The sequence below is a fragment of the Poeciliopsis prolifica genome, unplaced genomic scaffold (assembly GCF_027474105.1).
Source record: "Poeciliopsis prolifica strain line A6 unplaced genomic scaffold, Auburn_PproV2 SCAFFOLD037, whole genome shotgun sequence".
In the NCBI taxonomy this organism is placed as follows: Eukaryota; Metazoa; Chordata; class Actinopteri; order Cyprinodontiformes; family Poeciliidae; genus Poeciliopsis; species Poeciliopsis prolifica.
Window position 1 is genome coordinate 4,598,314 of NW_026562412.1, and position 135,320 is coordinate 4,733,633.

Sequence of the window (135,320 nt, forward strand, 5' to 3'; positions counted from 1 at the left end):
CGCCAACCAGCAGAGGGCGCCGATGGTCATCCTCAAGCGTTGATACACAAACAAAGATGGCGGCCCATGGATTTGAGTTTTGTTTGAAATGTTGAACAAGCCCTGGACGATGAAAGAAAACAAAATGCTCTTTACGCGCTTCTTTTTTAATTTCGTCAAGTGAAAAAACACGAGTCTAGAATTAAATGTAACAGAAAATTTGCGGGTTTATGTGACAAAAGATGAAAAGATGTAGGGAAAAAAGCTAAACAATGAAAATTAAACATAAAAGTTTATGTTTAAGAATTGGCACAACAGAACTGGGTAGTAGAGCAAACTTTTTAAAAATATAGAATAACACCTTTATAAGTATTTTTACCTTTACCTGAGTAACTTTAATTGGTATTTGTACTGAATGAAGAACAAACATGTTTTAACTAAAAATTGACCACAGACCTTCAGATTATTAAAGTTTCACATTTTAAAAAGTTATTTATATGATTAATAATTTTTTTCAAAACACCAAACTTTATATTATTGAGTCTGATGATGTAATTTTTAAATATTAAATGATTACTGTTTTGATTAGTTTACTCTTATTTGAGTAACTTCTTGGACGGCTACTTTTTTTACATTTTTTTAGGCATCTACATCATTTTGTGATTTTTCTCTCCGAGTTTCTGAGTTATTAATGTTAAAAATGGGTCAGTCACTGTTTCCTGCTGTGGAATCCATTGGCTGGGATATTTTGAGGTATTTCGCTTTTTGGTTATGAGATCCCCACATGTTGCTTTGCCCCCACACTCACTACATCACAGCAGCAGGCTGGGTCATTTTTCTTTTGAAGGCTCCTTCTTCCCCCCTCTGTTCTTCCTCAGCAGTCCATCCATCATACAGACCCTCCTCTCAGCCCCGCAGCGCTCCCTCGCTGTTTGGGCCAAAACTGCCTTTATAACTGGGTATTAATTCAAACTTGCTTCGTTGTTTTGCTTCTTCTCCTTCGTCTTTGCATCTGGAGTTTCCCCAAACTTTCGGCTGGTTGAGACCTGAGGGCAGGGCTGCAGAGGATCAGGAACCAGGGTTTCTCAGTGTGTGTGTGTGTGTGTGTGTGTGTGTGTGTGTGTGTGTGTGTGTGTGTGTGTGTGTGTGTGTGTGTGTGTTTCTGACTAACACCACTGTTCGAATCAAAGCGTCTGCCTTTTGTCTCCGCGCTCTGGAATCCCCTCCGTCACACCTCGGCTGCTGCCTGAGGGAAACTTCCTCCTCCTACAGTTAATCCTCCTGCAGAACGGCCTCCCCACAGCGGGAAAGAAGTCAATTAATTAAAGGATTTCAGGAGTTTTAATCTGGTAGATTCAAAGTTTGTAAAGCCACATGAGTAATCAGTTCTCTTTATATGAGTCTTGCACCAAAAGCTTGTATACTTCAGTCATTTTGGAGGAAATTAATACAAATATACACTTTTTTTTTTGCTGAAAATATAGACATTTTAATCAAAGTTGAATCATGTTTGCTTTCAATGTAACCTGTTTACATTTTCTATATTTTATCATTGTAATTTAATGTGAAAGACCAACACAAAGTTGTACACAATTGTGAAGAAGCAAGAAAATATATATCATTCAAAACATTTTTAAAAATTAAGAACTGAATAGTGCGGAGCGCAAACGTTTTCAGCCTCCTTTTTGGAACCAATTTCCCTCAGAGGTTTCCTGATTACCTACCAGTGTTTCATTGACTCTCAGTGCAAAAATAACTGCTTTGTGGTTGAAATGTGACAAAATATGGAAAAGTTTCAGGGGTGTGAATACTTCTGCAAGTCAATATTTATAAGACAAAAAGAAAACTGGTAAATGCAAACAAATTAACATTCAAATGTCCAATTGCTTTTTAGCTAAAAATGTATATATTTGTATTAATTTCCACCTAAATGAAGACGGTATCACAGCTTTGCATGTACAGTTGAGACTAGAAGTGTGCTTTGACTATATAAAAAGGCACATATGCATTTTATTTTTCACACCATCTGATGTAAAATCAGAATAATTTAGGATCACCACAAATATTTTTATTTGCTAAAAGCCAAAATAATGAGAAAGATCATTTTTAAATGCAGTTTTTATTGTCAAAGTCAACAGATTATTATGTTTTTAAGCAATTTGAGACAATACCAACAAAATTAATTCAATGTTTATTTTATCTATCACAAAAAAATCCTCATAAATTCACAATTAAACATGTTTTGGGTAAAATAATTAAAGAATATTGTAACTAAAGACATTGTCAGTGAAGTGTAAATGTCTGTAATGTGGATTCCTGCTCTGCGTTGCAGTGATTTAGCTTCCGCAGGTTGTTAAACCCGTAGAAAGCTGTGAACTGCAGCTCCTTTCCACAAGTCCTCAATTAGGGCTTTGCCCACAGAGCCATAAAACTGTTAGTGGAATCATTCAGAGGTCGTTAGATTCAGCACGATTAAGAGTTCATTAGTACCTGCAGACTCAGCTACTGTAGCAACTGGAGGATCATTACCGTTAAAGCCGTCAGCCACAGGCCGCTTTTCATCCACTCCACTTGGCTTCTCCACAAACAATGCAATAAAAATTTAAAGGAGATTATCTTCCTTCAGCCTCCCAGACTCTCCAAAGCAAGTTAGAAAACACTGCAGGTGCCTAATTGGTAGATAAGGCTCAACAAACAAGTCTTTAATTAGATTTATTAGTTTTAAGGCAGATAAGTGTTAGTAATTAATCCAGTTGACACATTTCAAAATTTAATTTACATTCAAAATGCTTTAAAAAGTTTGAAATCTACCTATTTAATTTTTTTTCTTAATTTATAAAGATTCAAAAATAACTAATCTGAATGTAATTTCAGATCAATACCACCAGTGTTCAGTATTATAACTACGACAACAGACAATATTCACAAAAATACAGTTTTTAGAAATTAAAAGCAGAAAACTAAGTGCCCTTAGTTATTTGTAACTAAGTGCCCTTAGTTTTCTGAGGCATAAAAAAAGGCATAAATATAATTTTATACCGACATTACATGTACTGAATAATTATTTTTCTTTAAAAACTGGAACAACCTGTTACAAGGAGGTGACTACATCATGCTGTGGGATGTTTTTCTTCATCAGAGACAGGTTATTTCCTCATCCTTAGCATTTTTTCATCAATGTTAAGGGATTATTGACTTACAACCAGCTGCTATATGTTGGTGAAAAGTCACTTCTAACTTAGTTTTGTCTTATTTCAAAGGTATAAAGACATTTGACAAAAATATAATAGATGTTGTGTTTTTGCAGTGTATTCGGATGGTCAAAAATGTGTTCACAGCGACTCAGCATTCAGTCTGAGTGATGATTAGAATTAGCATCAGGAGAAAATGTAACTTTAAGTAGCTAAAGGCGGTTTTACAAAATCATACCAGATATTTTTGTCTAGTTTCTATTGTAAATGTCTTAGTACTTGATTAATTGATCTTGAGTAATTGATCTTGTTACTCAACTAAATCATGAGTAACAAGATCAATTAAGTTGTTTTAAGTCAATTCATTAGTAATGATGACAAGTTCCATTGGCATATTATATAAGTGAAATAATCTGCCATTGAAATTAATGATGTTCCATCAATATAAAGGATTAATTGATTCATAAAATTTCTCATGTCTTCCTGAAAAGTTATTTGTAAGTTATTTCATGTGTGCTAAGGTTTTTGTAGTAGAAACCAAGAAACACTTGGTACGATTTTGTGTTTTTGCAGTGTATTAACAGAAAGTGGAAAATACATTAAAGTTTTTTGACCGTAAATGAAAGAATGGAAACACAGTAACTAACAGAACCCTGATCTGGGATCTGGACCAAGTCGTCCAAACTTATTGCACGTGATCAAAGGCCGCGAATTAGACACAGCGCTTTCTAATTCTTTCTGTTTGCAGGAGCTCATGGGGTCAAGAGGTCAGGCCAGGGTGAAGCTTTAGGCGTGTTTGGGAAAGCGCCTCTCCGGCTCTTGTTTGCCAAACATCAAAGTCGGTGTGAAGACTGCGAGGGTGGAGGGGTTCTGGCAGGTCCGCAGGAAAGATAACAGACCCGACACGTAACCCCCCGTGTTCCTCCAAAATCCCCTGATAACCCGTCTTCTCCCCGGCGCTAAATCCCAACCTCCGTGTCTCCAGGTTCTGCCGGACAAGCCCAGCGTCTGACCCCACTTAATCACATGCTGAACCTTTCCCTCGTGATAATCCTCGCTGCCAACTGACAGGAAGGCTCAGCTGAGCAAAGCCGGCGAGTAATTCAGGACAGAAAGTTCAACTGAAGCTCTCAGTTTTTCCCTTTGTTCACTCAAGTGGGACGGTAATCTGTGACCACTTTCCTTTGTGTCAAACTAGGGAAAGGAAACTTTCACCAGACTGAGTTCTTTGTGTTTTTTGAGGGGTTTTTTTCTGTTTGCCTGCTTCCTGTCGCTCATAAACATGAACTCCGATCTGTTTATTTGTCTGAAATTATCTCTCTGGACAGCGGAGTCACTTGACCCTGGAATCTGATCGCTGTCTTGGAGCAACAACAGATTTCATGGGAAGTGATGGAGCAAGAGCTCAACGAGACACCGCTGCCCTCTAGGGGGAAACCAAGGTACTACAACCAAAACTAAAGCTGTTTGCAGAAACTCTCCCAGTAAACTAATGGACCTGATTTTATATGAAGAAACTAATGGACCTGATTTTATATTAAGAAACTAATGGACCTGATTTTATATGAAGAAACTAATGGACCTGATTTTATATGAAGAAACTAATGGACCTGATTTTATATTAAGAAACTAATGGACCTGATTTTATATGAAGAAACTAATGGGTGCCCTTTGTAAAGTTATACAGTAAAAATTTACAAAAAATAAAAAAACAGTGCATTAAAACTGGGTATTAATGTCAGAGTTCTAAACTAGATATTTTGTTTACAACCTAAATATTTAGCTTTCAAATTAAATATTTAATAAGGAACATTTAATTTTAAACTAAATATTTAATTTATAATTAAATGGTGAAGTCAGAGCTAAATATTGAGCTTATTTACTTTCCAAATTAATTACTTTGCAAAGAAGATACATATTTAGCTCCAAATTAAAATTGTATTATGTTCCAGACTGAATACATATTTCTCCAAACTAACTATTTAATTTTCAAACTAAACATTGATTTTCCAAACTATTTACCAAGCAAACTAAATATTTAGTTCCAAATTAAGTGTTTACTTTGCAAGCTAAATATTTAGTTCTGAACTAAATGTTTAGTTACTCTCCATTCAATTTTCAAACTAAATATTTCATTTTCAAACTAGATATTTATTTCCCAAATTAATTATTTAGCAAGCAAACTGAATATTTATATTTCTAACATCTAAGTCGCTAACTACATATTTAATTTGAAAGTTAAACATTTAGTTTTCTAAATTAGATATTTAGTTTGGAACTCAGATATTTATAAATGTATGAATATGCTAAAAATATGACTTTGAAAAATTAATTCCTGCATTTTTTTTTTACCAATGACAGGCTAAACAAACATAAATGCAGCTGTTGATTTTTTTACTTTGTAATTGTAAACTGCTCATAAAGATGTCTCATTGCGATCGGGTTTAATTAGTAATATCAATCTGCAGACAAAAAAAAATCATATTGCAGTAAAAAATCGGAATTGCACAGTGAAAGTATCCTAATAGATTAAATAAACTGTTAGCGAACCAAACAATTCAGAATTTTCAACAAAGCCTCGTGCTTTTCTGCAGTTTGTGTGTTTTTGTGTTGAGTTTTGACTAAGCCAGCCTGTGAAATCTTATCCTCAGGGGTCGGTCACATCTCAGGGAAACAGAACCCCAAGGGAGGGCTGCTGGTTACAAATTTAGTGTCCAATGGAGCAGAGTGCAGCGGCTGACTGACGTATGTTCTGGCCACTGCTCAGATTGTTCGTAGAGGGTCAGAGTGGAGGAGGATAATCTGGCAGAAAGTGCGCAGAGACAGAGTCTGACAACCAAGACTAAACAGAAGTTCTTTGAGTCTTAAAGGAAGAAAAAAAAGAAGCAGAAGAAAAGAGACAATCCCTTCATCCTTCATCTGCAAGCATGTCGGACTGTGAGGGACCACCCATGGGTAAGAGGAGCTGAAATGATTATTCTCCGGTGGTGAACCCATGTTTAAGAGAGACATCTGAAGCAAACACTGGGCATACATGTGTGTAAATTGTTTGGATTTGTGTTCCTGCTTTGTGTGTGTGTGTATTTTTAGTGGAGGAGGGGACTTGTTGGTCCATCCTGTTTTAGTCTCCACTGGAGACGCCTCACCCAACAAGAAATCTGTTCAGTCAAAGGCCTTATTTGGAAACCTGAGGCAGTTTTCTTTGGAATGACGCACGATGACCTCGGCTGATAAAAACTTATTAAAAATCTTTTAGGGATGTTTTTTCCCTGGTGGAACATGCAGAGGAACTAAGGGTGAATGTCCCGGTGTCTCATTTTGAGCGCATTAATGGGTTTGTGTGTGGTAAAACATTAAAACTGCAGTTTGTAACATTTATGATTTTTTTTAATTTACATATTTGCTGAAACTGTCATGAAAAAAATCAAACTCTTCTGCCTTCCCTCAGCAATATCTAGAAACAATCAATCAGAGCCAGGAGGCGGGTCTAAGTGCTGTCAATCACCTCCATAATCCTGACATATTTAAGTCATTAATATATACACTGCAAAAAACCACAAAATCTTAGTAGGTATTTTTGGTCAAGTTTCTAGAGTAAATATCTTTGTTTTCTTTATTTCAAATTTACTAACTTACAAGATATATGAAGTTGTTTTAAGTAAATAATTCATTAATTTTGACAAAAAAGTATTAGATCCAGTGGCCGATTATTTCACCTATAGCATGAGAAAAATGTGTTTTCATCTGTGAAAAAATTTGCTAGCACTGTTTCATCAATATTTAAACAATCTCATATATGTCGCGGACTTTTGACTTATTCTAAGTCAAAAGTAGAAACTAGACCAAAAAATACTTTGTAAGATTTTGTGTTTATCTATTTTTGGTAGATTCATGTGGTTAAAGTTTATTTATTTGGTTAAAAACACATTAAAATGTAACGAGGAACTTAGATTTTGTTCCACATGTTGCGCTGTTGCCATGGAGAAACATTAGTTGGCGCGCTCAGAGTCACACTGAAGACTCTGGTCAGAAGAAGATGGAAATGATGCAACTAAAAAAGTATAACTTTATTACTTTAGTTCTTAATGTATTTTTGTAGGGATTGTTAGAACATGTAAAGACATGTTGTCCGCATTAAATATCTGTTGAAAGCCAAAAACAACAGTAGCAGAGCTAGCGTAGCCGGCCGTAGATGCTAATGCTAGTTAGCATAGCCAACAACAACTGCTGACAAACGACTTTTCTGGAATGGTAAGTTGTTTCTCCCCCATTACCACGTTTAACAGCGAGTACATGAGTGTGATTGACAGCGCTAATATCCTCCTCCTGCCTCTTGATTGGTTGGTTTTGGTCTTGAGTTGTGCAGTTCTTCACATGGCAGGTGGACTAAATCAATCTTCACAGATTGTCTGTCACGACATGGTGGCAATTTTAACAAATACTTAAAAAACATTTTTTATATATAAAAGTTGATGCTGCAACTTTAAGTGAGAGCTTGAGAGATAAAAATAAGCCTTTCTAATGTCTGGAAGTCTCACCAACAGCAACAGTCACTTATAAGGTTCTGCTTCTCTCTCTCTCCATCACTCACTGATGCCTCAGCCTTTTTCCCCTTCATCTTCTACCTCTATAGATGATTCCCTCGCCAGTAAATATGATCCTTTCATGTAGTCGGCCACACACGCATTCCTGTAATTGAGTCTGCTGCATGACTTGTTATCATCTGACCGACCTGCTTTATCGGATACTATGATTTCCTGACGCATTTACCAGGAAATTACATCAAGCCTGATAAAATCTAAACTGCTGAAACGGCCAGACGTCTGTCCTGCTTATTGCATTCATCCGTTTGGAAGCCCTTCAAGTTTATGAAATGACTGAACGATATTCGCTTCACTCAAAAACATAAAATCTGACCAAATATTTTTGGTCTAGTTTCTAATGCAAATATCTTAAGACACTTGAATTAAGACAAAACTAAGTTTTAAGCAACTTTTCAGCAAGAAATGAGCTTGTTTTAAATCAATAATTTCTTGATATTGATAAAAAAAGTCATACTAGTTCAATTGCCAGATTATTTATCTTACAACATGGGAAAATATCTTGTTAGAAGTTAAGTAATCTGAAGAAGTAACTAGTGTTTTTTCATCAAAATTAAGAAATTATTGATTTAAAACAAGCGCATGCATCTTGTTTAAAGGTAATCTGTAAGTTAGTTTTTGTCTTATTTTAAGTCTTTTGAGATATTTGCTGTAGAAATTAGACAAAAATTACTCAAGAAGATTTTCTGTTTTTGCAATGTTGAAAACCACAAACTCGTTCCTACATCTCAGTGTTTTATGCCATTGTCAACTGGAGGAATTTGAGGTTAGATGGCATCTGTCTTGCCAACAGTTCAAACCGCATATATACCATTACCATGTTTACAGTTTTTCTTCTCAGTTTTGTTTGACTTCGTGGCTTTGATGTATGTCATGGAGAAATATTTTAAGAAAGCACAAAAGGAGGAAAACTGCCAAGGAGTGATGAATGTTACACACAGGATACCAAACTTGGGCGTTATCGTCTAACACAATGACCACCCAAACATAAAGCTCAGTGGATTCTCGTATTTGTTGTGGTTAGCAACTAAAACCACCTACGAATAACTTAAATCTGGTTTTAATGCCCTATTTTATAGTTCAAACACCAAATATGCCCTAAAGCTTCAGGATGTAACTTCTGTTAAAAATACTTATTTGTCACTACATCATGCCAGTGTAGTATTCTTTCTCCCAATGCAAACTATAAACTAATAATCATTGGCAGGAGGCGGGTTTCAGCACCATCAATCATAATCTCTCTGGTAAATTGCAGTTAGCCTAGCATGCAATCAGTGCTAGCACCAGTTAGCATAGCCGCCGATGACGGCGGTTAAACTGTTTTCCTGTAAGGTAATAACTCATAAGGTAATAACTCATAGCGAACTGTCACAAGATGATGACAGTTTTAGCAAATGTGTAAGAAAAACATATTCTTCATCAAAGCTACATACTGCAGCTTTGCTATGGATTAATACACACAGTGAAAACCGTTTTAGCACAACCGTCCGCTTCGGTTAGCCGATAGCATGTTTAGCAGCATCGGGTTTTGGTGTTTCAGCTTTAATAACTCGCTTTATTTTTAATATTTTGGATATGTTTTACCAAAATAGTAATGAAACGATCCCATTCCATTCTAATTTTAAGTATAGAATGCTACAAATTCAAGAAGACCAGCAAATAAAGCTGTTTAAAATAAGATTTTCAGTGATAAATGTACATATTTTGTTAAATGGAAAATGTTATTTTTTCTTTTATTAGCCGTGTTTTTTTAATCTCATACCAAAAAGGGCAACAAATACAGCAATTTGTAATTCCAGATATTTTATTAAACTTGGCTAAATACAACAATATTTTTACAGGCAGCAAAATTTAAATAATTTGACCCAAAAAGTTTTCTTTCATTAAAGCATACCAATTTCTGCACCAACTGTGATTTGTTATTTTGATCTATGTTTCATCATATTATAACAAAATCTGGACATATAAATAGTGAAATAAAATTCACATTAAAATTGTTTTTCATTTTTACAAGACAAAAGTACATTTATGGATCCTTTGTACTTTCGACTGGTCGACTGGTCGAAAAAAAGGTTCCTGCAGCACAGATAATTTCCCACAGGGGGCAGTATTGTCATGTTTTCCATCTCCACGCCAAAATGATTGAAACACACAGAAACAGAAAGGTTTGACGTAATATAAGGCCAAGGGCTACAGGATAAAGAGTGAAAACAGCGTGAAACGAAGGGGAAGGAGGGTGAAGAAGTGAGAAAAGTCAGCAGCTCTGCTTTGTCCTGATTTTGATTTTTATTATGCAAAATTCTCTTGAATTTCCATTTGGTTTTTACTTGCTTCTAAAAAACAAACTGAGCAATTAAATTTTACTGTTTTATGGCTATAAGTGAATGTTTTTTTAACTGTTTCAAAAACCTTCTCAATGTAACATTAAAAATCAGCAGGCACTTCCCTGTTAGCTCCAGCACATTTGGTCAGCTGGTTTTACTACTGCTTGCGCTGTACAATGGCTGCTGGAAAGGGAAAAAAAAAAATTGTTGTTGACTTACCATCCAGAAACCACTTGCTGCATTCCTGTTTGTTGTGAAGGATGCTCCACTTTTGCTTTTCAAAGATGTACAGTTGTATTTCAGTGCGTCTGTTTGAAGTTATTTTTATGTGTGTGCGTAAACGTTGAGTTTGGGGTGGTGACCAGCAGCAGCTTCTTTGGATTTAAAGTGACATTACGCCCTGAAACAGCTCAGAACGGTCAGAATGGTAGAGTCTACAACCTCCTTATCTAAAAATGATTCTATGCAAAAATGTATTTAAATATTTTGTATAGATCTACCCTAACCTGTTCAAGGAAGGTTACATTTTAAGATAAATCAGTGAAAGAGTTTTTCAGACTACACGTGTTTGAAATCTTTTCTGTGTGAAAACAAACGTTTGTTTAGAAACGGAGGTGATGATGTCATCCCTAAACATGCTAACCATGTTCTTCTGGATCAGAACAGGCCCATTGTCCTGCAGTGGGACTGAATGGGTTTATATTTCATGCACAGGTTTGTAGATAATCATATTTGCAACGTGTGTTGGATGCTGCTGGAGTCTGGGGGAAGGGCGGCCAAACATGGCGCCACATCAGATGTGATTAGACCTGAGAGAAGCAGCAGCAACACAGAGTCCATTCCCACTTCAGCGTTTTATAGCAGATCTGACGTTATACATTAATTCATAACAGTCTACCTCAACATGCTGTTTTCTATAAAACACAGCAGTAGTTTTATTGAGTTTCATAATCTGCTGAATTATTGCCATCCTGGTCCACTTGTGCATCATTAACATATAGATTAGAAGAGGAGGAATTCCTGGTCTATAGCCACTCGTCTCCACTTCATCAGCATGAAGTTTGAAACTGAGGCGGAAAGCGCTAGCAAAGGTTGAGACGAAGCATTAAAGAGCAAAAAAATCATCTATATGGAGTAACGGCGTTATGAACAGATTCTCACTCTGTCTGCTTCTCTTTATTCACTGTTTTATACATATATGCACTGTAAAAACACATTTTACCAAGTAATTTTGGTTTTATTTTAGAGCAAATATCTCTGTCCACTTGCTATAAGATAAAATTAACTTCTCATCAATAAATAGGAGTTTTTTTTAAGTCAACAATTTCTTTAATATTGATGGAAATGTAATAAAAGTGGAATTTGTAGATTTTTAATCAATATTAAGAAATTATTGACTTAAACATGCTAAAATATTTTGCAGGAGAGTTCCTTGTAAATTAGTTTTATCTTATTTTATTTATATACACTAAAATTAGACCAAAAATATTTGGTTTATGTATATATAGTTTCAAATTTATTTGTCAACTTTAAACATTTTTAATTCAAAAACATCGCAGGCTGCTTCTTGGCTGCGCTAGCAAATTTAAAACCGGGATTAGCAAGTTTTCTAAGCTTAGAAAGCACAACACAATTTAAAAAATAAATATTTTAATAACATAATAACATAAATGGGTCAAGGTAACAACTGTTTGTTCTCGTCTTTATTACAACTTTAGAGGAAATAGAAACGTTTCGTTCTCAGACATTAAGATGTTTCCGCCTCGTTTTCAGTAGAACTTCAGGATCCAAATCTTTTTGGATTGCTCTAAATGCTCATCAGAGGAACCGCGTTCCTAAAGAGTAAAGCAGGGTTACTGAGCCAGAGCTCGGTGGGGATAAATGAGGAGCATCCACAGATATTAGCTGCATCATTTCAAGAGCAGGAGTGGTGACCCAGTTTCCTCTGACTCATAACATCATCACTTGGCAGAGCTGCAGCGTGTGTGGCCCGTAGTCTGCAGCTGCTGCAGCTTTTTTCTCTGCAGCACCACAAAACACGTTTACAGCTTCATGAAGGGATTAAAGCAGGTAAGTAAAGAATAAAACGTCCTGGGTTTGAATTCAGGATGTTTATGGTTGAGTTTCAGCTTTTCTCCGATTCAGTGGCAGATTTTCTCTCTGTGCCTGAAACTGGGTCACATTTCCCCCATAAAATCCAGCAACGGTTTGCAGTGAAACACTTTGGGTCCTGCTGATCTGTAGCAGGACGGCAGCCATTGCTGACGCTTTCTGTTGGTGATAGTGCATAAATCACAGGGTTTGGGTTTTCATCCTGTTGTAAAATATAATTTGATCTGGTTTATTTTTGTCTATTAGTATTCTGATTTACTCAAATGAGGGGTTTTGAAAACCTCCAGATCTGGTTTTAATCTGTTTTCTTGCTTTCTTTACAATTTATTTTAATAAATGGCAGAAAATGTTTTCAAAAGTGACTTTTATTTTGTTTCTAAATGATGAACGACAATGTTAGTGCCAAATTATGAGAATTTTTTTGTTAATTTCAAGTAAATGTTTGTAATATTAGCAGAATAAAGACACGACATCTTAAAATTGCAAGAAAAATGTAATTTATAGAAACATTTGTTTTTCACAGTCATTTTAAAACCTGCTTCTGGTAAAAATAATGTGGATTTGTGAAAGATGAAGTAGTTCCTTATCTATAAAACTGATGTCAAAGCATGACTTCACAAAGTACTCTACATTCATAATTTACAGTTTTTATTTTTCATGTTATATTTAGTTGTAGAGTTGACCTAAATTCAAAGCAAGATGGCCGCCTTTATGGGTCTGCTAACGTGACTGAACATCTCAAAAAGCTTCGTTCAGATTTAGATAATAAATCTGTGCTGCTACATTCGGATGAAAAAAATCTTCCACAGAAAAACACTGAAGTTCTTCAGTGTTTGTTTTTTTGTTGTTCTTTTTTTTTTACTGTAAACTTTTATGCAAAATTCATATTTTGTAGTTTTTTATGCTTCCATTTTTAAGACTTTCCTGGTGCTAATAACAGCCGAAGGGCTTGAAAAAGAAACCCACCCAGCTGTTTTATGTCAACAAATATTTGTTGACATAAAATTATCAATTATCAACGGTGACTGCCTTGTTACCTAGCAACAGCAGCAGAGCTCCAGCATGTTTTTTCTGCTGGTTCTACTGGTTTGTTCTGCTGGAAAAGAAAAAATGTTTTGTTGACTTGCCATCCAGAAGCCATTTGCTGCATTCTTCTTGGTTGTGCAGGAAGCTCCACTTCTGCTTTTCAAAGACTTGTGTTTGTATAAATTCGCATCTTTTTGCAGCCATTTTCACATGCGAGTGTAAATGTTGAGTTGGGGGCGTGGCCAGCAGCAGCTTATTTGTATTTAAAGTGACAGAGACCCTAAATGTAAAGAACTGAGCAGAGTAAAAATGTATTATTTATGTAGCTGTAGACCTATCCGAACCTATTCTAGGAAGAATGACGGACCACCTTTAAATGTCTTTTTGTAATTTCTCAGTTTAACCTTTCAGAAACAAAAAATAAATTAAATTTGACTGAAGTTTTTGGCAATAATCTTATTTCCTGTCTCAGAAGGATCAGCAACAGCAATTCCTCTTTTAGGAGTACTACTCCATTTAAATAACGTCTTACTTCAAAATATCCATGTCAGGTTAAAGTCCTATTTCACTCCTTCCTGCTCTATGAGGCTTTATTTACTTTTATTTTACTACTTTTGGCAGATTCTGTTTGTGATCACACTTGTTTGTGCTCTGTCACAAGCAGCTGTATAAATGGCAACATTTAACTCGTTAAAATGTTTATCAAAAAGTGTCTATCCAACTTGTTTATGTAAAATGTTTAAAGGACTGATTTGGAGCCCAGGTGTAAAAGAACAAAGGAGATAAATAAGCAGGACAGGAACACAGATGGTGGCTGGATCACACCGAGGATTGACCCTTTCCCCCCCTCTGCTCTGGATTTGATTGTTCATAATCCCAACCCACCAACAGCCCGACTGATCATCTGCTGACGAAACCAATGTCAGCAGTTTCTTCTCTCTTTTTAAAAAGAGAAATGTCTGGTATGGCTGAATGCGACCTTCAGGAGCTGCAGCTATAAACCAACAGCGAGTTTTAGCAACACAAAACAAGGTCAGGCTGGAGTGTTTCTGTTGCAGTTTTGCAAAATAAATTTATTTCAACACGGCTGAAAAACCACCTCATCCTAAAGCTACAATAGTTTTACCAAGATTTGTAATTTCAATTTGTGCAATTTTACGGTTAAGAGAAACTCAGTTATTGATGCCAGTCGCATTCGTGTGTCGTCCTGTAAGTCCAACCTCAAACCTTTTCTGGCATGATTTTATTTAGGAGTATCAGAGTTAGAGGGGTTTAATACAAAGAGATGCCACATTTGTAAGATATTCTTTTCAAAATGTTTTCTTATTATTATTACTTTCTTATATTTTGTCTGGAATGCTTAAAATTGATAGAAAACAACATGCAGGGAACCTCATGATGAGCTTTTAATGACCAGAGGGAAACGTGGTGCAGAGGGCCCGGTTCTCCGTCTGCCCCCTGCTGAGGCGCAGATTCAGGCGCAGGCGGGGCTCTGGGCCCCATGTGGGGGTCTGGTTTAAGGGATTGTGCTCCTCTCATGTGAGCAGTGGGGAGACATAAACAAAAGCCAGACCTGTCCCTAATCTGGATACCAAATCAGCTCCACAATGAGATTTGCAAAAATCTGAACCCCCTTCAGACAGAACAGCACAAGGCTCAAGAAATCCACGATGAAGGACAAAGGATGCACAGAGCTCAAAATTCCTACTTTATCTGCAGAAAACCTCAGATTTTGATGCTTTAGCACATCTCAGAGCTCATAGATAAAATAAAGCTTTGTGGATTTTTGCATAAATTATAGATAAAAACTGTCTGTGAACAAGCAGCACTGCAAAAACACAAAATCTCACCAAGTATTTTTGTTTTAGTTATGCTTGAAATAAGACAGAAGTAACTTTTCAGCAACAAATATGATCATGTTGTAAGTAAATAATTCTTGAATCTTGATGAAAAATACATTTATTTAACTTATAACAACATATTTTCCATTTTATGGAAAACATAAAATTATTTCACTTGTTTATCAATATTAAGGAAAAAATACTTTAAACAAGTTCATATCTTTCTGAAAAGCTACTTATTGGTTAGTTTTGTTTTATTTCAAGTGTAATAAGATATTTGCACCAGAAGCTAGAGCATAAATATTTTGTGTTTTTGCAGTGAAAAAAATATTTTGCATAATAGGTTCCTTTTAACAACACATAAGTGAAATAATCTGCAGGTTGAACTGGTACTTCCTGATCAATATTAAGGAATTATTGACTCTAAATGATTCATTAATATAAGTTTGTTTGATAGGGAAAGAGACACATCGACATAGACAAACTGAACAAAACAGCAGTCCCACGTTATATAATAATCTCCTATTTGTTGTGTATGACGTGTCTTTGTTCTTTCTATGACTGTTGAATAAATAAATCCTTTATCTGAAGCTGAAGTTACATTTAAGTTGGTTGTATCTAATTTATAGATATTTGCAAACTAAAAATCATTGATGTTTTTGCAGCGTAATGCGCTCAGACTCTGAAAATTCAACATATATTAAGATTCTTATGATCAGACGAACCGTTTGCTCTACAAAGGCCAAATTGTTTCCTGGCGTAATCCCGGCTGCGACCGAGCTTAGCGCGTCGCCTGATGCTTGATGCTGTTGTGTAACGAGCGAGTTCTCCTGCGGGACACGGAGGCGGTCAGTGACTCAGATGAGGATCTGGCAGTGACCCGTTCATCTCTCTAAGGGTCAAACCGACCAGCTACCTGCCCAGGAGGAATCAACGCGCTGCTGTTTTTAGAGCGTCTCTGCCTCTGTGTGGCTCCGTCTTGTGATCTGAGGAGAAAAGGGGGGAAGTGTTTCAGCATGAATGTAGGCCACAGATTCTATTTTCCTCAGGCTTCTTATTCTTTTCCCCTTCAAGCCTATAAATAATGCAAAGCGTTTCCCCCTCTTGAGCACATACAAAAACTCTAACCCCCGGTTTAAAGCACAAATTACCCCCTTTTTTTCTGCAGGGTTTCCCTCCTGAAACTCCCACCTCACTTTTTAATTTGGGTTTTCCTCCTCCTCATTTGTTCCTCCAGTTGCCCCCTCTTGTCCTTGTTTTCGGGCCGGTCTGCAGCGGGGCAGATAACGCAGAAGGAGAAGGATCAGGCCTGGAAAGCTCTGAAGGAGAGGGGAAGCATCCTCAAGCTTTTAGATGGATAAAAAAAAAAAAATCAACGTTTGGTTTTTCTTTCTTTCTTTAAGCCACATCTCACCCTGTCCTTGCAGATTCAGACAGGAGAAACTGCCCTGTAGTGTAAACATTTATGTGACGTAGTTTTAATAGTGTGTAAAATAAGTCATCTGATTCTCAGCTTCGAGTAAATCGTGTTGAACCACAGCAGAAACACTTGGCTGCTGTCGCTCCAGGAGATTGGTGGTGTCGGTCTGTTTCTTCCCATGTGACTTCATGGCGTAAAGGAAGAGAAAAGGCTTTGATTCCTCCTCAGCTTTTAGATTTCAGCCATTACTGGAGGTTAATCAATCAATCAATCGATCAAGTTTATTAGTAAAGCACATTTCAGCAACAGAAACATCAGTGAAACCAGTAAGACACATTTTCAGTGCAAAATTGCAAAATATCTGTTTTTTATAAATGTGCAGATTCTGCTGCAGCTTTTTCTGCACGCTTGGTTTATTTTAAAGTTTTTATTATAACCTTTCAATAAAGATCACAGATGTAGTTTTTGATGTGCCGGATTTGTGTAAAGCTGAACACTGCAAAATCATTGATGATTCAAAAGTTGGTCTGGTGGGTTTTGGTCTAGATTTAAAGGAATTTGGTGTTTCGACTGATTTGTAGTTTTATTCCAGATTTGTGGTGCATAGAAGCTGAATGCAGCTTCTCCGTGTTTGGTTCTGGTTCTGGAGAGTGCATCAAGTTCAAGCAGGGACTCGTCTGGTTTCGCACGTCACTGGTGAAAACAATTAGACGTGTTTGCATTGAAAGTTGCTCTAATATTAAAATTTTTCTCATCAGTTTTAATTTTCAGTTTTCCTTTCTAGTTCTTTCCTTTTAGTTTTCTGTGGTTGAGTCAAAATGTTGACTTTTTATCTATAAATGTTTCGATTATAATTTTTTAATCTCATAGTTATGACTTAGAAAGTCAAAAATTAAACTCTCTCAAAACTGTGTTTATATTTCATAATTATGACTTTCAACATTCACATTAGGGCTTTTTATCTCTTAGTTATGATGATAAGAGTCAAATTTTCTCTCAAAATTGTCATTATTATAATGACATAAAAATATGGCATTATTATTTATTACTTCCAACACATAATTATGAAAATTTGTGTTTAGATTCTGTTTTTTTAATCTCTTAATTATGGCTGAAAGTAGAAATTATGATGTAGAAAATAATAATTGTGAATGCATCTCAAAATTATGTCATAATTATAACTTTGAAAGTTAAAATTATAGCTTTTCATGTCTTTTTTTTACTTTAAAAGTCTAATTATAACTTCCTTTTGGGCTTTTATTTTTCTTTCAAGGCGGAAATGGTTCTCCTAAGCAACACTTTCAGGGTTTTTAAAACTGTTTCATCCTTTTCCTGCTTTCATCCGAGGGGGCGGGGCTTACCTTACAGGCCACGCCCCTTTGTCCTGACTCGTCCTCTCCGTGTGACAGTGGGGGCTGTCCCGAGCATTATCTAAACACCCACAGAGCTCCTGACACACACACACTCACACACACACCAGCAGAGCTCCCTCTTTTTAAGCTGTTTCATGTTTTGTGTCGGAAGGACCGGAGGAAGCTGCAGACATCCATCCATCCCTCTGGCTGCAACTCCGGAGTTTCACTGGGAGGAAAAACAAGTTAACATGACGGAATGGGAGTGAATGGGTTGCCGGGGAGCCTGATCCGAGCGGAGTGAATGGAGGCAGCAGCAAACTAAACTGAGAATGGAGGACGGCTTTTCCAGCTACAGCAGCCTGTATGACACCTCATCCCTGCTGCAGTTCTGCAACGGTAAAATGAAACTAACTCCTCATCCTGCTTGCCGTGTTCCCCTCCAGCTGACCGGGTCAGTAATGCTGAGCTGCACCAGAGTTTAGCAGCAGCAGCAGCAGCAGCTCCAGTTTTGCACTTTAGGGGATTTGGAGCTGAGAGTCATGCTGCAGGAGGAATTAAAGCCAGAAAAATGTCAACATTGTGTCAGAGTGAGTCAGCTGCAGCCGGGAGAGGCGATAAACAGAGACAGGCAGGCGGAGCTTGGGATGAAGACGTTTTGGATGAGGTTTTCCCCTTTATTTCAGAAAACATCTGCAGCAGGAGTGTTGTCCGAGCCGCTGGGAAGGAGAAATGATGTGTTTGAGGAGGGGCGAGTCAGGAGGACAGAATGACACATCAGTTTAGAAATGTATTTCTACTAAGCTCTCCTCTGTTTATCTTCAAAGTGTTTACACCAGACTGCGTCCAGATTGGTAACATTTTGCCTTTCTGCCACCCTGAATGGCTCTCCATCCGGGGCGGCAAAAACTGGGGAGTCAACTTGCGAAAACAAATTATATCAGATTTTTGTTTTTGTCAATTTAATGTCTTGTATGCAAGTCAAAAACCCACATGAAATTTTTTTTAAATTTCATACCCGATACTCTTAGACTCGATCTGGAGGAAACGAGACACAAACTTCTGAAGACGACATGGATGCAACTTTCAGTTTGATAAAATAGAAACAAAAGTGGAGTGTCATCAGATTTTAGTGGTGCTTGGTTTTCTCTTTGGTCTGATAAAAGACTATGAGCCATTTTCCCGCTTGCGCTAGATAAGCATGCTTGGTTTGGTTATGATTACCCAGAATGCCCTGCGTTAAAAGTCCACTTCCTGCTTTTGGAGTGGACTTCAGTCTGGTTGGATTCACATTTGTAATCAAAGCACACTACAGTTCACTTCAACTGAACTGAGATTTAACTTTGTAGGAGGATCAGAGTTCATTTTCTTGGTTTAAACATGACCAGTGTGAATGCATCCTAGCACACAGCTTTGAGTTTATTATGTTATTTTTCTAATGAACAATACAGACGAATGTTTCTTTAGTTCTTAATGTCTCTGATATGTTGTTTCAGAATAGGGTGGGATTGTATGGTTGCACTCATACCAGTCCAGTTTAGTTCACTTTAGTCAAACTAGTTTGTTGATCTCAAAAGTCCACCTAAAAACTTTGGTTTTGGTTTGTTTGAAGTGAACTCTGATTCAGTTTGAATGTATATGTTGATGCAAGTGGACCGGAGACCGTTTCAAAAGCAGGAAATGGACTACAGTGCAGGGCATTCTGGGTAAAAACAACCAAAACAAACTATGAAATGGTTCATAGTTTTTTTTTTTACCAAAAACAAAGGAGAAATCCTGGAACTGCTAAAATCTGACACTACTCCATTTTTGCTTGCATTTTTTGAAACAAAAAGGTGCGCTCATGTCTTCTTCAGAGATTTTTGTGTCGTTTCCTTCAACGGTTCTTGATGCAGCGCCTCTACAGGTGAGGAGGGGAACAGGTTTCTCAAATAGTTCAGTTCTTTAGACTGCAACAGCTAAAAATGTATCAAATGTTGCAACTTTGGTTCCCAATCAAACCGAATCTACAGAACTATCAGGTGTGACAACAACAGAAGTGTGTTCAGCTATTTGTAAGGACAGGCGACATTTGTTCAGGATCCTGCAAACAAGAGCCAAACAAAGGGGATGAGACCGAACACAATGACAGAGCTAACATGCTTGGGCTTCTCCTAAAGTTGTAACAGAATATTAATTAAACATTTCTCCACTTTTTCAAAAAGTTCCTCTTATTCCTCTAAAGTTTCTCCTCGTCTTTATTTAACGGTAAACGTAAGAATGCTCTGAATGCGATCGCAGCCGCAGCTTGTCATCGTAAGTCGCCTCAGCTGTCGTTTACTGTTAATGACAAAATCAATGGCGTTTTCGGAGCTGTGTAAGCACTTTTGCAGCTGATGGGGAGGAAGGGGAGAGCAGCGCTTCATAGGTCCACGTCAGGCCTCAGTGTTCCCATGAATAACTGATGAAGTGAAGCTGGTTAAAATGGTTTTGGGCACAAAGAAAGAAGCTGCACAGAGATAGACTGACAAACATTCAATCCATTTGGATTTATTCATCCTGAAAACTTTAATTCCACTCAGAGCAAAGTGAAAAAGTAAAGTGGATCTGTTTTCTTTCCTTGTGATGAGTAAAACGACAGTGTCAGGAGAGGTGTGCGTTAGTTCGACTGACCTGAAAAACAGGTGTGGCGGCGTGCTCCACATTATCTTCACCAGATTCCCCGAGGATACAAGGGTCACTTTAAACTTTTAAAAATGAAAATGCAGCAGCTGGAGAGCCTCTGGTTGACGTGTTATGACATTGAAGCATTTGAAAACTTTGTCTTGCTGCATTTATCTCAGTGTGATTTCACACTTTGAAACTTTCTTTGTGTCTCACAAGGAAGTTTGTGGTAAACCACAAACACGGATAAGACACAATCACTGAGTGACTCTCAGTTGTCAGTAACTGAGAGCAGTCAGTTAACAATACAAATGATTTTCAGTTTCAGTTGATAACATTTTGAGAAAGAAATAACAATTTAATCTAAAAATTGAAATATTTTTGCTTGACATTAAAGCTAAACAAACATTCACATCAGCACAACCACAAAACAAAGGAAAACAGGAGGTTAGTGCAAAAACCACTAGCTTGATGCTAACGTCTATAGAAATTCCCATTCATTGCCAATAATTAGCATCTGCAGCACTGTAATAAACTTATATGCCTGTCACAGTTTTGTACCTTTATTTTTGTTTCATTGGTGCCCAAAAACAAGATGCCAAAGAAAATAACAGAAGTAGCATTACTTCAACATATTTTTACTCAAGTAAAAGTAAAAAGTAGCCATCCAAGAAATCACTCAAGTAAAAAGTCTAGTCATTGATCAAATGATCAATCATTTAATATTTAAATCACCACAGACCAAACTATATAGTTGAGAGAAAATGTTGGTATTTTAAGAATCAAAATGACAGTAATTTATATAAATAATAAAATGGAGTAAAAGAAAATTATTCCAAATTTGTTTCTGTCAGTAAAAGAATTGATAAAACTGCAGGTGTGTGTCTGGTGAATTTTGGTTAAAATAAGTTTGTTTTTCATTCAGTGGGTAGAAAATTCAGAAATATTACTCAAGTAAAAGTAAAAATACTCTAAAAAGTACATTTCTTTCAAAAAGTTTCTCGAGTACATTGAAGCATTTGTTTCCCACATCGAGTTGCCTAGTAATGACGAAGCATCTTGTGTTGACATGTTGTCAAGGGGGAGGCTCCAAATTATAATCCACTAAGGCCCCAAAAAGGCTTGGGCCGGCCCTGCCTCTACATTCCTGCTTCCAAATGAAAACGCTCATCTTCACAGAGGAACTTGTGTTTTGCTCCAACAGTCTGCCTTACCAGGGGCGCACACATCTACCGTGTTTATCCTGAAGGCCAGACTGACATCATCGTTCTCTTCTCCAGCCGTCCAAATGCACTCACAGCAGAGGCGAATGATGTCATTCACTCCTCTTTTGCTGCCCCTCTTGTGCCTCGTGAGTTGTGGAGCATCCAACCAGACTAATGTTCGGAGAGCGGGTCAACTAAACTACAGAAAACATGAGCAGGCTGCACGCTTTGTCCTCTGGCGGTCAGAATAAATGAAAATTAGCTATTTCCCTAAGCCCAAAATAGCTGAGTTACATCGTCTCTGTTATGAGGAACAAAGATGAGGGTAAAAATATAAACCCTTCAGTCAAGCCAGAAGAGAGCAATCAGCCCCAAGCATTGGAAATTCTCATTCAGGTGATTTTTAAATGACTTTAATCAACATAAAATTTCAATTTGACCTTTTTTATGGAGGATTTTTAGTTATACCAGCTGCATTTTATTTTTACTATCAAAAACTTACGTAAAATTATTAACCAGTTGGATTTTTGTCGCATCTTAATTTGCATTCTTTCTTGAAAGAAAATTATTTTAAATCTAAGTCTAACAGAAGTATAAATAATTCTGAGCATAAACATACAAAACCTCTGCTTCAAACTCATCAGATCACTTGCTAAGGAGCAGCTGATGTGTTTATTTACAGGGTTAGATATGGTTAGATAGGGTTAGATATGGTTAGATATGGTTAGATATGGTTAGATAGGGTTAGATATGGTTAGATAGGGTTAGATATGGTTAGATATGGTTAGAAAGGGTTAGATATGGTTAGAAAGGGTTAGATATGGTTAGATAGGGTTAGATATGGTTAGATATGGTTAGATATGGTTAGATAGGGTTAGATATGGTTAGATAGGGTTAGATATGGTTAGATAGGGTTAGATATGGTTAGATAGGGTTAGATATGGTTAGATATGGTTAGAAAGGGTTAGATATGGTTAGAAAGGGTTAGATATGGTTAGATAGGGTTAGATATGGTTAGATAGGGTTAGATAGGGTTAGATATGGTTAGAAAGGGTTAGATAGGGTTAGATATGGTTAGATATGGTTAGAAAGGGTTAGATATGGTTAGAAAGGGTTAGATATGGTTAGAAAGGGTTAGATAGGGTTAGATATGGTTAGAAAGGGTTAGATAGGGTTAGAAAGGGTTAGATATGGTTAGATATGGTTAGGTATTAAACACAACCTGTTCCGGAAAACACATTTTGCACATTGTTGTACTTACGGTTGAGCGTCTCCTTCTAAAAACAGCCAAAGCTTTTCAAAACAAAACTCCCAGTTGTTTTCTTTTGACGATGTTTTTTAGTGTGGAAAGTCAACCGTTTCAAAACGTCTCAAAAGTCGCAAGCCACTGGCGTTGCGCCGTTGCCTAGCAACCCAAGGGGAATTCCGAACGTCACCTAGCAACCCAAACAGAGCTCCGCCATTGGTCAGCTAGTTTTCCCGCCTTATGGTGGCATCATTTATCGTTTTACTTTTTTCTCTCTTTCTACCAAAAGTTAGAGACAAAAATCTTTTCTCTGATACCTTGGAATCAACTAAGCCTTTTTCTGAAGGGAAACCGTTCATTTTATTTGTCGTTTCTGTTGTTTTACATATTTATTTTGGATATTTAAAATGTCTTCCAGTCTCAGTGTTAAATGTTCATTGGAATTTAAAATGTATTGATCTTTGAGACGTGAACATGGTCTGAAAACAACAATATTATCGTTTATATCACAGCAACTTCAGGGACAATTTATTGTCCAGCAAAATTTGTTGCCGTGACAGGCAATGATTGCTGGAAAAGACAAAGGTTTTGTAGTCGACTTACCATCCAGAAACCTTTGAAAAGCAGAAACCTGCTTTTCAAAGACGTAGTGTTGTATAATACTGAAACTATTTGCAGCCATTTTCATGCGGGAGTGCAAACGTTGAGAAGACCGACAGCAGTTTATTTGGACTTAAAGTGACAACACTCCCTAAAACTAGAATAATTTAGTAAATGTAAAGAACATACCACAGACCTAACTTGTTTAAGGAAGCATAACAGGTCACCTTTAAAGATGATTTCTGTTGGTTTTTACCAGATCTTTCTGCTCCTTGTTCAAACACACATCAGGATTAAGGAATCATGGATAAAAAGCTGCAATGTGAGATCATGAATGAAGAAGGTAGGGATTAATTAGTGAAAGTACAGCTGGACTGGACAGATGTGAAGGGTGCAGTGGGAGTTTAGTCAAGACTGAAGCTGCTTTGATACTTGTTGGAGGTATTTTTGAAGCACATCAGAGGTGACAGGACTTTATCCAGCCTCCGTCTCTTCTTCTCCGTGGATCTGCGTCTAGAGAAATTTTAGTCTGAACTCTGATGACGGCACGTGGGGAAGAATTAGGATCACATTTACCTGCCAAGGATGAGTTGTAGGAAACGGAAATTGTAGTGTTTAGTGTTACAGTAGCGCTGGACGATATGACTGAATAACTTATCACGATATAAAAGATAAATTATCGGGATATATCACTTATCGTCACTGATATAAAACAGTTGACATCGATAATTGTTGATTAGTTTTTTGGCTTTAAATATGGGAATCCTTTCCTCTTTCGTCCAGTTCTCACTCTGCGCCGTTGTTTTTTTTATTTTTAAGCAGTTATGAGGAAAAGTGATGAAACTTTAAACTGCCACTGTGTCAGTTGCTCAACCGAACTCGTTACTAGGTAACCAAAAAGTCATTTTTTTTTTTGTTTTTATTTTTACTTTATTTCAAACAAATAACATGAATACATACAGATGTTAATTCAAACGTTATAATAAAGTAAAAAAAAGAATAATTACAGATATTGAAGGTGTTGATTTTAAACTCTAGAAAGAAAAGCTAAATAAGTATATATAGATTGGTAAAATAAAATATGTACGTTTTGCTATATTATACCAAAAGTTAAAGTTTTTACCAATTTCTTATTGTTAAAGTTAAGTTTTTCAACAGTGGCAATATACAAATGGATTGTTCGTACTCGGCTGGAGTCCAGTTTAAAAGGCCATCTTACTGGCTCTTCACCTGGGATTTTCTTTCACTGCGCCCGTTTTCTCTATTTTTCAGTCTTAACTCTTGGTTTTTTAATTTCGGCTGTATTTCCTGCAATGAATTACTGTTTCTTTTTATTCTTGCTTTGTCTGGGTAACCGCTCTCAACCGTCCTCACTTTGACGCCATCTTTAACGTTCGGTTCGTTCCAGAATCGCATCAGCTAGCCGAGCTGCATTCAGTCATGAAGTTTGTTTTTATTCAAACTTCAGCAGTTTTCTTGTTGTCCTTCTGAGGCAGTGACATCAGTTTGTGACATCACACAATTTGATGTCACAAAGAGTGATGCACCCTTTGTGGAGTGAGAATGTATCACTTCTGAATCTACGCTCATAGCTATTGCAGCAGTTGGAGAGAAAGCACAAGTATTGTACTTCGCACTAACAAGCAAATAGTCAATTTTCTGATCGATTTTCTGACTTTTTCAGAGAAAGAATTAAAAATGAACAAGAGCAGGACGATGAATAAGCCTTGTGATTGCAAAGACAAGGAATTGCAACAGATCATAGCGAGACAGACGCAGCAGCTCAATGACATTGTGAAAAAAGTCAGCATGATGTCCATCGAGCGAAAGTCTCTGCTGAAAGCGAATGAGGAGCTGAACATCCAAGTTCTAAACGTGAAGAAAGCTGCGCTTGAAGTTGACACTCTGCTGAGGGAGAAAGACAATAAATTAAAAGAACAGCTGGAGGCAAATCAAACTTTAGAGAAAAATATCACCGCTCTGGAGAAGATAAAGGCCACCTTGGAGGAGAAACACTTCCCTGGAGAACGAAAAGACGGCCTTGGAGAACGAAAAGACGGCCTTGGAGAACGAAAAGACATCCTTGGATAAGGAAAACACCACTCTGAGGGTGAAAATCGAAGCTCTGGAACAGAAAAGTGTCGTCTTGGAGCAGAAAATCACAACCTTGGCGGAAATAAACTCCACCCTTAAGCATGACAACACCGCCCTGAATAAGGGAAAGACCGCCTTGGAGGAGGAAAACACCGCCCTGACGCTGAAAAGCACCATGCTGGAGCAGGAAAGAACTGACTTGGAGGAGATGAACAATGCCTTGGAGCATAAAAAACGTGCCCTGGAGCAGAAAACCACTGGCTTGGCACAAATAAACAACATCCTCAGACAGGAAAACACCACCCTGGGGCAGAATAAAACCGTCTTGGAGGAAGAAAACACCACCCTGAAACTGAGAAGCACCACTCTGGAGAAGAAAATAACCAACTTGGAGGAGAAAAGAACCATCTTGAGGAGGAAATGCACTGCCTTGGAGGAAATGAGAGCCATCCTCAGGCAGGAAGTCACCAACCGGGGGCAGAAAATCACCGCTTTGGAGGAGGGAAAAAGCTCCCTGGAGAAGGAAAACTCCACCCTGAAGCTGAGAAACACCACTCTGGAGAAGAAAATAACCAACTTGGAGGAAAAAAGAACCATCTTGAGGAGGAAATGCACTGCCTTGGAGGAAATGAGAGCCATCCTCAGGCAGGAAGTCACCACCCGGGGGCAGAAAATCACTGCGTTGGAGGAGGGAAAAAGCTCCCTGGAGGAGGAAAACACCAACCTGAAGCTGGACATTGATGCCTGGATGAAATATAGCACCAACCTGCAGGTGAAAAGCGAGACCCTGGAGGAGATAACCAGTGCTTTAGAGGAAATGAACACCGCCTTTGAACTGGAAAACACCGCCCTGAAGCTGCAAAGTATCAGAGATGTCTCGGAAGAGAAAAAGGAGAACAAAAAGATGAGAGACAGAGTAGAAGAGCAGAACCAGCAGCCACCTAACGAGGAAACCCACGAAGACAGCCAGTCGCTTTCAGACCAGCCATCAGTAATTGCACGTGTGGTGGGAGGTATCTGGAAGACATATAAGAAAATGTACGACAATGGTACTCTGAGATACTGGGTTAAACTGTGATTTAAAAAGTGTCATGATAACTGAATCCTTCAGAAAAGCTTTACAACAAAAGGATTGCAGTGTCAAGGGAGCTTGACACTTAGGGCTGATGGTGGAAGATGTTGGCAGGAGAGCTTGCGGCCCGCAGGACTGCGGTGCCATGGGAACTTGAGGCCTCGAGTTCCCAGACCATCAGACTCTAGTCCCATTTGTCGCCAGGTCAGCAGACACTCTCCGGCTGACCTCCGGGGCTTCGTATGGAGTCCTGTTGGACTCCGGCTGACCTCCGGGGCTTCGTATGGAGTCCCGTTGGACTCCGGTTGACCTCTGGGGCTTCGTATGGGAGTCCCGTTGGACTCCGGCTGACCTCCGGGGCTTCGTATGGAGTCCCGTTGGACTCCGGCTGACCTCCGGGGCTTCGTATGGAGTCCCGTTGGACTCCGGCTGACCTCCGGGGCTTCGTATGGAGTCCCGTTGGACTCCGGCTGACCTCCGGGGCTTTTTGCACCAATATTGCATGTTCTCCCCATGCTTGTGTGGGTTCTCTCCGGGTACTCCGGCTTCCCCCCAAAGTCCAAAAGTATGAGTGTTAGGTTAATTGATTTCTCTAAACCCATCCTTAGGTGTGGATGTGTGTATGCCTATGTTGCTGGCGACCTGTCCAGGGTGAACTCCGCCTCTCGCTGGAGCAAGATACCTCCCAGATCTCCCATTTTTGGTTTGAAGGTTTCCTAAATAAATCTGTTAGCATTCGTAGCGGGAGCTGAACTCCAGTATTACGCCAAGCCCTATAGCTATTGCAAAATATCAACAACATCATCTTAGTATTGGAGAGTTATGTCCCGAGCTCTCACGTGAATAGTTCATCATTTTGAACAAAAATATGCAGCAGTGCTGAGACATCGTCTGCTGTTCTGATTTAGCCAAGTAGGATTGACGACCGCTCCAAGATGGCCACCGTGTTTCCTGCCTCCCAGGCAGGAAACACGGTCAATGCGGAGCCTATTTTTTTATTATGTCTGTGGGTTGAGCGGTTAAAGCCGTTTCTCAGCCTACATTTCCCAGAATGCAGTGTGGTTCTGGATCAGAGTTCAGTGAATATTCTTTAATACAGTGGACCAACCCTGGTCCTCAGAAACCGCTGTCCTGCATGTTTTTAATGAGTCTGGACTCCAACACAACTGATTCATATGACTGCATTTACTTCTTAGCATTCCTGAAATTTTTGCAGAAGCTGATTAATCACATTTTCATTTAACCCAGGTGTGCAGCAGCAGGGAAATGCCTAAAATATGCAGGACGGTGGGCCCTGTGAAGAAGGGCCCACCGTCTACTGCTTTAATATTTTGAATATTGAGTATTTTCTCTAATGTTTTGTTTACTGATGCTGATCAAGTGTCTATTGCAATACATATTGTTGTTTAGTTGCCATGAGAGAGGGAGTTGATTCCAGATTTCAGGATCAGAGTTCAGTAGATATTCCAAATGTTTAATATTTTATCAAATGTTTTTGAGATTGATTGATGTATTTTGTTGTTGATGAATTATTCAGATCTTTTAGTGTTTTTTTTTATCGTAATCTATCTCTTCTGCCTTTGACCTTTCTCCTCATGATAACAAAATACATCAATCAATCTCAAAAACATCTGATAAAATATCAGTCAAATTCAAAAATACTCTTTTGACCCCAAATTGAAATTAAATGTTGAAGCTCATATCAATTCAAATTCTTTAAAGAGTTACTGTTGATGGTGATGGCTGTTGTTTACATGTTGTCCATGTAAACCTATTTATACCAGTGGAGTCTAAAAAGCAGCTTCAAAACATCAGGAAATGATGTAAAACACCACTAATGTGTATCTACATGTTTCAGTGGATCGGTGTAATAAATATCGACCTGAACAGGATAACTTATCTGCTCCTGCTGATTCGTTTAAAGGCTCACATTGATTTCCAATATCAGTCAGTGAGGCGGCGCACCTCGTTCTTCTGGTCTCAAACCGGATCCGGCTGCGTCTCTTCCATGTTTAAATTCTGCTCTGCTTTATCCTGCTGCTTTTTCTCCAGCAGTTTACCCCTTAATCCTCACATCTGACTCCCACGGTGGATTTCAGAGCTCTTCTGTTTTTCTTTTTAATTTTTAATCTGCAGCCAGTCAGATATTGAGCTGGGCGATTTGGGCCGCCCTGCCCCCAACCGTCCGGCGCCTTATCTCCCTCCGTTTTCTCTCACTTTCCCCCTGATAAGGTTTGCTCAGCACTTTCGCTTCAGTGCCGCTAAATAGTGAACCATTTATAGTGAAACGATACACAGACCGGCAGCTTGTGCTCATTAAATGTGTGCAGCGATACGCTCCTCTTTCAGAAGATCTTATTCTTTTTAGATTTTTTGCATTTTAATTTATGCAAATAAGTGTTTCTTTCTCCAATTAAAGAATGTTTTTTTCTCAAAAATAGTCACAAGGATAAGATGCAGAAGAAACGAATAGTAGCATTAAGAGAAAAAAAAGCATAATTAAGAACATGAATGAGAAGAATTACTTTTGGTGATAAGACTACTAACGTGTAGTTTAAAAAACCCATATAACTCAATATTATCAACATAGAAATAGTAATAATGAGCATATATATTTGTATTAGTTTGATTTGTTTTGTTAATAAATAAACAGAACTGAATAAAATTAAATGGTCATAAAAAACTGAAGAATAAATGCTAATTACAGAATATGAAGAAGAAAAAACAATGATGCAAGTAAAGAGCCTTGAGGAACCCCACAAAGGAGTTAAAAGGGACAAAACTAAATAAATACATCATTAAATAATTAATTAAATATGCCAATTTATTAAATGTGCAAGAACAGCAACCATAAAATTATTAAATGCACATTTAGTTATAAGTTTGCATTTTAATTATCTAAAATCTCTTTACATTTTGCTTAAAATCTGCAGGAAATATAATATATAAGAGCCATGAAAATGTGCTAATATAACAGTACTGCTGTCAGCTTCTGCTGAAATATTACATTTGAGTCAAAATGCATTAAAATGCTCTCATTTTATCCTGTTAAAAGCAGGCCAGTATCAAACATTCATTTGAAGAAACTGTTCTAAAAATACTTTGTAGTGCTTCTCAAAACATTTCTGTCTCTTCTGCTACGCAGCTGTAATCGTGTTTGGTTCGGTTGTCTTAAATAAATTAAAAATAGATTTTGTCTGCACATTAAAAGCTGTGAGAAACACACTCTTCCTGCACACTCTTCCTCTCCGGTCTTTATCTGCACTGACACACATTCAGGCAGCCTCATCTTGTGACCCACTAAAACAATCAGGCATGTAAAGCAGCACTGTTTCAAGTCCTGGGCTATAAATATATCCATACATGAGCATCTCTGGAAAAAACGAAGAGCCCGCTGCACTGAACTCCACTGAAAACCTCCTGGTTATCCCAGTATTGTTGTTTCTAAATTAATATAAACTTGTTTTCTTTGTATTATTTCAGGTCTGAAAGCCCTGCATCTTTTTATTTTGACCATTTCTCATTTTCTGCGAATACATATTAAATTTTTGCTTGGAATTACAGAGACATGTTGTCAGTAGTTCATAGAATAAAAGAATAATGTTAATCTTACTCAAACATAAACCTAAACAGAGTAAAATCAGAGGAACTGATCATTTTTAGTGGTCTCTTTATTTTTTTTCCAGCGCTGACAATTGTCCTGTATTAAATATTTTGCATATATTGTCTGTTAAATAACTTATTAAAGCATGTATTTATTTCATGTTATCTTTAATTAATGATTTAATAGTGCATTTATTTATCCAATTGTTTCACTTCCAATCCTCCATGGGGTTCCTCAAGGTTCTGTATTCGGTTCCTGTGTTTTTTCCCTTAATATACTTTGATTAGCAGGTTTTATTTAGTCTTTTATGACGTGATCTAATTACATCATAAAACGGATCTCAAAACAGATCTCCCTATACTTATATGGTAAAATTCTGGCAACTATGTTTTACCATAATTTATAGACTTCTTTTTTTTTTACAGTGTATAAAAGTAGAGCTTCTGCAGCTGAACACTAAGAACGTCATGCACCTTATTTGTGCTGGAGAATTTGCATAAATGTGCGTCTGCATTCTGAGGATCGTCGTGTGTGTGTGTGTGTGTGTGCGTGTGTGTGTGTGCATTTATTTATCCAATTGTTTCACTGACCTACAAAATACACTACAAAGTATTCTTAGAATGAGACGCGCAGGCTTCACAGGACCTTGGACAGTTTGTCACAGATGTTTAAAAATACGTGAGCAGAGCAGAAACAGATCGGAAAGTGGCTCGGCTCCGTTTTGAGCAGAGCGTGGATGTTACCTGCTGGGGGAGGCCACTGGTAATAAATCAAACCAGTCAGCATTATTTTTAGCTGCTTCATCATCAAAGAAAAGAGAGGCAAGAAATTACGAACAGTTAAACCAAAGAACAGTAACTTATTGCCAAAATAATGATTGGGTGTTTCTTTTTTTTAGCTTTGGATTTTTCAATATAATTTAGTTATATTTAATTGCGATTTTTTTGTGTAATTTGTTTAGAGTGTGTTTGCTAGTTATTACTATTTAAATATTTAGTTTTAGTTTTGCATACAGATGCAAGATTAATAAATGTCAAAGTATCCTGTTCTGGTTATGTGTATGTATATTAAGTAATGAGTTCTCAACAGAAGATGCCATTTTCAAAAAATTTATTCAATTCTTATTGAATAAAAAACTGACTTGTGTTCTATCACTTTTGCTGTCACTAATTTGCAAACTAGCAGAGCATGAAGGACCGTAAACTGCTGATGTTGCAAACACAAAATAGGTTTGTTCATGCAATATGTTAACAGGCACAGTTGTCATCCTCTCGCCACTTCCTGTTGTCTTGTTTGTGGTTTTCGCCAGCAGTAACATTCTGTTGTTGATCACATGATTTGTGTGATATTTCCTTCTCAGTTTTGTGAAATTTATCTATTTTGATGCAGCCAAAAAAAAATCCACCTCATCCTGCAAAGGCAAAACGTTTTATCAAAAAATTTGAGGTTTTTTTTAGAATTGCTGTGTTTCTGTTTAGCAAATTTATTTTTATTATTTCAATGGCACAATTTTATGTTTAGTCAAAACACATAAAGAGGCTTTCATTCTCTTAACACATTTATTTTGATGAGGAAATGATTTATTTCTTAGATCGCTTTATGTTGTCAAACAGCAAATAATTTCTCAATTTTAAGGTTTTTGGAAAATTAGAACTTTGTGATGCTGAACAATTATTTCAGTTCATTCTCAGCAGATTTAACAAAGCAGCAGTTTGGATATTAGCATTTGAAAACTTCAGCATGAATTTACTCAGGTTATTATTTGGACAATCTAAACATTTTGGTGTTTCCAAAAAGCAAAAACAGAAGAAATCTGTTTTTTCCAAAGCTGTCAATTAATCACCAAACCTTTCATAATCAGCTCAGGATTAATTTGTTAGCTGAGTGTGTCAGCATGTTGGTTTCTACGTTATCAATTTGTCTGCATCTCATTTCCAAACCGTGTCTGGTTGCGATGTTAACAAATATAATTTACCTCTTGGTGCCTGCTGTGCAGCCTGCACAGATCCCGCTGCAGCCTAATTGATGTCCTACATTTGCTTTTAATGGGGGAAGTGCGGGGAAAACAGGGCTTTCTGTGATTGAAGTGTGCATCCCCCCTCTGCATGCACCCAGCCGGAGCGGAGAACCCCATTAGAAATCCCATCAAAAATTGATTCGTCAGAGCACAGGTGCAGACATGAGAGGAAGAAAGATATTCATTTATTTATTCCTTTTCTTTTTTTTTTGGCTTGGTTTAAACTGACACAGCATTTTTTTTTTTTTTTGTTGCTGAATATCTTTTTTTTTCTTCTTGTTTTGTTGAATTCAGTTTCAGCTAAAAAATAAGCAGCAAAAACAGACAAAGCAGAGATTTAAAACTGGTTATGAGGTCAATCATTTTGAGGGAATTTATATTTTATATCTAAATCCTGAGACATGTCCACTGCAGGGTAATTGTATCTGGTAGTGTTGGTGTTCACTGTTTCTATTTCTACTGCATGGAAATCATGTTTTCTGCGACAGCAGTGCTTCAGGCTGGAACATCAGCATATCCACGCTCTCTCTCGCTCTGCATGGACCTCCTGTTCCTTCCTGGCTGTTTGTTGCTGAGGACAAAGGCCTGTTTTATGTGAGGAAAGGTTGAGACTGAGCGAGGCTTGTGTCAGAGCCTGGAGCTGCTGCCAGACATGACTCAGTACATCTGTGGTCCGTTTGGGTCCTGAAAGTCTCACTAATGAAGAGGATTTCTGGTTCCAGCTGTTTAGATGGCGACAGGGCATTTATGTGAAGATGAGAGTTATTGTTGTTTTTGCAGATCTGCTATGTCACTCAGAAAACTGAGGTTTATTCTGATGGGAGGGAAAAGGACTAAATTAGAGGAGTTGAAGTGTTTTTATATCCGATTGTCTGTTCCGATTGAGGAGCAAAATTGCAACATTTGTTACATTTTCCGCTGGTGCGGTTCTGTTTCACACTACACTTGGTCAAACAATCCAAACAAAGTGAGAAACCTGTTTCCCTCCTCGCCTGTGGTGGCGCTGCACCAAGAACCACTGAAGGAAACAACATGAAAACTTCCAAAGAAGACAAATCTGAACAAATATGGGCTGGCGTCAGATTTTAGCGGTGGTAGGATTTCATTTTTGTTCCTTATAAATCACAACAAGCAATTTCTGCCACTAGCAAGTTTGTTTGGTTGTTTTTACCCATAATGCCCGGCTCTGTAGTCCACTTCCTTCGTTTAGAACACCTCGTGTTCACATGTGCATTCGAAAAGCACCAGTGTTCACTTGAACTGAACCGAGACCGAGGTTTGTAGGCGGACCAGAGTTTGCTTTTTTTGGGTTTGTGAAGTGCACAATTCAGAGACTGAGGTCCAGACAAAAGTCAGGGAGCAAAACCAATCTTTAATACATCTGCAGATGGAGAGCAAAAATACACTGCATTAGGCGAAAACCATTCTGCTCTAACGAACTCAGAGTTTTATAGTTGCTTTATTCACCTTTCTCTGCTAACGGAGACTCGATCTTCCAAAACCAAACAAAGGAGAACAGACGGAACAGTTCAACCTTGTACGCTCATTCACTATCATGTCTACGGGATGCGAAAACTAAACACTATCTCCATGCAGGGAAGGCCACGGGAAAAACAGCGAGTTCCCAGACACATCTTGTTCAATTAGTTTGTACACCCTCTGCAGCTGCATGAAAAAACATCTTGACTATGCTACTGTATGATGCAAATAAAAGATTTTCTCTTTAAAGAAAAATCTACTTCACAGGCTGAATCAGATTTGATTCATTCATGAAATACAGTTTGATTGAAACATAATGATCAGGGCTGGTGGGAATCCACCTCAAACTCATGTTAGCATTTCCAGCTTCTGGAATATCCATCCCTCTGCTGGGCAGAGAGTGGACCGGTGCCAGGATCCAGCCGTCGTTCGATGAGAGTATTCACCCTTAATAAGCTGCCTGTCCACCACACAGAGACAAACAGGACAAACACACTGTTTCTCACACACACTCTCACTCCTAAGTGCAATTTAGAGAGAGCAGTTAGCTTAGCATGCTTTGGACTGTGGCCAGGATTCCAGCCCAGGAACTTAGCAACAACGCTAACAACTGCTGCCGAGCAGAACAGCCTCCTGACGGTATTTGGTGAGCACCTAGAGGAGCTTTTAACCCATTTACTTGTTCTCTCTTTTTGTCTTTTCCCTGTATGAACACTCTTGGGTGCCCTTTTTCCTGTAAAATGGTTCTTTATGTTATAGATTCAAAATTGCATCTGCAGCAATGGGAAGAGAAAGCAAAAATTCAACATATTTTTACTCAAATAAAAGTAAAAGGTAGCCATCTAAGTAGAAGTAAAAAAAAGTATTTGTCTAATCTAATTCTGAGTAGCTGATCAAACTATGAGGCATTTAATATTCAAAAGTTACATCAGCAGATGGAGCAAAATATAAAGTTAAGTGGAAATGTTAATATTTTAAGGACAAAACAGACAATAATTCTTATAAGTAACAAAACTGCAGGTGTGTCTGGTGAGTTTTTGGGAAAATGTGTTTTTCATTCAGTGGGTAGAAAATCCAGAAATTTTCCTCAAATAAGAGTAAAAGTAAAAAGTAAATGTATTTTTATACTCAAGTAAACGTAATTGAGCAAACGTGACTCCTGTGATATTTTGATACATATCGACTTAATTAAATGTCTCACTAATGTAAGAAATTTCTTCTTTGCTCTTCCTTGAACCGTTTGGGATGTTTTCTGAGGGAATAATTGCGAGCAGATAATTCAAAAAGGATTTTCACAGGCAGAGAGAAAGCAGATCTATGAAGCTAAGCTCTGACTTTAGGGATCGCTGACATTCAGTAAGATCTGCTCCACATATCCTCCGTAATCCCTCTGCACTTCCTCTTTGGCAGGACAGCGTGTGTTTTGCTAAACAGCGTGTTGGGATAATGGTGAATATGTGACGTGTTCCTGGGTTAATAGAAGCCACGTCTTTGTCTGTTTTTCTCCTTTTTTTGCCAATTATTTCTGGTTTTGTGGCTGGTCTGCGCTCCGTTTCTCATCTTTTGATGAGGCTGCTTAAACATTACAGTTCTGAACATTTTTAAACGCTTATCTTTCAATTTTAAACCTCATCACACACATGCATCAGATCTTCTGATCTTCTTTCAATATGTTTTAAATTGGATTTAATTATTTAGCTAAAGCTAAATAATTAGCATTCGAGATCAATATCAAGCTGAAAGATCCTGCTTCATTTAATTTTCTGATTTGTATCAAGGATGTTGCCATAAATTTTTCCATTGCTGTTCATTGGGTTATATAAATGACCAAACTTTACTTCTGGAATGATGTTTTGCAGTGTAATTTCTCCTCTGAACATGAGATGAGCAACAACACCATTTGCTTGGTCTCATCTGACTAGATTATAATCTCAGTTTTCCGCTGGGTTTTCCACAAACTACGTGGCTTTTCTTCAGCAGTGGAGTCTTACGCAGTGACAATTTATGGAAGCCATGTTGTTTAAGTCCGCTGATTTTTATTTCAATTGAAAAACTAAATTCTCATCTATAAATGATTGTTGGAAACCTTTAATTTTTTTGACTAGAAATCTTGCAGGAGGCACTTGGTCGAAAATGGTTTATTATCAAATAATTTTCTTTCCAACACAACTCAAGATTTAGAAATATATGATTTATGTTTATTTGTGTTTATTGTGTGGAATACTTTGGTTGTTGTTGATTTTATTACCTTCATTCGAAATATATTTACAGAGAAAAGGCGTTAATCTCCACTTTATAAATTTGAAGGAGGCCTGTTATTCAAAATTCATATTTTGCACATTTTTGTTTTTCCATTTGGGTTTTCGTTGCTCCTGAAAACAATCCAAGCTCTTAAAGGAAACCGTGCAGCCATTTTATGGGAATAAATTTATGTTTTTTGGTGACTGGAAAATGAGCCGTTTCAAAAACAACCCAATTGTTAAGTCATCTAGCAACTGCATGCACTGCACAATGGCTGCTGGAAAAGACAACTGTTTTTTGATGTCTTTTCCAGATTGCATATCCCATGTTCAAGGAAGAATAATAGGTCACCTTTAAGAAATGAATGCACTTCACATATGAAATTATTTATATATATATGAATGTAAAATAAACATCTGTAATTAGGAATCTAGTCTTTCTTAAAGACACAAACCCTTGATGTTTTATCTTCTCCTCCTTGATGATGCATTTTGCTGGAACATCTTATTTTTTGAGATCGTCATTCCTGTCGGGGTGAGAGGATGAAGGTGGGCCGCCGTCTGACCTGAGTTTGACTTCAGGAAGAATGTGACTGATAGGAAGACGACGCTTTAACCCCTCGTGGGGTTGTTTCTCCTCTTGTGATCTTCTCTTTGACCCGTTGCTGACCTTTGTACATGCAGAGTTTCCTGCTTTCAGTGATGCTGTGTTGCCATTTAAAGCCACCCAGTCTGCTTTGCTTTGTTTTTGTGTTCTCCCCTCCCTCTGTGCTGTTTGTTTTCTGCTCTTTAATCCCCCCCTCAGGCCTTATATGTGAGGATTTCCAAAGCGCCTTTAGCGGCGCGTTGTAATCAGGCACCTGTTTCCCTCAGCTGACCTGTTAATTCGCGACGACGACGTCACCTCTGCTGACCGCAGCTGACACGTGGGATGCATCTTTGGCTGCATTTCCACTACTAATCCACACAAATCTTGTATTCTGGTAATGCTGGGGGGGAAGAAAAGCAAATTCGCTATCACGGTGTTTCCATTAAGTAAGAAATTGAAATAAAATTAGATGAGAATATCTTTATTCACGTGGTAAGTTGTTAAAAAACATGTCAGCAATGGATGTAAACAGTTACATTAGATTTTATTCATAATTAATCCATGTCATTAGATCTGTTAATCATTAGAGGAGACGTTAGCATCTTATTGGAACGACAAGCCACTTATATTTGGGAGCGGGTACGTATGCGGCGTTTTGGATAAATTAATTTTCCTACCACGTCTTCTTTGTCGTTTTCGCCAGTAGTAAGCTGTTGTTGCTCTTGATCACGTAAAACTGTTTTCATTGCAGTTTTGTGAAAGACATTTATAGCCAAAAAAAGACACTTCATCCTAGTCCGAAAGCTAAAAATAATCCATTAAGCTAATTTATTTTAGTAATTTCACTTTGTGCAATTTCATGGTTAATGGGATGGAAATATAAATAATAATATTAAGTTTTTATACCTGAATCTGCTTCAACAAGCCTGAATCAGACAATTTCTTAAACACCATTAGATGTTTGACAAGCACTAGTTGAGACTTCTGTGCAACCAACAAGAATGTGACAAATGGTTTCTGGATGGCAAGTCAACAACAAAACACTTGTCTTTTCCAGCAGCCATTGTACAGCGCATACAGTGGCAAAACCAGCTGACCAGAAGTGCTGGATCTCAGCTTGGGTTGCTAGTTGATGGGCCTGGGCTTCCTGGGGTTGCAGCAGTGCTTGCTGAATGTAACTCAACAATAGGTTGGTTTTGAAACAGCTCATTTTCCAGACACCAAAAAACAAACTTATTGACATAAAAACACAGCTGGGTGTTTATTTTAGAAGTTGAGACTCAAATGGAAGAATAAAACAAGCGAAATGTAAATTTTGAATAAAAATTGAAGTGATTACTTTTTGCTAACTCCAGAATGGAGCCCACCTCACATTTAGGGGAATCAGCACAACTTTTCTCATTTCGCTCGGTTAAATGTTTCAGTTTTCTGTTCTGGGTCAGGACTAAAGACATCCAGCTGTTTAACTCAAAAATGATTGGATTTGATTGGTGAAATTATTATGATTTACTAAACCAATAATCATGAGAAACCAGTGACAGAATGTTACTACTTTTTTATTTATTTAAGCCAGTTGGGTAACGTTCGGTACCTCCATTAGTAAAGCCAGCAGCAAAGTGAGTTCAGATGTTTCTTTTAACAAATGAGACTCACTGGGAAAAATTGTTGTTCTTTCAGGAACAATTTTCACCAGCTGAAGTTGCAGTGGCAAAGCACCATCTGGACAAACGCATGAATATTCTGGAATTGGAACCAGCTGTCGGTGGGTTTGTCCAGCAGATAAGCCAGAAGTGGTGATTTCACATGCGCTTTGGAAAACGAGCAAAAGTCAAAGTGTTTCAACATTTTGACCTCTATCATCTTTTTGTGTTTTGCAAACACTTGTGGATTTTTAGATCCTCCGACAGATTTTTCCTGAACTTTCCGTTGGGTTTTATGAAGCTTAGGGTACGTTGCTGCTCTGCAGGAGCACAGAAAGCGAACATTAACCAGCCTGTTCGTCGGTGGATTGTTGGCATGTTCAACATTAACCATCTGTTCAAGAGAAGGTCCAACACGTTGAATACAGCTGGACTCTCCACATTCTTGGAATGAGCTACACATGTGTTTTTTAAACTCTTGTTTTGCATATAATCATAAAAACGATTTAATCTGGGGGTTTTGGTGGGGGGTTGCCACACTTATAAGCTTTCAATTCAAACAAAGATAACTTGAGTAAACCCAAAATGCAGTTTTAAAAATGTTTTAATGTTTGAATTTTTAAAAAGTGGCTCAACTTGTCTGGTTTTATCAGCTTTAGCAGATGATTTAAGAAGAAGACAGTGGGTTTGGATATCTTTTCATCCTTCAAGGAAACCTATTGTGCAAAATTCTCATTTTACATGTTTTTATATTTTCATTTGCGTCTCAACTGCTTATAAAAACAACCCAAGCATTAAAAAAATACCCAGCTGTGTCTTTTTGGCAACAAGTTGATGGTTTTTGTTGAAAATTTGCCATTTCAAAAACTTCCTGAATGTCGAGTCACAATTGACGGGCACTGCCCCGTTGCCTAGCGACGCCAGCCGAGCCCAGCCCGTCACATAGCAACATGAGCTGAGTACCAGGATGTTAAGTCAGCTGATTTTATCGCTGTAAAATGGCTGCTGGGAAAGACGACTGCTTTGTTGTTTACTTACTGTTCAAAAACCACTTGCTGTGTTTTTGTTGGCTGCGCAGGAGGCTGCACTAATGCTTTTCAACACTGCAACAATGCAAAATCTCACCAAGTATTTTTGGTCTACTTTTTGGTGCTGATATCTTAGTACACTTAAAATAAAACAAAACTAACTTTTCATCAGGATACCAAATGAAATTAAAAATCTCATAAACTTTTATCTGTACAGCAAATTTCAGCAACAAGCAGTTCAAGATGCTCTACATCATAAAAACACAAAAATACACAGTCAACAATTGAAACATTACATTTTAGCATCGTTACACATCAGATTGAAACTTAATCAGTTTCATTGATTAAGTTTCAAAAGAATCTCTAAACTTGTGGGTTTGAGGTCTGGATGATAAAACAATATCAGAGATTGTTTTACGTCAATAATTTATTAATATTCATAAAAAGTACTAGTTCTACTGTAGGATTATTTTACTTATAACTATAGGTTTTCATCAATATTAAGGATTTATTGACCGTAAACAAGCTCCTTTTTTGGATGAAAAGTTACTTCTAAGGTAGTTTTGTCTTATTTCAATATATTTGCACAAGAAACTAGACCAAACTGTTTGGTAATATTTTGTGTTTTTGTCGTGTGACTTTTATTTGTGTTTATTATTATATGCTGAAAGCCTTTATTACAAAAAGAGGGAATCATGAGCAGGTTTCGCGTTGTGTTCGCCCTTCCTGTTGCCCCCTGTGGCTGCAGTGATGGACACGCAGTCAAGCTTGCGGCTGCCTGCCTGAATCTCCTCGTTTTCCAGGGGGAGGTGATGTGGGACACCGAGCCCAGATCCATTAGGGTGAGAACACGGACTCAGATTTGTGACCCCGCCACATATTGGTCCAATAATGAAACCAGGACAGACAGGAGAAAAGGTGGTGGGAAGCTAAGGAAGACGGACAGAGATGATGTGATTAAAGATGATGGCTGACAGGTGTGAAGACCCCACTGGAGATTGTTATTGGGCTGTAATCCTCTCCCACAGACGGAACAATGTTCAAGTCTCCACACTGTGATGGATGTGTTGCTAAATAAAGATTGACACCTCAGTGATGTGAATCTCTGGGTAGAAAGCATGTGACGGTGTCATTAGCAAGCATTTTTTTTGTTTTTCTGGAGGAACTTCGCTGACTGGCTGGAGCCGGGTGACAGACGGAGGATGTTGGCTCAGAGCTGTAACAGCCAGTCATTGTACGGCGGCTACGCCATCGCTGTCGGTGTACAGAACAGACTCACAGCAGATTCTCAGCAGACACGAGAAGCTTTATCTGAGGAAATTCACATCCTGACAGACATTCACATATAAACATGTACATGGATTGCCTCGGTGAAATATTTGCAGGTGAGAGAAAAGCAGAAGAGAAAATTAATAACTCCTCATTGCTCTTGTAAGCTTGGTTTGTTGTTTTGTTATAGAAGTTTTAAAGGGCAAATAACATAATAACATGCATTTTGTAACCATTTTATAACACAATCAAGGAAGTATGATAACGTCAGTTGTCAAAGAAAGCTGTACATATCAAATATGGCTTAAAATACATGTTTTAATGCCTTGAAATTGGGCTTGTGTCTCTTTAAAAACTCTTGCTCTTTCTGAAACTCTGCCTTCAGGAAATCATCATAACATAGTCCCTCCATTAACCTCTTAACAGTGTTTTTACTAGCATTGCACTGAGAAGTAGCTCCTGTAATGAGCTCAGCTGATGCACAGTTCCATCTGTTTTTTGCTAATTGCTGCTGGCTAGTCTGAAGGAGTCGTGTGGAGAATTTACTGGGAAAATGCAGCTTGGAGGAGGAGCAATGCCTCAAAGGCAGCACTGGGTCGAACATTTTCGACTTTTGAAACTCAGAAATTACCTCGTTTTTCACTCAAAATTTCTGACATCTGTCTCAAAATTTCTGAGTTGCAGCTAAAAGGAGGAGTTTTGTCCTCGAAGGCGGGGCTAGGTCCACCCAGGCGTCTTGAGGGAATACCATTACACATAAACACAGGAAGTTAGTGCTAGCAGGAGAAATGGCTTGTTCTCTTTCACTAAAAACAAAAGAAAATTCCTACAACCAAAATCTGACGCATCTCCATTTTAGCTCAGTATTTTCTTCAGAGGTTTGGTTTGTCGCTTCGTTTAGTGGTTCTCAGTGCAACGCCCCCACTGGTGAGGAGGGGAACAGGTTTTACAAAGATTTGGTTTGTCTGACACAGTTCAGAGTGAAAGTGAACTGCAGCAGCTGAAAATTTAACAAATGTTGCAAATTTGTTCCCAAAGAGAAGCACAACTTTTTCTAGTCTAATTAAATGTCTACATACAATATATAACAGGTATTCTTGTTTTTATTTTTATAAAAGAACAGGCCGTCTTGTTTTGTGAGGATACGCAAATAAAATCTACTTGACTTTTACGAGAAATAAGGACGCACTAAATGTCTTCCCACTTATTGACCAAAACATTTAAAATGGGTGCTGGGGTTGTAATACTCATTTGGGAAGATTTGTTTTCTTTATTTCAGATCTGATCACGTCTCGGTCGGGGATGTAACCTTTTAAAAAGCTTTCATGAACCCTCAGGAGCTCATCATGCTACTTTACTTTCAGCATCTGAAATCAAGCAGCTGATTGTTTGAAGATGTTATTTACGGAGGTCAAGAGGCTTTTCCGTATTGCTGTAAGGGGAATGGGGGCCGAACTCAGACTCTGAGTGGATTTGCTCCGTCATGAATAATTCATCAGGCTGTTATTATCAATCTGTGGGGAAAACACAGCATTGATTTACATGAATATTTCAACAACCCACTCTGACATCAAAGTGTTGATGGAGGACACCCTGGGTAAGTGGGTGTGCATGTGTTACCATTATTGAAGTGGACCCTGGTGGACGGTGCTTGACTGGAGACAAAATAATAATCTGTTCGGATTGATGAGAGGCCAGGAAGACGTTGGAAACAAATCTGTGATTAACCTCTCATCCAATTTGGTTTCCTCTATAGTAAGTCAAAGTTTATCTGTTAAAAGTAATCTGTTATGCTTTATTGAAGAGGTTAGGGTAGATCTATGAGCGATACAAAACTTGTTAATTATATTATTGTTTTGCATAAAATCATTAGATAATAAGATTTCAGTCTGCTCAGGTCTGCCTCTTTTGAGCTGTTTTAGGGCCTCTTGTTACTTTAAAAACTTATAATTTGCTGCTGGCCTCGCTTCCCCGACTTAATATTTACTATTGTCATGAAAAACTACGCAATTATGCAACCATGCGTCTGAAAAGGAGAAGTGGAGCCTCCTGCAAAATCTACAACAATCCAGCAAGTTGTTTCTGGATGGCAGGTCAACAGCAAAACACTTGTTGTTTCCAGCAGCCATTGTACAGTCATAAAACCAGCTAACCAAACATGCTGGAGCTCAAGTTGGGTTGCTAGGTAACATCATAGTGACTTTCAAATGTGCAAAATTCACATTTGGTGAGTTTCTATACTCCTTTTTCGGTCTCAACTGCTTCTAAAAACAGTCCAATGGTTAAAAACATTTGTAGCATTGGTGTCTGGAAAATGACCCATTTTAAAAGCTTCAGAATATAAAGTCACACCATCTGTCACCTTACAGGGTATTTTGTTTAGTTTGTCTAGTTTCTTGTGCAAATATCTTAGTACACTTGACTAGTAAACTGAACTCCAGCATGTTTGCTCAGCTGGTTTTTCCACTGTATGTGCTGTACAATGGCTGCTGGAAAAGACAAGAGTTTTGTTTTTGACTTACCATCCCGAAATCACTTGCTGCATTCTTGTTAACTGTGTAGGAGGCTCCACTTTTGCTTTTCAAAGATGTACAGTTGTTTAATTTCACATCTGTTCACGTAAAAGTGTAAATGTTGATTTTGAGGCACCGTGGCCAACAGCAGCTTATTTAGATTTAAAGTCACAAGAGGCCCTAAAAGTCATTTTCCAAGAATGAGGTCATGGACCTATCAGAACCGGTTCAAGGAAGCATAATAGGTCTCCTTTAACAATCGGGTGGATTTTCCAGACACCAAAAGACTTTAACTTATTACCAAAATTCAGCTGGGTGTTTTTTAACCACTTTGGCTGTTTTTAGAAGCAGTGGAAACCCAAATGGAAGTATAAAAATGTACTAAATGTGAATTTTGCCTGATAGGTTCCCTTTAAATGTGTCCTTCCTGTAATAAGTTGACATATCTGACCACGTGTCTCCTCAGATGACAGCGCGTCGGCAGCCAGCAGCATGGAGGTGACGGACCGGATCGCCTCCCTGGAGCAGCGGGTCCAGATGCAGGAGGATGAGATCCAGCTGCTCAAGTCCGCTCTGGCCGACGTGGTTCGGAGGCTGAACCACTCAGAGGAGCAGCAGGCCTTGGGGTCGCGCAGAGGACCCACCAAAGGTAACACAGAACCAGAACCTTCACTTTTACCTCTGCTTTGTTTCGCCTTACATGATTTTATCTGTTTGTGGAGCTTTTTCTTTACGTTTCTTCTTCCTGCCAAAGTTTACTTCAGATTCTGCTTGATGCCTCTGACCAGCTGTTACTCTCTTCTCCTCCATGACTGTGTTGTTTTGTTAATTGCGTTGTGTGATAGAGCCCACTAAGATGAGAAAATCTCCATCAGCAGACAGCAGTTTTGGCAAGTCAGGTAGGCCAGCTGTAGCTTGTCTGCACTCATCGGGCCTGTTGTGCACTTTTCAGTCGTTGCCTGCAACATTTCACCTCAATATACTGCAGTGTTCAGATTAGAAGACAGATTTAATAAAAGAAAACTTTTGCTTACTATAATTTGTAGTTTATATATTGTTTTTAATAATTTAAGAGCATTTTACACCTAATTGTGCTGTTAAACTTGAAATTCCCCTATAAGGGAAAATAGAAGTTGTTTCTGTTGTCACTTACATCTACATAAGTTAATAAGAATAAGTTAATAATAATAAATTGCTTAATTTAGAGAATAAATTAAGAGAATTAAGAGAAATAAAATAAAATATTATATTTGTAAATGTAACATTTATTTAATTGATGTCTAATCCTTTGTATGTGTATCTGGAAAAATTAATTTCTCTTCAACAGCAAAGAATGAAAAACAAAACTTTTTACTTGAGGAAAAAGTTTGGACCCCCTAAAGTAAATTTAGTTTTTTCCTGAGAAAATGCAGCTTGGGAAACAAAAATACTTAAACTCAATGCTTAAACTTGATATACAGTTAACTGGCATTTTCAAAGCAGCCAATCCTGGAGCGCTGTTCATTTTCCTTTGTTCTGATTGGCTGAAAGACAGAGCGAAGAAAGAGTGCAGTAATACTAAAACCGTTTCCATATTTATTCATAAAAAGGATATTTCTTGTTTGAAATCAGTAGATTTTAGTGTTTATTACAGGATATTTTGTCTAGTTTCTTGTGCAAATATCTTTGTACACGTAAAATAAAACTGAATTAACTAAACAAAATATTGGAGCTTGTTTTCAGTAAGTTATTATTGAATATTAATCGAAAAGTAGAAGTAACAATGTAAATTTTTTTCACCAGTAAGAAGAAATTTTCCCCATGTTGCAAGTGAAGACGTTATAACATGGAACTTTTTCATGAATATGAAGGAATTATTTACTTGAAACAAGCTCCTACATCGTGGTGAAAAGTTACCTAAAAGTTAACGGTTTCTTATTTCAAGTGTATTCAGATGTTTGCAGTGGAAAGTACACTGTAAAACTAAATTTTCTAATTTACAATAAAGTACCGGCCACTGGGGAAACAGATTTTACAGTATTTTTTAAATCATATTTATACCATATTTGTATGTTAAAATCTGTATTTATACTATAAACTTCTGGCAATTCTGGTCGGTATTTTAAATTAAATATAATTTTTTGCAGACATAGAAATCCTTGGTAAGATTTTGTGTTTTTGAAGTGCAGTCTTTCTTAAAGAGCAAAGTTTGGCACCGACTGTGGAAGTTGTTTCTAATTGTATTTATGATGATATTTTTGAGTTTTTGGAGACTTGTAGCATCTTGATGTAAACCTGTTTGAAGAGTCAGATCTGAACACTATGTAAACTGAATCTCCAAATGTTAGAAAATTATGGCGTCTTGATTTTTTTCACCTTCACACCTGTGAGTTAAACTCTGCTGCTGATTTTATTCCACTCCACAGGACATGTTGCCTCTGTCCAGGCTGCACTTGTTGCTTTGTTTTGCATGCTGCCACTGCTGTCTGTCTGTCTGTCTGTCTGTCTGTCTGTCTGTCTGTCTGTCTGTCCGCCTGCATGCTGTCGGTTCTGTTCAGCTGCTCCAGAACCAACGTTTGGGCTCCAATGTCAGGAAGTGATGAGATCTGAGTCAATAGACGACGAGCTCTTGCAACTTTCTTTGATGAAAATGCAGTCTTAAACATTTATGCTCTATTTACACCAATTATAAGAATGTAGGACACTGAAAAATGGTGAAATTATATTTCATGTATCTCTCTTATTGTGTCATGTAGGTGAATTAGTTTGACAGTCTTATTCACAACCCATCCAATAAAGTGTTACCCAGTTTCTTCTCCACTCAGAAACTGAGTTTTGCTCTCCACACCTGATGGTTTCAGGTGTTTTTGAAAGAAGGAGCCGAATCGGGTCAGAGGTCAGCTGCTGCTGCCAGTTCAGTTCTCATGGTGGCTCTGAGTTTCATGCAGGTGATTCCTGAACAGTTTGTGCCTCTGCTGAAGAACAAAAAGCCAAACCCGGATCGGAGTCAAAGAGCGAGCGCTCAGCTTGTTCCGGCAGCACAATGTCTACTGCAGACATAAAGCAGATAGAGCTGGCTGTGCATGTGTCTCTGCTGCATCTATTACATACTTATCACTGCAGATAAAGCAAAAATATTCAAACCCTTTGAACTTCCATTCATTTTGTCACATTGGAACAGTAATTAGTGCATCATTATAAAGGGGAAAGATAGGAATACATAGACCTTTTCAAAAGGGGTGTGAATACTTTTGCATTTGATTTGTGACGTCATGTTAATTTGTTAGAAAGTTATCATGAAACTAGTACAAACTACTGCGTTAATGCTGTAGTTCTAAGAATTTTTTTTTTTTTAATGTAATTTTGATAAATGAGTAATGACAACATTTGGATGAATAAATTATTTTTAAATCTGCATATGTCCTCACATTAAAGGATGTGGATAGAGGGAGTGATACTTAAGGGTTAGAGATAAATATTAGGGAAAAAATCATTAATTAAATTAACCGTGACTAATTATTATTATTATTAAATTATCAATTATTATTTAAAAGAATTGCCAACTAATTTAGTGATTGATTAATTGTTAACTGGAGTATACTGACTCAAAAAAGGCTATTCTGCTGAAAAAAAAACTTATTCAAAGCAGTAATTAAGTCAAAATTGAACAAAAATTATATACATTTTGTACTTAAGATTAAAAAAAATTTATGTAAATTTGGTTCAAAGATATTTTCACCGTTTTCAATCAAAGTATTAATCAGTCATCTAAAAAAACCAACTGATTAATGAATGCAGCAGAAAGAGCAGATCTTTTCACATGTTGATGTTAGAAATGTATATTTTTGCATCTTTTGCTATAAATAATCTAGTGTTTTCTAAAAGAATGCTGTGTCACTATATTTTAGGAAATAAAATATTTTTCTTATTTAAAAAGCTAAATTATTTATTTTATTTCCATCTTTTAGTCTATTTCTAATATTGTAAAAAAAATAATTAAAAAAAAGATTTAATTTTTTAGCTGAAAATCTGCAAAATGTGCCAATTTTTTAACCAATTAATCAATTAATCATCAGAATAATCAGCTAAGAATAATTGTCAGTTACAAAGCCAATGAATATGAACATTTTTGGTCTTCCCTAACTTCACAATTCAACATTTTTATAATTACAAGAAATTTATCAGAATGGTGAATTCTTCTGGAAACAATGTGTCCAAATCAAGTAAGTGGGCCTGACAGATCCTCCAGAATAATGTCAAAACATCCAAACAGTAGCTTAATGTTACTAGAATGTAAAACCTGATGGAACATAATCAGTTTAGTTTTTTATATTTTGTTACTCTCTGATAGAAACGTTTCACTGCTGCAGCTGACGCTCCTCTCCCTCCGGCTTGTGGTTGTTTGTCTTCCAGCCAGGCCGATGATCGCCACTCTGCCGCTGCGGCCCACGGTCAACAACGGGACCGTCCTGACGAAGAAAGGCAGCAGCACACTGCCCTCCCCGTCTGGACCCGGGACCAGGAAGGACGCCAGCCCGGCAGCCAACAAGAGGTCAGGAACCAAAACAAAGGATTCCTAAAGTACCGTCCGACGACAGAGCACCAGGAGTAAAACACTGATTAAAAAAATCACAAACAATAATCAGAATAAAGTCAGAAATTACAAGAATTAAATCCTATGAAAATAAGGTGAATTTATATGATAAGGTCATAATATTTTGAGGAAAAATTTTAAACAATACAAGAATAAAGTTGTAATAATATGGGAAGAAATTTATATTTCAAGAAGAAAGTTGTATAAGAATAAAGTCAAAAAAATATTAGAGCAAAAAGTTATGATTATATGACAATAAAGTTATATTTTAAGAATAAAGTCAGGAAATTAAGAGGTTAAAAGTAAAAAAATATGAGATTAATGTCACATTATGGGTATAAAAATCCTACTCTTTTATTATTTTGACTTTATTCTCACATGACTTTAAAGTTATAATGTGAATTTGTTCTTATTTTACAATTCAAAAATACTTTATTGATTGCAAAGGAAAATTAAATTAAATTGTGACTTTATTCTCATATTATTTTAATTTATTTTTTGTAATATTACAATTTTAGTCTTATAATTTTATCATTTTTTATGTTCTTGGCATCACCCTAATACTATTCAGCAGATTGATAGATTTGTTTCTTGTTTTTGATCTATATTTTGTGCTATTTTGAAAGATTCACAAAGTGTTTTTAAGTGCTAAAACGATTAAACAAATTAATTGGGATTAATCGATTATTAAGATAATCGTCAACTAATTTAGTTTTTACAGTATTTTCCAGGATATAGAGCGCACCTCACTATAAGCCGCAATCACAAAAATGTTTTTAAAATGGAAACGTACATATATAAGCCGGTGGTCTCTCCGTCGCTCTCGGTTTCCCATCAGGAAGCAACAGAAATTTCACTGTAAGTTTTTTCTTACTGGAAAAGTGAAATAAACATTTTTATTGACCAGTTGAGTTTTTCTCCCCTCTCCTCATGCATCGTGTCGTGTTTTCCCAGGCACATCCTCTCCTGTTGCCTGTTTTTGAAACTATGTCCTGTTTTGTCCTCTTTTCTCTTCCCACCAGAATTTTGTCCCTCAGGTGAGAGTCACCCAGCTAACATCACCGCCATTTAAAACGCAGACTAAAACTTGCTAAAATGATACTTTTAAGCTAATTTTGACTTATTTCAAGTGTACTAAGATAGCTTCATTTTTCAAAAAATTCTTGGTAAAATTTTGTGTTTTTGCAGTGTGTAAACATAGAAAGTTGGATTTTAGTTTAACTTTCTCCCTGACTCTCTCAGTGATGTTTGTATTCATTTGAGCTTCGGTGCAGTCGCTTCCCAACAACCTTTAAAGCCCTGCGGTCCAATTAGGGCGCCGGGTTTCCTCACAGGAAAAACAGCAAACAGTTGTTCCCCTCTGCTGCTTTGGATAAAAACACACACACAATTTGTGCAGAAGGGATAAAAGCCAGCGGCGAGTTTCAGGTTCTGGACAGAGTGGATTAGATGACCTGTCTGCCTGCTGGCTGCTGATTTGGCTCTTTTTTTGTTGTGGAAAAAGGACTGGCTGCCCTCATGCAGATCTGTGCAGCGCTGCTTTTATTCTGACATGTTGTTTTAAATGAACCGTATTCTGGTGGAGAAATACAATCTTATCATTTTGCGCTTCAACAAATTCCAATGTTTTATGTATTTCAGCTGCTTTGATCAATCAATCAATCAAATTTTATTTGTATAGCACATTTCAGCAACAAGGCATTTCAAAGTGCTTTACATCAAAAACACAAAACACAAAGTCATGCAACTTAAAGACTAGCCTCAGTCCGGTTCTTCACTTAGGATTCTAATTCCGAGGACAGAAAGTTTTACTCACAGAGAAAGATGAGCACCACTCACTCTTGTATGCACACACACACACAACAGCAATGACATGGCAATAAAAACCGCAGCAACAAACAATTTTCTATCAGTGCGAGGATTCTTCCTTATGGAAAGTCCTCATAAAATGAGGGACTCTAAAAACACCTCTCTTGTAGATTTTAGTTGAACCAACTGGGATTCTACACCCTCTGGGAATTTAGTCAAGTTGTTCTGACAAGGCCTCCAACCTGGGAATTTAGCTGAGAAGTATCAGCTGGGCCTCCAACCCTTTGGTACTTTAGTCAAAATACTATTTGACAAGGACTCCAACCTAGGAATTTAGCTGAGAAATATCAGACAATAACACTGAGTGAGCAAACACCTTTTTATTTGCTCCCTAATTTTCTGCTTTTTGCTTTGGAAGGCAGTGAAGCAAACTTAATTTATTGTGACTGTTTTATATGTTTTTAGGACAGGATCAGCAGTTCTTGAAACAGGAAAATAGAACATAGTATGCTTTCTCTGCCAAAGTTGGAGATGGTAATTTTTCCAATCTGAATATAAGTTGTTGTTCTACTAATAGACTGATAAGAATTTAACAAATTTTATTTATTTATTTATACCTTCGTTAGAGGAGGTATAACAATACTGTATTTAAGCTAGGGATTCATTGATTTATTATTAATTTTCGATTAGTGGTTTATTGGATTAAAATGAATTCATATTGATTAACTAGTTAGAACTTCTTGTAGTGTTGTAGTCTGGCCGCCATCCAGCAGGTGGCGCCCCTGGTCATCCTCAAGCGGAGCCTACCGTTTGTTGATGTGAAACAAAGATGGCGGCGGCGCTATGACGGAACGGGAAAGAGAAACGGTCCTGAGTCCGGTTTGGGAAGCTAAAGAACACTTTATTCGGTTCTGTTTTGAGAGATAAACACTCAAAAAGCCCTTAACTTAAGCTAAGTTTTACTTTAATAGCACTCATTTAGCCGAGATACATGTTAATTTCTCACTCTACGATGACTAATTTACTGCGAAGGCGATGATAATGTGACAGAAAAGTGGAGGAAATATTTTATTCTTGTGTAAAAAGGTTGACTTTTATAGCTGTGATGATTTAACGATTTAATGGAGCAAAGTTTTAACATTCCTTCCAGAGCAACAACAGAATACCTCTATGAATGTTTCTCTATTCATGGGGTTTCACGTATTTAATTCTTTTCATCTTTTTTTTTATTCAGCAACCTAGAAGGCTGTTGTTTTGCTACATTTTATACGTCCAAGTGTATTAATGTAAGAAAACCATTAATACTTATTTTTATAAATTTTCTATTTGATCACTTAGTTAATAGAGCTGACAGAAAAATAATGTTACATTTTAATAGTCGTTTTAAAAAATTCAGCATATTATGAAACATTCACCCCACCATATGAAAAGCTGGGCACTCTTGAAACAAGAAAAAACTCAGATTCTTAAGAAAATCAACTAATCATTAGTTAATAAGATAAATAAACTTTTGATCAACTTATTAATCAATAACTTGCATCCCTAATTTCAGCAGCCAGGTGAAAGGTTGTGCTTTATGTCTCAAACGCCTTTTTGTTGCTGATAAAGCATAAAAAGAAATCCTTATCAATGAAATCTTTGCAAGAAAGCTCACAGACGCTTCCACTCACTGGTTTTGCTTCTTGCGTTTGTCCCTGCAGCACTGTGAGGAGAGCCAACTCAAACGAACACGTGGGGACTCTCACTCGCAAGGATTCGGGCGACTCCAAGGGGAACCGAACCCGGGCTGGCTCAACGGGCAGCAACTCCAGCGGCAAGAGAAGCGACAGGTAAACCTAAACCTCAGTCACTAACTGCGTTTCCATCCCAAATGTGTGAAAGTCTTTGTCAACATTCTCCTAATGTAAAAAGAAAAAAACTCCAGTTATTCACCTTGATGCATGAATAAACGATAAGTCAGTAAAAATCCTGGCAGTGATGGATGTAAACGGTAGGATGTATTTATAATTCAGCCATCAGAAGAAACGTCGGCATCTTAATCAAGCATTGGAGCGACAAGCTGGTTACACTTGGGAGCAATTATAGTCATAATGAAACACAACTTTATATGTACTGTGTGGCGCTGTGAGAGCCAGAGTTGGGTAGTAACTAGTTACATTTACTTGATTATATTTACTTCAGTATTTGAAAAAAAAAACTATTTTTGGGAATATTTTGTCTACTCTGTAGTTTTTACTCTTAATTTAATTTTTTTTTTAATTTTTATTAAGCTATTCTTACTTAATTAAGTAAAATTTCTGGATGTTCTACCCGCTGAATGAAAAACAAACAGGTTCTGGACAGAGTGGATTAGATGACCTGTCCAATGGTGAGAGCTCTTCCTCCTACCGCTTCCTGTCATCGTCTTCTCCATTGTTTTCTCCAGTAGTAACATCCGGCTGTTGATCATGTGACTTTTTTGATGCTAAAAGTGTTTGGAAAAACCAAACCGTCCGAGCACAAAACCGTTTTTTTTTTTTTTTATCATAAAACTGGAGTTTTTTTTTTTTTGGTTTTTTAAATTGCTTTGTCTCCAATAAGCACATTTATTTTAAAAATTTCAATTTGCACAATTTTGTGGTGAAAGGAAACACAGCTACTGATTTTTTAGGTTCTTAGTTTTCTAAACTGAAGTGTGTGAGCTTGCATGACTGACAGTTGTGTGTTTATTCATTTACTTTGCAGCAAACAGAGGGATCCAGTGTTCAATGCAGGTATGAGTCCAGATTTTTCTTTTTCAAAGAGTTGAGAGCTGATGTTATTTTTTTTTTCCAAAAAATGAATTTAATATCAGCTATGATTTCTGTGTCATGAGTGTTTTGCACACAGAAGTCTACTTCAGCTTCTTTCAATGATGTCCTGGTTTAAATGTCACTGTTAAACATTCATTTTTCTCATTGCTCATTCTTTACATTTAACACATTCACCTCATGTCGTTTTATCCTTGCTTCAATCATTACAAAATCTTTTCTTATTAAAACACTTTTTTCTAGATTTCAGTTCAGAACCAGCTTCAGGTTTTTGTTACAATGAATTAAATTCACCACAGCAGTAAGAGTTGTTATTATTGTTATTGTTATGTTTTATATTTAGATTTGTTACATAATACCCTCTACAGAAGTATTCATACTCAGGCCAAATTTAGATTTACATTTATTGTCATTTAACTAAGAAGATTTTACCGATGCTCAACAGACATGCAAAATTTTCCACTTAATATTTGAACAAACATGCAACTTTCTTTTTAACATGATTTAAAAAAAATAGATGAAAAACACAAAAAAAAATGATGATGATAGAGAGAAGTTCTTAGAAAGCGATTGCGGTGGTTTATTGAATACATCATGGACAGAAGCTGCCGTTCACCAGGAAACAGGAAGTGAGGTCACTGTAGAGGTGAGGAAGCGATGCCAACCTTCATCTGGTGCTTGTGTGTCTCTCTGTGACCTTTACAAGGGATGCGACGTGTGACCCACTGCAAAGGTAGGCCAGGGCCCCTCCGCTCCCCCCCTACCTCCGCCCTGTCTGCACAGCTCTCTGCTCATCAGTTTGGACGCATTCAGACGTGAAGCCGTTCCTCTCAGGCCAAAAGCAATAAAAACCTGTTCATGGAGTGAGCAGAAAGCTGTCCAGACTGGAGCAGGAGCAGACTGCTGAGCTGCGTTTGAAACTTTCCCTACGGAAAAATTAACTCACAAACATCCCACCTAACCTCCACTCAAAACTGCAAAAACACAAAAAACTTACCAAGTATTTTTTACTTTCTACCACAAAAAACTTACTCAACTTGATGTAAGACAAAACTAACTTTGAAGTAACATTTCAGCTTGTTTTAAGTCAATAATTTCTTCATATTTATTAGAAAAGTAATGGTGCCGTTGGTTGATTATTTTACTTAATACATTGAAAAAATGTCTTGTTATAAGTGAAATAATCTGCCAGTGGAAATAGTAGTTTTCTTATAAGTATTAAGAAATTGTTGATTTAAGTAAAGCTCCTATTTATTGCTGAAAAGTCACTTGTAAATAGGTTTGTATTAATAATCAATAAATCAGTTAAATTCAAAATGTAAATTTTCGTGATTTATTGATTTTCTTTTTTTTATCTTCTACAAAATACTGGATGATAAAAGTCTTCAGTCTCAACAAGCCCTTATTTCTTTTTTTTGAAGGATAATTTTCTTTACGGACATTTCAAAATTCATTTTGATATTTCTGTTTAATTTAAAATTTAAAATGTCTTCCGCTTGCAGCGTTAAATGTTTGGTAGAATCTAAAGTTTATTGCTCTTGTTTTTGCATTATTATGCCATTATTACCATTATATTACTTGAAAACAATCTCAAAACAACAATGTTATCGTTTACCACGATAACCTTTGAGACAATTTATCATCCTGAACAATTTGTTACCATGACAAGCACAGCTGTAAGTTCATTTTGTCTTATTTTAAGTAAGGTAAGATAAAAACAAATACTCGTTAAGACTTTGTGTTTTTGCAGGAGTTGCTGTCTGTTTGCTCACAGCCTCACTACAGTCAGTTTTGGTCACCATAGTAACGACACAAAGATGTCTGCCACTCAATGCCTTGCAGTTGCTTCCAGGTTGTTGTTTTTTTAACTCCTGCTCTTGCAGTCTCCCTGCACTTGGAATGAGTATTTGCACACTGACAGTTTCTATTGAATCTTGTCTGAGTTTTCAGCTTTTTGTTTTGTATCTGTGCCAAAGAAAAGAAAAACACGAATCTTTAAGCCAAAAGCGGGTCGAGTAGAAAAAGATAGTTGCACTGGAAAAACATATTTTTACTCAAGCAAAAGTAAAAATTAGCCATTTAGGAAATTACTCAAGTAAGAGTAAAAATGTATTTGGTTCAAAAGTTACTGAAAATATCAAGCATTTAATATTTTATATAGTATTTACATAATCAGACTGACTAAAATATGAAGTTATATGGAAATGTGTTTCGTATTTGCTGGGAAAGCAGCTTCTGAAACATTAAGCTTTTATGAAATAAAACTGTATTTTCTAAAAACGTTAGTACAAAAAACAAGCTGCTCCAGTAAAATATTTTACTATATGTTAAAAATGTTGATTTATAATTGCAGTCACTTTCCTTTCTTTCCTTCTTTTAGTACATTAGTTTGATCTTTGCTTTTCTCTCTCTCACCATGACATAAAAAGGAATTTTAATCATCTAACATCCAACTTTCTCCACCTTCTTTTCACATGCATTGCCCCTCCATCTCTGCCTCCTCTGCTCTGTAGTTCCCAGTCAATACTTTCAGATTTGTTACCAGCGCAAAACATCAACACTCATCGTTTGAAATATTATTTTTCTAGGTTAAACAGGCCAATTCATGGCTTAATTTAGATAAAGTTGTCTATTAGAAAAACGGTTGTTTTGGCCATCGATTTATTCTGACAATTAATCGAATATTCCAACAACTATTCATCAGAATATTTCATTATTCTGATGAGTAATCAAATGTACAGACAATTAATCGATTAGTCGTCAGGATATTTAATTATTCTGACAATTAACCGCCTGGATAGTTGATTATTTCGACAATGAATCGTCAGAATATTTGATTATTTTGATGATTAATTAATTGTATGAAAAATGGTCACATTCTTGATTTTTCACTTAACTTCACTTATGCAATATTAGAAATGCATTAAAATATGCAAAACAAAAACCTAATCAATTCCTTTATTAACAAGATTGCCTAACAGCAACAACACAGCGTTCTGTATTACTGAGCCAAACTCTACGCCACTTGAAGAGTTTTGCATATTTACAGACAAATTAGGTTTTTTTCTTAAATGCTCTGAATATGTTGTTTGTTTTTTGAATCTGTACACTTCAGTTAACGATTAAACGATTAAAGCCAGTTTAAGACATTTGTTTGTGTTGTAATTTTTCAGTTTTTAATTATTTGTTCATGACAGAAACATAAATAAATTCCACCTTCACACCCAGTTGCATCACTATTTAACTCACCAGCGCTTCTTTTGTTCACTAATTTCTCCCAAATTAATTATTCTGATGTGTTTGTGTGTAAACTCATGGTTTGATGAGGCTTTTTTTCTGTTGCCTTTCCTAGAGGAAGGTTATGTGAAGATGTTCTTGAAGGGTCGCCCCGTCACCATGTTCATGCCTAAGGACCAAGTGGACAGCTACAGCCTGGAGGCCCGAGGCGAGCTGCCCAGCAACAAACTCAAACTGGACTGGGTGTATCCTGCCTGGCAGCTTTCTGCAGAAATGAAATATTCACTGCAAGAACACAAAATATTACCAAGTATTTTTGGTAATGTACTATTCCCAACTATCCCCAACTACTGCTAATTGGGGATGCACCCATCTACTTTTGTTTTCTTCCGATGCCAAAATATGAGGTTTAGTATAGTTGGCCAATACCGATCTGACTCAGAAAACAGTGCTAAATTTACTGGAAATGTTTCCTTTTTTAAACAAATACAGACATGGCTGCATTACAAATTTATTTGATAACCAATACACCACACACTGCAAAAAAACACCAACTCTTATCAAGTATTTTTGGTCAAGTTTCTGGTAGAAAAATCTTAATTTTGTCTTTTTTAAAGTGCGCTAACTCACAAGTAACTTTTCAGCATAAAGTAAGTAGTTGTAAAAGTAAGTCAATAATTTCTTAATGTTGAATATTGGGAAAAATGTATTGTTATAAGTTAAATAATCTTCCAGATTCATTAAGATTAAGGAATTATATACTTAAAACAAGCTGAAAGGCGGTTTTGTCTTATTTCAAGTGTAATAAGATATTTGCGCTAGAAACTAGACAAAAAGAATTTAAGTTTTTGTTTTTCCAGTGTTCAGCCGAGTAATTGTGTGCATAATAAGTTCAGCCTGTTATTCTGGAGAAAGAAGAGTCTGTAAATGTTTCCGCTGCTTGTCAGAGTCGATCTGTTTTCGTCGCCCTGCAGCCTGGAGTCAGAAATAACCGGCACACAGCTGACAAGCCGACGGCGCAAGCAGTCAGCAGCTCCTCTTGTGCTATTTTCTTTTATGTTTTCTCGTCATCTGTGGCTGTCTTTGCTTATTTTTTCTTGTCAGGAGTGAATGTGGCGTGCTGTTCAGCCTCACAGGAACAGAAAAAAAAGGCAAAAAAATATAAGGAGAAAAGCAAAAACAACCATGTTTTTTAAGGGTATATTTACAAATTTCAGTGTTTATTATTGAGATTTTATGTGATCAATTAGACTAGAAGTTGTTTTTTTTTTCTCCAATATTTTCTTCACCTAAAACACTTTAAACTTTTTTGACAAATTGTTCTTGTGCCAAATCCATTTCCATCCATTTGGATTCCTTGACCCTTGACCCAGCTACGGTTACCGCGGCAGAGACTGTCGCTCCAACCTGTACCTGCTTCCCACTGGAGAGACGGTGTATTTCATCGCCTCTGTGGTCGTCCTGTTCAACGTGGACGAACAGCTGCAGAGACACTACACAGGACACACGGACGACATCAAGTGGTGAGAGACGCACTGGACTTTCTGCTTCCCATCCATCATTAAAACGAGGATTTATTTAAAATGTTAGTGAAGCATTTATGGTGATAAACGTCTTTTCATGGCAAGATTTTTAATTTATTATTGTCATAATAGAATCCAATTTATGTTTCACTGTTTTATTCACTGTTGAACGTCTGATTAAATACACTCAAAATTTAGAGTTTAATAATATAAATCGCATTTATTTTGTGATTTATATCAGAAGAAGCTTATTATGAATAGAAACTGTTTATTTCAGGATCAGTATTTGTGTTGTTTGTGTGCTATTAGTTCTGTAGCCTTGATTTGTCAAGAAATCGCATAATAAATTAAACATTTCCAGCTGGACCGCAATCATTCGTAATGGTTTTAAACAGTCCTGCCAATTTGGCCTGTTTTCTAAGCTGAATGATGAATATTTGTTTGAAACTCAATTTTCAAACAAATATTACAAAGACTTTTTTAAAAAGTAGTAATTTTTAAGACACATTTTAAAAATTATTTTTAAAAATATATTTAAAATGTTTTCAGAAATGTTATTTAATTATCAATTAAAGGGTTTGTTTTTATCTCTGGGTGGATAAATTGCTTGCATTAATGTCCCGTTATGTTAGTTGGAAACTGTTTCAAAATGGCGATATTATCGTTTATCGGGACAATTTATCTTTCAGCAAAATTTATCGTTATTTATTGTGTAATTTATTTACACTGACCTTAAAAAAAGCCATAAATAGTTCTTATCGTCACTTTTATTGTTATTACAATAATACCGCGACATATTGTAATAAAACTTTATATCCATAAAATGTATTTTCATTAGTCTGATTTCCTCCACTCTGATCAGGAATGTCATTTTTCCAACCAAGGGATTATTTTCATTTAAATATTTGATGTTATTCCTGTCTTCTTCAGTTTGGCCGTTCACCCTGATAAAATTACGATTGCGACTGGGCAGGTGGCAGGAACCTCCTCAGACGGAAAAGTAAGGGAACTTTTATTGTTTTTTCATATTCACGCTTTACTGAAGCAATTTTAAGGTACGTCAAATTAAAATAACAGTCATAGAGCCTCATCTTCTACACCTGATGCAGTTAATCACAATAAATTGAAGGAAGCTCCATAATTTCCATTCTGATTAATATTTATTGTTTTTGGTTGTTGTATATTGTTTTGGATATTTAAATGTTAAGTGAAGTGTTAATTGAAAATTAAATATTTTTGTCTTTGAGAAGGTGAAATTGCGTTAATCAGCCAATTATCAGTACTTCAGTTGACAAAAGTCTCTAAACAAAAATATTATTTATTATTGTTTATTGCAATAATTATCATAATTTATTGTAAAATTGATTCCCTAGGGGTTGGAGTTAGTTTTGGCTAAATCTAAAGTCCAAGATTTGTAAAAATTGAGATCTTTTGTAGGTCAAAGGTCAAATTTGAGGTGTGTGTGTGTGTCTGTGTGTGTGTGAACTCGTCCAGCTTCTTATAGTCTATTGCAAAAAGAAAATGTGTTTCTTTTATTTATCTTTTTTGAATATTTCAAGACTTTTGATGTTTATGATTGGATATTTTTCCAAAATAATTAATATTCATAAAGCTAAATAAACGGATTATTGTATTGTAACCCGGTTTTTGTTTCTGGCAGCAGCTGGCTCCTCATGTCCGCGTGTGGGACTCTGTCAGCCTCAACACGCTCCACGTTCTGGGCACAGGCTTCTTCGACCGAGCGCTCGTCTGCCTGGCGTTCTCCAAGTCGGTAAGAGACGCTAGCTCGCACCCTTTAGCACCACTCACGCTCTGCTAGGAGTTAGCTTTTTGATCTAATATGTTTTTTTTTTTTTTTTTTTTTGCAAATCAGAATGGAGGAAACACCCTTTGTGTTGTGGACGACTCCAACGATCACGTCCTGTCTGTGTGGGACTGGCAGAGAGAGGAGAGGCTCGCTGAAGCAAAGGTAGGAGCGTCTTCTGGTACAGTGAGTTCTGGTGTTTGTCCTTCTGAACTGGACTTGTTTCTTTCTTTTTGTGGGTCTGCTCAGTGCTCCAATGAGTCGGTGTTTGCTGCAGACTTTCACCCGACTGACAGCAACATTGTTGTGACTTGTGGCAAGTCTCATCTCTATTTCTGGACACTGGAGAAAGGCATGCTGGTCAAAAAGCAGGGGCTGTTTGAGGTAAGGGAAATGTCTAATATTAGGCAAAAAATGTATCAGTTTCACTTAGATCTTACCAAAGAAATATGGACTTATTTTTACATCCACCCCTCTAACATCTGTAGCATCATCTAAAAAATTATTCACTTTAACTTGGTTTTAACATCCTTTCTTAGTTAGTAGTAGCTATATGTATAGCTCCTACAGTGCATATCAATTTAGAAAAACTTTTACAGACTTTCAAAATCTTCAAAATTTGAGATCACTTGAGCATAAGAGGTCTAGTGGCCAATAATAAGAGGTTCAGTCAAGTATGTTTTGGAGAAAACTAATAAAAATGTGTTGAAATTCAGACCTTGCATATGCGCTTTAATGAAAGAATATCTGTGTTATCATGTCAATTCTTATTTAGTGGAAGAAATAAGTGAATTCTTGTGCTGTGCTACAGAAACAGGAAAAGCCCAAGTTCGTTCTGTGTGTGACCTTTGCTGAAAACGGCGACGCTATCACAGGAGACTCCAGTGGAAACATCCTGGTGTGGGGAAAAGGTATGACTTGCAGGGAATTAAAAAACATGCATTTTTTGTGCAAAAACACAAAATCTTACCAATTATCTTAGTCTAGTTTGTAGTGCAAATATCTTCATTCACTTAAAATAAGTTATAACTAACTTACAAGCAACTTTTCAGCAAGATATAGCAGCTTGTTTAAAGTCAAGCATCCCTTAATATTGCTGAAAAAATAATTGCAAGTTAGTCTTGTCTTATTTCAAGGGTACTAAAATGTTTGTACTGGAATCCAGACAAAAATACTGGGTAAGATTTTGTTTTTGCAGTGAATATGATCAAATGTGTGAGCCAGAGCTAAGAAGGGAATAAAACAATTCAAATGTTTCCAGTCACAAGCTCCTGTGAAGCAGACAAGAGGTTAAAGTCGGGTCACTTTGAGAATAGATCAAAGCTTGATCTTGTGAGCAGAGATTTAATGGGAAAAGCGATTCACCATCTCAGTTTAATCTATTGATCTCCGTTCCTGTCTGTCTCCCTGGCCTGAGATCCTGCTCATCTGTCTCTTTCTGTCTCTGTTGTGCAGGCACTAATCGCATCAGCCGCGTCATCCAGGGAGCTCACGAGGGCAGCATCTTCACAGTGTGCATGCTGAGAAACGGCGCCCTGGTGTCCGGAGGGAAGGACCGCAGGCTCATTTCGTGGGACAGCAGCTACCAGCAGATCCAAACAGTGGAGGTAAGGAAGCAAAACCCGACATCCTCTTTGAATAATGCAAATAATTTGTCATTTTAATTATTAGTAATTTAGTATTTCTTAGCATGAGTCATGATGGTGGAGCTCTATAGCATACCAAGGAAGTGCTGCAAGTGTTTAGCATCGATATTTAAGGCTCATCTTGCTTGTTTTTGTACCCAGCCTATTGCCTAGTAACCCCAGCAGAGTTTCACTAACTTGTTTACACTCTGATAGGATCTGATAGGATCTGGTGGGATCTGATAGGATCCCTGAGGAACATTTTACACAAAGAGATTAAAGCCATCTCCAAAACAGTGCAACCTGTCTCAGAAATATATGCAATATATGCAGTTATATATTTTTGTACTTCCTCTTCAGGCTCTCCTGCTTGTGAAAACTACTTTTGATATGTATTCAAGGTATCTTTATGAAGAAAGATCCTGGTAAACAGCGGCTTTATTTTCATTCTGCAGGTTCTTGAGTTTTTCGGTCCAATCAGAACCATAGCAGAGGGCAGAGGGGAGACCGTCCTCATCGGCACCACCAAGAACTTTGTTCTGCAGGGCAGCTTGGATGGAGAATTCATACCCATCACTCAGGTAAATGTGCTCAGATATCCACCCTCCACTGAAGGACTTATTTTGTTCTTGTTTGTTGTTTTATTCACTCGTTATGACTGGGTGAATGATTAATCAAATCTCCTCTGCAGGGTCACACTGACGAGCTGTGGGGTCTGGCTGTTCATCCCTGGAAGCCCCAGTTCCTGACCTGCGGCTATGACAGGCAGGTCTGTCTGTGGGACTCCAGCGCTCATCAGCTCATCTGGACCAAAACCTTGGAGGTGAGATTAGTCTACACTGCCCCCTGGGGTCCTTTTGGGGAATTGCACATCATAAACACAGTTCATTAACTACCATTGTGATATGGGATGAGGATGAAAAACAGTAACACATGATACTGAAATGCTTTAGAAATGTTTTTTCCAAAAAATAAATCACGAACAGGCCTATTCATCTTCTTTTTCTGTCCCGGTTGCTTTTCATTTTTGTGTTTTATGCTGTAAAAACACACAATCTTATCAAATATTTTGGTCTAGTTTCCACTGCTCATACCTTAATACATAAGATACACTAACTAGTTTAAAATCAACAATTCTTGAAAATTGAGAAGAAGTACTAATTCCACTGGCAGATCATTTCACTTAAAAAATAGAAAAATGTATTATGACAAAAATAATCTGCCAATGTAACTAGTACTTTTTAACAATATTCAAGAATTGTTGATTTAAAAAAAGTTAGTATATTCTGCTGAAAAATTAAGTTAGTTTTCTTATTTTAGGTACAGTTTCAAAGTTTGTACTTCGCTTCATCTCATCACCGATGGAAATATTAGATGGAGAGGAAATCCTAGTTTTCCTTTTTCGTTGTTGTTTCACAGGACACAGCTCAGTCAGCAGGTTTCCACCCAGCAGGAGCCGTGGTTGCAGTGGGAACCCAGACTGGCAGGTACAAATGCAAACTGGTTTCTCAATGAGACAAACTGCAAATAAAGGTCAAATAACAATAATACAATCACAAATCTTGCTTGAGAATGAATTGTCCCAGAAATTATTGAGATAAACTATAATATTGTTGTTTTGACACCATTTCACTGTAATATAATGTTTTATTACAGAGACAGATGTATGTGACGCTGACAGGAAGCTCAGTGTGTCTCTGATCCTGCAGGTGGCTGGTTCTGGACACGGATTCGAAGGATTTAGTTACGGTTCACACAGACGGGAACGAGCAGCTGTCAGTGATGCGCTACGGCCCAGGTGTTTTTCCCTGTTTTACCTCCAGTAACATGCTTAACTTGCCCCTTTTAGACAAGTGAAAGCAAAATCAAAAGGACTTTAAATTGTTTGGTTCTTGTTTATTCCCATAATTTCACATCCTAACCGATGTAACTTTGGTCTGATTTCTGTAGACGGTAACTTCCTGGCTATCGGTTCCCATGACAACTACATTTACATCTACGCCGTGGCAGAAAATGGCAGGAAGTACAGTCGGGTTGGGAAGTGTTCGGTCAGCTCAGTCTCCTTCACACCTCCTTCCTCGCCTTCTCCTCTGTTTCTCTAACTTTAATTCCTTTAATCCCTCGCCAGGGCCACTCCAGTTTCATCACCCATTTGGACTGGTCTGTGGACTCCCAGTATCTGGTCTCAAATTCAGGCGACTATGAGATTCTCTACTGTAAGTACGGCCGGTTAAATAAAGCACACTGTAGTGGAGCCAGACTCCTCAGCTGTGACCTTTGAGCTCATTTTTTAAATAACTTCACTGACATTCCAGTTGCCAAACATGTTTCATTGTACCAGCATTCCTCAGAGATTTTGCTCCAAACAGTTACGTGGTGTTCACGTTAAAACAGCACAGAATGTTACTGCCATTATTAAAGGTGACCTATTATTCTTCATTTACAGGTTAGGATATGGCTATGAAATATAAAAAACATTTTCATCACATTTTTTCACAATATTGTCCTTATAATAAAGTTTTTCTAGCTGTTTTAGCGTCTCTGTCACTTTAAATCCAAATAAGCTGCTGCTGGCCCCCCAACTCCACATTTACACTCAGAAGTAAAAATGGCTGCAAACATATGCATAATTGTACAATCATTCATTTAAAAAAACTGAACATCTTAAGTATTTTTGGTCTAATTTGTCATTTGAATAACTTAATAGACTTGAAATGAGACAAAACTGTATTACAAATAACTTTTCAGCAAGAAATAGGAACTCGTAAGTTAGTTCTGTCTTAGATATTTGCACTGCCAATTAGGCCAACAATGTTTGGGAAGATTTTCCACACAACCAACAAGAATGAATCAAATGTTTCGTTGTTGACTGAATCGTAAGTTTACAACAAAACTCTTGTCTTTTCCAGTGAATTGAGCAGTAAAACCAGCTGACCAAATGGTCTGGAACTGCTTGGGTTGCTAGGTAACGGGATGGTGCTTCTGCAGTTGCTAGGTAACGGGATGGTGCTTCTGCAGTTGCTAGGTAACGGGACGGTGCTTCTGCGGTTGCTAGGTAACACAGCAGCGCCATGTCATGTGACTCATTGTTGAGGTTTTTGAAACGGCTCATTTTCAGACATGCCAAAAAACAGCTGGGTCATTTTTTAAAGCGCTTTGGGTGTTTTGAGACCCAGTTGAGACTCGAATGGAAGTATAAAAACTCACTAAATATGAATTTTGCTGATGCAGGACGTATTTTGTCCCCGCAGGGATCCCGTCGGTGTGTAAGCAGGTCGTCAGCGTGGAGACCACCAGAGACATCCAGTGGTTCACTCACACCTGCACTCTGGGCTTTCAGGTGTTTGGTAAGACGCTGCCGCCTCCTGCTCTCCCACTCGACGCTTGTGCATTCACTTGCCACTTTATTAGGTACACATCTCCAGTAGTGGGTTTGACTCTGTTCTGCTTTCTGAAGCACTTTAATTCTTTATTTTATCAATTCAGCAAAGTGTCTGAAAAACTTCTGAGAGATTTTGGTCCATTTTGACACTATTATAGCTCCACCACAAGGCTGAATTATTGATATGTCAGGATGGATGACTGCATTCATGTTTTTTTACACCAAATTCTGACTAAAAGGTTTTTCCAATCCGTCGTTGTTTATTTAACCTTTGTGAATTAAAGTTTATTAGTTATTTTGTTATTTCAATTAAAATACAGATAGAAAATATTAAGAAAAAACATAATGATAGTGCAGGAAGAGGCAAACATCATATTGACTCTCCACCAAAATAGTATAGAAAGAAATAATTAACACAAACCTTCATTTGTTGCGCAATAGTCACATTAAAAAAGAATATGTAACAAAAATATTGACAATCGCAACTTGCTAATTAAATTTAAAAAATACATTTCAGGTTTTTTTCCCGAGCACATCAATATCCCTTAAATTTAACTTTTTCCTCATTTTGATTCCCACTTTGAACTTCAGCAAATCATCATCTTCCTCATCTAGATGGCTGGTCTCAGAGTGTCTACGCTTCCTTAAAAAGTCTTAAATTAATTTATCTAAAATTAAGGCCATAAAATGTCTAAAATTCATTTGAAAAAAAATTACTTAGCTTTAAATACATTCATTACAGTTCTTAAATTTTGTTTATTACTTTTCTGCTGCTCTTTTCTCTTCAGGTTTGTGGCCCGACGGCTCAGACGGCACCGACATCAACGCAGCGTGTGCGTCCAACGACAAGAGCCTCCTGGTCACTGGAGATGATTTCGGGAAGGTCCATCTTTTCTCATACCCATGTTCACAGTTCAGGGTATGAAGCTACACAGGCTACAAACGGTGGCGGTTTGTGATGTGGCTCTCTGCCAAGGGCAGCATAGTATGAGGGGCAACAGCAGCACTTTTTTTTTGAGTCAGTTAGAATAACACTGACTCTGAAGTTGGTCTCTAATATTTATCTTTCAAGTCAGACTGGTTTAAATTATTTCATGCTTTTTAAAAAAATTTTTTTTTAAAGAATCCTCATTGTAACATTAAAAAAGCCGAGTACCAAACAAATCAATAGAAATAAGATCAAAGTTTTTTAAAGTGACATGTTATACTTCCTGGAACAAGTTCTGACAGAACTGCAGGCGATACAAATGTGTGTATAATATTTTTTTCTCAAAAGCATTCTTAAATATTGAGATTTTTAGAGTTCCTTACAGATTGAGATGTTTTAGTGCGTCCTGTCACTTTAAATCCAAATAATCTGTTGCTGGCCACGCCCCCAACTCAATGTTTCCACTCACACTTGAAAATGGCTACAAACTGATGAATTACACAAAATAAATATTTTAATTCAGCCACATCGAGTGGTTCATGCAACAATTATACAACCGTACATCTTTGAAAAGCGGAAGTGGCGCCTCCTGCACAACCAACAAGAATGCAGCAAGTGGTTTGTGGATGGTAAGTCAACGACAGAACACTTATCTTTTCCAGCAGCCATTATACAGCGCAGACAGCAGTAAAGCCAGCTGACCAAATGTGCTGCAGCTTAACTTGGGTTGTAAGGTAACACTGGAGTTGCTAGGTAACAGGGCACCGCCCCTTGACTATGACCTGACAGCTCATTTTACAGACACTAACAAACGATAACAGCTGAGGTTTTTTGTTTGGTAGAAGCTGTATTTATGGAGGCAGGAGAGCATTACAGAACCGCCACTGGCCACCAGTGTGACCATTTCCTTTTGTTTCAGGATTGTCTGAAGAAATGTTTGGTTTTTTTATCCCTTGCAGGCTCCAAGCCATGTTTACCGGGGCCACAGCAGCCACGTGACAAATGTGAGCTTCCTTCATGACGACAGCTACCTGGTGTCGACCGGCGGGAAGGATATGAGCGTCCTGCAGTGGAGGATAGTCTGAACAGCCGAACCGAACAGAACTGCACTAAAATGAACCAAACTTAAAAAAAAGACTCCAAATAAGAAGTGGATGTGAGTGATCGGAAGTGGTTGAAATGCAGAACTTTTCCTTTTTTCTGTTTTTTTTTTTTTAGTCACACTACATGAACAAAACAAACGGGCCAACAGAACCAAAGGCTCCGACTTTCTGACTGCACTTCCTCAGAGTGGATGTCCCGGTTCTGCTCTCAGGCGGTTTGTTCGCTGCCAGACAGAACCGAATGGAGCCAGAGAGCCAAAAAACCCCTGAAATGTTGGGATTGTTTTTGTAACTGTTTAAACTTTTATTTTGTATTTAACAACTCAGGAAAGCACTAACGAAGCGAGACTCTTTCCCACTTAACATATCAGGAAGAACTTCTGGCAGCGGCTTGCAAAACTATTGATCTTTTCCACACGACAACCACAAACTTTGATGTTTTTTATTTTTATGAGACAGACTAACACAAAGTCGTGCTTAATTATGAAATCGCTGAAACGATTAATCATAATAAATTAATTTATTATTAATTTAGTACTCAGTTAATCATTAATTGCTGTTTGATGAAAAAATTGCGTATTCAAAGGTGTAATTAAGACAAAATTGCACAAAAAATAGATTTTGCATACAAGATGAAAAAAACATATTAGGTTCAAACTTTTTAAAAGCACCTTTTTTAATCTAATTATAATTTACATAATTAAAAATAATCCATGTTAGGATTTTATTTAATATTTTTATCTACAGATGCATCCTTTGCGACTGATATCATGTTACTGCGTTTAGCCAACAAATGTTCATTTTCTTACTTAAAAAAATCAAGTAAAATTATTTATGCATTTCTAATATTGCATAAAAAGGCCTACCTGTAAAATATACAGAATTTGCTGGTGTTTTTATCCAATTAATTAATTCATGTTCAAAATAATTGATAGATTAATTGATAACTAAAATAATCACCTAATATTTACAGAAAAACGATCTGAATGTCTTTGCTTTTATTTCAAGATAGCTCAAACTCAGACACAGCAAATGTAAAACAACAAATGTTCAGGTATTGCCACAATTTTTCATTTAGATTAAAGTCTGCACTTTGACTAGGCCATTCTGACACATGAGTATGATGTAAACGACTGTATTGGCTTTTGCAAGTTTTTCCCCAGTTTTGCCCTTTTATATTTCCATCCGTCCTTCCATGGCATTATGCTGCCACTGCCATGTTTTACCACAGGAAGGATGTGCGAGTTCGTTTCTACATTTAAATTTATTCATGCTAATCAAAAACATTCTGGTTAGATTTTTATTTGTAAAAAAATTTTTTTTAAATACTTCTGTCTTTCCATTTCGGCACTTTTTGTTGGTCTATCACATAAAATTCTTGGAAAAACATAAAAGTTTGTTGATGTAAAGTGATTCAATGTGAAAAACTTTAAGATATATCAGTGACATCATCACAATATAACAAATCAGCTTTCAACCAATTGGGAACTGAATGAAGGATTTTTCGCATCATAGTCTAAACATATTTGACCAACGCTGCAAAAAACTAAATCTTAAGAAACATTTTTGGTCCAGTTTCTTGTCCAAATATCTGAGGACACGTGAAATGAGGAAAAACTAAATCATAAGTAACTTTTCAGCAAGGAGCGTGTTTCAAGTTCCTTAATATTGATGAAAAAGAACTGGTTCCACTGGCAAATTATTTCACTTTTAACTTGGGGAAAATGTCTTGTTATAAGTGAAATAATTTTAAAGGATTATTTTCGGAAAACAGTTACTTGCAAGTTAATTTGTTTTATTTCAAGTGTGTTCAGATATTTGCACTAGAAATCGAATGGTCAAATTTTGCAGTGTTCAGGCTGAAAATGAAACATTTTTCTTTTTATTTATTGATTTAAGCCAAATCTCCCTCTTACATTACAACAGTCGTTTCTCCTTGAGTTTTTCTCCTTTTGTCGTCCTGAGTGGGTGAATCTAGAGACATGGCACAGCTCTGTGGAAAACCTGAGTGGATATTTGAAACAGTTTTAGCTCTTTTTTTGTTTTTTTTGATGAAATGTTGTATGTGTCTCTTTTCAAACAAAAAACGTGGAGCATCAAAAACAAGCAAATATAGTTTTTTTTGTTGTTGTTTTTTGGCTTCTGAGGTTTGCTCCTGCAGAGGAAGGAAGAGACCGTTGCACTGTAATCGCCTGACTTTTTGCACCAACACTGAACTGAACCCTTTTCCTCGTTAAAGCACTTCTTCCGCCTGGCAAACACACTGCAGGTTTCTAACTGCTCAGCGTCACATGACACAATCTCTGCTCCTTCAGTCGGGTTTTTGCTTCACATCAGAACTTTATCGGGACGGAGTTGAGTGGATTTTAGTGTGAGCCTCTCTGCTGGTGTGTGTGACTGATGGTTGGAGCTTTGTTCTCAGTAAAATCTTTTAACTTCCTCCAGATGGATGTAACAGAGCCTCATTAAATACCTAACATCTGACTGAAAACAAATGAAACTTGAAAATGTCTTCATGTTGTCTTTTTATTTCCATATGATGAAAATAACAGAAAAAATAAACAAAAAAAACTATCATTAAAATGGAGAGAAAAAATTATTTTGGGTTTTCCCCAATGGGTGAGAATGTCTTATTTATCAAACCTTTTATTATTATTATTATTATTATTATTATTATTATTATTTTTGAAATTGTCATATTTTCCCTTTTGTCCAGTTTAGTTGATCTTGAGCCAAGAAACAGAATAAGTTGACTGCAAAAACACAAAATCTTGCCAAGTACTTTGTCTATTTCTGCTGCAAATATCTTACTACACTGGAAATAAGACTAAACTAACTTATTGGACCAATACTAAAGTGGCAAATAATTTTGTTAGCATTTTTTCTTTTTTATTAAGAACAAGTGCAGTTTGTAATCGTGGCTCTCACCCATAAACTAACAGCGATATATAGGAGCTTGTTTGTCAATAATTTTAAAATATTTGTATCAAAAGTCATTGGCAGATTATTTAACTTATAACAATAAATTTTCCCCATAATATAAGAAGACAATCTGCATGTTTTTCACCAGTATTACACAAACTAACTCAGATTTGTCTTAAAAGTTACTTGTAAATAATTAGTATCGTACCGTAATTATAAACTAGACCAAATTACTTGATCATATTTATTGTATTTGTATAATTTAGTCAAACCCACAGTAATAATGTGTAAATGTTTAATTTAAAAGTTTAAGGGTTTTCAATAATACAATGCAAAAAAGCAAAATATTACCATGTATTTTTGGCAAATATCCTAGTACACTTGAAATAAGACACAACTAGCAAATTACTTTTCATCAAGAAATATTAGCTTAATTTAGATAATTCCTTAATATTGATGCAAAATACTAGTTCCACTGGCAAAATATCTTGTTTTATTTAAAGGACATTTTTTTATTTAAAAGACATTTTTCCCATGTTATAAGTGAAACTTGCATTTTTTTAATCAATATTGAGGAATTATTTAAGCTCTCATATCTTGATTGTAATTTAGTTGCACTAGAAATTCCTTGGTAAGAGTTTTTGTTTCTACAGTTTGATGTTGATTTGTGTTATTTTATTTTATATTTTACAATCATTGTTGCTTTTGAAGACAAAGACCAGACGCCTGTTAATTGGCGACACCCAGTGGAGTCCCGCTCCCACCTTTTGGGAACCACTGCGAGGAGAGGGGGCTTGGTTCAATGCTCGCTTTGGCCGCTGAGTGGCAGTCTTGAGTCGCTCCTGTTCCTTCTTCTTCGCCCACCGTGTTAGCAATCCACGAAATCTGCTTCCCCGGCTCACCGCAACCAGAAACAAAACACTCCGGATGGGGAGGAAGTGCTCCACGAAGGAGCCCGAGCCGCAGCGGCGCTGTTGACCCAGCCGAACTGAGCCGAACATGGGCCTGAGGAGCCGCCATCGAACCGCCGGAGCTCCGCTGAGACAGCGCAACACAAAGCGCATGGAGGCGCGCGCGCTGGTTTAGCGTCTGCGGATCATCTCAACGGCTGTTCTTTTTTTTTCTTCCCCTCTCTCTATTACTGACGCTGCTTGGACGCTGGAGGGCTGTTTTTCTTTTATTTCTCTTCACATTTACCAAGACGGATCTGACGCTCATCAGTGCACCACCAGCGGCTGGATAAAGGAGGAGGAGGAGGAGGAAAATGAGGTAAGCTGCTCCCGCTGCTGCGGCTCCATGCGCTCCGTTTGACGCGTCATGACAGATGCTCTGCCCTCCTCCTTCCCCCTCGTTATGCCCGAAAATCACTGCAGCGGCTCGCGCTCATTCAGTGGATCGGTTCGGCCACCTCCCCCCTCCTATTTTATGTTATTTTTACATATGTTTTTTTTTTTTACCCTCGCCTCCTCTCCATTGTCACCTACACCGGACCCGCCCTTGTGGGCTAAAAAGCCGGACTCAGGCCCCGGTTCGTGAATCGTGTTGTCATGGAAACGGCAGCATCGTGTATCTGTCCTAATCGGTGATGTATGGGGGAAGAAAAGGCCCCGTTTGGGTGGATGTGACCGCCATATGTGAGCCGCTGCAGGGGATAAGTGGGGGTGCTTATGGCAGCAGCAGCAGGAGGAGGGGGGCTGTTTATTCTAGCGGTTGCCAGGCAGGTTAATAGCCCACCACCCCCACCCACCACACACACACACACACACACACACAACACACACACACACACACACACACACACACACACACTATTCCAGCATGGATCCAAGCCATATTTGCTCATTTAAAAATATATTCCATATTCGATTTCCACTCAAATTGTCCGATACTCACTGGCGCTGGAAAAGCAGAACATGGGTATATACATACTAATGCATAGGGGGCGCCAAAACAGTGACGTACAAATTTTACTTTTTCAATTTAATTCTTTATACTAACTAAAAATAAAACAAAACTAACTTACAAGTAACTTTTCAGACAGGAGGAGCTTATCTTAACTCAATAGTTATATAAAAAATAGATAGTTCCACTGAGATTGTTCTACTTATCACATGGAAAAAATGTCTTGTTATAAGTTAAAATTTTGCCTGTTTTTTTTTAAATCAATGTTAAGGAATTAAGTACTTAAAATAATCTTCTATGTCTTCTTGCTGAAAAGTTATTTTACTTTTTCCATATTTACATGGTGAAGTACCAAGCCTGCCACAATAACAAATTTTACTGGGCTGTAAATCGTCCCAGAAGTTATTGCGATGACAAAAGTACTGTTGTTTTGAGATCATTTTCAAGTAATATAATGTTAATGATTCTCAGAACATATTCTTTAAGATGAATATTTAACACAGGAACTGGAAGACATTGTAAATATCCAACATAAATAAAACAGAAACAACAAATAAAATAATTGTCAAATTTGACCTTCAAAATATAGGCTAGTTCAGACAAAAAGATTTTTGTCATCTAATTTTTAGTAGCAAGAAAGAGAAACAATAAATCATGCAAATATAAATTATTCAGTTTTTTTTAATTGATTATGCGATTAATTGATTTATTGTGACAACCCTAAACAGCATTATGTAAAATTTGCATCACATTATGATATTCCCTCATGAAAAACATGCCTGCAGTGTTGCCTTGATTCTTTCATGCATGTCTTTATATCTCCATGGCAACCATTGAACAGTGAAAAACACCTGTTTGGACCTAGCCCCGCCTCCAAGGGCAAAGCTCCTCCTCAGAACTGCAGTTTCCAACTTTCCGCATTACACAGCAACTCCTCAGCCCCTTCAGACTAGCTAGCAACAATTAGCAAACACCTGGTGGAACTGCGCATCATTATACAAGCCACTTTTCAGGGCATAGATGGTAAAAACGTTGTTGAAGGGTTAATAGAAGAACCATTTTGTAATGACTTCCTGAAGATGTAGTTTCAGAAAGTCTTTGTTTTTTTTAAAGAGACAGGCCCAATTTTAAGGCTTTAAATTACAAAGTAATATTTATTTTAAGAAATATTTGTTATCAATGGCATTTTTAAACACCTGAAGTTACATAGTTACTTGATTTTATTCTAAAATGGCTGAAAAACATCTAATAATGCCCCTTTAACGGCTGTGACGTACACCTCAGACAGGATCATGCTGCGTCCCTGCCAGTGTTCTGGTGATCTGCTTGGCTGCTGCCAGGCAGCTCCAGCTCTATCTCGTTGCTTTGCCAGGTCAGAACCAGCAGCTGAACTGCTTTCCTCTCAGACAGCAAACATGTAGGAATCATGCGTCTCCTTCCAGCTGGACGAACGCACTGTTTCCTCCCTTTCTGTGAAGCTCAGCTCCTTGCGTCCTGTGTGTTTATTTTTGCCAGAGGCAGGTCTGCTCTTTGACTTAAGCCCAGAAGGGAAGTCTTAAATCTCCACAGAGAAACCACTTGCTTCTTTTGCAATGTATGGAAAGGATTCAAATTATTGACTAATGAGCTCATCTAATAAGAGGGTATTTTCTTTAAAACCTGAGTTTTCTCTTGTAAAATGTCATTCCATAACATAAATTGATTGTTTTTGATCTTGAAAGAATCTTAAGACTTCTCCCATGAAGTGAATTAATTCATTTCAGCCCTCAAAATCAACCATAATTATCAGGATTATGTTTATTTTCATCATGTTATAGCTTTTCTCTGTTATGCCCTTTGCTTTTCTTGCATATTATTCTCATTTTGTGGCACAACAGTAATTTTTGAATGAGAAATTGACCCTTCTCCCGCTAAGTGAATGTTATTAAGGTATAATGTGACTAAAGGAGCTTTATATTTAAAAACAGAAACACATAAAATGCAGACTCTGGACTCTTGGACTGTTTCTCTTTCCTGTTCTCGCCGCCATTTTTGTTTCTGTATCAGCTGCTACGCTTAATGATGACCAGCGGCGCCCTCTACTGGATGGCGGCAAAACTAGAACACAGAAAGAAAGTCTAAGGAAGCCATGAGTAGAATTTAGGAGTTAATCAATTGGGATTAATTTTAATCTGATAAACCATTAATCAACAATTAACTGTAAGTCAGTTGCTTGCATCACTGTGGAGGAAGAGTTTCATAAAAATGTAGCCTCATTCTGGGCTTTGTTGTATAATGTTGATGCGTTTAAGCGTATTCATGAGTGCATTTTTAGTGCTTTGGCTGTGCATTGTTTTATGCTGTCAGGTCTGATGAAGTTCTTTCTGCTGGACGAGGAGGCAGCTTTAAAACAGTTGGGCTTTTGTCCTACACCGTCATTGCAGGATGATTTCTGAAGCGCATGTGCTGGTGACTCATTGTTGGAGAGGTAAAATGATGGAGGACGCACTGGGAGGTAAAATTCTGAGCTGCACTGCAGGCTGCTGCTGCTAGCGTCCACGTGAGCCAAAGTCATCCGTCTCCAAGCTTTAAACTGGCAGAGAGAGACTCACAATAAACCCTGGAATGTAGGGGAGAAAATTCAAACCTTCAAGGGAAGAAAAAATATGTCTTTTAACTGTTAATGATTGAGTATTTTTCATCCGCGGGCTCAGAAGAAGTCGGAAAAGCTGTTAGACTTATTTATTTTCATTTTAGGCAAACACCCATGGTTTCTACAATTTATTTTATTTTCCAACCCATTTTGGCTGGTGTTTATAGGTCAGATTTTTGTTTTAAAATGTAATTTTTTCCTTAAATTATCCCCAAAACAACACATCTGTTCATAAACAGAATAAAGATTCTATTGGAAACCTGTCATAGTCCTTAAATGTGTCCTAAAGTAAACTAAAAGTTTTTTGTTTGTCCAGCAGATGGCAATACTCTCTCTGTTTAAAACTTGCAGCCAAGATTCTCCAAGAAATAAGTTTTGTACAGCTATTATTGTTGTATAACTGTGTCTATCTTTCTCTCTAATGACAATATCAACAATTAATTTTATTTATTTATCTTTAAAAAAATGGTCCAATGTTAGTATCTTGGCTTTAAAATCATTATAAAAAACAATCAAATTAAAAAAAAGATTTTAGGGAGTTTACATTTTTCTGTCCCTAGAACTTTTTAATCTGACAATATAAAAAACATAATTACATCCTCAAAATCACTGTTAGAGAGAATAATGGGTTTATATCACAGCTCAAAGAGAAATCCTACAAGCAGTAAAATCTGTAAAATGATGCCTTTCCATTTCTGTGGAGGAGGAAGTTGCTCTCAGCGTTTCCTTTAGAGGTTTTTGTAGTTTCCTTCAGTGGTTCTTGGTGTAGCACCACCACAGGTTGGGAGAGGAACGTATTTTTTTATCGACCCGCCTTTCGCCCAGAACATTCGCTGGAGATCGGCACCAGAACAGCTCTCGACCCACTAGGGACAAGGGTGTTAGAAAATAGATGGATGGATCGTTTGACACAATGTAGTGTGAAAGCTGAAAATTCACCAAATATTGCAACTTTGGTCCTCAATCAAACTGTGTCTGTAGGACCTTCAGGTGTGAAAACGCCCAAAACATTTAAATCACAAACAAGAAAAACTTTTTTTTACATAATTTCCAAGTAAATATAAAACTTCTTGATACTGTTGATCAAAACTTGGGGAACTTTAGTGGTAAGTAAATCGCTTGTGGATTTTTAAAAAATTCCTGTTGTATATCTGCGACCTTATCAGCTTCTGGCTGCATATTTCCTGCCATTTTAAGGCGCACAAAGCCCTCTAATCTTTAAGATTGCTCTTTGTTTGCTTCCTGCACCTTGGCTTGCCTTAAAGAAGCTTAATGTCTGCGTTGCTTCGGCCAGATGGACCCTGCGAGCCGACAAACTAAACCCACATATGAACAACACAGAATTATATTACACATAATTGTTGCTCAGTTTGTCTGAACTGGAGTATTTTAATGGAAGAAAGGTAAACAAGTAGAATCCCTTGTATTTCCTACAAGGGTTACACTGAAAAAGTAATTTTGGGGTGGTTTATAGCGCAAACTTAAAAGTAACTTTTCGGCATGATGCAGAGCAGATGTGTCAAAGTCGGGGTCCGAGGTCCAAATCTGTCCCGCCAGGAGATTTTATGTGTTTTTCTGCACTGTAGAAATAGAATCTTTAAAATAACGGTTGTGTTTTTTACATATTACTTTATCAATGAGTGGTTTTATTTAGGTAAAGGGAAAAACATGTTTAATGTGATTTAATTTCAAGATGTTCTCACCATCAGCTGTTTATTAACAGGTGGTTTCATCAACACGTTCTGCCACAAACATTGTTGATTGTGATGTGGCCCAAAATAAAAATGAGTTTGACACAGCTGATTTAGAAGCTTGTTTGAACTAAATAATTCCTTAATATTGCAGAAAAGTTCTTGTTCCACTGGCAGATTATTTTATTGATAATAGGACATTTTTCCCATGTTATGAGTGGAATAATCTGCCAGTGGAACGAGAACCTTTTCATCAATATCAAGGAATTATTTACCTAAAATAAGCGACTATATCTTGCTGAGAAGTTACTCATAATTAACTTTGTCTTATTTTAAGTGTAGTCAGATGATGACCAGGAATACTTGGTAAGAGTTTGTGTTTTTGCAGTGTAACATGTAATTTCCACCCTGTGGAAGTCATTCCTCGGGGGCCGGTCTGCAGCGATCACATGCTCTCTCTCTCCATTCCCTTTCCTCTTCATCTCCCTCCTACTCTCTCTTTTTCTCTTTCCGTCTCTCTCTCTCTGTGCCTCATGCTTTGCTGGCGCGGTGGTTTCTTAAAAAACTGCTTTTGAGGATGTGAAGAGGGGAAAGATTGAGTGTGCTGCAGCATGTGTGGCTCTCCGTCCTCTCAGACCAACACTTCCCCCTCTCCTCCGTAATCGTCACCCTTTTTTATATCTCCTCTCATCCTCGAGGATAGCGTCCTCTCCGACATGTACTCCCTGGATGACTTCGGGTAAGGCAGCGAGACTCTTCCTCTCCGCCTCTCGTTCTGTGTCTGTGGAGTTGTGCGAGTCGCCGTCGGATTGCTTCTGGAATGTGTGGGAATGATTCTTTGCTCCTGAGTGTTTCTTTTTAAAGCTTGGCTCAGCTTTCAGGCCACATAATCTGCTTCCTTCTCAAAGAAAACGCTCACAGCATTGCTCTTCTGAAAGAAAACGGGGAATTTTTCTGCTTTTGCTTTTGCGTTTAAGCTGCTCTTCGTGCTGTGAAATGAGAAAATGAGAAAAATCCGAGGAAAAATGCCAGTTTCTCTTACACCCTCCCATTTGTGTTTTCTTTGCTTGGAGAGAATTAATTTTGATTAGCTTCATTCCCATTTTTTCCAGGCAGAAGGAATGAGTTTCTGCCTCATTGCTGCCAATTCGCAGCAGTGATTTGACTCAATGCATCACCTAAAGTAGGAGAGACAGGAAGAAAAGGATATAGAACGCTAATCTAAGATTGCTGGATGAGCTGGAGTAGCAAGAGCCAGATGACATTCAGACAAGGAGCTTTGTGCATGAGATGACAGATTACAGCTGCTTCATGCTGATTTGTTGCAGCTATGCCACAGATGTGGGTCAGGAGGGATAATATCAATGCTTTAGATCTGACCGCGTGAACTCCAGTGATCCATTGCAACCAGATCACATGGGAAACTTGTCTGCATGTCAGAGCAGTTAGCATGGAGGGAAAGTGGCTCAGACTGTCATTTCATCTTACAGACACACGGGGACAAAATTATTAATTGGATTAACCATGATTAATCAATTAACCACTAATAATTGATTAATCATTAATTGGAGTATGCAGACTTGAAAATATGCAATTGGCTGTAAGAAAAACATATTCAGAGCTGTATTTAAGCCAAAACTGCACAAAAAATTAATTCCAAAAAGATCAATCTTACACTAAAGGCATGTTTAGTTATTGCACTTTCTGCACTTAAATGCTTATTTTATTTTTAAAAAGTAACTTGGTAGAAGTGCATTTTTTAAAATGTATTTCCTTTCTTGTATAAAATGATCTTTTGTGGTTTGACGAAAAAATCTGGTGAATTTTTATCCAAATAATCAACTGATCGTGTGAATAATCAATAGAATACTCAGTTAGCAAAATAAACATTCATTTCTTATCAATACGACTGTCAGGTTCATGTTTGCCTGCAAACAAAAGTGCACTGCAAAAAGACCAAATCTTTGGTCTAGATTGTAGGGCAAATATTTCAGTACACTTAAAATAAGACAAAACCAACAGTTCAACAAGATATTGGATCTTTTAAGTAGATAATTCTTAATATTGATTAAAAATATTAATTCATTGTAACAAAACATTTTGAAATAACCTGCCAGTGGAGCTAGTACTTTTTCATCAACATTAAGGAATTATTTACCTTTAATAATCTTTCTGAAAAGCTACTTTTTAATGAGTTTCATCTTATTTAAGGTGTACTGAAATATTTGCACAAAAAACTAGACAAAAACAATACAAAACAGAAAAGAGTCTGTATTTTTGCAGAGTGCTAATTCCCTTTAGAGGGCGAGTGACACTGTCAATAGGTTGAGGGTTTTGTTTTTTGTTTGTGTTGTGCAGTATGTACCCATGTCGATTAGCCTGAGGCCTGATGGGACATTTGGAATAAATAATTGATGTAATCTGGGGCGATCAGGCTGGTTTCATGCTTTTCACTAGAAATGATATTCAAGTTTATCTCAATGCATTTAAATATGATCAAATAGTGAATTTAATTCAGTTATCCACTTCAAGAAGTGAAACGTATAGATGTATTTTACATTTATATTAGCTAGTCAGTCTGTGGGGACATTTAAACTAAGGTTAGGTTGTAACACTCAGACATGTCTGCCCACGTAAACCAGGGATCTACAACCTTTACAACCTAAAAATTTTGTTTTCACACCTGATGATTCAGTAGATTTGCTTCAACTGGGGGCCAAAAATGCAACATTTGTTACATTTTCAGCTGCTGCGTTTTTCTTTCACACTGCTTTGTCAAACGATCCAAACTAATCGATAAATCTGTTCCCCTCCTCGGCTGTGGAGGCGCTGCACCAAAAACCACTGAATGAAACAACATGAAAACCTCTGAAGAGCGCAACTTCCTTCTTCACAAAATGTAAAGAAAGTAGGAGTAGCGTCAGATTTTAACATTTGTTGGATTTCTGTTTCATGTTTGGCAAATATAGGAGCTTGTTTTAAGTACATAATTCCTTAATATTGATGAAAAAGTACTTGTTCTATTGGCAGGTAAATTAAATTACAAAACGGGGTAATGTCTTCTTATGAGTGAAATAATTACTAATAAAACTATCACTTTTCTTTTATCAATAAACAATAAAATAACCTCATTCATCTTAATAAAAAGTTACTAATAAGTTAGTTTTATCATATTTCAAGTGTGCTAGGATATTTGCCCAAGAAAGTAAACCAAAACTACTCAGTAAGATTTTGTTTTTGCAGTGTAGAGGTTTACATGCAGCTTTGTGTGTCGTTTTCCTTTGAGCAGAGGCTGAGAAAACAGGGTTGGTCTCTTTGTGGGTGTTGATGGACATTTAGCATGAACCCCTCTGCAGCTAATGAGTGTTGTATTCATGTATTCACGCGCCAAATCCGTCCTGTGAGGCCGAGGCCACCCCAATCAATATTAGTCACCGCAGTATAGACCGGTGGTTGTTAATTTAGGTTCTGCTCATCACTGGCTGATGGAGAGGTGGGTGAGCGGTAGCAGCAGGAACCCAACAGCAGACTGAAAAAGCTGTGTATGGTGGAAGGGGACGGGGCTTCGGACATGAGGTAATCTCCCCTGGGTTAGCAATATGACAATAGCACAGAGACTCAAACACACAGCTGGCAGGTCAATGACTTCATCTCTGCCCGTCTGTCAGTCATCTCTTTGTTGCTGGAAGGATGGATTATTGGTCCAACTGTGGATGCAGCAGTTCATGAATTCAGAACCACTGGATCTCTTCTCTTTTACCAAAAGGATGTTTTCTTTCCCATCACTTCTTTTTAATTGTGGTCGAACGTGACGGGTAAAGCTGCTCTCCTGGGGTTGTAGTTCTGTTTCCCTTTTGACCAAAATGGACATTCATCGGGTCCAAGCAGTGCGTTACTGCCTCCCTCAGAGCATCAGTGACTCGGCGTTGTTTTACGGCCATATCGCTGCCAGGTTTGTTGCTGACACTTTCTTTGTCTGTGAAACGATTAATCAGATTACTCATGAAGAATTGATTGTTCAAATAATCATCTAGTAATTTAATAATCGATTAATTGTTAACCAGAGTATAAATACAACAAAAAAAAATCTAGTTTCTGAAAAACAACATATTTAGACCAGTAATTAAGCTAAAAATATACAAATTTACTAAATTTGCATTTAAGATTTTAAAAAAATCTTATTTTTCTGTAAATGTTTTTACAGAAACTCCTCTAGTTCCATAGTTTTACTCTCACCTGGTTCAAATTCACTAAGTTAATGCTATGTTGTTGCTTTTTAGGTAATAACATGTTATTTTCTTGTTTAAAAAAGGACTTGAATTATTAGCTTTTGTTTATTGTATAAAAAAGTTTAAGAAGTTAAATGAAAATCTGCAGAGTGTGGCAAGTTTTAATAAGATTAATCACTTAATCATCAGAATAATCAATTAATTGTTGACTGGAGTAAACATACTTAAAAAAGGAGGCAATATGCATAAAATATTCAGAGCTGTAGTTCAGGTGAAACTGTACAAATTGCTTAAACATTTTGCATTTACGATAAAAACACATTTGCCTGTAAATTTGTTTGCATAGTTTTAACTTGACCCGGTTCAAATTGTTGCTGCATTTTAAGCAATAAAATATTTATTTTTTCATTCAAAAAATAAATTTATTATTTGTTTTTTATTGTATAAAAAAATTGAGAAGTTAAATGAAAAAATTGTAAAATGTGGCATTTTTAAAAATTAGATTAACCGATTATTCATCAGAATAATCGATTAATCAATTTGTAAAATAATTGTTAGTTGCAGCTGTATTCTGCGGATGAGCATTTTCTTTGATTATAAATATCAGAGAAGAGTGAAATGTTATGACTGAAATTAATAAAACACTATGAGGAATTTTAAATGAGTTGGACAGAGTGAGTGTGAAAAAGGAAGAAAGCTTCTCAACATTTGTGCATCACAGATGGACAAATCTTTCCTTTTTGTATTTTAATCAGAGCTAAAATACTAATCTGTACTCTTAATCTGCTGTATGGAAACAGAATTGAGGTTATTTGGGATTAGTTGCTGTATACATGACTGGTTTGAGCTAACTGTCATGTTTTTCCCCTATAACAGTGATGCTGATCTATGTTTTGTAGATCCTGTCTGGTTGCATCTTCTCAGTGAAAGTCAGAGATGCAACTAGCCTCGTCGTTATTCTGAACACTCTGCAGCTTCGCACAGAGCATCTCTGAACAGGAGAGCTCTTTAAGACCTCCATGAATTTTTAATTCACACATGTATTAAACACAGTTTGACTTCTGTCTGAGGCAGCAGTCTTTCAGGCCAATGGTCTTCAGGGTTGATGCTAACAGGGTCGCTGCGGTTGTCCCCACAGCTCTGTGGGCAGCCTTTTTCATCTTTAAAAGGAAAATTATAAACAATTAGACCTTTTTGTGTTCCTTCTGCTTAAAATTGTCTTGACTTTTGGGGTGAAATGTCCTGTTTTGGTGTTTTAAGCTATAAAAATCCACAGTCAGCTTTTGACAGTTGTATTTTGTTGGTTTTATACATGCAGGCGTGGCTGCATGCTGAGCCAACTATAACGTAGATAATTGAAGAATCAGAAGCAGGGGAATGTAAACTCTAGATTATATGTTATTTTCTGTTGCTTTTATATTTGTGCATGAAACATAAAGGGAATTTATTACGCAAAATGTACATTGTGCATGATTTTGTTCTACCATCTGGGTTTCTACTGCTTCTAAAAACAACCCAACCTCTTAGGGCAATCTTTTTGACTGTAAGTTAATGCATTTTGGGTAAATTAAAAACCTTTTGAATGTAATGTTACAAATCAGCAGGTACCCAGCGAAGCCCAGTCTGTTACCTGGCAACCCCAGCAGACTTCCAGAACAATTGGTCAGCTAGTTGTAATCCTCCATGTGCTGTACAATGGCTGCTGGAAAAGACAACTGTTTTGTTGTTGACTCACCTTCCATAAACCACTTGCTGAATTCTTGTTGGGTGTGCAGGAGGCTCCACTTCTACTTTTCAAAGTTGTCTGGTTGTGTAATTGAGCGGCCATTTTTATTTATGAGTGTAAACATTGAGCTGGGGGCGTGGACAGCAACAGCTCAATTGTATTTAATGTATTCTTCTTACATGAAGAATGGTCATCAATAAGAACAATTTTGTGTAAAAAATGTTATGAACATGTTGTGTATAGACCACAGACCAATTCTAACCTATTCAAAGAAGAATAATAGGTCTCCTTTAAGGTTTTTACCCCACCAACTAAATTATCATGACACTGAAGTTATGTTTTTACCACAGTCACTGTGGCATAGAGAGCTAAGCCCACAACAATATTTATGTGGGTTGCATTAATGCCTTTAGGACTTTGAGTTTTGTTCATTTGGAGCTTAACCATCCTCGATTGTGCAGTTTTAGTGTTTACTTGGGAGGACCAGATGGGGCAGGGGTTGAGATTAGATAAATACACAAACTGTGGAAGTGGGTGGACTCAGGACAACATCTGGGATTGGCATGTTTAGGCTTTGGAATATGGATTATAAACCCAGCACAATAAGTTAAACCATTTGTATTTGGCTTAAGGTTTTCTTTCCTGTAGCAACGTTTCTTGGCAATAAGTCTCAAACCGTTGGAAAGCCTGTTTACTCCTTCTTAAATGGTGCCACATTTGTTCGAGGCTTGTCCTATTTCAAATTGAAGGCAGATTTTTTTACTCATTGTCATCTGCGTTTTGTCGATTTGATGGGATTCCTTAGCCAAGTTTCTCTGAGACATTTTATTATACTTAAATTGATCCAATCACTTTTACTCATCTCTCCAACATAGAAGATCTTTGGTCAAAGTAGGAATTACTAGCGCTTAAAAGATTAATTGCGATTAATTGATTACGGAAATAATCATACAATTTTTTAATTAATAGCTTAATTGGTAAATGGAAGATGCAGACCCAAAAAAGAACAACACACTCAGAGCAGTAATTTTACCAAAACTGTACAAAAATATATATATTTTGCATTTAAGATGAAACAAGAAAAAAAATTTAGTATGTTCTACCCAAAATTCAAGTGGCATAGTTTTAGCTTCAAATTTTGTTAAAAAAACTTCTTCGTGTCATGTAATTATTAATTGATTACTCAAAAAAAAAGTCAGTAGATTATCCCTATACTATGTTAATTTTTAATCAAACAGAAGGGCTGAGTGTTTCACATTTTGATGCAATTGCGTCCTTTGCTACAAATGATCAGGCGTTCACTAAAGGAATGATGTCATTGCATTTTAGGCTATTAAATATTTATAGAATTGTTTATTTGCATATTTAATGTATTTATATTATTGTATAAAAAGTCTTAAGTAAAAAATTGCAGATTTTCTCTCTGATTAATTGCTAAAACAATCAATTCACTCAAAGAATCGTTAGTTGCACCCCCACTTTTAGAAGTCGTATCTGTCCCTGCCGCCCCCTCCCACACATATCATAACCTCACATACACCCCCCCACCCCCACACAGCCATATTGTTCTGCACTTGCACTGTCACATCATCTGCACTTTACCATAATCCATAATTGGACCTGCTGCTTCTTCTTTGGTGTGGTTGAGTGCCTTTAGTTAATTTTAGTTGTATATATTATTATTATTATTGTGTGTTTGTTTATTTTATATTGTATATATTTGACTTTTTGCACGGGAGCTGCTATAGAAATTTTGTTGAATCCTGTTCAATGACAATAAATGCTATCTATTCTATTCTTTGATGAAGTTGGTTTTCTCTTGACAGTGTACAGGATTTCTAAGTATTTATGTTGTCTAAATTTAAAATGAAATGCTCTGAACTGCATCGATGTGACTCTTACTGACTTTAGAGCCAGCAGTGATACTAAAACCCAGCTCACACTGACTCATCTCCATCAGTTTGTTTTTAACAAGCGAACAGAATCTGACCCCGCTTCTCGCTGCCTGTTCTGTTTTTAGTTCCCGGTGCCTGTTTCTCTGCCCGTGAGCAGTACTTTCCCCCGTGGAACAGATTAGAGGTCTTGCGCTGGAGTTAAGTCGTGGTTAATTTAGATTTAAAACTGCTGTGAGGTAACGATCCGCCCGACTTGGCTCGGTCTCTAATCCAACCTGTCAGTCAGATGAACCCCACACCCACCCAGACGCTGGCGCTGTAAATAAACTTGCACACTTCCACCCAAAGCGCCAGCATCGCCCCAAAGATCCCGGTCAACTCTGAAGACTACCGTAATTACATACATCAAATAAAATCTACGCACTGGAAACAAACTGAGAGTATGAAATAGTTTTTTCCTGCTTTCTCTGTTTCTAAGCCTGAGCTAAAAATATCCATCTGTTTTATTTTGGGTTTTCGTACAGTATGGGTACCATGATGTATGGCATGCTGGTGGATAATTATGTGTTTCTATTCCTGTTTGGGGAAGAAGGCAGAGCAGCATATCATGAACGCAAGGCGGGTTGATTCAGTCTGAGCAGCAATTTGTATTTCTGAGTCATTTCTATCTGCTTCTCTTGGACTCAACTAACAATTAATCGATTAATCTTTTGATTATTCTTACAATTAATTGCGTACTTCAAAAAGAAATTGGCACATTTTGCATTTTTCATTTAACAACTAAACCCAATTCATACAGTATTGTCAATACATTAAAAGGTGCAAAAAATAATTCAATTCTTTTGTTAAATAATAAAATATTTTATTGCATAAAAACAAAGAATGATGAGGCATTCCTTTGGTGAATGCTGTACCATTTGTAACTAAAAACTACTTCTAACATCAACATGTGAGTTTTTAAAAATGATTATTATTTTATCTAGCATAATTTGAAGCAGGTGAAGCTAAATCTGACACTTGAGGCATTCTGGATAGAACATTTTTACAGACAAAGGTTTTTTTATGATCTTAAATGCAAAATGCTTGTATTTTTGTACAGTTTTGCCTTAAACATTGCTCTGAATAAGTTCCTCTTTTAGCAAATTGCCTTTGTTAGCATATAAACTCCAGTTAACAATTAATCGATTAATATTTTAGTAGTCAGTTAATCTGATCAATCATTTCAGCCGTGATAGATTCAACATTGCGTTCTTCCTCATTCTGCTGTGTATTTACTCCTCTGATGCCGACTTCATGTCTTCATAAGCAACAGCTCCAACCAGCGAAGCATTAGACCGTGTAATTATTCCTGCTGCTGCTGCTGCTGCACATGGCAGCCTCTCCTTGTGCTTTTGTCATTCAGTAGCTTTGAACTGGTTAATGAGCATGAACCAAAACGGATTATTTGAAGGAATAAAGTTGTCACTTTGCAGGATACCTCCTGGTTGGCCCAGTTATATTCAGAGGAATCTGCTGTGGAAAGTGGCACAGAGGAGGTGTTTAAGATGTGATTATGTGATGAGCATCTTTTATTCCTGTCATACTTGATAGAAAATTATCTCAGTATATTTAAATTTGATGAAAAAACAGAAAATATCTGGATATAGTTTCATTCAAAGTGATATATTCCAAGTGTTTATCACTGATGCCCACTGGAATAGAACCATATTTTCCTGCAGTAATTTAAACATTTTCAAAAAGCTCCATAGGAAATAAGTGTTAAATTATTTTGGTTTGTGCAAGGATCATAAAGCCATGTTTAATAAGTGTCAGCAGGTCTGAACAGTGATCAGAGCCATAGATAACGTAATAGGGTTAAATAAAAGGCCTTCAGAAAATAACATCCATTTAGATTGAATTGTAACTGAGGCTTGACTAGTTTTAGCTCAAAGAAAGTTGCAGTGTGCAGAAAGAAAACCAACCACATACTTTAAGAGCATCCTTAGAAGGAGTCTGCTCAGTCAATCAGAGATGGACCTAAAAAGAATGATGCTAAAATGTAGCGAAGCGTACAATATAAAAACAACAACAACAACAAAACATTTATCTAATCTGAATCTGAAAATTGTGATCGGTCCTGAAGTTTCTTTATGGGTTATCTTGTTCTGTGTTGGAGTGCATTAGGAACCGGAGACTTCCTGTGAAGAAGCCGTCACAACTCTCTGCTCAGCCAATCAGAGGAGGACTTTGGATAACCTGTGGACTTTGTCGTGTTACGTACATCCAAAAGGCGTATATTGCAAACAAATGTTTTGTAAAACCAGCTGACCAAACGTGCTGGAGCTCTAATTGGGTTGTTAGGCAACAGGCTGGGCTCAGGTGGGGTTGCTAGGTAACGGTATACAAGCTGTTCTGTTGATTGTGATTTAACATTTGGGAGGTTTTGAAATGGCTCATTTTCCAGACACCAAAAAGCATTAATATTTTTTTATTTATTGTCAAAAAATAGTTAAGTGCTTGGACTATTTAGAAGTTTTTAGAAATCCAAATGGAAATTTAAAGAGATATTTAAAGAGATACACAATGTGAATAGGTTTCCTTTAAAGGTAAAGGTGTAACATAGTTTGACAAAGTTAAAAGTGAAAACTCCCATTTGAGTAGAAAGCAAAAAAAGGCTCATTCTACAGACTAGAATATTCTTGTCATCTCTTTTTCATTTATTATTCATCCTAAAAATGTATTTGCTGATGACCTACTTCCATGATGCTTCTGTTTGCTCGTGTGCGAGGTTTAGTTTGCATCGCAGGGACAAAGGTCCAATAATAAATCCGTTCAGACGTTTGCTGCGCGCGCCAGCCTCCAGTGACTCATCGTTTGTTCGGGTTTGTTCGGGCGCCTTCCGCTGCGAACCGGCGGGATGAAACAATTAACCCTGGCATTAAAAGCTTACTGTCGCGATAACAGAAGCCCTGTCCTTGGGCAGTATCCAGAGAGGACTCCTCATGCCAGTGCCCTCCTTCCTAAGGGAACACTTCCTCAGCCTAGATATAGTTCACTCAGCAAAAGCACAAAACTGAGCGTAACATTTCTATTAAATCCATTTTATGTTTTCTGGGGACGCTCAGCTTTGGGCGTTTTTCCCCGGCGCTGAGGTTCCTGCTAATGGGCCGATCTGTTCTGGGGGAGAGGAAGCACGTAGTATATGGGAAAGGATTTGGGTGGAGGAGGTTGGGATGAAGAAGGCACATATGTCCAACCATGTGTGCAGGGAAGTGCTTTACTTAATTCAAAAGGCTGGGAATGTGTCCTCCTTTTTCGCCACTCGCCTTTGAGGCTTGTTTGACATGAGGAAGTGCTCAGAGCGGCAGAAGTCCTGTTCATATTCTCTCTCCTTTAATAATATTTTAGCTTCCATTGAGAAATCTCCTTATCCCAGCAAAAACTGAAATGATTTTCACATAAACTTGGGCCGGGCACCTTTACCACATGAAACCAACACTAAACCATAGATTTTAATATTAAGAAACAATTCAAATAACTGCTGTAGAAATGAAACATGATCCTGATATTATTTTGTTTTCTCTTTAGACACTACCCTCTGTTCTGTTTGTGACATGGTAAAGGTGAGCGATCATGATTCCTATAACAGGTTTGGATAGGTGCTAATTACAGTTTTTCACAAAATCATTCATAGCCTAATCTGAGACTGCTTCAGGATCTCTGTCACTGTAAATCCAGATAAGCTGCTGCTGGCCACGAACCTCCAACTCAACGTTTACACATGCACATGCAAATGGCTGCAAACAGATGCACAATCACATTACCGTACGTATTTGAAAAACATTAGTGCAGCCTCCTGTACAACCAACAACAATGCAGAAAGTGGTTCCAAACAGTTATTTTTTCCAGCAGCCGTTGTACAGCAGTAAAACTAGCTAACCAAATGTGCTGGAGTTTCGCTTGGGATGCTAGGTAGACTGAGCTCTAGTTGCTGGGTAACGGGGTGGGCACCGCTGCCAGGTGAGGGGCAGTGCCTGCCGATCTGGGATGTTACATTCTGCAGGTTTTTCAAGCAGCTTATTATGGTCTAGAGGCTGAGCACAGAGAGCTGGTGGAGCGCTTTGTGTCATGGTGTGGGAACTAGAATGGAAACAAAACTACAGAGTTGATTTTAGGAGGGGCAGGGTTAAATCAAACCCTTTTTCCATCATGGGTGAAGAAGTGGAGGTGGTTGAGGAATACAAATACCTCGATATTCATCTGGACAACAGACTGGACTGGAGACGCAGCAGAGAAGCGTCCATAAGAAGAGACTGGACTTCTGGAGGAAGTTAAGATCCTCTAAGGCTGCAGATCTTCCATCTGTCTGTTGAGAACCTCGTCTGTTGGGGCAGCAGCGTCAGAGCCAGAGACCTAAAGAGGCTCAGCAGCCTGATGAAGAAGGCTGGTTCTGTTCTAGTTCTGACCTGGTTCTAATCTTGTTCTGATCTGGTCCTGCTCTGGATCTGATTATGCAAAGAATGATTCTTCATAAGGTCAAGAAAGTCATGAACAACCCTGACCCTCCTCTTCATCAGACTGTCTTGGTAAAACAAAGTATCTTCAGTCAGAGGCTTCTTCAGAGTTGCTGTAATGCAGACTGCTACAGGAGACCTTTCCTGCCAACAGCCTTCACCATGTTTGAAGCCTTTAAATTAATGTGTTAGAACAACATTTGGGATCAATAAGGGAATTTTTAATTTAACTTAAAATTCAAAAGCACTTTGCACGTTTTATAGAAGCAGTAGAAACCCAAATAAATGTAAAAGCATGCAAAATGGAAATTTTGCATAAAAGATGCCCTTTACTTCTGCTTCTGATTCACCTAAAATGTAACTTTAAACTATTCTAACATGACTAACTTGTACTCTAAAGTTCTACCCTACATTGAGTTTGGGCCCAGTAAATCCGTCATGTTGGTCTTTCTTCCACTCCTCCTGTGTGTGATGATGCTTAAAGTCTGCGTGTTGTTTTACCTCAGCAGGAGCTCAGGATCTTCTCGGCTGAAGCTCAGCCAAACGCCTGCTGCAGCCACATTTAGCCCGATTGTCCTGTGAGTTTCTCCTTCAGCAGCGTGTGGAGACACGCCCAGTAGGATTTAAACCAGCTGACTGGATTTGCTTGATTTGCAAATGTTATTGGCTTTTTTCTGGCTTCAAGAGACTCCCATGTTGCTTTATTAGTGTGTTTTGCATCATCTTCTCGCTGCAGGAAGGAGTTTTTCTTTTAACCTGAACATATCTACTGAAGAGTTGTGTTGTAGCCTCTCTAATGCCCAGTCATTCCCACACCATAATACCCTCACCACCATGTTTAACAGATGAACTGTAGGCTTTGGATTTAATCAAATTCCTTTCCTTTTTATTCTCATTTTATCTAGAAATGTGCAACTGTACTTAGCCTCCATTCTCATTGCATTTCCATTATTTACTGCCTTGTTTTGAGTCTGGAAAATAGTAAGAGACCACTTAAAATGATAATTTCCTCTGATTTTACTCTTTATAGGTTTATGTTTGAATTGAATGAACATTGTTCTTTTATTCTATGAACTGCTGACACCATGAATATGAAATTCAAAGCAGAAATTTAATATTTATTTGCAGAAAAAGAGAAGTGGTCAAAATAACAAAAAAGATGCAGTACTTTATGAACGCAAATAATGCAAACAAAATAAGTTCATATTCATTTAGAGACAGCAACATTAATGTTTTAACTCAGGAAGAGAAATGAATGATTACAGAAATAAAAAATAACACATTTTTCATTTCTGTATTTTTTCATAACTTCCAACTTGGAAATGGTTTTAAATCTTGTTTTATTGTCACAACAAGGTAATCTGAAAAAGGTCCTGTTGTGCAACTAAAGAAAACACTTTACATGTAAAAATCTTGCTATCTATAGACGTGGTTTTTGAGTTTAAACCCTTAAGAACAGCTGGTTGACCTTTGACCTTCAGTTTTCAGTCTTAATCTCTCTGCAGCTCAGAAAACCAGTTTGATTCATCAAGTTAGTTTAATGTCACTGGTCAGAATTGACCTTTTCAGGCCAGTTTGTGTGTTAGTCCAACATGTTCATTAAATTAAATATTAAGAAATACCTGGGATGTTTTGTGTCACTCTTTTTTTCTATTCTTAGCTCAATTTGGCTTTGATTAATGGATGTAGAAAAATTGTGATCTCATAAATTGTCTTAAATTAATGTAAAATGATTAAATATATATATGAAAAAACACTCAAAATACCACTTTTATCTTAGACTATGATCAGTTTTTAATTTTTTTTTTGCATGAAGAGTGAAGTTTTTTTTTTTTTATCAGCCAATAGTAATAATAAACCATAAAAATCAATATTACTGCAAATAACTGACTTAAATCAGGACCTAATAATAATAATAGTAATAATTGAATGCTCCTGTAAATTAATTTTATGGAGATTATTTTTATATTTTTCTCTTTTTACTACTAAAATAATGGCACAATGTAAACATAATGACATTTAATGAGTTAAATATTAAAAATATCCCGTTTTTATTTATTTATTTTTTTTAAAGTGGGAAAAAATTAAATATGACATATATATTTACAAAATTTTTATTAAGCTGACTTTTTTTAGATTTAAGGTTCTTCCATCTTTTTTTAATGTATTTCACGCTGCAGGAAAAACTCATCAGTCATCAAATTAAATGTTAATGAATGACCCACTTCATGACCTAATAAATGTTTTAAAGGATTTAGTCAAATGTAAATGTAATTTCTGGATCTTATTTCAGTGTTTACTTATTTTATTTAAAAAACTGTAGAGTTTTGTAAACATTATGAGTTTTAAGGTGTTAAAAATTAAAAACTATGATTCATATTTGATAGAAAAATGTATTTCCACGTCAATTCTTGGGGAAATATTTAATATTTTTGCCGTTTTTAAGAAGTTTAAACTGTATTAAGGACAAATAGGCTGTTTTGTTTTTTTTTTTAGCTCTTTCACGTTAAAGTTTTTCTAAATAAACTTTTTTTGCAACTCGTCTTTGCCATGTTGCCTAACGTTGACTGAGAATTAGCCTCTAGATCTCTGATTCAAGATTAGATTCGATTTTTATTTTGATCAAATCTGATCTAATCTAATGTCGGTACCAAGGTCACACGCAGAAGGACTTATAAGACGTTGTGAAATCTATCTTTTTTAAATCTGTGCTTACACGTTTCTGTTCCTCTTTTTCTGCTTTCCTAATCATGATGGAGCAATGCACAAAGCAGAACAAGACAAAAACATTCAGCTTTCTTTTCTACATCATCTTCCAGCTCGGCGGTTTAAACTGCTCCAGAAATAGGAGCTGTTTTTGTAAGGAGAGAGTCGACGCCTCCCTGCACCCCTCCCTTCGCGCACGCAGATTGACTCTGGTGGTCTGCGGCGTCTCTGAAGTGGAGAGACGTGTTTGTTACACGATTAGAGGCTCTGCTACTCGCATTTGTGCAGGAAGCACAAAATCTGCAGAAATCCCACGTTGTTTAACATTTACAAAATTTTAATCCATTAGCTTCCCACTGATTGCTCATTATTTTCCACTTAAAATTAGTTTGGAATAAATTTCCTCATAAAATCTGATAAAAAAGAATGAATACTTACTGGTGCACTTAAATAAATTAGAGTATTATAACAAAGTTAATTTATTTCAGCTATTCAATTAAAAAACAAATACATTTATCACACAGATTGATATATTACAAGCATTTATACCCGTGTTTATAATTTCGACTTAAACTGATATAGTTTAAGTCTCTCCACTATATATATATATATATATATGTATGTGGAAATACTGAAAATATATCCATGCACTCTACAGTAAAGGTACTGAAAGGGTTTATACAGGGTTTATTTTGCATCAATACTCTTATTTATTAAATAATCTCCACTAGTTTTAATTATCTTTCAGCTGGTCTGTGTTATTTCTCCCAAATGAGTTTCACAATAATCTTAAAGCTGTTTTATTTCCGTTTTTTCCCACGCTTTTTCCTTTTTCCTTCCACTGAACTTTCTGCATCAAGCATTTTCTTTAGCTTTTGTGACAAACCCACAAAAAGTTTGCTGGATGACATTCAAGTCAGCAGCTAAAACTTAAGATTTTTGTATTCTGTAAATGTATTGGTTCTCATGAGTTATTGCTTAGAATCATCAAAGTAGGTGAAATTTAATTCTGGAAATGCATCCACCTGTGTAACTAATCTTTTAATGAAATAAATGTACTTCTTGGAAACATTTTGGAGAATTGGAATAATTATGCATCTGGTGTTTATTGGTGAGCTTCTTAATGTCAGAAGTCGTTCAGTTTATGCACTGCCGTTCTGAACATTTACTATTAGAAGTAATTATCCGTTTTCAGCTGGTGTGAGTCAAACTGGTTCTCTTGCTTTGGGATTTCGTCTTGAGTTGATTCATCCAGTTGTTTTGAGAGCGGATAAAGGCAGCAGAAGAACTTTATCATCACTGTTGAATTGTTTGAAGCTGAGAGACGATGTGGCAGCTGAAAAAAGGGAAAAAAGATTTGAGATGGAGCTTTTGCTGCAGAGCAGCGTTTCTTTGATACACTTTGATATTTCAGTTATGATGTCTTCAAAGTTTTCACCTCAAACTACTGCAGCGCACTTTGGACAGAAACTCAAACTCTTTCAACATTCTATGTTTTATCATATTGAAACTACAAACTTCTACTTATTTCACTGAGTTTTCAGTTTCATTCACTAATACAAATCTGAAAAGTGTGGTGTGCACATTTGCAACTGTGTATTAGAGTAAAAAGGAGTAATTTCCGCCAAAGGAAATGTTCCTGTTTTTTTCTAGTAAATTCCTAAGATTAATCTTAAATGTCTGCATTTTTTCTAGCAAACTTTCAAATTTTCAAGCTCAGAAATGTCCTTATTTTAATCGTTAGTTGATGGACAATATCAATCAGCTTTGATCAATAACTTGCATCCCTCGTTGAATTATATCTGATATCTGAATTCAAACTATCTGAATTTTCCTGAAGTGGTTAAAAACAAGAAGCTTGTGCGACTCACGAGAAACCTTGGATTGGCATGAAATTTTTTAATAATTAACTTTTATTGCTCCCAGAAACAGGAAAAAGCCCCCAACGGGTCAGTGTAATGTCTCAGCGCTTTACCGAGACAAATAAAGTAAATATTCTGTATTCCAGACATTAACATGGACCGTCCTCTCTTCCTCCTCTTCCTCCAGTGAGCAGAGCATCTGCCAGGCCAGGGCCTCTGTGATGGTCTACGATGACGCCAGTAAGAAGTGGGTGCCCATCAAGCCGGGGCAGCAGGGCTTCAGCCGCATCAACATCTACCACAACACTGCCAACAACACCTTCAGAGTGGTGGGGGTCAAACTGCAGGACCAGCAGGTGAGGGGACACCTGGACATCACATCCAACCGGCTTTACTGACCGCAAAACACAGCAGCCAGTTACAAAAGTAAAGTGTTTGTTTAAAAACAAACAGCTGGCTGAATTGTAAATGATTATTTGGATTATGTGTACCACACAGTTCAGTTCTTGTGCTTGTCCTAGTCAGTGCTTACATGCTTCACATATCCTTTGTTTTAGCTTCAGATAATGTTCTTTTTTTACATGTTTTCACACCTGATAGTCCAATAGACGGGTTCAATTTGCGACCAAAGTTGCAACATTTGTTACATTTTCAGCTGCTGTGGTTTGCTGTCACACTGCACTGTGTCAAACTACCCAAGCTAACTAATAAACCTGTTCACTCCCTCGCACCAAAAACCACTGACAGAAATTACATGAAAACCTCTGAAGAAGACATGAGCGCGACCTTTTTCTTCTCAAATGTAAACACAAATAATTGCACCATAAAAACACAAAATCTTACCTAGTAGTTTTTTGTTCAGATTAACTCACAAGTTTCATAACTTTCATATTTTAGACCAATAATTCCTTAAAGTTTACTAGAAGTGCCAGTTACTTGTCAGGACTTTGTGTTTTTGTGGTTGTAAGAGTTCTTTATTGTCTGTGGTCATAGACCAGGAGACATTTCTCCCAATAGCGCGAGACTCTTGCGTTTGTTTTGGTTGGATTTTCCCAGAATGCCCTGCGCTGCAGTCTGCTTCCTGCTTTTGGAGTGTTATCCGGACATAAAGATTCGATCCAAACCAGAGTTCACTTCAACCGAACCGAGGATGAGGTTTTGTCAGCTTTTTTGGTCTGTGTCAGAGTTCGATTACGTATTCACACCTCACTGTACGAACCAAACGGACTTGAGATGGATTAATGCGCACTGAACAGAGCTGATGTGAATCCACCATAAAATCTCCATACGTCTTTCTCTTTCTTTCAGGTGGTTATCAACTACTCCATAGTGAAGGGTTTGAAATACAACCAGGCCACCCCGACCTTCCATCAGTGGCGGGACGCTCGGCAGGTCTACGGGCTGAACTTTGCCAGTAAGGAGGAGGCCACCACCTTCTCCAACGCCATGCTGTTCGCCCTCAATGTCCTCAGCTCCCCCGACAGCGGAGGTGAGGCGAAGTCGACTTTAATGAGAATTAAACTCATAAATAATGCTGTAATCAGCACATTTTAAGTTGGAAAAAAAGCCAAAAAAAGAGAGAACTCTTAAATAGTTGTTATCTATTAATGTAATTCACCTGCTTTGTAGTTTTAATTTAACTTAGTTTGAACCATCTGCAGTAAGTTGGCCTAGAAGTTGCAGATTTGGGATTTTTTGTGTAACATTAAGGAATCATGGGAATCACTGATGCTGCTGTGTTGGAAAGTATAATTCATTGAATTAGTTACAGCTGCATTAGTTGTTCTGCTCAATAGTAAATCACTATGACGCAGTAACAATGCTGTTTATCAGAATTACATTGTGTTTATTTTCTTAGATAGTTTCATTCTTAATCTCTGCATAAAGGTTTGACAAAATGGCTTATACCCTGATATTTCCTGATTCTGATCACTTTTTTTTTATCTTTGATAATGTCTTGAAGGCCCTTTTCCTAATAATGCTACTCAGGTGAATTATTTAATTATTAGTCAGATTTTTTACATTCAGTAAATTCAGTGAAGTGTAAAAGAAATGACCTGTTAGTTAGACTGATCTTTACTGCTCCCTGCTGGTTGATGTCAGGTACTGCGGCTGTAATCCCAGCACCAACAAACAATATGAGCAGGAGAGTTGTTGCCTTTTATTTGTGTTTTTGTGAGTAGGTATTTTGTGTGTAGGTATTTTTTAAACTTTAGAGTTGTTTAAATATTGTTTTATAGATATTGTAACTGGTGAAAAGCTATTTTTTCCACCTGCTGTGTGATTCACAGATTTAGAGTTATTACACATGTGCAGTGAACAAAAATAAATAAATTTAAACCCTGAAGTGTATTTACAGCTAAACTTACTCATACTCTTAGTTTACCAGATAGCTTCAGAGCATCTCTGGTTACAGGCCACTTATATACTCAGAGTGTGTGTGTGCGTGCGTGTGTGTGTGTGTTTTACTGCACTGTCATTCTATCCCATTCTTGTGACCCTCCCGATGGTTGCTAAAATATCTCTTGTGGAGCCTAAATGTCGTACCTTTTTTTTTTGTCGTCGTCGTCGTTGCGTCTCGGTGCATGTGTCCTTCCATGGGAAATGCTGTCATGCGTCTCCAGCTGTTTGCTGTTGAAAGCTGCTGCAGTGGCAGCAGCGGCTGGCTGTTAGCAGCTTGTGGAGTTAAGGACGTTTGGCCGGCATGCTGACTCCTGAGATTTCAACCAGTGACCTCAGGCGGGTTTCTTCAGCCGTCATCATCCTCAGTAAGTGTCATGTTGGGTAGAGGAAGAACCTGCATGACTATCCGGCATGTTTGCCATGCTACTGCAGCAGCTTCCAATAGATACATACTTATTATTTAACATTGTTTCCTACTCTTCTTTGGCAAGAAAAAAGTAACTTTTTTAAATTAAACAGATTGCAGCAAATCGTTGGTGTGACCGCACATTTATTTCTTCACCCTTTGGACCAGGTGCTACAGTAAAAAGCCGCATTCTCTTAAACAGAGGAGTTTTACAAGTAAAGCAGAATTTTCCACACATGTTTATGGATTTATTGGCAGCTGAGCTGCTTGGAAAAGCATTGAACTTGTTTCCAGGTAGTGATTTGCTATAGAGAAAACATGAAAACATTGAATATGTTCCTTTTCCATGTTCTGGATGAGAGCGTTTCACATGGATCATGCAGGTTTTTTATTCTCCTCGCTGTTTGACTTTAAATTATACTAGTTTTTTCTTAAAGTGTGAGCATTACCTAAATTATTTCTGGTTGCAAAATAACCAGAATTTTTATGTTTTTTTTAGAACCTTCATAAAAATCTGAAGTTTTAATCAACTAGTTTAAACAATTTGGGAAATACAAACTATTACCAAGTATTTATTAGCCTTGTTCCCAGTGAAAATATCTCAGGTTTTCCATACTTCAAGTTTACTAATGTACAAGTAATTTTCTAGTAGCTTGTTTTAAGTAAATAAGATGATTTATTTTAAAACATGGGAAAATGTTTTGTTATATAGAAGTGAAATAATCTTCCAGTGGAACTAGTACTTCTTATCAATATTAAGGAATTACTGACTTTAAATAAGCTCCTCAATCTTGTTGAAATGTTAGTTTTGTCTTATTTCAAGTGGACTACAGTATTTACACATGAAACTATGCAAAATACTTGGTAGGATTTGGTGTTTTTTTGCAGTGTCACGGATTTGCAAATGTCAGGTTGATGTAGAAGTTTTATCTGTGGACCAACTCAAACATGCTGCTTCCTCCTATGACTTGTAAAAAAAAAATCTAAAGTCAATATATTAGGAGAAAGTTGCAGGCCGCCTCACGTTTGATTCACCCCTGGGTACAATTTCCAGGTACTGGAACGTTCCCCATTTATCTGCTTAAATAATCATGTGGAACTATAAACACTATGGGAATGTCCAGCCATTATAAAGCTTAGAAAGGAAATTAAGCTGAATCTTAGCACCAAATCGAATCGTTACGAAGTGACAAAAAAAAAAAAAAATCACAATATGCATGTTTTTGTGTTTCATTTGACTCTCCACAGCTTTTAAAAACAGCCCGAAGAAAAACCTACGCTGCTGTTTCTTACCAAGAAGTTAAATGTTGGTGTTTGGAAAATGAGCCATTTGAAAAACCTGCGGAATGTTGAGTCATGGTAACCTAGCAACCCCGGCCTAGCCCAGCCTGTTACCTAGCAACCAAAACCGAACTTGGTCAGTTGGTTTTACATTTGTGGCGTCATTAAGCAGGTTGGAGAGGGACAATCACTTTATTCCAGACCTTCAATAAATCTTTGGACAGAGCTAAAAAGGAGAACATTTTCACGGTGACCTTCAAACCCGATCCAGTTCCGTCAGGAGGAATGGGTCAAAATCACAGCAAACTGTTGTGAGAAGCTTGAATAAAGACATAATTTAAAAGTCGCTACTAAATATATCCATTCACTTTAATAAAAGATAACTTAGAAAAGAATTTCAAAAATAACTTAAAACCAATTATATCTGATGTAAAGCAGGGAAAAGATTTGGTTTGATTTTTGAGTGAAAACTTAATGACAGAGGAAAGGTCACCAGATTTAAAAGAAAAAACTAATCAATAATTATGGATATCAATTTATATTAAATGCTGACATCGTGATACCTTTTGCAGCCATATCGTCCAGCCCTGTTCGAAACCAAAACTAAAACCCTTGGTTAGATTTTGTGGTTTTGCAATGTGAACACACCATTCCCAACGCGAAGCATGGCAGAGGCAGCATCATGTTATCGCCATCCGACTTTTTATTTCCTGGCTAAATGAGGAGAATATTAACTGCCTGACCAGAAACTGCCATCTTTCTTTTTCTTGGACATCCAGTATTTGAAGATGAAATTGCAGAAGGTGTTAATTGAAACTACTGAGAGACACTGAGTTGAAAACATGCAGCTAAATACAGACGATCTCAGTATCTGCTAACTCTGCAGACGCTCTGAACGGAAATATCACCCTGCGGGGATCCTGATGGCACACTGGGCGCTGGAGTCTAATGACTGGTATTCTGGTGATACGTGACAAGCGACCCCCTGTTGATCGCCACTTCAGAATCAGCGTGTGCTGAACTGAGCGACTAAAACATTCAACACCAGCTGGTTTTTTATTTATTTTAATTTGGATACATTTTCCTTTATTATTGCCAGGGTTCCTGTTTGTCCCAGTGTTTTTGGTTTATTCTCTGCTGTGGTTTGAGGCTGAAATTCCTGCGGTAGAGAAACTGCTTGGATAAAATCACATGGTGCCAGCTGCTGTCTGCCTGTTTTACGCTGATTGTAGTTCTTGAAATCCTTAAAAATACTTTAACTTAAACGAGGCCTGGAAAGTGCTTGATTCATGTATAAAGTCCTTGAAAGTGCTTTATATTCACACTAAACATTTTTGTAATAAAGTGCAACCGACATTTGATTAAAAGCCTACATTTGGAAAGCGTTATTTACATTTGAAACCAGATATTTTCATACAGATAAAAAAATATTCCTCATTGTCTAAAGTTAAATTAGACCAAACTTTTCTTGTTTTACATCAGTTAGAATTGCCAAAATTATTTCTATTGTCTAAATGTGAAAACAGATTTTTATTTTATTTTATCTATTGTGTTTAATCCTTTTATTTGAGCAGGAATTTAATTTATCTTGACTCGATTTGTTTGTATTGTGTCAAAGTAAAGAATTTAATATTCTTAATTTCTCAATGACTCATTGATTGTTTTATATTTTATACGGTAAACAAAGTTATGGATTCTTTTGTTCAATTAGTGCTGTGTTCTCAGGCCAGACAGACGTTTCAAAACATACAATTTTGTAATAATTTAGTTTATTTATTTCATGCTGTAGAATGCAGAATATTACTAAGATACATTATAAATGACACTAATATACAGTCTCATATAATTATGAATGAAAACTGTTTTTTAGTATAATTTGTATCTTTTTAACTCCAAAGTATGGTGCTGGAAAAGTTTGAAAACGTACCTTGAAAATGTTTGGAAAGTTAACAGATTGGATTGGATATTTTATAACAAGGTTATATAAAATATTTCCCAACAGTCTAAGGCAACTGTATGTTATTTGTTGACATGATTGTTGCTGTTAATCAGCTTGTTTTTAGTTTAAAAATATGTTTTTCTGTCTTTCAGGTCCTGTAGTTCAGCGCCAAAATGGTCCATCCTCAGAAGAAAGTGAAGCTCAGAGGAGGTACGATTCAAATCAGGCCATGTAAATACATAAAGAGAATAATGTATCATTTTGACACATGTTTCCTGGCTAATTACATGCATTAGAGGGGTGTTTGCTTTCAAAATTTAAACTAAAGCATTTTTTTCAAGAACAGATGAGTTGCTTGTTGCTTTTTGAGAATTTTTAGCTTCATGTTTTTCACTCAGGATCTAACAAAATCTTACAAAGTATTTTTGTCCATTTTCTGGTGCAAATATCTTAATTCACTTAAATTTAAAAATACTAACTTACATGTACATTCAGCAAGACGTAGGAGTTTGTTTTAAGTAAATAGTTCCTTGATTCTACTGGCAGATTATCAGTAAAAATAAGACATTTTCCCAGGTTACAAGTGAAATAATCTGCCAGTGGAACTAGAATTGCATACGTTTTAAGGAAGTATTAACTTTAAAGAAGCTGCTACAACTTGCTGAAAAGCTGCAGGTTACTTCAGTCTCTTTTCAGGTGTACGAAGACATTTGCACGACAAACTACACAAAATTACTTGGTAAGATTTTGTGTTTTTGAAGTGCATCATCAGCTGCGCTTCCATTGACCATAAAATTGAGCAAATTGGAATTATGGAAATAAATTTGCTTAATTTTAAACATGCTAACTTTGAAAATACTCATGTTTTTCAATAAAAAGTTTTTAACTAGGATGAAGTGGCTCCTCATGATCAAAATGAGTTTATTGTAATGGAAACCGATAGCCGAGGTAAAAGCTAAAGGGATCAAAATGATGAGAAAAAGGATTTGGGGTCTATTATAGGAAAAAGGTGATTAAATTGAAATAAAATGCATCAAACTTATCTTTTTCAGGTTTTGTAATCAGTTTCTGAGTTATTGTTTAAGCTCTGGCCACCTGGCAGCAGGCGGTCAAATGAATCATTAAGCTTAATTTACTGAACACAAACGCAGCTCTTCAGAGCAGTGACATCCTTGCACTTGATAGGATGATGGAGCAACATCAAATGCAGGCGCACAAAGAGAGGGAGCGGCGGACATCAGGATCAGGTGAGGCTCCGGCAAACACGCCTACACCCCCCTGTGAAAACAAACAGAGCGTGTTATGTGATCCCCACTGCTCAAACATCCAAACAAAACACTCTTCTAGCGCCCTCCATCTGCCAATAAACAGTCCGAACAAGAGCTAATTAATATTTACCCACCCATGTTTGGTTTTCCCTTTAGTAGGTCAGGCTCTCTTTGTGTTTCCAAAGCAAACAGATGACTTCACCTGTAGGAAATACCTGAAATTCCTGGATAAAACAGGTTCCTAGAATTCCGCTGTGCTCTGTTGTAATTTTCCCTGAGTCTTTCTGCTTTTTATTTCAATCCATGCACACATAAATGTTCATGTCTGCTTCTTAGCCACACCAACAGACTTAGGGTGTTTTCACACCTGAGAGTCCGATAGACTCGGTTCGATTGGGGACCAAAATTGCAACATTTGTTACATTTTCCCCTCAGTCAAAAAAAACAAAACACTGAAAAACCCATTCCCCTCCTTGCCTGTGGTGGCGCTGCACCAAGAAGCACTACAGGAAATTACACAAAAATGCATGAGCGCAGCTTCCTTATTCACAAAATGGAAATAAAAGTGAAGTGGTATCAAATTTTAGAGGTTCTAGGATTTCTCCTTTGTCTTTGGAAAATGATCATGAGTCAATTCTCCTTTTAGCACAAGACGTTTGTTTTGGTTGTATTTACCCAGAATGCCATGTGCTGCAGTCCACTTCCTGCTTTCGGAGCGTTCTCCGGGCCGCTTGGCATTCAAACCGCACTAGAGTTCACTTTAATCGAACCGAAACCAAGTTTTTTTTAGGCCAGGCAGTTGGCTTGAATGGTCCACTTCAGGGTTCGATTACACATTCACACCTCCCCAAACGAACCGGACTTTCTATTCTAACTAGAGTTCGATTAAAGCGGACTAAAGATGGCTGGTGTGAATGCACCCTTAAACATCCTCCTGTGTCCCTGGTGTGGATGGTAAAACCAGTGCTCCCCCCTCCCCCTGCAACATGCTCTACCGCCATCTTTCTTCCAGCTGCCGTTGGGGGGAAATGCCACATGCTCTCCGATCATAGCTCAGTCATGTTGCATTCTGCTGCTTGTTCTTTTTTACAATATTTTGCTTCTTTCTTATTTGCTGTTTGCTTCTGTTTTTTGACTGCTCCTGATTTTTTCTCATCTTACTTGCTTGAATGTTCAGTTGCTTTTCATTATTCTCACGTTTTTCTCTTTTCTGTTCTCCTTTGTTTGTTGCCCTCCTTCGTCTGCATCTCTTTCTCTCTCTGTCTCTCCCACCTTTTGCCCGCCGCAGTCGTTTCCACCCTCCAGTATAAAGTGTCCACCCCTCCCACCCACCCAGACACTCCTCCTGAGTACAGACAGTTCAGAGCTAGCACACTGCCTCCCTCCTATGTCCGTGTGGCGTCCTCCTCCTCTCCTCCGTCTCAGGAGAAGGAGTTGGGGGCCATTCGGGACAAGGCCCAGCTGTCGTCCCAGCTCTCCACCTCGCTCGCCTCTGCCTTTTCCCCAGTCCAGACAGGAGTGAACACCCAGGGCCGTCAGGTCCGTCAGATCCCCTTGTCCCCTCCCACGGCGGCCCGCCACCTTCAGCAACAACAACAGCAGGACATCCTCCTCCCCCCCAAACATGGCACCTGGTCTGCCTCCCACTTGCAGCAGATGTACCCCCAACCCTCCTCGTCCCCTCCAGTAATGATGCCAGTGAAGCAGGGGTTACACCCGCAGCCAGTCCTCCCAGTAGCTCACCCACTTCCACCAGTCAGCACTAGGATGAAGCCCCCTCCCCTTGAACCTCCTGCCGTTGGGGGCCTCAGTCAGCCGCCACACCCTCACTCCAACGGCCAGCCAGACGATTCCTACTCTCCTCTTTCCCAGCATCTCCCCCTCACACCGCAGTACTGCGAGGCGATCCCCCTCCCTCCTCTGATTGGTCAGTCAGGCCCCAACCATCACCCCCAGAACCAGTTAACCTTCCACTCTCAGCAGCATCTGCACCAACAACACCAGCACCACCAGCAGGCCCAGACCCCCACCACCATCACCTCATCTTCCTCATCCTCCTCGCCCCCCTCTTACACTGCCATGTCAGACGGGGGCTCTCCCAAGAAGACCCCCTCCCCTGTCCCCCAGCCGGCCCCCGCGGCCAGCAGCAGTAAGTATGGAGGAGAGGAGCAGGAAGTGGCTCAGCAGGGAAGTGACAGGAGTTTTCACTCTGTGTGTGTGTGGGGGGTGGGTGTGTGTGTTGGGTTGGAACAGGAGTGTGTGTGGATTAGGGATAGAACAAGTTAATCGGCTGAAAAATTGTCGATTAACAGTTTATTAGAACAAAAGTAGTCCCAATCGAGTAACTAATGACGTCCTCTTAGACCTTCTTTTAGTGTTGTAGTTTGGCCGCCAACCAGCAGAGGGAGCCATTGGTCATTCTTAAAACAAAGCCATTTGATGCAGAAACAAAGATGGCAGATTCATACCAGAACAGGAAAGAAAACAGTCCAAACAGAATTCGGTTTGAGATGTAAAACGCTCTTTATGCGATTCTGTTTTAAAACAGAAATAACCTGCTTAAGTTTCCCCTTAAAAACGCTTCATCCAGCCCAGCGACAACAAAATCACAGACTGGCTACGAAGCCGCCGATGTGATGACTGCGTCAGAGTATTAGACCCACGCTGAGAAAATAAAATGAAATAAAATTACAAGCATAAAGTTACAGTATCATGAACAGAAAATAATATGACGATCAACCAATACTAGTTTTCAATGGGGAGTCTCAAAATGTTGAATCAGGGGGGGGGAAATGATTAAAATCTATAATTTTTTAAAATCATTGTTTATAAACACTAATTTAAAATAATTTATTGAAATGTCATTCACAATACTTCCCTTTCTGAGAGTCAAGCTGTTTTTCTCCTCAAGCTAATATAGTTAGCATAACTAACAAGCAGAAAATGGAGAAGTTTTTGACTAAATATAGACGGAACGAACCAACCATGGTTGTTTTGTGTCTAGTTTTTATTAGTTATTTTTGCAGGGACAGTGTGTAAAGATACTGACTTTAATTAAAAGAAGAGATGCTTTGCTGCATTCCATCTGTAGTTCCTGGACACATTGATAAAATACACTTTGAAACTTTCACAAGAATTTAGATGTATCTTATTAAATTTCTTGAGGTAACAGTTGGGAGCTTTTTTCACAAACATAAAACCAAAAAAGACCCAAATTAAGAGATATTCCCATCATTGTTTTAATATTTTGAGCCATCAGTTTGCAAACAAAAACAAGTTTTCCTGCTGTTACTTTGTTTTGTAGCCTCCCAGTTTTCATATTGATTGTATATTTGACATTAAAACTCTTCTCAGATAGTTTCCATGCAGTAAATCAGCAGTCTTCCCTCCCGCAGTCCATCGTTACTGAAGTCTAACTTTACCCCGTCCAGGTGGCCCCGTGTCTGCAGGTCACCCAGCGATGCTTTCTGTGGCCCCGCCTCCAGCCCCGGCCCTCATGGCCGGTCCGCCGGCCCCGCCGCCGCCGCCGGGCCCGCCGCCCCCCATGGCGGTGCCTCCACCCATGCCCCCTCCTCTGCCCGCCGGTGGGGGCCCCCCCGGGGGCCCGCCTGGGGTCCAGCCTTCAGGACTGGCTGCAGCTCTGGCTGGAGCCAAACTACGCAAAGTGCAAAGGGTGAGCGCCGCCGTTTAACAAACACACAGTTTTATGTTATTATCCAGATTTCACTTTTTTACATGTTTTTGTTTTTCCATTTGTTTGAAAACAACCAACCGTTTTATAAGTTGAAGTTTTTTGGCGATTTAAAAAATGAGACTTTTCAAAAACCTCCTGATGGTGGCGCCACATTTGAGTGGTACTGCGCTGTTGCCAAGCAACGCCAGAAGCCCGGCCGGTTACCTAGCAACCAACCTGTTCAAAGAAGCATATTAAATCACATTTAATATCAAGGATTTTTCAATCCAAGAGCATTTAAAAAAAATCCAGATTAAGCTGTGAGATGACCTTAAATAAACCATTCAGACTCTAAAACCCTTTAATCTGAGTTTAAGATGTTCTCCACTGACATTCATCTCTAGTTTCTACAACTGCTTAATTAGCCACAGGAACCACAATTTCCCTCCACTAAGTGGCTCTGGTGACCTCTGCTGACCTCCGTGTTGTTTCAACACTTCCTCCAGGATGAGAGCAGCCCACCCGGCTCCGGGGGTAAATGTGACTCCAACCGGTCGAGTGGTGGCAGCGGCGGCGGCGGAGAGGGGCTTATGCAGGAGATGAATGCCTTACTAGCTCGCAGGTAAAGCATCAACAGTTCGATGAAGCAGGAAGCACAGTCTGCATTTAGCAAACGGTGTTTATGTTTATTCCTGGAGTTCAAACCGTTCTTCCCTTGTTCTCTCTTAGACGAAAAGCTTCAGAGAAACCTGACGAAGTAAGTTGCACATTTTAACAAAAATCTATAAAGTTTCTTTATAGTCCAGAGTTCAGATGATGCATTTTAGCATGCTCACTCCTCAGGTCGTATGTTTGTCATATTTAGCCATTTGAGTTCCAAAATGACGGCCATTTTGCAAAATGGTTGCTGTTTTTCAGCCTTTTAAACCATTTAATGCCGTAAAATGTTTCATAACTTTAATTAACTTTATTTTACATTACATGTTTACTACGTTGGTCATCCTATCCATACAGTAACCAGTTATAGTATTGTCAAAATCAGTATGACGATCACGGTGGCCATCTTGAAAAACTGCCATCTTTAATTTTTCCGTGGCTAAAAGTTGTTTCTATGCCATGTTATATTTTCCGCATGTGAAAGATTTGGATGAAATATTGAATTATTTGGTGAAATAAGAGATCAAAATATCAGAACCGCTGTCATCTTCTTCTTAGAAAAACAATATTTTATTAGAAATTACTTTTTTTTTTTTTACAGGATGATTCAGGTGGTCGAGGGCCGGGTCAGCAGAACTCAACAGGTACGGGATAACGCTCAGCATCCAGCCTCTTTTTTTCATATTTTGAGGTCAAGGTTACAAAGAAAACATTTTCCAGATGTTGGATTAATTCCTCAGATGATTTAATCTTAATTTAACAAGAAACGTGATTAGAAAGGTTCTGATTACATCAAATTTGTCATAAAATAAAAAGTAAGCATAGCTCATGTTAGCTTAGCCAGGCTTCATTAGTGTTTCTTATGAAGCCTGAACTGGATAGTTTGATATAATAATAAAAAAACATTACTGGAACCAGATTAAATGGGCTGGTACGACGGTTTGTTCTGTTCTTTCAAAGCATGCACTGGTTTCCTCTGCTTTCATCGCACAGCCAACAAAACCAGAGCAGAATCGTTCAGAATTGACCTCTGCTGGGAATGCCTTCATTATTTACATGCTTTCACCAACTGTGCACTTCTGTGAGATTTTTCATGCGCGCACTGCAAAAACACAAAGTTTTACCGAGTATTTATGATTTATATAGCGCAAATAACTTACAAATAGCTTTTCTAGCTTGTTCTGAGTCAATAATCTCTTAATGTTGATGAAAAAGCAGATTATTGGCAGATTATTTCACTTACAATGTGGGAAAATTCCTTGCTACAAGTGAAAATAATCTAGTTATTTTTTTTATCAATATTAAGGAAATATTTACATAAAACTTGCTGAAAAGTTACTTGGAAGCTAATTTTACCACATTGAACTAAAACACTAACATTCAAATTAACCCAAACTACTTGGTAAGATTTTCTGTTTTTGCAGTGAACACATAAAACAGTTTTTCCTCTAAAACTGTAATATATGTGCTTATAATAATTTCTTGAATGTTTTGAACTAACAATTAAAAAAAAGAGAATATTCGCTTTAAAATAAAGTTGTTACAGTTCTCAGTAGTTTTGGACCTTTGAAAAAAAGTGTATTTATTTTACAACCGGTAATTTTTCCGATGCTAATTCAGTTTGCGCGTATTTCTGCAGACGCTCTGAAGAAGCCGTGGGAGCGGTCCAACTCTGCAGACAAATCCTCGCTGGTGTCCAGGTGAGCAGGCTGAGAATGAAGCCGTTATGAGTTAACGAGCGGCGGAGAGTAAATCCGGTTTGTGTTTCAGAGTGAGACCCATCGGCAGCACCAGCGAAGCCGACACGGAATTCGACAGGATGAAACAGGTGATCCCATCAGAGTCAACTGGATTTACTGGAAAATTAGCTCACATAGATTTTATTTGCTTGTTTATAGGAAATTTTGGATGAAGTTGTGCGCGAGCTGCACAAGGTGAAAGATGAAATCATTAATGGTAAGCGACAAAAAAATGCCTTACTGCAAATAATCCAGTTATTTTTTATCTATATTGAGGAATTATTATTTTCTCTGCAAAAATCTTTATACTGCAAAAACACAAACTCTTACCAAGTGTTTCTGGTTTACTTTTTTAGTCCAATTATTGTCGTGCACTTGAAAAAAGACCAAAATAACTTAGAAGTAACTTAACATCAAGACAGAGGAGCTTGTGTCTTACAAAAAAACTTAATATTGGTAAAAATAATCTTTAAAAGTACAAGTTCGACTGCAGATTATTTCACGTTTTAATTTTTTTGGGCAAAAGTAAAATAATCAGTTTGACCTGCTATGTTTTTTATCAATATTAAGAAATTATTTGCTTAAAAGAAGCTTCTGTATCTTCCTGAAAAGTTACATTTAAGTTAGTTTTTTAACACATGTTTGGGTTGTTATTAGAAAAAATTTATAAATTTTCACCAGGAAATTTAGATTTTCTAGGAGAATTTTGACATTTCTGAGTTTGAAAAGTGAAAAGTTTGCGAGAAGAAACTCAGAACGCTTCAAAAGAGAAATTTTAAAAATTTTCTATTAAAAAAAATTTACATTTGAAACTCAGAAGAATTTTTAGATTTACCTCAAACATTTGTTTCCTCTAGAAAATTTTCCACTTTTCAAACTCAGAATTTTTTTTTTCTTTGTAGACAATTTCCGAGACAAAAATCAAAAGTTGAGGGATTTTTTTTCTAGAAAATGTTCTACTTATCAAACTTATATTTCTGAGTTTCTTTAGTGAAATTTTTTGGGATTAATTTAAAAATTTAATGGATTTTTAAAAAATTAAATTCTCATGGTTTGTTCATAGACAGTTTCTGATGTTAATCTCAAATTTGGGGAACTTTTTTATTTCAAACATTAATTTCAAAATTTGTGGGGTTTTCTCTAGCAAATTTTAAACTTTTCAACTTTTTTTGCTATAAAATTTATTGAATTGATTAAAAATTTCTGCATTTTTGGGCAAACGTTTATTCTTTTCTTTTTCCTTTTTGCAATGTTTCCAACCCACCTCCATAGTTTTGTTTTATTTCAAGTATTCCAGGCAAGTTGCATTAGAAATTAGAATAAAATTACCTGGTAAGACTTTCTGTTTTTGCAGTGCACCGTCTTCGTCGCTGCAGTTCGATTCCTATAAACTCGTCCAATCCGACAGTCAGATAAGCTGCTTCAGTTTCTCTCCGTTTGGTTTCTTGCAGCCATCAGACATGAAATCGGCAGAATCAGCACATCCTAATCCCGTCCCGCCAGGCGGACGAAGACGCGGCAGACGGAGGACGGACGCGCAGATGCACAGACACGAGGACCGGGGAATGTTCTCTCAATGTTTCTGTTGCAGAGACGTTGCGGCAACATTTAAGTCTGCTGGACAGCAAAAAGGAAGCGGGGAAGACTGAGATGTTGTGATTAATTTAAGGAAAGGAGGAAACCCGGACTAGAAGTGAAGAGACGTTTGTACTGAGTTCGGTGTTGTGGTCCTCTCTGTGCACCTAGACTCAGTCAGCCCAGTGTTGCAGCTTTTTTTGTCTCTGTTGAGTCTTATGAAGAAAATATTTTTGTTTTCTAAGTTTTTACTGTTTTATTATTTAAAACTGTGGTGATAATGATGATGCTGTCGATGACAATGAGTATTACTTGGTATTAGAGAAGGACAAAGGAATCTTGCACACCATTTCTGTCTGCTTTTATATTTTCTATGGTCGCTTTCGGTTCGTTTTTCTCCCTGAACATTTCATGAGAACAAGCACAAAACGGGCGAAGCTGCAGCCGCAGACACTCTCGCTCTTTAACGGCATATTTAAAACAAAAAAACATTTTATAACTTTACTCATACTGGTCATACTGGTGTTGTACGTCTAATCTTTTCTCTCCATAGATGAAAATTACCTCTAATCTCAGAACATTTAGAAGTGCAGCCTGTTTACACTGCAAAAACACAAAACCTTACCAAGTATTTTTGTCTAGTTTCTACGTAAGCTTAAAATATAATTAAACTAACTTACAAGTAACTTTTCGGTAAGATATAGCAGCTTGTTTTAAATATTCAAGTCCTTAATATTGATGAAAACGTTTAGCTTATAAAAAGGCTTTTTTTTCTTCAGATAATCTAAAAACTTCTCCTCAATATTAAGGAATTAATTATTAAAACAAGCTTCTACACTTGGAAACTTCTGAGCCTCAAAATAAGACATTATTGAGTTTCTGCTTTTTAAAAGTTATTAATTCCTTAATATTGAAACATTTTCCCAAAAACCTACTGAAAAAAACATTAAATTTTGAATTTATCTCTGAAATGTTCTTGAAAAAAAAAGACTTTTTTAAAGTAAATATTGAAAATTTTTCCTGAAACTTTACGGGATAAAAAAGAAATTTTGAGGTTAATCTCAGAAATGTTCTTGAAAAAATCTTGAGCTCCAAAAGTAAAAAAAATTGCAGGAAATTTTTGATTTTTCTGAGTTTCAGACTTCAGAAAATTTCCAAACTTTTGAAACTCAAACATTTTTCCTAAGTCAATAATTTGACTTTTGAACTTGTATTTTTCAACAATAAGGAATTGATTAAAAAGCTCACATCTTTCTGAAGTCACTTCTCTTATTCCAAGTTATTTGCAGAATAAAACCCTTGGTAAGGTTGATGTTTTGCAGTGCGGCTGGAGAAACGTTGGGAATCGCTCGCTGAAGCAGCCTGATGGGTGTAAATGTGTTTTTCCTCTCCGTGTGGAACGATCTTTACTGGTCATCCTTCGCTTTGTGAACCTCCCAGTATGCATGAACCTCCCTCCGTCTGTTTTCTATTTGGTTCCAAACGTAATTAAAAATCTATATACATGGTGATACGTTTGTTTCTACGAAGGTTCCCCGTTTTGCTGTAGGTCAGATGTTGACTGTGATGATGTGGGTGGAAACGAATCGCTGCGTTTTTATCTGCAGCCGAGTGAAACGAAGGTTTGGCGTTTCTGTCTGCGCTCGAATCGTTCTCATTTAAAAGCTGGAAGTAAATTTATTCCAATTCAAACTAAATCTCAGTCAATTTGTGTATTTCAGTCACTTTCACACATATTAGACACTATAAGTACACTGAAAAACAATCTTTAAATATTTCTGTACACTTTAAATAAGACAAAACAAATTCATACTTAAAGTTTCAGCAAGAAATTTGTTTCAGTGTTTTTTAAGAACCACTTTCAAAATTTCTTTTCCCACATTGTAAGTGAAATAACCTGGAACTAGAACTTTTTAAAATCATTAATTGACTTTAAAAAAGCGATACATCTTGCTGAAAAGTTACTTGTAAATGAGTTTTTGCCTTGTTTTCAGTGTAATATGTCAGAAACTAGACCACACAAACTTGGTTTTGCAGTGCATTATTACTACATTAATGTATATTTTGTTTTACTTAATGAGCTGATTTCAATAATGCGCTGCAAAAACTAAATCATACCAAGTATTGTCATTTCTAGTGCAAATATTTCATTAAATTTGACATAAAACAAAAGTAATTTAAAATGATCTTAAGTAAATAATATGGATGGAAAAGTTCTTCAAAGGTTTTTAGTGAATTAAGCTCTGAAAAGTTACATCAAAGGTAGTTTTGTCTTATTTCCAGTGAACTGGGATATTTTCACTGGAAATGAGACAAAAATACTTTGTAAGGTTTTGTGTTTTTGCAGTGCAGAACTGCAAAAACTGCAAATTCGCTGTAGGAATAAAAAAAATCAATAAGAAGATGATCAGAAATGTGAAAACTGGCTCAATATCTGTTAAAGAAACTCACTCCAAAAAAAATAAAACCACGAATTAGTAAATAAAAACGAAGCTTTACTCAGAAACATTGAAATGAGGAATAAAAGTTTTATTCCAAAATATCAACTTGCTCTTCAAGATTTTACAAAATTCATCTTTTCACATATCAAGCAATAAAATAGCATCAAACGTATTTATTTATATTAACAAGATAATATCTCCAGACTATGAATAATAAAAATACAACCAGGAAACTGTAATCCTGATGGATTTATGTTTTTTCATGTTTGGTTTTGCGGCTCCAGTCAGATTTTTATGAATTATAGCAAAACGAAGCGTCACTGAAGAAAAGCTCCTCTCACTCAAAGTATCAACGCTGCATTCCTCTTCAGCTTCGTTCTGCCCAGCAACCATAATCTGCTCCAGTGTTGTGGGATTAATAATCTCATCTTTCAGGATAAACCGTGACAGTGTAATATGTCACGGTTGCGACGCAGCGACTATGAACACATCAACTGTTACAAAACAACAGGAGCGAAAACGTTTTTCAGCTACACTGCAAAACACAAAATCAAGTATTTTTGTCTTGATTCAACTGAAAATATCTCAGTTCACTTTAAATAAGACAAAACTAAATTATTAGTAACTTTTCATGATGGTAAAGTTCCAGTTTTTGCTAATAGCAAAATGTCATAACATTTTCATTAATATTAAGGAATTATGTATTTTAAAAATGTCTTATTTTTAAATGTTTTTGACTTTTGAGACTCAGAAATTTCCATGTTTTTTCTAGAAAATTTTATGTTTTTTTCTTTACAAAACATTTGACTTTTCAATTGTATTAGTATTTTTTTCTGACATTTCTTGATTTTACAAACTCAGAAGTTCCCGAGATTTTTCAAGAAAATTTCTGAGTTTTTTGGCAGAAATGTAATCTTTTTTTTTTTTTTGTCTACGACCTCAACACGCCATCATACAAAACTAACATATCAGTAGCTTTTTAGCAAGATGTCAATAATTCCTATAAGACATTTTCTCTTTTTATAAGTAAAATAATCTGCCAGTGAAACTAACATTTATTCATCAACATTAAAGAATGATTAACTTTAAAAAAGCTCTTATATCTTGAAAAGTTAGTTGTAAGTTAGTTTTATCTTTTTTCAAGTGTCCTGAGACATTTGCACTAGAAACTAGAATAAAATACTCTAAGATTTTGTGTGTCTGCAGTGTAAGTAGCAGAATAACAGCTTTATTTAACTTTTCTAAATAAATATCACTAGAAATCTACTCCATCTTGCTTAGCTTGTACTCCCGTTTGACTCTGGCGTAAGGGCCGATGTTTTCATCGAACACAAAGTCCCACAGCACCTGGAACCAGGAAGTGTGCTGCGGCAGCGAGTCGTAATACTCTGCTGCGATCCTTTTCACCTGAAAAAACAACAAGAAGCTTAGAAAAACCTCAAAAGTCCAACATTTTAACTGCAGATGTTAGTCATGGAACATTAGATTGGATTTAGAGAAACTGAGCAAATAAAAGATTATTTACTTCTTAAAAGTTCACATTCAAATTCAGAGTTTGACTTTTTCCGCTTTAAAATTCAAACATTTTCTAACATTTTGGAGATAAAACATAAATAAGACAAATAAACTGAAGAGACAGTCTCAATTCATGACTCTGTCCTCTCATTTTTTACTGTTAATAATAATAATAATAATGCTAAGAATCTTGGCATTTAGCAAATATATGAGCTAAAATCTAAATTTTAATCTGATTTGACTTCAAAATGTGACAAAAATTATTTTATTTTTAGATATGTAAAACCGTAGATGGAATTTTCCAAATTTAAGCTTTTAATTAAACATTACATTCATTTTTATTACAAAAAAAATCAAATACTTTCAAGGACATTGAGCAGAAATCAAAAACTTTCCAAACCTTCAAACACCTCAATGAAACTTTAAGCATTTTCAAGGATTTTCAGGACCTGTAAACCGTGAAGCTGAATCTCCAAAAAATAAGGTTCAGAATGTCCTAATCAAAGTATCTGAAACACTGAAGCTGATGAGAAATTATCCCAGAAGTCATTCTGATGAACAATAATATAGTTGTTTTAAAATGTTCAAGTAATGTGATTGCAAAGGAATAATAATGCAAGTCGATCCTCTCAAAGACAAATAAACTATCATTTCTGTGCAACATTTTGAATAAAGTACTACCAAGTACTTTTAATCTACTTTTTAGTGCAAATATCTCAGTACAGTGGAAATAAGACAAACAAAACTTAAACTTAACAACACATAGCAGCTTATTTTAAGTGAATTATTCCTTAATATTGAAGGAAAAGCCGATATTAAGTGGCTCCTGGTTCCAGTGGTAGAATAGATACAACAAGAAGGGCACTCTACCGTTACCTAGCAACCGCAGCCACGCCAACCCCGTCGCCTAGCAACCCAGTTGTAGTTCCAGTGGCTGATTGTTCTGGTTGTCAGGGAAACGTCTTGCTATAAGTGGATTTAGTGTTTATTCATATTGAGGGATTATTAAGTTAAAACAAGCTCCTGTGTCTTACTTAAAAGTTACTGTAGGTCAGTTTTAATGATTTAAAGTGTGCTGAGATATTTGCACCAGAATCTAATACTTGGTGAGACTTCCTGTTTTTGCAGAGAAACGTTAAGACAATATTTGCGACTCATAAAACGTCAGATTGTGCTTCCAGTCGGTTAATATCTACGTTGGAAATGTTGAGTGTAGTCCAAAGTTCACCTGCTGCCGTATAACGGATGATTAGCCCGAGACTCACCTGAGGTAGTTTACTGCCAGGTATGCTGGGGAAGTCATGGTGCTCCATGTGGTAACCAACGTTGAAGGTGAGGAAGTTCAGCGGCCCGTAGTACGAATACGTCTCGTGTCCCTTCAGAAACATGTAGTGCTCCGCAATGAAGTGTCCAGAGAACGGATGGATCCCAAGGCACAAAATGGACCCGGCAATCAGGTAAACAATCGGCTTTATTCCCCAGAAGTAGAAGATGACTGCGTCTGCCAGGAGCTGAACCACCGTGTTCTGGATCTCCATCGGACCCACCGGTTTGGGATTGACCACCAACGGCCTCAAGGCGTAGAAAAACGGCTGCAGAAAGAGCCAGACGACCTTCCTGGCCGGCGTGCAGAAGAACCATCCCTCCCACTCCGTTGGGATGTCCACATCCAGCTGGTCGCCGCCCAGGTACCGGTGGTGGTCGATGTGGTACTTCTTGAAGGAGGCGGAGTAGGGAAGCCCGATGGGCAGGTTGGCCCACATGGCGAACCAGCGGTTCCACTTCGCGAGCTTGTTCCCGAAGGCCACGTTGTGAGAAATGTCGTGAATGGCCAGAGTCAGCGAGTGGTTGATGCATCCGCCGAAGCCGTAGGCCCAGAAGAAGATCCACTTCCAGGAGAGGTCGCGCACCAGGTAGCAGGCGACGAGTTGGGTCAGCACCAATCCGGACACAACCCACTTCAGCTGGGGGTCCGGACCCATCAGGGTCTTGATTTCTGGATATTTGGCTGAGAATACAAACACAGGAAGGACACACTGAAATGATTAATCAAATTAATCACGATTAATCAAATTAATCACGATTAATCAAATTAATCACGATTAATCAAATTAATCACGATTAATCAAATTAATCACGATTAATCAATTGTTCAAATAAGCTTTAATCGATTCAGTAGGATTTTAATCGTTGAAAACAAAAAAAAAGCAATTTGCTTGAAAGAGCAACATAGAGAGCAGTAATTAAGTAAAAACTGTACAAAAATATATAAATTTTGCATTTAAGGTTAAATAAAAACATTTTTTGTAAATATATTCGATCTAAAACTAAAATGGTAAAGTTGTAGCTTCACTTGTTTCAAATTTAGCACCTCTTGATGTCTAAATATTAATGAGTTTATTGATTTAGCTGATGAAATAATTTATTCCATCATGATTAATCTGATTCATTGCGATTAAAACATTTATGAAATAATTGTCAACTAATTTAGTAATTGATTAATCATTAACTGGAGGATACAGACTCAAAACAGACAATTTGCAGAAAGAACAACAGACTGAGCAATAATCTAACCAAAACTGTACAAAATATGTACATTTTGCGTTTAAGATAGAATTTAAAAAGAACAATATCATACCCAAAATTTAAGTGGCATAGTTTTAGCTTCACCTAGCTCAGATTCTGATAAAAAAATAATCAATTATGAACCTTTGGTGGTCTGATCATTCATTGGTTAATCAATTTAGCTGCTGAAGTAAGAAATTAATCATGATTAATCAGATTAATCGCAATTAATCGATTTCTAAAAATAATTTAGCAGTCAATTAATCATTAACTGGAGTTTGCAGACTCAAAAAAAGGCTGTTGATAGAACAACATATTCTGAGCAATAATTAATCCGAAACTGTACAAAAGTCAGTACATTATGTACAAAACTCAAGTGGCAGTGTCAGCTTCAAATTATGTGACAATATCTCACTGAAACAGTGGCGTGAAAAAGCATTTACAGAAAAACAGAAGAAATTCAAATATATAACAGGTAAAATTCTTGATGCAAAGAAAATAATTAGTTGGTCATCGCTGCAGCTCTGGGATTAATTAAGTCCATTTCAGAAGGAGCCCGTATTGCCAGGTTGCCGCCTTTCTCCTGGGAAAATCCTGCTGACAAAAGTCGGCTTTAATTGGTAGAGGTGTTGCTTTGCTGAAGGACATAACAGAGTTAAACTGTCGCTGTTGGAAAATCCACTGACAAAAGGCATAAGTGGGATTGCTTCATGGAATTTAATCCGCTGGTTGGGCAAACAAGTTTGGATCTGTTGTCCTGACTGACCGCACCCAGCAGGAACTACAAGGAGAGTCAGGAATCTGGCGGGGAAAGCCCTCACATGGCGGCCATGACGGGGGCCGGGATGCAAATTAAGGCTCCTGATTTGTTTATTGTTTCCCAGTTTCACGACTTTATGCAAATTCAGGTTAAACAGGCACATAAGGGTTTATTTTCAATTACACTGTTGTGGACCAAACCCTCTGTTCTCTGTCAATACTAAATACACTTTAGGTAGGGCTGAATTGATTAATCTGATTAATCAGGATCAATCAGCTTGATCGATTGAATATACTAACTCAAAAAGAGTCAGTATGAAAGAACAACATATTCATAGTAATAATTGTGCAAAAAACATGCAGAAAATATATAGAGTTAAGATGAATTTAAGAAAAAGTTTGTAAATATGTTTTATCCAAAACTCCAGAGGGAAAGTTTTAGCTTCACTTTGTTCAAATTATGTAAAGAAAATCTATTTAGCATCTTTTGTTGAGTCATTGCTGGTCAGTTGGAGGTCAGTCCTTCACTACATTGATGGAGCTTTTCCTATTTTTATGTTTTTGCATCCTTTGCTATAAATGATCATTAAATTATCAGATGAAATTATTTTCTTATTTAAAAACTAAATAAATTTGTTTTAATGCAGTTCTAAAGTTGTAGAAAAAGGTTTACATGAAAAACTTGCAGAATGAGACATTTTTAAGAATCTGATTAATCGTCAAAAATAATCATTAAATGATTGTTAGTTAACTAACAATCATCTGGGAAATGTTTTAAGCTTTTTACTATCTACATCCTAGGTGGAGCAGGATTTTGTCCTGATGTTTGGAGAAGATGTGTCTGGCAAGTTTCTGGAAAAATGGACGACCACGTTCAAGACAAAGATCATCCAACAATGCAGGAAGCTTCCAACCACCAGTGACCTTGAAGAACTTCTCCTGGCAGCTGATACTCCTGAGGATAGAAGTGGATGATGACATGAGTAAGGATGACTTTCAACAATATGTAGAATTTAATTATTGTGTGAGCTTCACTTAGTGATGTTCACATAATTTAAATTGTGTAGTCACTAGGTTTTGATGGTCAATTCAACATCAAATGTTTCTTTTCACAGGTTGGGACTGTGACCTCTCATTGATTTTGCTGCTGCTACACCTGATTCCCCCCTCTGCCTTGGGTCGTAAGAGACCAGGGAAGGTATCTGCCTCCCAAAGCAGAGAAGCGTCTTGTGGTCTTCAAGAAGGTTTGTATTTGTTGCAAATTTTATTTTATGCTATACTCGAGGTTGTTTCACTGGGAGGATTTCAGTTTTACGGTGATATCACATAGTAAAATGCTGTTTTTCCATATATCTGTTTTTGTGGAACATTGGAGCTTTGTAATTATATTGTTTTTTCTTTTTTCCCCCCACAGATAGGAACCAACATCCAAGAACATCTTGATGCCATCACGACGAGCACACAACCCTATCTCCTTGCTGTGGGACGGAGGAAGAAAGTAGCCCACCAGTTCTTCATCATCCTTGACAAGAATGCCATTGCTTGCAGGTCAACATCCTCTCTTGGTGCTTTTGATGAACTGTTTAAGGCACATTACGTGTTTGCCACAACATACAACCCCATGCTATGCAACATGTTCACATTCATCAGGACCACTGTGTACAATATAGACGTAGGTAAAGTGAAAGAAAGTCCTCGTGTGGCAGAAATTCGGGCTAGGTTTGCCAAATCTGTTTGGCATTATGTGTTTTATTTGTTGGGCAGAGTTAAGTTGCACAAATGCACTTGTTTGGTATCTACAAATAGTTCGTTCATGGTAACTTGGATGGAAAAACTCTTTGCCTTAAATGTACTCTGTCAACTTCGAGCCGTCAATGGGATGTACACCATGTGATGTTACTGTGACAAAAGTTAACAATGGATATTAAAATCTGCTTTAATTCAATAAATAAGTTAAATGCATTTCTGTGGTAATGTGATTTTTATTCAGTTGTACATTTCACTCTACAAAAGTGTAAAAATAGCACTTCATATTTATCTGTGCAGAGTTGTTTTTTCACAGCTAAAGAGTAAGTTATCTACACAGTGGAGTCAGTTTAACACTCATAGGAGTTATATGAGCCTCCAGTGTAAGCTCTCAATAACTCGATGCAGTGTTAAATAACATGAGAACCAGAGTAGTTTTTTCACCATTATGGAGTAACTTATTAACTCTGATTAGAATCATATTTACTCTTATCAGAGTTATTTGACTAGGAGTGTTAAGTTTTATTAACATTGTGTTATCCAGTGTAAAATTTTTACTCGATTTAGAGTTAAATTTAACTCTGAAAATGTAACACTGTTGAAAGAGTAACATTAACACCAATTCCGATAGGGAACATATAGACTCTGAAACAGTGTTAAATTCAACTCTATAGGTGTTGCTTTAACACTGCCAAATTTACTGTGTTGGAGTGCAAGATCCATAGAAACCAGAAAATGAACACAATGCATGATGGGAGTTTTCAATCAGACATGTGACATTCAGTTTAGAGACATTTTTAAAAGTGTTGACACAAGGGAGGAATAAAGATAAATGAATAACCAGCTTCCATAAAAGGCTGTTTAAACTTCCTAATGGCTCTGGACACACACACACACACACACACACACACACACACACACACACACACACACACACACACACACACACACACACCCACACACACCCACACACACACACTGAGGTTATCATCTTATTTCTACTGCACCATGTCAGAGAAAAAACATTTTCTTTAACATTTCAGGTGATTCTTTCAAACTAGAGACGTTCATTTGTGACGTCATTAGCGGCTCATAAACGTCCTGTGCGCATGAAGAAAAAGGTTCAGATAAATGGCAGCTCTGTTCAAGGGCGACACATTATCTTCCACGCAATAGGAAAATGAGAAACTCCTCGCCACGCGCGCGCGGGCATCAGATGTCATAATTACAACTGAACATCTTGAATAATTCATGTCTTGGAGGCGCAAAAAACAGACAAGTAAAGACCTGGAGGCGCTAATTTCACAGCAGAGCGACCAAGCAGCAACGGAACGGAACCAGGATCAAGTGAACGTCACCAGGTCGCCGCCTTGTTGACCTGAAATTTCATGTTTCAGAAGCTTTGGAGAGAAACTTTGCTAAATACATTAATGGCTTCTAAATCGTGTGAAAATACACGAACATGTTAGGATTTACGCAGCCTCCCTCAACTCCCACTGAAAGACTCGCGGTGCGTCATCATGATGCGGTAATGCGCAAAGACGCCCGAGGGCGCAACGGCTGGTGGCGCAGCGGCCCGGTGGCGCAGCGGCCAGAAAATGTATAAGAAAGAAGAAAATGGAAAATAAAAAGCCTGCATTTCTCCGTTCCTTTCATTAGTGAGGATCAACACTTCCAGCTTTCAGTTGTGAGCAGAGAGAATTTAAAACATGAAAAGTTGGAAATGCTGCAGCAAGAGGAAACCAGGTTCAACTTAAACCTGATCATGTCAGAGACTTTGGTACTTACTGCTGCACAAGCAGCTGCTAAATACCCCAAAATGTCAATTAAAATAAATTATTCCAACATTTGCAGCTTCTTGTGAAATTATGTCAAAGAAAATTCTGTGAATAGTGAATGAAGAGCCTGGAGCATAAACTGGTTATTCTGCTGCAAATCATGTGTACTTCTGATTGTTCCTGATTTTTATCTCACTGACAGATTTAAAGTTTTTCTTTGTGTGTGTTTGAATTTTTATCTCTAACCACAAATAAACCTTCAGTGTATGAACTGGGAAGTCTTTTCTTTTTGGTTCACTGTTGTTTTTCTTCCTCAATTTAATATTTAAAAGGAGGAAAGTTATCATTTTTGTTTTTCGAAATAATTCAACATATTATAGGCTCTCCACCAGGATTTAACACACAAAAAGCTATTAAACACAGAAAATGCCAACTAGAAATAAATATTCGGACATATTGTGGCGCCCGCTCTCAAGGCGCCCCCTATGGAAAACTATGTATGTTTTTTAAAAATGTGGAGCAGCATCTGATGGGAAATTGTTGCTTAAAAACCTTTAAAAGATGAAGCGACAGAGAATAAACTGTGATTATTATCATTAATGCATTTCATGAGTTCTTATTTCACTGCTCGTTGTAAACTTTGTGTTTGTATTTATTTGCACAACAAGCCCAGAAATAAGCTTTGAGCCATAAAGGCCTCGAAGAGTTTTTACCCTCAATTTCATTTTATTTTTGTCCCAAATTGGACATTTAAGAGCAGGAAAGTTACTTTTATCAAGAAAGCAAAATTATTTTTCACAATTTTGTAAGTAAATAGATAAAGCACCAGCCACAAGATAAAACCCCTCAGATTCAAATGCATTTAAATCATTTATTTTTTACTCAAAAGGTTTAATCTGTGTGGTTATATCACTTTACAGTTGTGGTCCGTTAAGCAACAGCAAGTAAACAGGTTTAACCGGATGTGTTTCTATTAGCAGGGTAAAGTGGAGAACAATATGAAGCCAAGAGTCAAGAGTCAGCAGGAGGGAAAACTTTGTGGTCTTACCCAGGATCTCCTTCCTGCGGGCGGTGTGCGGCTGGTCGGTGTAGACCCACTCAAAGTCTGCTCTCCCACCTGTCTTCCCCATGGCTGCGGTCCGCTGCCTCTCCGCTCCCGGTGTCAGGAATCTGGCGTTGCTGAGTTCAGTGTGTCATCAAAACTCTCGCAGTATCGGGGCACACCCACCAGCGCAGGTTGCGGAGGGCTCCGCCCCATTAGGACGCCGGCGCGACGGGAGGCGGACGCGTAAATACAAGCTTATTTCTGATGTTTGTTGTCATTGATACATTTTACTGCCAGGTAAAAAGGTTTGTGTTTATCAACATCTATAGAAATATGCCTTTGACTCATTTATGGATCGAGAAGTGATTATCAATTTGTCTTCATTTTAATATTTTATTCATTTGTTGAATGGAGGAAAGTTCACATTTATGAATTAAATGAGGAAAAAACTCTTTAGTTTCATAGATAAACAAAAAGCACAATTTTGACAAGTATTTTGCACAAATATCTTAGCAATAGCACAAAACTAACTTATCAGAAAGCTAAATTATCTCACTTTAAGTAATTTATTCCTGAATATTGATCAGAAAGTAAAAAAAAGACATTTCCCTTGTTATAAACTAAATAATCTGTCGGTGGATTTAGAATTTTTTTCATCAAAATTAAGAAATTATTGACTTCAAAAGAAGCTCCTTTATCTTGCTGAAAAGTAACTGTAGAATATTTGCACTTGAAACTTGAATATTTGCACTTGAAACTAGACACAAATACTTGGGGAGATTGTTTTTGCATTTTACACTCATTCTAAAACTCATCAGTTTCAAGGTCATTTCAAAATATTCTCATTCGTTTTTTTTTGAAGTAAGTCAAATTATTTATTCTTTGGTCAAATCCCAGAGATCCACTGAGTCCGTTAAGAAACACCTCGTAATCCTTTGTTTCTAGTCACATTCTCCACCGCCTCCATTCCACTTCTCATCATGGAGCCGCTTGGCGATCCGGCGGTAGAAAAAGGAGCGGACCCGCTCTGAAGTTCAGGTGTGATCTCAAGCGCCTCCCTTTGGCACTCCGGTAGAGGGCGGGGGGAGAAACACACTTACCTGTGCACCTGCTCACATGAGCGGAGCCTTCCTTGGATGTTTTCCACTCGGTAACAAACGGTGATTGTCTCCTCCCAACCGGCGGCGGAAGGAGACAATCAGCTCCAAGAGATACAATGAGAAGGACTGAGAACAAGACATTTATTTAATATATCAGAAATGTTTGTGTACACACACACACACACACACACACACACACACACACACACACACACACACACACGTGTGTGTGTGTGTGAAACTAGACACAAATACTTGGGGAGATTGTTTTTGCATTTTACACTCATTCTAAAACTCATCAGTTTCAAGGTCATTTCAAAATATTCTCATTCATTTAATCTTTTATTCATTTGTTGAATGGAGGAAAGTTCACATTTATGAATTAAATGAGGAAAAAACTCTTTAGTTTCATAGATAAACAAAAAGCACAATTTTGACAAGTATTTTGCACAAATATCTTACAGAGTGTACAGAGGTCATTTCATAAATTGTAATATTTTTAATTCATTAATAATAATGATGAATTATAATAATATAATAATAACCTGACTTTATAAATTAGCAAACAAATTAATTAATTTGTTCAAGCTTATATGTGGCCAGAGATGGATACCTTTTGGGGAAAAAAAAAAGTACATAATTTTATCTTTTCGGCTGTTAAAGGACACAATTTTACATCTTAAATCAGGCATTACCGTTAGTAACTTGTTATTTGAATAAATATTTACTAAATATGGATGTTTGAATGTTAGGTGTACAGGAGAAACAGCGCCCCCTACAGATAGAAGATAATAAGGTCTCAAAATGTAAAAGTCCCTGTTTGAGTCAGTTTTACCAGAAGTTAGAGTAGCGGAAAAAATGTTACTTTATGACCAAACATTAATAATGTTTAATAAATAAACAATGTTTAGTTATTTAAATAAGTAAATAAATAACTAACAATAACAATAAACAGTAAATAATTATTCACTTATTTTGTCTGAAATTGCTCTCCATATATAAAAAAATGGATTTGGTAAAATTACTCAAGTACTAAGTAACTGAAATATTTTGCAAAAGAAAATAAAAAATTAAAAAATTACATTTAAAAATTAAATATTTTTTGTTTATTTTGTCAAACAAAAATATTTTTTGTTTATTGACATAAATAAAAATTAAGTCAATATTCCAGTATAAATTTGAGTAAATTCTGGTATTTTAATGCATTTGTCAAAAATAAACTACAATTCTGACATAGAAATACAGATTTAAAATTTTACCTTTGTTCCAAGCAAAGTTTTTGAAAGAACAAAAGCTAAACTTATATTAGGTCATTTATTGAAGACATTGCAGCATAATTCAAGTGATAATGTATCCTTTTAATGTATCTCCACTTATATACAGGCTAGAAATGTTTGTATCTGGTAAATCGTTGGTTAAAACATCCTTGTTTTGTATTCAGTGAAATAAGTTGATTTGAAAATTGCACTCAAGTAAGAATAGCTGTATTTTTAAAAAATAGATAACATTTTATTTTGTAATATTTGTTTTAATTTAGCCTTTAAAATACCAACATTTGAACATGTAATATTTTTTGTCAATCTGATTACATGACTTTAAAATATTTAAATAATTAAATAATTCGGGTTTTTAACTACACAGTTACTAAGTAACCTTTTAGTCAAATATTTTTTCACTTGAGGAACTTTTCGCAAAGTTACTAATTACTTTTATTTCTGTAAAAACATGTTGAAATAGTTCTACTCTTACTTGAGTGTAATTTTTGGCTACTCTACCATTTCTGAAAAACAGTATTTAATTCATATTTTAATATGCAAAATACATTTTGCACATTTAAACGAAAATTAAGTTTCTGTTTTATCCAATCACCAATAAATGCACAGAATGGCCTAATCAAAGCCTTAAATGTCATTAAAATACATTCTGATAAGCATTCTACAGAGAATTCACTATTGATCCAAATCACGCGAGACTTAAAAACTAGAGCACTGTGGCGACGAGATTAGAGGAGTGGAGAGAGTTGTTGTCGGAGTGGGAGGAAGAGAGCTGCTAGAAGCGGGGGGGAGGCGATAGAAATAACATTATTTACAGATAAACACGCAAAGGAATCAGGATTATCATGGCGTCAGGGGACACCCTGTATATCGAAACGGACGGGTCGGAGATGCCAGCAGAAATAGTCGAACTTCATGAAATCGAGGTGGAAACCATCGAGACGACAGTTGTCGGGGAGGACGGCGAACAGCAGCCGATGATCGCCTTACAACCGCTGGATGATCCGCACCACCTCCACTCGCACCAGGAGGTGATCCTGGTGCAGACCCGAGAGGAGGTGGTCGGCGAGGAGGACTCGGAACTGCACACGGAGGACGGGTACGAAGACCAAATCCTGATCCCCGTCCCCGCCGTTGAGGAGGACTACATCGAGCACACTCTGGTTACTGTAGCCGGGAGAAGCACGTCCGCAGGCCGGGTTAAGAAGAGTGGAAGCGGGAAGAAAGCGGGCAAAAGGAGCTACATGAGCGGTGGAGAGATGGGCCGAAAGTGGGAGCAGAAGCAGGTCCAGATAAAGACTTTGGAGGGGGAGTTTTCTGTTACTATGTGGGCTTCAGGTGAGTTCCTGCAAGCTGCTGATCTCGCTTTGTTCTCGGTGTGAGTGGGCCCAGCTGCGGCCTTGTGCTCCGCTAAAGTCTCAGGCTTTGCCACGGTTCAAAGCGACTTAAAATTCCCCTGAAAAGTGTTTGTTTTTATGGGAAGCCATGTTTTATGTGTCAATGGGCGCCGCCATATTTCCCCGGTCCAGAAAGTATGGCGGCCCGAAAAAATGGCGTTTATTTGGCCGACGAAGATGGCGGCGACAGGGGGAGCGGTAGCTGCTAGCTCCGCTGGGCCGCTGTGGCGCAGTTCAGTTAGCGGCAGCCAGAGATGCCTTCAGGGGCGCCTCGGAATTTACAGTTCTCAGGCTTTGATCTCAAATTTATGGTTTAAAATCAAACCATAAATACATTTAAACAAAAACGGATACATTTTGCATCTCATAATAACAAAAAAACATTAAAATACGTTTAAAATGGATAAAACAACGTGATTAGCGTAATCTTTGACCTTTGTATGAAAGCTGTAAACTATCATGTTTTAGGGTCGACTTTTCTGGAAAGCTAATCAATTTAAATAATATAACGACAAACAAGATAGTGCAGATATAAAAATAAACTAAGTAATGCATATAAATCTCAAGGTATATTTAAAAAATATTTTAAAATATTAAAGTCCATATTTGACAACTACTACAAGTTACAACTAAAACTGTTGAGATATTTCTTGTTGCTTAAGAAATTGTGCAATGGAGTTTTACTCAACTTCCACATTAAAAAATTTTCTAATAATCGTCCTTTGCAGGATTTAAAATTTATTTGTGCATCGATGAGACTTGCATCTGGCCTTTTAATCGTGCTTAAAAGTGGAAACCAGTCTATTATTCCCTTACAAAAAGTCTGGATGGATATATGGATGTTGTATTTAAAGAACTTTACAGTTTGAATACAAGTGACTAAAGTTGAATTTGAATTTCTTAACCTCTGCAGCATTTACTCAGTGCCTATTTAAGAAGCAACAGATGATTGATCTTCAGTTTCTTTCTGTCCCGTTCTTGCTCAGATGACAAGAAGGATATTGTTCACGAGGATCAGATCGCAGGGGAGAACTCTCCTCCAGATTATTCTGAATATATGACGGGAAAGAAGCTCCCGCCAGGAGGCATCCCGGGCATCGACCTGTCCGACCCCAAGCAGCTGGCAGAGTTTGCACGGTAAGAACCCATCCAAAAAAAAAAAAGTGTTGGTGCGAAACTCAAAAAGGTGACGTGAGGCAAACATGGTGAAGGCAGCAGTGAGCCCTCTGTGAATTTGCTTTTTATTTCCATTATTATTTATTTTAAGATTCAGTCATACTTAAAATATCACACTTCTGTGTATATTCTTTTTAGGGTTTACATTGCTTATGATTATGTTTGTATTTAAAACCCTTCAATAAATCAACCTTTGGGTTCTGGTATAATTGTGACCTATTTCATGTTGCAGAATGAAGCCAAGAAAAGTAAAAGAAGATGATGCACCCAGGACAATAGCCTGTCCACATAAAGTGAGTCAGATTTTAAATTCAGTAAACTGCAAAAACAAGATTTTTTTTTTTTTTGGCGCAAATATTTATTACACTTGAAATACGACAGAAGATTTTAAGTGATTAATTCCTTAATATTAATGAAAACAAAAGATTATTTCAAGATATTTTTCCCCATTTTAAAAGGGAAACAGTCTGCTAGTTGAACTAGCATTTTTATATCAATATTAAGGAGTTATTGACTTAAAACAAACTCCTATCTTTTCAAAAAGTGACTTGTAAGTAAAGAAAACTACAATATTTGCAGTAGAAATTAGTCTAAATACTTTTGGGTTTTTGCAGCCGTCCCAGGAGTTGTCCGTCTTGTTTTTTGTGAATTATCTTTCTTGTTTTTGTTTCAGGGATGCACCAAGATGTTCAGGGACAACTCGGCGATGAGGAAGCATTTGCACACCCACGGGCCTCGCGTGCACGTCTGTGCAGAATGCGGCAAGGCGTTTGTGGAGAGTTCGAAACTGAAGAGACATCAGTTGGTCCACACAGGAGAGAAACCTTTCCAAGTGAGTTCCTTTACTTTCTAAACTTCAAATAAAAGATGTTTTGGGAAAACGTGAGTGGAAACGTTTACGCTCTCCTCCTTATAGTGCACGTTTGAGGGATGCGGCAAGCGCTTCTCTCTGGACTTTAACCTGCGCACTCATGTGCGGATTCACACTGGAGACCGCCCGTACGTCTGCCCCTTCGACGGCTGCAACAAAAAATTTGCCCAGTCGACCAACCTGAAGTCTCACATCCTCACACACGCCAAAGCCAAAAACAACCAGTAAGACCCCGAACGACCAGAACCGGCAGGAAAACCGGAGGACCTCCCTCTGCTTCTGGGTGAACTGACCTAATGTTGCTTGGACTGCTTTTTCTGTGAGACGACTCTCTTTGTACTGCAGATTAAAAAAAACCAGAAACAATTCCCTTTTTTGTGAAACTTTTGATAATAAACGGAGGTCCAACAAAGCTGGCCTCGACCCGGATGGAATATTTTAGAGTTTCTTCTCATGAAGATGTTAATTCATGGATCTGCACCTGGAAAACTGTTATTTATACCTTTACACAAATAGTTGTGAAATTTGCATTAATCTTCACCAGCTTCTCAGTTTTGTACCTCCTCCCTAAGTGTGCATATTGTACACTGTTTGTTGTAAGCTTTGTGGTCTGTATGTATTTAAGACGGTCCTGTAGGCCTTGCTGCAAGGTTTCACAGATCGTTTCCCTTTGTTCTCCGTCACGGCTCCGTTTCTCAGGAGGAGATTTGTGCGGGAATAGCTTTTCGTTTTCTACAACACATGCAGATAACCACGTGATTTTATTTCTGTTTTTTCCGTAGATATCATTGATTAAATAGTTTCTCCCAATTGCATCACCAATACAGAGCGTGTGATTTGTGCTGTCAGAGGTCAAACGATCACTCAGCTGGTGAATAATTAAACCTGCAGTTTTTAATGAACTACTTTAAAAATCAATCACTGGCTGAATGGTTCTTTAACAGGCTGGTTAGAGTTTCAAACAGGGAAAAATGGGTATTTAACTACAGGTATAAAATGACATCATAGCGCTGCAGCTGCTGCTGCTGTGAATAATAATTGTGGTTTGTTTTGTTTGGAGTAACACGAGACGCTGAGAGTAACTTGATACCGAACGGGTCGAGAGAGTTTGCACAGAAAATCAAGTTTTATCACAGCCGAGTCGTTTCAAATCTACACATTAAAATATGCAAAAAAAAAACAACAACAAAGATTTAAAGTTTTATTCAAAAGATTGATTCAAAGCGGATTTCCTCAGAAAATTTGAATTTTAACATTTCCTGGAGGATTAACTGTCCAATAATATTTTAAGAATTTTCAAGTTATATATTGATAATGGTATAATAATGCAAGTTTGCTCTGAAAGATAAAACCTTTATTTTTGTAAAACCCATTGAACACTGGAAGATATTTTAAAAAACCAAAATAAGAAATCAATAAATGAAACCCATGAAGCTAAAACTATGACAAAAACAAAATCTGCACAAAATTACAAATAAAATGGATTATAAAGTCTCTAAACAAAAAAATCTGAATTGAAACTGAGCTCATTTTTTCTTTTCTACATTGATTTATTATAATTTACAAGATCAACTTTTTTAATTGAATTACCAAAATTCAGTTCATATTTGAGGTTCATCTGTTTTCTCATTTTTCTCATAATCTCTTCATTTGTTTGTCTTTTTGAACAGTTAAACATCAAAACTCCAACATAAATTTAAAAAACAGACATTTCTGATTAAAGTATCAAAAAATCTTTAATTTTTTTCTTCTGGATGTTTTTCCGACACAATACAATAAAAAAAAAAAAAGCCTCACATTTTTATTTTAATTTATTTGATTTGTGATTTTGCAAAGAGTGCATTGTGGGTAAAACTGCTGAGTCACTGTCAAACCCACACATGACTGCATTTTTATTATCTCATAGCCAGCAGAATTACATTGAAGAACCTGTTAAGCCACAAATAGTGTTCCTGTTTATCTCAGTGATATGAAGGACAAACTGCATGCATTTGTTAGAATTAAAGAAAGATAAAATAAGAACTTTGATCTGATATAATATTTGAGTCCAGTGCATTTTATCTAGTAATAAACTACAATTTCTGCATAAAATTTAAAGGATCCCTGAAAAATAGAAGCTGCATGTTTTCCCCAAATTTGGGAAAATACTGTTTAGTAAAAATGCATGAATTGCAAATAAAGAGCAACAGCAGTAAAGCTTTAAAAATAATTCCCTGGCGGATCCAACTCTAAATGGAAGAACCTGATTTTAACCCAGATTAATAGGAAACTTGAATGATGATTCATTAAAAATGGAGAAATCAGCAGCAGCAATCCAAAGTATGGCCTCTCCACTGTCCCGCCTTTGGCACCAAAAACCTGACCGGGTTGATCCGGGTGCAGCAGCTTCTCTCCCCGGCTCCGGCGGGTCGGTTCTGTTCACTGGGACAGCAGGGCAGCCAGCAGCGCGGGGTAGTTGGGCGTCCCCCAGCCGGTGACCGGGTCCCACAACGGGGCGGCGCAGAAGCCGTTACCCTGAACCTTCTCGTCCAGGCAGCCCAGGTGACACCCTTCAGTCACCTGCAGAGAAACGTCACAGTCACTTCAACGTGGAGATGAAAGTTACTGATTAGAATAAAGTTCATAGATAAAAGGACATTTTCTTAAAACTTGACTTTTCTCTTGCATCAACACTGCTACATTTTTCATAACATTTAAAAGGAAAAACATAACATTTTAACATTATTTTGTGTATTGAATAAATAGACAGAAAAATGTAGTTTTCTCCCATGACTAAAGCCAGACATTTATAAAATAAAACCACAGGAACCTGTATATTACTGAGTAGAAAAATAAAAGATTAAAACATGTGAAACGCTTCCTGCCTCGTCAACAGAAAATCACTCAGCAGAGCTGCCTGTGGTTAAAACTCTGCTATAACACTAACACGGACATTAATAGTTAATAATTGCAACAACTTTTATTCTAATAAACCAATAACTGACATGTATAAGTTGATTAACTGTTTGCATGCCTACTTTGGTGTGCAAATTTAATATAAAATGTAACCTTTGTGAATACAAAAAACTGTTTTATAGATGTAATTTCTATCATTAAGGAGGGAAAACTAATAAAAAAGAGTAACCTAATAACTGGTTGTTTCACACTTGGACAGTTAAGACCTCTAAAAAAGCAACCAATAGGGAGGTAAACCAGCGAAACCATTATGGAGCTACAATGATCTTTCCAATAACAACAAAAAAATCCTATAATAAAAGTATTGCAAAATGTTTATAAAATGTTTGGACTCCCCCTGATTTAGTTTTTATTTGGGATGAACTCTTGTAATAATTTCTAGGAAGGATCTCAAACTGTTTTCTCCACTTCCTTTTAGCCTCCTTCGTGTCGTCAGACAGGTACTACTGAAAATTATTTTCTGATCAGGGATGTGTTTTTCTAATTAAATTGCATCTATCTTTCCAATAATGTAGTTAATTACAACTAATATGTGATTTACAAACACGATAGTCTGACATTATGATGATCTGGAAACTGAAAACAAAGAATAAATGGATGAAGTTTGAATCCTGGAGCTGGATTTGTTGTGAATAAAGGCTCCAGACTCACGTCAAACAGGCCGCGTCCTTTCAGCTTGTAGAGGCGCGGGTTGAGGAAGCCGAGCGCAGGCAGGCCCTTGGACAGCCGCTGGCCGTTGATGAGGGACAGCATCCCTCCAACCACAGGAGTCGACGCCTGGCAGGAGCAGCAGCGACAGCTCAGAATGACCAAGAGACGAGAGAAGCTGCAAACACTTCAGAAATGAAAGCAAACGGCTCCTTCACAAGAGAGGAGAAAACCTCCTTGATTTAGCAGAAACTTTGATCATGTTTAGATTAATGACTGAATCTAAAGTTGATTGATCTCATTGATCCACAAACAATTGATAAGCGGCCATTTTCTCTTATCACGACGATTGATCATTTTCAGAATAAGTTGAATTTATAAAAAAGAAGCATCAAATAATATAATATTTATAATAAAATATTTTATACATTCCTATAAATTATAATATAGCTTATTATAAAACAGTATATATAGTATTATAAACTATAGAATATTTTTAAATTGTATTAAATTATGAGACATAATATTTTACTTTTTTATACTTATAATTTTATGATCTGTATTAAATACTGACTGAATAATCAGAAGATTCTGTTTTTCACAGATTAAACTTAAATGTATTGATAAGGTAAAATCAAAAAGTGGTGCTGAAGGGCCAACCTCTTAGGTTGCAGAATAGAAAAATAAAAACATCTTTTTCTATCATGTTAGGATTTTTCTGTTATTTTCTCCTCTCTTCTGTCCGTCGTCAATGGTTCAGGAGTAATTTTAATGCGATACTTTATGGATCGGCGGGGGTTTGGGTTACCGAGGTTCCGGACACCCAGGGGATGGGCACTCTGTTGCTGACCACCCAGTAGTTATCAGACAGGGCAGCCATGTCCGGGTAGGCCCTGCCGCTCGTATTGAAGTACGACTGAGGAGGAAGAGTCGCCTTCACGCTCTTCAGGTAACCCTCCACCGCGCTGATCTAAAAACAGAAGGTGTTAGTTAGACAATAGGTCAGGAAGCACAAAGTGTTTGTGGGGTTTCTGGACCTGGTAGTCAGGCATCTTGAAGATGTTGCTGAATCCTCCTCCACTGATGTAATGTGCGACTTCATAAGTTACTTTAAACGGGTTTTTAAAGGTAGTTCCTCCAACTGTGGTCACATAGGGGCTGAAAAATAAAGAACCACTTAGAAACCGTCTCATGAACACAGCAATTAATAAACATTTAATGTTTTCACACTTATTGGGGAATTCATGAAAGAAAAATTATAAATGGTTTTATCTTTTGTAGAAAGAAATCTAGATGTGTTTTATGTTTTCTTGAACAGCTTTAATTAGATAGACTGGAACATTTGAAGCCTGGACTCTAATTTGTTTGAAACCACTCCATCGTAGCTCTGACTATATATTTAGTTTAATCTGACTTATCGTGATGATTCGATTATTCAAAAAAAAATCCTCAATTAGTTTAGAAATCAATTAATTGTCAACTGGAGAAAATGGACTCAAATAAGGATAATTTCTGACAGAACAAAATATCCAGAACTTTAATTAAAACTGTACAAAATACATACATATATATACATTTAGGATCAAATAAAGTCTTTATATGTATTTTCTCCCCATGTCATAAGTATTTTTTTAAGCTCCAAATGCATCCTTTACATTTACAACAAATGATTAAGTGTGCACAAATGAAATGATATATTTTAGGGGAAAATTGTTTATTTTCTTACTTATTTTACCTTATTTTATTTACATCTTTTAGTGCATTTCTAAGAAAAATGCATTAAGTATTAAACAAAAAATCTGCAGAAAGTGCCAAATCTTTTTTTTATCCAATTAATTACAGAACATATTATAGAGAAATATTTTTCTTTTGAATCAAACGCAGAAATACAGATAAAACATCTATTCTCTTATTTATAAGAAATTGCATTTGGAAATATTAGTTTATTTTATTTCATAAATAAACCCTTATTTTATGTTAGTTAGTTCATGAGATGGTACATTTCTGGTTGTGGTGTGAATAAACAAACGAACAGATGTTAGAATGCTTTAGCGTAAAGGTTTGATGGAGGACTGGGAGGCCTACCTGGAGGCAGGAAAACTGGGCCTGAAGGTGTTTTCTTTCCCCAGATGTCTGCATCCAGCGCCGCTGTCACCTGAACACAACACCAGCTTCAGATAAGGTCACAAAACCAACTCATCCCAATTCTCTGTGTTGTCCTGATAAATGGAAGTTTTTGTTCCTTACTGAGGTTTTCTGAATCATTTTTAAAAACAGGAAGTTGCGGTAATTTCACAACAAAAGTCACACATATCAGTCATCACATGATTGTCGATCTTATTACACCTAAAGTTGACTAAAGGTCATGCTTTGCTGATGGTGTAGGTCAGTTGTTTTCACTGTAAAAACACAAATTACCAGATATTTTAGGTTTAGTTTCTAGAGCAAATATCTTTAATTAATATTTGTAATTGACTGATAATCGCCATCTATCAATCTTTAAAAAGCCTGACCTGCTGATTCCAATGTTGACTTATAGCATTTTTTTTGTCTGAAATTATAGCTTGGTAATATTTTGTGTTTTTGCAGTTTTGAGAGCGTTGCTGTGCATCTGTAAGCGTTGACTCACCCGAGGCAAAGAGCAGAGAAAGACCTCTGACCCCGGCCTTCATAAACTCCGTGTTGATGCGCGTCATGTAGGCTGCGGACAGGCTGTCCTCGTCGTCGCCGTAGCTGATGGTGTGAACCCAGGGCAGGTCAGACATGTTGCTGAGCAGGACCATCCACTGGAGGAAAGGTTCCTGGGTCTCATGTCGACCTGGACAGGAAGCGGGAGAGGACATAAATACACAGCAAACAAACAAACCTAGAGTTCGGATTTCTCGATTGGTTTTACTTGTAAAGCTGAATTTGCCTTTAATTGCATTCATGTTTTTAAAAATGGTTCAAATTTCAGAAAATGTTAGTTAATAATGGTATGGAAAAGGTGAATACACAATATTTTATTTGTGTTTGAATAAATATAAAGAGACTGTGAGGTTAAATGTTACAGCTCTGTAAAACAAAATGGCGGCGTTTTAAATGTCTAGTGGGCAGACTTAGCAGACCTGGGTTGGTGAAGACCCAGGTGGAAACGTTTGCTCCGGTGCTCATGATGTACTCCACGTCCAGGCTGGCCTCCAGGCCCGCTTTCCCGCCTCCCTGGGTCCCGACGACCCGGTCCACCTCGGAGCGGTGCTGGAAGGTCCCGCCGAACATCAGCATGAACTCGGCCAGGTCGGCTGGGTGATAGTACTGCTCCAGAAACTGAAGAGGAGGGCAGAAAAAAAATGTTTTTTTTTTTCTTTTGAGAAACCCGGTTTTAAGCCTCCATCATTATATTTTTGCTAAACTAGCTGTAGCGTCGCACTTTGAGATGACGTAACGGCAAATAAACGGTCGTTTACGTGCAGTACCTTGCCCACCACCAGGGGGCGCCAGCGGACCACAGTTTGAGAAAGATTGCTTATTTTTATATTTTTACTCAAGTAAAAGGAAAAAAGTAGCCAAGAAATTACTCAAAGTAAAAAAGTAATAGGTAAAAAGTCTACTCCAGTAACCGATCAATTTTATTATTCATTCAATATTTAAAAATTACATAATCTTCCCTTAACAAATTATAAAGTTAAGTGGAGATTTTGGTATTTTAATGACCAAAATGACAATTATTTATATAAGAAACAAAAATAAATAAATACATAAAAATAAACAGGCAAAAGAACATTTTTCTAAATTAGTTTCTTTCAATAAAAACTACGAAACTTCAACAGAAACTGCAGAAAGTCTTTGGTTTAAACATGTTTGTTTTTCATTCAGTGTGTAGAAAATCCAGAAATTTTACTCAAGTAGCAATATTTCATAATAAAATTACTCAAGTTAATTAAAAAGTACAGCATAGTAAAAATAGTTTACTTTATTACTTTATTTTTGGCCATCCCCTTGCTATATTGCTTCATGTTATTTCTGATTATTTTGTATTTGAAAATGATGTACCTTAAAAAAAAAAAGAAAAACATAAGATGAGATAACATGAAACATTTGTTCTTTTGTATATTGATTTGTTGTGGCTAAAGGGTGTTGATTGTGTTTTGGTTCCCACCAAGGAGGAAAAGAATAAAAAATAAAGTACAAATAGAAAGAAAGTGAGAAATAACCTGAGCGACGGCCTGGCTGTTGTTCACAGCTGATCCCACGTCAGTCGCCGTCAGGTTGTAGCGAGTTCTCAGGACGGCTGGCGTCACGCCGAGGTGAGCCCCTGCCTTGGAGCGCGGCCGCTTCCTGTTAGCGTCCTGTCCTCGAGGCGGGACACGATGAAGGCCTCCGACTACGGAAGAGCGAAACAAACTATCAGAACCGAACCAGACCTGAAAACATAGCAGCAGATCAGTTCAGAAACGAGCAAAATCTCACCAAAATCTAGATGTTGGTGAATCTCATCGTGGACTGAATACGGACTGGAAGATCTCACGATGGAGAGATCGTCTCTGACGTAACGGTGAAATCTACTTCCTGGAAGAAGAGCCTCTGCAACCCTTTTCAACAAAATAAATAAAACAATCCTGTTAAACTCACTACTGTAATCAAAATGAACAGGTGAGCAGCACCTTTGACACACTCTAGAGTTTCAGCCTAAGAAACCAGATTTAAGATTTAAGTAGTTGATTATTTAAATAATCAACTACTTTAGAAACTGATTAATCTTTAAAGGGACTCGACATAAAGGCCATTTGCTGAAAGAACAACACATTCAGAGCAGTAATTAAGTCAAAACTGTACAACATTTTTCTTGCTAAGTTAGTTTTGTCTGGAATCTAGACCAAACACTCTTAAAGATTTTGTGTTTTACAGCGTTTTGTGAAAAGCTGCCATTTCATTAGATTCAATCAGCTTTAAACTCTGCAGATTGCAGCTCGCAGTTTCACCATCTTCACTGCAAAATCAGGCACTTCCTCACATGATGAAAGCAGAACCTTTTCACAGAAGTTGCAAAACCGCAGAAGTACGAGTATCTGTGTCGCCTCCCAAGCGAGGGAATAAAGTAAAGTACAGTGAAGCAGTTGAGAGCAGATGTGCTTACTCTGCAGTCATGGTGCACTGTAAAAAGTCCTGAGTGCGAACCGTCCGGCAGTTTGAAATCCCGTGAGTCTGCAGCCAGCGATGCACCACCTTCTGGGTCATCGCAGACGGACGAACCAGAGAGGAGACTTCCTGCAGACTCAGGTGTTTTCCTGCACAGCACAGAGCATTTATCTCTCACTTAGAGACAGAATCAGATCCAATGTTTGTTTAAAAGCCTCAGTGCCTACCATATTGAGGCGAGTCGGGGTCCGACACCCGTCTGAGCGTTTCCTCCAGAAGGTCGACGTTCTGCTGCTTCAGGGCAAAGGTCAACTCCAGCTGCTCTGAAGGATCCACCCTACCTGCTTCGGTCCAGTCCTGAGGGAGTCTAAAGAAATAAATATTTGGGGTTTACTATCCGACATCAATAAATACATTGATATCTTCGTTTTTGGCCTTTTATGGCAGGCCATTTTAACATATAATCAGTGTTTTCTGACTATTCCAGGTATAGAAATGCATCTTCACAAGACAGAACCACATTTTCACTATCCTGGATAGTAATTTAATCGATTAAGTTTATTTTTGTAGCACATTTCAGGAACAAGTCAGTTCAAAGTTCTTTACATCATAAAAACACAAATAAAGAGTCACAGAAGACATCACACTGAAAAAACACAAAATCTTACCAAGTAATAATGGTCCAATTTCTAGCACAAATATTTCAGCACACTTGAAATAAGGGAGGAAAAAAACAACTAACTGACAAGGAACTTTGCAGCAAGATATGAGAGCTTGTTTTAAGTCAGTAATTTGTTGTTCCAGATTATTTCACTTAAACCAAGTTATAAGTGAAAAAAACCCACCAACAGAATAAAAACCTTATCAATGTTGTGCTTAGCTGAAAGAAAGTAACTGTAAATGTAGAGAAATGAGTTCTCTACATTTATATTTTACTGAAATATAGTTTCAGTAAAATCAGATTTTTTTTTATTCATTAGATGTTTTTTGTTTTTTTACAGGTTTTTCCTCGCGAATCAGAAACAAAGTCATCAATCATCTGACGGACTTTCGAAACCTGGTTGTCACGTGATCAAAGGACTGTGATTTGATTGGCGCACTCGATCTAGTATCCATTACTCTGGCCCGGTCAAAGCAATCGACCAGTAAAGTAAAACATTAAAATAAAAAATACACTAATAAAGTTGTAAAACTGCAGAATATAAATATTCACTATTAAAAATTTAACACAGAGAATATAATAATAATAATAAAAAGTCTGGTTCTTGGACTATATTTCTTCAAATACAAATAAATCCTAACTGACCTTAAATCATTATTATGACAGTTTTAAGTAATAAAACCAGAAAGTGATGGGATAAAAGTTTCCTTACATGACATTTTGGTCATATTCGAGGAACCCGCCGGAGACCAACGAGCCGAGCAGCAAAGGCACCAAGAAGGAGAATCTGCTGGAGAAAAACTCAATTAAAAGGCGCTTTTCATTCTAATCACACCCGGAAGTTTGAAGTCAACACGCTGAAAGCAGCCTGAGTGTTAACATTCTTCAATACCCGTTTCTAACAGGATTCGCTCATTTATAGAAACTCTGTTTATAAACATTTCTTCTTCTTCTTCTACTACAGACACAGTTCAGCTCCAGTTTGAGGCGGCAGCCTTCAATCTGGGTCACATTACAAAAACAAACAATCGCGTCTGTTTCAAAGAGTCCCTCCGACTGTAGTGAGATTATGAAATGTGTTTTTGAACAGTCAGAAGTTACGAGCACTTACATTGTGTTCATGGTGTCCTTGGCTGCTGCTGCTGCTGTTTAAAGTCAGCTTGTGTCCTCTTTAATGAGCGGCTGCACAGAGTCACGTGACGCGATCAGACAGAGGAGAGTCACGTGACTGGTGACGTTTATTCCCCCAACAACGATTTTTTTCCTTATTGTTTGCATTCCCGATGACAGATACCACAAACCGATACTTTTAAAAAAGTATAAAAATAATAATTACATTTGAGCGTTATAAAGTAAAATATAAAATAATTAGCAATTAATTATATTTTTTAAGAGATTTTTTTCATAAAATCGC

At 37.2% G+C, this 135,320-nt stretch overlaps 5 protein-coding genes across 17 annotated transcripts; 3 read left to right on the top strand and 2 right to left on the bottom strand.

Annotated features, from left to right (window-relative positions):
- Nucleotides 1–5,982: 5,982 nt before the first annotated feature.
- On the top strand, nucleotides 5,983–68,366 carry eml1 (EMAP like 1). 9 transcript variants are annotated; one of them, XM_055053262.1, is made up of 25 exons: nucleotides 5,983–6,125; nucleotides 18,019–18,245; nucleotides 43,552–43,734; nucleotides 43,931–43,984; nucleotides 47,478–47,616; nucleotides 51,168–51,296; nucleotides 52,192–52,220; nucleotides 52,963–52,989; nucleotides 55,609–55,738; nucleotides 56,867–57,016; nucleotides 57,947–58,016; nucleotides 58,677–58,787; nucleotides 58,890–58,985; nucleotides 59,070–59,204; nucleotides 59,632–59,731; nucleotides 60,276–60,427; nucleotides 60,901–61,026; nucleotides 61,137–61,268; nucleotides 61,865–61,932; nucleotides 62,155–62,243; nucleotides 62,396–62,493; nucleotides 62,574–62,661; nucleotides 63,697–63,792; nucleotides 64,616–64,746; nucleotides 65,715–68,366. In XM_055053262.1, the coding sequence occupies exons 2-25, from the start codon at nucleotides 18,179–18,181 to the stop codon at nucleotides 65,838–65,840; spliced, it is 2,526 nt and encodes an 841-aa protein (XP_054909237.1). In that variant the 5' UTR covers nucleotides 5,983–6,125; nucleotides 18,019–18,178; the 3' UTR covers nucleotides 65,841–68,366. The 9 variants fall into 9 exon arrangements, with proteins under 9 accessions (XP_054909237.1, XP_054909242.1, XP_054909236.1 ...); XM_055053267.1 differs by lacking the exon at nucleotides 18,019–18,245; XM_055053261.1 differs by lacking the exon at nucleotides 5,983–6,125 and having other exon boundaries at nucleotides 17,959–18,245.
- Nucleotides 68,367–69,589: 1,223 nt separating this feature from the next.
- On the top strand, nucleotides 69,590–108,554 carry evla (Enah/Vasp-like a). 5 transcript variants are annotated; one of them, XM_055053249.1, is made up of 14 exons: nucleotides 69,590–70,049; nucleotides 92,104–92,272; nucleotides 93,225–93,405; nucleotides 98,098–98,155; nucleotides 99,131–99,192; nucleotides 100,502–101,362; nucleotides 102,645–102,886; nucleotides 103,393–103,508; nucleotides 103,616–103,643; nucleotides 104,145–104,187; nucleotides 105,183–105,243; nucleotides 105,314–105,371; nucleotides 105,442–105,499; nucleotides 106,734–108,554. In XM_055053249.1, exons 1-14 carry the CDS (start codon nucleotides 70,045–70,047, stop codon nucleotides 106,769–106,771), a joined length of 1,980 nt encoding a protein of 659 aa, XP_054909224.1. In that variant the 5' UTR covers nucleotides 69,590–70,044; the 3' UTR covers nucleotides 106,772–108,554. The 5 variants fall into 5 exon arrangements, with proteins under 5 accessions (XP_054909224.1, XP_054909223.1, XP_054909222.1 ...); XM_055053248.1 differs by lacking the exon at nucleotides 69,590–70,049 and adding an exon at nucleotides 75,472–75,744; XM_055053247.1 differs by lacking the exon at nucleotides 69,590–70,049 and adding an exon at nucleotides 78,635–78,957.
- An 811-nt stretch (nucleotides 108,555–109,365) lies between these two features.
- degs2 (delta(4)-desaturase, sphingolipid 2) lies at nucleotides 109,366–118,844 on the bottom strand. Its single transcript, XM_055053252.1, has 3 exons — nucleotides 118,710–118,844; nucleotides 112,079–112,821; nucleotides 109,366–110,705 (listed from the first exon to the last, which is right to left on the bottom strand). The coding sequence occupies exons 1-3, from the start codon at nucleotides 118,789–118,791 to the stop codon at nucleotides 110,562–110,564; spliced, it is 969 nt and encodes a 322-aa protein (XP_054909227.1). The 5' UTR covers nucleotides 118,792–118,844; the 3' UTR covers nucleotides 109,366–110,561.
- A 2,962-nt stretch (nucleotides 118,845–121,806) lies between these two features.
- Nucleotides 121,807–125,442, top strand: yy1a (YY1 transcription factor a). The gene is made up of 5 exons (XM_055053449.1): nucleotides 121,807–122,418; nucleotides 123,464–123,614; nucleotides 123,886–123,946; nucleotides 124,327–124,485; nucleotides 124,570–125,442. The coding sequence occupies exons 1-5, from the start codon at nucleotides 121,926–121,928 to the stop codon at nucleotides 124,750–124,752; spliced, it is 1,047 nt and encodes a 348-aa protein (XP_054909424.1). The 5' UTR covers nucleotides 121,807–121,925; the 3' UTR covers nucleotides 124,753–125,442.
- Nucleotides 125,443–125,711: 269 nt separating this feature from the next.
- On the bottom strand, nucleotides 125,712–135,109 carry tpp1 (tripeptidyl peptidase I). The gene is made up of 13 exons (XM_055053448.1): nucleotides 135,018–135,109; nucleotides 134,619–134,693; nucleotides 133,473–133,612; nucleotides 133,244–133,394; nucleotides 132,577–132,698; nucleotides 132,321–132,490; nucleotides 131,235–131,433; nucleotides 130,757–130,945; nucleotides 130,213–130,282; nucleotides 129,165–129,285; nucleotides 128,936–129,097; nucleotides 128,131–128,256; nucleotides 125,712–127,083 (listed from the first exon to the last, which is right to left on the bottom strand). Exons 1-13 carry the CDS (start codon nucleotides 135,026–135,028, stop codon nucleotides 126,943–126,945), a joined length of 1,677 nt encoding a protein of 558 aa, XP_054909423.1. The 5' UTR covers nucleotides 135,029–135,109; the 3' UTR covers nucleotides 125,712–126,942.
- Nucleotides 135,110–135,320: the final 211 nt, after the last annotated feature.

Bases quoted from the DNA above. Each gene is read 5' to 3' on its own strand.
- yy1a (XM_055053449.1), top strand. From the start codon at position 121,926: ATGGCGTCAGGGGACACCCTGTATATCGAAACGGACGGGTCGGAGATG. The intron at 123,615-123,885 runs GTAAGAACCCAT...TTCATGTTGCAG, and splicing joins CAGCTGGCAGAGTTTGCACG to AATGAAGCCAAGAAAAGTAA. The intron at 123,947-124,326 runs GTGAGTCAGATT...TTTTTGTTTCAG, and splicing joins CAATAGCCTGTCCACATAAA to GGATGCACCAAGATGTTCAG.
- degs2 (XM_055053252.1), bottom strand. From the start codon at position 118,791: ATGGGGAAGACAGGTGGGAGAGCAGACTTTGAGTGGGTCTACACCGAC. The intron at 112,822-118,709 runs GTAAGACCACAA...TTGTATTCTCAG, and splicing joins CCGCAGGAAGGAGATCCTGG to CCAAATATCCAGAAATCAAG. The intron at 110,706-112,078 runs GTGAGTCTCGGG...TTGTTTTTTCAG, and splicing joins CTGGCAGTAAACTACCTCAG to GTGAAAAGGATCGCAGCAGA.
- evla (XM_055053247.1), top strand. From the start codon at position 78,869: ATGGACATTCATCGGGTCCAAGCAGTGCGTTACTGCCTCCCTCAGAGC. The intron at 78,958-92,103 runs GTTTGTTGCTGA...CTCTTCCTCCAG, and splicing joins TACGGCCATATCGCTGCCAG to TGAGCAGAGCATCTGCCAGG. The intron at 99,193-100,501 runs GTGAGGCTCCGG...TGCCCGCCGCAG, and splicing joins GCGGCGGACATCAGGATCAG to TCGTTTCCACCCTCCAGTAT.
- tpp1 (XM_055053448.1), bottom strand. The intron at 133,613-134,618 runs GTAAGGAAACTT...TTATTTCTTTAG, and splicing joins GAATATGACCAAAATGTCAT to ACTCCCTCAGGACTGGACCG. The intron at 129,098-129,164 runs GTCCAGAAACCC...TTCTGTTTTTAG, and splicing joins TCAAGATGCCTGACTACCAG to ATCAGCGCGGTGGAGGGTTA.
- eml1 (XM_055053262.1), top strand. From the start codon at position 18,179: ATGGAGGACGGCTTTTCCAGCTACAGCAGCCTGTATGACACCTCATCC. The intron at 62,494-62,573 runs GTCAGCTCAGTC...ATCCCTCGCCAG, and splicing joins GTCGGGTTGGGAAGTGTTCG to GGCCACTCCAGTTTCATCAC. The intron at 64,747-65,714 runs GTATGAAGCTAC...TATCCCTTGCAG, and splicing joins ACCCATGTTCACAGTTCAGG to GCTCCAAGCCATGTTTACCG.